The 108996-nt window shown below is 48.0% G+C and overlaps 4 protein-coding genes and 1 pseudogene across 14 annotated transcripts; 4 read left to right on the plus strand and 1 right to left on the minus strand.

Moving 5' to 3' along the window:
• The first annotated feature begins 486 nt into the window (after positions 1–486).
• LOC147238136 (putative N-acetyltransferase camello) lies at positions 487–5492 on the plus strand. The gene is made up of 2 exons (XM_086159680.1): positions 487–868; positions 3429–5492. Exon 2 carries the CDS (start codon positions 3495–3497, stop codon positions 4167–4169), a length of 675 nt encoding a protein of 224 aa, XP_086015806.1. The 5' UTR covers positions 487–868; positions 3429–3494; the 3' UTR covers positions 4170–5492.
• Positions 5493–5678: 186 nt separating this feature from the next.
• On the plus strand, positions 5679–45466 carry dctn1b (dynactin 1b). 9 transcript variants are annotated; one of them, XM_086159657.1, is made up of 30 exons: positions 5679–5833; positions 14511–14762; positions 16512–16590; positions 18756–18787; positions 20665–20685; positions 25285–25302; positions 27759–27779; positions 28770–28946; positions 30195–30392; positions 31206–31410; positions 31904–31982; positions 32199–32358; positions 32673–32777; positions 35254–35445; positions 35522–35638; positions 35793–35945; positions 36989–37149; positions 37694–37862; positions 37966–38034; positions 38138–38350; positions 38480–38641; positions 39310–39441; positions 39524–39652; positions 39887–40029; positions 40811–40977; positions 42518–42645; positions 42723–42894; positions 43388–43461; positions 43673–43762; positions 44055–45466. In XM_086159657.1, the coding sequence occupies exons 2-30, from the start codon at positions 14535–14537 to the stop codon at positions 44190–44192; spliced, it is 3732 nt and encodes a 1243-aa protein (XP_086015783.1). In that variant the 5' UTR covers positions 5679–5833; positions 14511–14534; the 3' UTR covers positions 44193–45466. The 9 variants fall into 9 exon arrangements, 8 of the variants coding, with proteins under 8 accessions (XP_086015783.1, XP_086015730.1, XP_086015740.1 ...); XM_086159604.1 differs by lacking the exon at positions 5679–5833 and adding an exon at positions 10403–10459; XM_086159614.1 differs by lacking the exon at positions 5679–5833 and adding an exon at positions 10403–10459 and having other exon boundaries at positions 28773–28946.
• A 1163-nt stretch (positions 45467–46629) lies between these two features.
• On the minus strand, positions 46630–65192 carry alms1 (ALMS1 centrosome and basal body associated protein). Of its 2 annotated transcripts, none has more exons than XM_086159591.1 (18): positions 65098–65192; positions 63871–64062; positions 63518–63638; positions 61726–63394; positions 60300–60459; positions 58496–59635; positions 57559–57674; positions 55704–56691; positions 55003–55122; positions 54522–54671; positions 51433–52208; positions 50905–51010; positions 50588–50815; positions 50019–50305; positions 49563–49722; positions 47567–47615; positions 46840–46939; positions 46630–46744 (listed from the first exon to the last, which is right to left on the minus strand). In XM_086159591.1, exons 2-18 carry the CDS (start codon positions 64019–64021, stop codon positions 46700–46702), a joined length of 6366 nt encoding a protein of 2121 aa, XP_086015717.1. In that variant the 5' UTR covers positions 64022–64062; positions 65098–65192; the 3' UTR covers positions 46630–46699. The 2 variants fall into 2 exon arrangements, with proteins under 2 accessions (XP_086015717.1, XP_086015707.1); XM_086159581.1 differs by having other exon boundaries at positions 50019–50308.
• A 33479-nt stretch (positions 65193–98671) lies between these two features.
• Positions 98672–100956, plus strand: LOC147238139 (nanos homolog 1 pseudogene; annotated as a pseudogene). The gene has a single exon (XR_015107362.1). The product of XR_015107362.1 is annotated as a nanos homolog 1 pseudogene (transcript).
• A 2696-nt stretch (positions 100957–103652) lies between these two features.
• Positions 103653–107016, plus strand: neff2 (neuronal intermediate filament family member 2). Its single transcript, XM_086159691.1, has 3 exons — positions 103653–104809; positions 105599–105723; positions 106023–107016. Exons 1-3 carry the CDS (start codon positions 103790–103792, stop codon positions 106081–106083), a joined length of 1206 nt encoding a protein of 401 aa, XP_086015817.1. The 5' UTR covers positions 103653–103789; the 3' UTR covers positions 106084–107016.
• The last annotated feature ends 1980 nt before the right edge of the window (positions 107017–108996 follow it).

The raw sequence follows: 108996 nt of genomic DNA on the forward strand, positions 1-108996 counted from the left end.
TGAGTGAAATGCATTTAGCATTAACATGTGTGTGGGAGATGAGTGAGTGAAATGCGTGCAACATTAACATGTGTGTGGAAGGTGAAGTTAGAGGCCCATTAAAGATCCTCCTCCAACTCTAAACCGCCCTGCAAAGAAACGCAGTCGCAGGACTTTGCGTGCTAAATTATAGTTTCTCATTTGTTTCTTCCATGTGTGTGATTATCAAAAAAGAAATAAATACACATGTCTTCCCAGTCCTTTTTGATCTTACAACCAAAGTGCATTCAATGACAAAGAACCACAACAACAGCAATAATCATCAGGGGGTCATTTGGCTCTGCAGGCACGCCAGCAGCCTGACGCGACGAGCTGAGCGTGGAGCGCCCGTGGATCGGGCGTGGATCAGGTGGAGGATCGGGGCGTGGATCAGGTGAGGATCGGGGCGTGGATGAGGATCGGAGCGTGGATGTGTCGCGGCTCAAAGACCGCGCAGGTCTGGACTCTCAGCACGGGGGTTCAAGATGCGTTCAGGTTCATCCCAGAAGGTCGAATTTAACCCCATCAATTATCAAGATCTACAATTCCGAGGGCAAAAACGCATCTTCGAATCGACCTTAGGAGTGTCATCTTGATTGGTGTGTGCAGCATCCTGTCGCAGTTAATAAATATCATTTTTTTCTGGTATTAAAGGTGTTTGAATGTCAAGGCGGGACAGTTTTTGTTTAGTATTCGCATTGTATCCGCGGTACTTGAACGCACCGCAGTCGAGGTCAGGAAAGTAATATTGGCGGACGAACCAAACAAGAAGATTTACACCGCGCAGCTTTGCTCCTCGAACAGAAGGTTAAACTACATTAAAAATACTCAACACCACCTACACTAACAGGTAATCTATCCTTTTTATATTTCTTTTTAACCCGGCGGTCTCTTTTCAGAACACACTTAGCGCCTTGTAAGCTAGCGGCTAGCACCCGTGCTAGTTAGCCGTGGCCACGAACACGCGTGTCCGCGGGTCCAGCTCTTCTTCCGGCTCGTCTCTTTCCACGGTACCGCTCACACGCTGGGTCGGACGTCCCTTGTCGCAGTTGGTAGGTGTGGATGTCGGTGTCGGTGCCGGTGCCGGTGCCGGTGCCGGTTCTCCTCATGACGAGGCTCAATAGCGGTCTGGATGCTGCCGGAGGCTGGAGGCTGCGGGGCGGAGGGAGAGCAGGTGTGGAAGAGGCAGCGAGTGGAGACCATGGAGACCATGGAGGAGAAGGAGGAGACCATGGAGACCAAGGAGACCAAGCAGACCAAGGAGGAGAAGGAGGCTAAGGAGGAGAAGGAGACCATGGAGGAGAAGGAGGAGACCAAGGAGAAGAAGAACCTGGACGCTGTGGAGAAGAGGTGGAGAGACAGACTCAAGTATGTTGGAATGGGTGGAGAAAAGTGTCAGGAGTACTACGAGATAGAAGAACATCAGCCAGAAGGAAAGGAAAGGTGGAGGAGACACTGGTCAGATGATCTACAAACACTGACTGTGACCAGAAGACAGGAGGCAGAGCTAGAGGTTGCAGAGATGAAGATGTTGAGGTTCTCTTTGGGAGTGACCAGGATGGAGAGGATCAGGAAGGAGTCCATCAGAGGGACGGCACATGTTAGATGTTTTGGAGAGAAGGTCAGAGAAGCCAGACGGAGATGGTTGGGTCATGGACAGAGGAGGGATAGAGAATATATTGGTAGACGGATGCTGGAACAGGAAGCCCAGAGGAAGAACAGAGAGAAGATGGATGGACGTTGTGAGAGAGGAGGATCCAGAGAATAGGGTGAGATGGAGAAGGTGGACTCGCTGTGGAGACCCTGGAGAGAAGAAGAAGAAGTCAGGTTGCTTTGCACGATTAAAGGGGGCAAAACACAGCAAATGAACGTCTTTGACTTTGTGTCTGCAGAGTTTTTATTTTCTTAATACATATATATTTGTGACTTAATTCTTATTATTTCCCCACGTTAGGAAGCGTATGTTACTGCCTTTCCTAATTATTTGAATGATTCCGTAAAAGATTTAGATGCAAAGTGAATTCTCTTTTCTCCACCCGTGCCCTTGTGTCGTCCTTCTGAGATTGACGTGTCACCGACTCAACATCAACTGTTGTTCAATATGATTCTCAGAACAAGACAAAATTGAATGATGATTCAAAACAATTCGTTATTCCATCAGTCTCAGAGCCGTCTCCTATGGATTTGTTTTTATTAATTTGTCGTTTGTCTATTTTTTTCCTCTGTTTTTGTCTTTGAAAATCCACTTGCTCACTTTTTGTCATGGAGAAAGACATATTAAAACAACTTTTTTGTGTTGGAGATGCCTACAAAATATCTAATGATCAACAATTAAAACAAGGAACTTAAAAACAGTACAAGAAATGTCCTGAAGCCATGAATTCTTTTTATATTCACTTGGTTTACTTGTTTTAAGACATTTCTTAATTTTGTCTATGTAATTTCGTGAATGTTTTCCCATAATCTCTTCCTGATTTCCAGGTTTGTTCTTGACATTTTTTAGCAAATGACTTGTTAATTGTCCACAATACGACTTCATTTTTAATGCATTTCAGTGAAAATTGCATAAGGATATAATTTAGCAAGTCATTTCTTGATTATTTTTTTAACTTTTTCCTTTTTATCATACTAATTTGTCTGCGATATTCAGACACATTTTTTGTTGTGAAGGTGTCCAGATGGAAATTTATTAAAGTGACACAGTAATAAAAGTCGCTGTTGAAGATGAACCCCAGGCTTTTCACCCAAACAGAGAGAAAGCCAGCAGTTATCTGCTGAAATAGAAAAACTGTCAAGTTTTGCCAATAAGGATAAATTCTGATTTACCACTGTGGTTTTTTTTCTTCTGGAAATTAGCAGAGAATCAGGGCTCAAAGCCCTTAGAACAGTTTCAGAACAGTTATTTACTGTGTGTGTGTGTGTGTGTGTGTGTGTGTGTGTGTGTGTGTGTGTGTGTGTGTGTGTGTGTGTGTGTGTGTGTGTGTGTGTGTGTGTGTGTGTGTGTGTGTGTGTGTGTGCGCGCGCGTGCATGCATACACACATACACTGATGTGTATTTTGTAACTTGTATTTGTGTGACGGGTCCTCTTGCATTGACGTATGTTGCTTTCTCTATTGTCAGAAGAAAGTACAGTAGAAAGTAGAAAAGACATCTGATGTCATGACATCATGAGCTAAAGCTGGAGTTGAATGCGTGAAACGATCGTAAAGTATCAAGTCTTCATCAGTCAGAACGTAAATCTATAATCCCATGGATTGACGTTGCCTCCTTTGAAAGAGAGCCTTTGTCATCTGTTGTACGTTCACCTCATTCAAGCTAAATTCAATCCAGATATCAGATCTATGTGTGAGATGTGTTTGGACGTTCTGTGTCGCTCACTTGACCTCCATGCGACCTTCCCACCGTGCAGGAAGTGAAGAAGCCGATCGCGGGCCGAGTCGTTTCCTGCGGTACCGTGGAAGAAGGGGGCCAGGCTATGGCCGGCGTCCAGATCCGGAAGTACCGAGAAGATGACGAAGAGGCGGTGAAGGAGATCTTCCTGTTGGGCATGAGCGAGCACGTGCCCGCGTCCTTCATGCATCTCCTGAAACAGCCCGTCTGCCAGATGGCGCTCATGTGCACGTTCTGCGCTCTGATGGCCAGCTCCAAGTCCTTCCTGCTGCCCGTCCTGGCCGTCACCCTCCTCCTGGCCGGGGCCCGCCAGCTGGTCGTCTACATGTTCGGCCGCTACATCGAGACCTGCCTCCGGGGCGACCTGGACAATATCGTCGAGACGTACCTGCGGCGGAAGGACTCGTGTTTCTGGGTGGCGGAGAGCGAAGGCCAGGTTGTCGGGACGGTGGCGTGCCTCCCTAACGCCAACGCTCCCGAGTGCTTGGAGCTGAAACGCTTGTCCGTGCGCCGCAGTCATCGCGGGATGGGCATCGGGCAGGTTCTGTGTCGGACGGTGGCGGAATTCACCCGCGACAGGGGTTTCGCGGCGGTGGTCCTGTTCACGTCTGTGGTGCAGACGGACGCCCGCAAGCTGTACGAGTACGTCGGCTACCAGAGGATCAGAGAGTTTGTCGTCCCAGAGCTCATCGCCAAAATCATGAACTTCACTCTGATCGAATACAGACTTTATTTCCATGGCGACGCTAAAAGAGACTGAGTGGCGACTGAGTCGCGACTGTCCAGACTTTATCGCATTCTCAGCGCGCGTCCAGTCGAAAGGAACGCGCTGCACGCCTCTCGCGGAAAGTCTGACTTATTTTTCTGGTGACTGGAAGATAGAAGCACTTCTCTCCCACCGACATGCACGGCTGCATGAGCGCTGCGGAGGAAAGGCCTCAAGGTGTGTCGGCTGTTGGCCGTGATCCTCAAAGCTCAAAATAAAAGCCACTAATTCCGACGCTTTCTTTACAAGAATGAATCTGAAAACAGCTTTTTGATTTCATCATTTTATTTTGTCAGGCGGTGAACATGGGAGGCATGACACCAGCTTTGACAGAGTTCTGATGCTAAGTTAGATAGCACATGATAGCATAAACAGAGGCGCATAAATCTTCGAGCTACTCAACTCTGCATCTTTATTTACGGCATCTAATGTCTCAGGACCGATTCATGCCCAAACACAACACAGCAGCTCGATGATTTATAGTTTTCAGATTGGTCGTTAATAACATGTAGAAAATGTCTATTGTTGTACTGATTCTGTGGTTATATTGAACTGCATTTATTTCGGTTTTGTAAACAACATCCACGTCTCCCGGATACTTAGAATAAAAGGACCGATCTGCACTCTTCCCTGTTTTTTTATGCAATGTAGTTTTCGGTCTTTTGGTTGGATGTCGTCGGACAAAAACAAATGAAGAAATGTCACCGTATTGGCAAGGCACTTCAGTCCGGATATGATGGTTGTGTCCTTTAAAAAAAAAGAAATGTATTCTTACTCAAGAACACCAAGCAAACATGGTGAGTGTGTCGCCCACACAGCCAGGCGGCTGGTAGTTTCACCTTATTTTGATGAAACAAAGCCTTCAAAACCTTTAAGTGATGGAAAAGGCATCCGGAACCTTCACCTCATGTATTTCATGAGAGCACGTGTATTTCAAAATATGCACTCATGATACTGAAAAGAAAATCAAGAGACTTTGTCACAGGAAAAGAGATTTGTCCAAACCCGTTAAGGGATCATTTATTTGAAGCTTGAAAGTGAAAGCAGTTGAGTGTCCCTGTTTTCTCTTGTCTTTGGGTTTAAACCTGGCCAGCATTCTGGTGTCCACAGCTGATCTGCACTTTGCTCTTCATCTAAAAAATACATCTTCAGCTTCCTCATTTCTATTTCGTTTTGCTTTTCTTTTATTCAACGTATCAGTTTTTATATTTCTGTTTTTTTTTTTGCTTCTGCATTGCTTCTTTAAATTTGTATTCTCTGCAGAAATGTGTAAAAAAAATACTTAAATAAAAGAGAAACAGCTCTTCAATTATCAAAGACACGGGATGATTTAATTCCTGGATCCAGGCTTTCTCGATCTGGATCTGGATCTGGATCTGGATCTGGATCTGGAGCTGCCGGTTCCCTTCCAGCCGCAGCACGCAGGCAGCAGCCCGGACAGGCGGGACAGGACAACCCGGAGAGGACAACCGGGGCAGGACAGCCCGGAGAACCAGGACAACCGGGACAACCGGGACATCCCGGGTAGGACAGCCGGGGTTGGGCGGCCGGACAGGCGGGACAGGCGCGACAGGCCGGCCGGAAAGTGTCCGCCGCTCCGCGGATGGACGCAGCTCAACCGTTAGCTGGATATTATTTATTATTAGGATTAAAAAAAGGTAAGAATTAGACAACTGTCGCCGCCTCTTCTGCGAACTTGATTTAACTCTGCACACACACACACACAAATATATTTATATATAAATATGTATTTTTCTGATGTTTTTGTTGACATAAAGTGTGTATTGGAGGCTTTCTCAGAGGGATGCATGCTAACCGCTACCGTTGCTAGCAGTTGGTCAGGGAGTGTCCCGTGACACCGTGATATAGCCGACAACAAAAATGGATTAATATCATATTGAAATATTAAATAAAACCATTTTAGCGTCCAAACGATCCCGTATTAAGAGTTATGGGTGTTACTGCCATGAAAGAGGCTTTGTCCAGCTGTAATAGATGTTAAAGTGGATCCCGGAGGGCTAATCCCGAAGCGACCATTAGCAAGGGTTAATTCCCCGTGAACGACAATCTTAATTCCACAGTTTTTCACGATTTTATCGATCCAAATCGTCCAGTCTGCTTCATGAAATATATGCGTGGATATTGCCACACCCACGACCCCCTTTGTATTTCTAGCTGCACCTGCCGAACATTAGCCCGTTCCCTTTTCAAGCGAAATAACCTTCTCTATTTGTCGCTACGATGCTTTACATTGGATTGTTTAACACACTAGATGGCACCAAATATCTCGATCCAACTCAAACACACGGATTTTGGGCGAGCAGTGTGAACGGTGAAATGTACTCTGGAGTATTGGATGCAAAATTACACATGATACACGCTTGCTGTCATATGAAGAATGGTTTTAATGTCCCTGGAAGGAGGCCGCAGAGCTGCAACTCATGGACACTCACTGCAGGGAAGCGCTGAGTCCAAGTGAGCCTTTTCCACGCTCACAGATGACCTGTTTCATGTGGATTGTCCGTGACATGTTCGAATATCATGAGGATGCACGTGATGATCGAGAATCTCCTGATCGAGTGGATTATTTCAAACTCCACAATGACAAATACAGCTGCGTGTCAAAGCTAATGAGAATTCATGTGGAGTCGCTTGAATGTGGAAAAAAGCCTCTGTCTGTTTGCCAGTTAGATCTAAACTATAGATCAATTTGAAAACGTCAGCCGTGTCGCTTCCCTTCAGTTTGCTCCCATTAACCTACTGTGTGTGTTTGGTCTGCGAGAGGAAAGCGGAGGCGACTCGTGCAGAAAGACTCCCGTTGGAATCCAACCGGGGACCTCCTTCTTATTCGGAATAAGAAGGTGCCGACCGCCTTTTTAACAATATGGAGAAAATCCGTGGTTCAGCTGCACCAAAAAGTCAATATATGGTCATATCACAACAATCATTCAGCCTAATCTAACCTAAAAATCAGCAAGAAATGTTCACAAGGTCAGCAGGAGATAGCTCGAAAAAAGGCCCGAAAATCTGAAAATGATTTTGTTATAACATTCTATATGAGTCTGATATAACCTGGAAAACAGCAAGAAGGGATCAAAGAATGCAGCAGGCGATTGTTTTTTTTTTTTTCTATTTCATTTTAGGCTAAATGGGTAACCTTGGTATCCTTGAGCATGGGCTGTTTGTCTCTTTGGCGATCTTTAATAAATTGAACACTTTATACTGAGTACAGAGATCTCGAGGAGAAGAAGAGACTGAAGAGATAAATTGATGATTCACTTGTTTGTAAGGCTGAAATGAGGCCCTGAGCTAATGGTGCCGCAAACTCCCCGAGCGCGTGAAAAGGATGATTTTACCTTGACGGGTCCCGGCCACGGTTGTGTCATCCAGATTCCCAGACGGCGTCCTGGAATCTGGATGGGGTGTCGGTCAGATGAATCAGATGAATCAGATGAATGAGATGTGGGTCCACGGCTCCGGTCCCGGCGCCCGGCCGGTCCGCCCTGTGTTACATCAGTATCCCGCTGATCCGGTGACCGTCTGTCTCTTCGGTTCGTCCTTGTCCTGCGCTCGCTGGCAGAGTCTGTGAATAGCGGTGGAGTGCCCCCTCCCCAACCCTCTACAATTTGTTCTTTTTCTCCTCGTTCTTCCTTTTTGGGCCGTGGAAGGTCCCGTCTCCTCCCCTCCCTCCTGTTGGTTCGGTCCTCCTCATTTGCATAAATGGGTGCAAAGAGACTGCAGAGGTATATATTGTAACTCTAGTTTTACACGTCAAATGATTTAGCTTTTCCAGGATTCTTTTTTTTTTTGATATTATCGAACAATAGTAGATTTTTATGGACATTTTACTGTACATGCATGTTTTTCCCCCAGATATTAGGGTGAATCAGTGATTATCAATTATCGTTATTATTAGACTGAGAAGTCAACTGAAAAGGTCAAACTGTACATGAACAGAAACGAAGCAACAACTTTGAAAATGAGCAACAAATCACCAAAACCCAACTAATGAAAATAGCAAAATAGACTTTTCTTGAAAAGTAATCGATCGTTTTCATGAAATGACTTGTCGTTTTTTAGGAAGTCCCATCAAATGTCTACTTTCATGTGAAAGATGTTGAAAATCAACAAGCCACGGACAAAACAAGTTGTCTCAAAGCAGCTTCATGAAAGACTTTGCCTGAAGCCTTTATCATATTTATCCTTTCCTAAGAACATCTGTAATCTCAGCAAATTATGACCTAAAAAGAATTCAAGTAATTAATTACTAGAAATATCCTCCAGGAAATGTACTATAGAGAAATTGCAGCAAAACTTTTAAAAAGAAAATCACTCAAAAATAATCAACAAATGATCAAAATATACAAGAAACAACTGAAAAGTGTCCATAAATACCTAGAGGTTTCCAGAATGTTTTCCCCAGACATCCCACTGAAGGCCCAGCCGTCCACGACTCCCGCCATAACAACACCCTTTGACACACTTTGAATGGAGCCCCATTCAAAGTCTGAAAACTCGGAAACTTTCAAAGTCAGAAACTCCGCAGCTTTTGCTTCGGCTGCAGAAAGATGACCAAACGTTTCAGTTGGTTGATAAAAGGCCGTTAATCCCGGCTCTGCCGCGCGCTCAGCCCGCTCGCCGCTCGTCACCTGGCTCTTTGTGCTCCGAGGCGAATAGTGAAGCATCATCAAACTGGAGTTGAACCGGTTCACCCCTGGGTTTGCAGTGAACCCGCTCGGCACTTCTCATTCTGAGGCAGGACGTGTCCCGGCCTCCGGCTGCCGGCGGCGGAAGCCAAGCCAAGTCCTTTCGGAGGAAAGTGTGACGGACTTCCAATTCAAGCCTTTGAATGTTAATGTCGGCGTTAAAGCCGGCCTCTTTTACCCGTTGCTCTGCCCATCTGTGCTTCTGAAACCCCATGGCTCATTTAAGAGTAGAGAGGAGTTTATATTTTCAACTAGATAATGGTATAAGGTACTCAGTATTGCTTTCCATGCCACGGCTACGGGGAAAAAGGTTGTGGTCTCAAGAAACTGCCTGGTGATCACGTAGAAGTTCTGCAAACAGACTCATTCCAAATCAAATGGTAAAGAATATGAAAATGGTAATGAGATAAAAACAACGAAGCAGCTCTGAATTGTCGCCCGTGTCCACCAGCGTGGAGGCTGCGTCTGATCGCTCATCTGATTTTAGGATCATTTTGATTTTGTGTTCACTGATTTCAAACCCGGAGGTGACGAAGCTTTTCCCGGTATAAACCGATGCGGTTCACAAGATATTTTTCTGGCATGTTGTCGCTTCACCTATCGCTCACTCAAGATTTCTTAGTTTCACCTTTGCCTTTTCCGTCTGTGCGTTGAAAATCCGTCGCGTCGCCGTGTTACTTTGGATGGGCCTCGTCACTCTTTTGAAGGCCGACCGTTTTATAAACTCCCTCTGATCCGTCCAAGTCAGTCTGTGCGCTCCGGACAGCAGCCGTGCAGAGGAAAAATGAACCGGACGTTTTTACGACAGCGACAAAGAATTCATTTTCAGGTTTTAATTATGTAAATGATTTAAACGAGGTCATGTAAGTGAAGCCTCGTCAGGTCCCCTGTATTTTAAAGACGCCACTTGCTTCGGAATAGAAGTAGAATCAGTCGGTAGTTATTCGCGGTTCGATTTCCGGATGGCGTCCAACTAGTCTCTCGATATATATCGTGTTATTTATTGTCTTGGCTTTGCCTCGCTCTGTTCTACAGCTGTCAAATCAGGGGAATGTTGGAATAATGACTAACTGTGAGTATTTTAGCGTGGGAGCGCGCAGGCTTTAGGACCCAGCGGTGTGTCGGTGTGGTCCTGCCTTCCTCCTGCACAAACCATCGCAGACACTAGCGCAGCGCCTTGCTGCCACTCAGCTGATGCGTCCACTTTTACCCCCTTCTCTTCGTCGTGCCGTTTTTCCCCCGCGCTCCATTCATCCCCAGGGGTGGATCGGCATCGTCTACCCCCTCGGAAACTTCCCGACGGAGCCGGCGCCCCCACCCCTCACGCCCGTCACAGGCCAAAGAGGAGGAGGGAAGGGGGGAGTTTCGCAAGGAATCAGAGGGGATGGTGTGATTCTGTGAGGAGACTCTACGGCGGCATCACCGCGCATCCGTCTCCTCCACCCCCTTCCCGGCCGTCCCGATAACACGCTCCTCGAGTCGCTCGGATCTGGGTCTGGGTGGGAGCGGGGGGGCGGGGGGGGGTTGTCTCGACAGCCAAAAAACATGTCCCAGACTAGGAGGAGCACGTATACCCGGGTGAGTGTGCGCGTGGGCGTGTGCGTTTGCGAGCGTGCTGGTGCGTAAGGTGTTTACCCACGTACGTGAATGAGTGAGCCGGATTGCCTGCGTTTCACTTGTACGCCGTCGGGTCCGATTCATCCCGGTCGCGGTCGGGTCCCCGTCGATCCCCCGCTCCATGCGTAACGCCGGGGTTACTAATCCATCGCACCGCCGCACCAACCCTGTCTGAACCGTCGCGTCTTTGTTCGCCACGGACGCCCCTCTGGGCTTGACGTGGCCGCGGCCGTGTCGGGGTTCAGACCCGACGGACCCTTCATGGGGTGCACGACGATGCATGTCAGGCAGGTAATTGGGTCACGGGGCATTTGTGCGAGCGGCAGACGCCGGACTGGCTGTAGACTTCCTGTTTGTCAGGCTGCTTCCCTGTCAGCAGGAGCCATGACATCAGCACCACTGTTTCTGGATTTCTCAGCTGCAAGTCTTTCTCGTCAGAAGAGAAATGTCGCGTTCCTTCTAAAACACAGGTTTTTAGCCCATCCCTGCTGTTTTTAAGGCCATTTCTTTATTGATCAATACTTACTGACTTTTCTTTTGTACAGATTGTGACTATGTGGTGTGTTTTTTGTTTAATCCTCTGATTTTTGAGGTCATCTTTGTCCCCTTTATTTGTCATTTCTCAGTGATGTTTAGTTCAAACCCCACTTATTTTTAGTCAGTGTGTTGCAGATTTTTGTAATGTCATTGATTGTTGACATTTGTATTTTTCTTCCTGATCTTCCAGGAAAATGCACATTGATTGGTGGTGATTTAGCATTTTTCAGTATTATTTTACAGCCAATCAGACGGCAGCTGTGGATGATTTACAACCGATTTGAAAGTAAAGGGAGCCGTAACAGCTTTGGTTAAACACATGCCGTATTACAGTTTTACCCCGTTAGCTGTCAGTCGGAGCGCACGTGTTGTAAGACTAGAGAGATACTAAATAATTCAGCGCGGCCTCAAGCGCATGGCAAACAAGTCGCAGCAATCACCCAAACAATAATTAAAGCTGTACTGCAAGGCGGAGGCAGACCCATTAAAACACACGTTTGGTTCGATTATTTCGTGATTTACGAAAGAGCCTTTTGAACACAGCGGATGTCCGATCGCAGGTCGTTGCGTCGGCCTCGAAGCGGAAAACGCGCAACGCAACTGTTGTTGCACGGACTAAAGTATGGCTTAGAGGATCGTGGCCAGACTTTGAAATGCCGGACAAAGACAGAGTGAAAATGTGTAAGTGAGGTTGGAGCTCAGCTCGCTAGACTTGCAGCCATCACATGCAGCCAGGCTTTACATAACTGCTGCTACAAAGCTCTGAATAATGAAGGGGTGAGAAGAAATCATCTGCAATGGTTTCCACGGGAGGTGGACACACAAGTGGAGAGCACTGCTACCAAGAGACACACACTTCTATCTCACCAAGATTATTTCCTTTGTACAAGAGGTAAACAGCAGAAGGTCCCTGCTCTTGTCTTAGCACACAGTCTGTGGTTTAACTGCTGGAGCCAGTGATGAAAGTCCCTGTTGAGAAATATGAATGTAAATCAGGCAAAACACAGCTAAGAACTAGCACCGTCTTGAGGCTTATGTGTAAACATTTTTGGGGAGCGTCGGGTTTGTGATCATTAAAATTCTCCAAGAGATTGTAAGAGGGCCACAACACCACGCACATATTCAGAAACAAAGCTCTCCTTATGCGTCGACATTCCAATGTATAGTTTTCTTGGAGTTAACCCGAGTCCGACTGCGGATCTCTGGAGCTCGAAATTCAGGCCCACGTTACTTGAGAAGTCCTATATTTCATTTAAATGTTTGGGCTGTGTGCTAGAGTGACAGATCCATCTCCAGAGATTGCCCTCTGTCATTTTTAGCTTGATTGCCACAATGAAAGCTGTGGAATTGCAGTGTTGACGGGCTTTAACAGTTCAATAACAAACCCACGTGACGCATCTAGACAAAGCCGTTGGATTTTTGTGTCTCGGTCCCGGTTTTGACTTGAGCCGGATGACTTTGGATGAATACCAGAGTTAAGTCAAACTCTCAACTCAATGGAGGGCAAGGCTTGAATGAGCGAGTGGCACGATACTCTACATTGGGCTTGTTTTTGTCACCGGTCGTGTTTGGTGAAGCTAAATTATCTGCATTGACGTGTTCGTAGGCAGACGCTTCTCCGGGTCGAGGCCGTCTCAGAGAACGTCGGATCGGGAAACGCGGTCGGTACCGGCAGTCCAGTTCCCCAGTCCTACGTCAGTGCGACCTCTGAACAGCCATTCACGTGAGCTTTGTGCGCTGATGAGATTATAATGCCAGTGGAGCAAAATGAAATCATCCGTCTAAGAGCCGCAGATTCATACAAGAGAAGCCGGTCAGGTGACGGAGGCTCAGTGAGGATCTAACGGACATCATCTCTTACTCACCTTTGGATCAGCCGGCCTGAGTGTCTTCCAAGTTTTCTGGTGAGATGAGTTATGTATGATGCCATCATGATGGTTGGCCCGGCACTCTGGGATAAATCCTGGATGGTCTCTTACGATATCAATATTGTTTCTGTTTCTGTAACCTGATTTTGCCCGGATGGAGGCGCTTGTGCCGACGTTTTGCTCGATCCAGTCTCGCGCCTGCTCACATTTTACCAATGTCGGAATCATCGTGATGTCGAGGAAAGGTCTGAAAAGTCAAAGCCAGTGAGATATTTCACTGTCCTCGAAGGGGCCGGTGAATGTTTGAATCCAAAAGTCAAAAAGTATTTGGACTGTCAGAACAACGGCATCATTGATTGCTGCCAGTACACTGGGTTTGACCTCTCCAGAAACCAGTGTAGCGCAAGACAAATAGACCCATGATTACCGATGTTGTTATTGTTGTTGTTGTTTTTCTGTTTTTAAATCCATGTTTCATAGCAAAAGAAATGGCAAAACTAAGGTTTAGAGAAAATTCCTTGTAAGAAGGGTTTTATTAGAGGGTGACCTGAATGCAGCACATTTTCTGATCCATTATCTAAATCTGTGAGATGTTTATTTGGAGTCAAACAACAGCACATAGGCGGTGTGTGTTGAGAGTGAGCCCAAGGAGAGTCTGAGTAATAATATCTGTTCGTCTCTGAGCGGCTCTGCTGAGTCACCATCACTTCTAGGACGCCGTAAATTGGGTTACGAAGGATTATTGCAGTCGAAAAGATGTCAGTTTTGTGTAAATTTACTTTATTCTTGATGCAAAACTAAAAGGTTAGGATTTCCGGGTTCTGCCGGACAATGGATTACTGTAGGAATTTGTCTCATCAGCTGAGAAAACAGGCAGGCAGGACATTTAAAGTGAGGGATAAAGATGGGACCTCCAGTTCTAACTCTGCTACTGGACGCAGCTTATCGGTCTGAAGGCTGCTTTCAGTCGGACCGTGTCAACAAGCCCTTTTACTGCAGGACACCTTTGTGAAGCTGCCGTACGTCCTGCACTCTTTATCCTGACCGTTTACAAATCCACGGGTTAAATGTGAATCGAGAAGATATCAACTGCTACTTTCTGCTGCCGAAACACCACCCAATGAAAAGATGTTGTCAATGATCACAATAAACATGGTAAAAAAATGATAGCGATGACACTCGATGTGTAAAAGATGTGTGTGCTCACCTGCACTGTTTAGATGTTGACATTGGGTTGGATGGAGGTCATAGTGGCCGTGCCAGGATGTCGCACGGTGCTGTGAACTAATCTAATGTCAATCAAACAGACCTAAGGGGAACTCTTGAGGTCCGATGATGACGTTTGGACGGTCTGACATTTTTAACTACAACATAAGACTCCTGTCGTGGCAAGCGGACTCGAATTTCTTCACGTTTCCCCCTCGTCCGAGAGGCTCCTTCAGATCCGGTTGAGAGTGCTGCGCGGAGGTTCTCGCCGACTCAACGCTCGCGTTCAAATTCAGTCGAACGTCGGAGTCGGACGTTACCATGGCAACAGCCGATGTCACGTTTCTCCCGCCCGTCGTCGTTTTGAAACGCTCCCTTGTGTTATTTCCCGTCCCGCACAGACCACCAGCAGCGGCAGCAGCAGGATGAGCTCGGACGGGGGCGGCCGGCCCGTCAAGGTGGGCTCCCTGGTGGAGGTGATCGGGAAGGGGCAGCGCGGCACGGTGGCCTACATCGGAAACACCCTCTTCGCCTCCGGGAAGTGGGTGGGTGTCATTCTGGACGAAGCCAAGGGCAAGAACGACGGCACCGTCCAGGGGAAGCGCTACTTCACCTGTGAGGAGAACCACGGGATATTTGTGAGACAGTCGCAGGTAACCTCAGATCTTCTCACACTTAATCAATACGTTTGACGCTCGAGATCTTCTATTTTTACTACCTGATAATGGGTGCAAAATATCTATATTTGTCAAATTTCAAAAAAGCAGACATGACTTAAAAAGCTACAAAACATCGTCCTCAACGTCAGCCTTAAATGATCAAAAGGATGCGAAAAAGGAACCCAGAAATAATGACAAAGATTTTACTGAAATGGCTTTTAAGGTCTTTAGTAATGCTTTTGCATATTTCTTTATCTGAATGGTTATGGATCACTTCTCACTGCAGCTGCAAAACATCTGTAAATCAGGAAGTAGTTTCGTTATAATTGCAGAAGATTTCACCCGGGGGAAAGACAAACAATAAAATCACATCCAATGTTCTTTTTGAAGTCAATATCAGTATGAGAAGTGTAGTAATCAGTGTGACTTTGGTTGCTCTTCTTCGGTACCTAGATGTCATTTCTCAGCCTTTTCTTTTTCTGTCCCTTGTAGTTCCTGCTGCTCCTCCAGCCTCACTTTAAAGTGGGTTTCCCACTTTGAGAGACGCTGGAGTCTCAGTTTTCCTTTCTTTCCACGCAGTGTTTTTGTGTGGGTGCTGATCATTCCCCCGCAGCCTCAGGCTGCCGCCTGCCGCTCTTCTGCTGCCATCAAAAACAGCTCAAAATGTCCAAAGAACATTGTTTCCCCATTTCCCAGTGACACGCGCTCCATTTACCGTGGCCTGGAGCGCAAAGGCACCGCCGCAGTGTCAAGGTGTTGTGTTGGCGATTTATATTCATGGGCAAACTTTAAAAAGTCTTGTTGGTCCTGGTGCTTCATGACGTGCTCATGGCTCGAGGGCTTCATTCTTTTTTCACACATTCTCTTTGATGAAATGATAATACAAAACAGAATCAAGAAAGCACACTGCAAAAGGATCTCTTTCAGATAGAATAAAAAAACTGTTGTCATCCTCCCATTTTTCTTGTTATTGTAGAGCCTGAAATATAAGGGAATAAAAAAAGGTGGCCTTAAAAACAAGTGATGAACAACCAAAGAGGTTCTCCTGCCACGTGATGTTTGGGAGATTTATTTTGGTCAACGTAGCTGTTGGTACGAGTGGCCCTGACGTGGACGCCACAACTTTCATCCCACCAAATATTGATGTGTAACAGCTATAATGTCAAAAAAAGGAAATAAATATGAATATAAATATGAGTATAAATAGAAAGGCAGAAGACAGGATATAGCAAGACAAAAAAAAATCACTAATACATGGACAGCAGATGAATAGACAACAGACAATGATAACAACAACAAACAAATCAGGGACGGCACTGGGAGACATTAAGGAACTCCTTTATCGATACCTGTTATTACTGGTTGCTATCAGATCCAGTCATGAGTTTGTTAATCTGGTAAAATTGGTTGTAATTACACACACACACACACACACACACACACACACACACACATGTCTTGATCAGTGGCTGTCTAAGTGTAGTATTACTCATCATTTTCCTCATGTCTGGGCTTGAAAGCCTATCTGACCCTGAGCGTCCCTGCAGTGCAGTTGTAAATGTTGCCATGGTGATGAGAAGAAATGACGATGCACTGAGCTAGTGCTGTGAGAGCGATCCTCAATTAACCAGATGTTTCCTTTTTTCTCTTCTTTGGCACGGCTTCATCAGCTCTGCCACCTCTGTGAGAGAAATAATCTGCCGTGAACATGATTTCCGTGACCTGACGGTCTGTCTGTGTCAGATCCAGCTGGTGGACGAAGCTGCAGACACCACGTCCCCCGAGACGCCCGAGCCCAGCGCCGCCAAGGTGCCCAAGAGAGGTGAGGCGTACCGACGCCGAGGGCTGATGGCTTTGTCCTTGGTCTCTCCTGGCCGTGGGGAATTTGGATTTGCCCGAACCTGTCCTCGCTCCAAAACATTCAGTGGTTTATGAAAGACAAGAAACAAAGTATTGGAGAAAGAAAAAAGAAGAAAAGCGTATTGCGAGAGACAAACGCAAACCTTTTCACGAGAAGTTACTCTCATCTAAATTGTGTCAGTTTTTGTCATTATTTTCATCAGTCAAAGCCGGGCAGATAATATCTGGATGTCCAAGCACCACAGTCCCATCACACACAGCGTCTGCTCAGATGCAACCGAGCCCCTTCATGGGACGGGAATGATATCCTGTAGGAAACCAGTAGGAGAACATTTGGATTTTAACGGAGCATCACCATCTTTCCCCACAAAGCCGACCGACCTCGGCTCGTCCCACCTGGGCTTCAATGCTGCCGGTGACGGACAGCAAACTTAGGACAGCCTTTCACAACCTTTTTTGTCTCTCCATGAATTTGTACGTGTGGTACAACCAAATAAATTACAATATAGTAAGTAAATAGCAGTAAAACAAAATAGCCTCAGTGAGCTCAATATCAATGTAAAGTATTCAGATCTCATCACTGAGCATTATATAATAAGCTGCGGTTCCCTTGAACGTTTGACCACCAACATGTCCACTGATGTGGTAATGGACGGTGGAGCACCTTAATATTGAAATGATGCCCACGTTTTGATCCACTTCCATGAAGTGTGTCGCTCTTGCAAAAATAGTCTTTGGATAAAAAGATGATGCTTGGAATCACAGCTGCTGAAACGGACTGATGTTTACACCTGACAGCTTCATTTCAACAAGGTCATGGACCAGGTCGTCCTCAGTAAGAGGGAGGATTTTGAAACCGCGGAGATCATTAGGATGCATGCCTGAGGTTTCACTTTTTAAATGCAATCTCAATGACTTGATCAGTCAGAGAATAACGTTTATAATAGCCGATAACTGCAGAACAGCCGAGTTGAGACGGTTTGCTGATCAAGTTGTGGTTAATACAACTATATCATCAGATGATTATTACTGGAACAAACATCTAGTCTCCATATAATTCCTGTGCTCTGCATCTGTCTCATGTAGCTCAGTGGTAGAGTGCATGCTTCCCATGTTCGAGGTCCTGGGTTCAGTTCTTGGCATCTCCACTTTAAATCACTTTGGATAAAAGCGTCCACCAAATGACTGTAAGGCCATGTCGTGCACGTGGTTGTTCCCATGCTTCTGCTCCGTTGCTGGTGGGAAAAGTATGGGTTGATCGGTCATTCACCATGTTTGGTGAATACTTCTCCTTTTCCTTATTCACTTGAAACATCATTTAAATTATCAGGTCGTTTTTTTGGGAAAATATGGGCAACAACTTCATTGCTATTTTTTGGAAGTAGAATCCAAGAATAGAATACAGTCATTTGGCAGATGTTTTATCCAAAGCGACTTACAATGGAGATGTTGGGGAAGCATGCGCTCTACCACGGAGCTACATGTTCACGTACCTGCCGACACACCTCATTTTAAAACAATGACATGCAATATAACATCCATCCATCCATCCATCCATCCATCCATCCATCCATCCATCTGGGGATGCTGGAACCTTTCCCATCTGTCTTCAGGCTGAGTCATTCTACAGACGAACAATCATTCACTCCCTCGTTCTCCATTCACTCATTCTTTCCAAAGAACCTGCTGATGTTTTTGGACAAACACGGGGAGAACGTGCAAAGTCCACGGGGAAAGCTCCCCTTGTTGGAATGGGACCGGAGTCCTCGGTGCTGTGAGGCTGAAGCACTAACCACTGTGCCGCTGCAGTGCCAACCTTTGCTTCCTTCGACATGCAAAGTGAACCGTCGGCACTCGTCACCCTCTGCAGAAGTTGAAGGAGATCCTTGTGTTGGTGGACAGTTTAATATGCCTTCTGTCTCACAACGCTCACAGTGGAGTTCCTCTCGATCGGTATGGGATTAAGGTTCACAAAGTACAGCCTTAGTAGGCGGAGGACTCAAAATACGTGCTGTGGTGTTATCTTGTGTTTGTCCACCATCAGTTGGGTTGAATGTTCTGTTCAAATTGTTTGCGTCTCAGCATCTTTTTAAAGAAGCCTTTCTGTTTCCCTTTTTCTCTGTTTAGAAATCTTGGAATCGGCCAAGTCTTCCAAACTGGTGAGTCTGAAATCCTTCAGTAGATTCCCCTGCAGGTGGAGGCGGTATGGAGTTACACTCCTGCACACACTCACATTAACACACACACCTTCATACACTTCATACACTGACACATCGACCCCATTACAATAAACCCAGAGTTCCCGTCGACTGTCAGAGGACAAGATGTTTATCGGCATCTCATCGGTCATTCGTTGGTTTCTAATTGCTGTGGTTTCGTTCGTAGAAAACACATCGACAAAATTGCCTAATGTTTTGTAATTTTCGGGACGGTTTGTTGAAATATTTAATTTAATGCACCCAAACTTCTTTTTACAATATTTTCATTTCTCACTATAAGAGGAAGGAGTGATGCTGATGAAGACACAAATGCTGAGCTGAAACAATTTATTGTAAGAATAGGAATATTCACTTCTTATAACAAAAAACCTGGGTATGGAATTTGCTGACCGGGTCGTCTTTTAATGAAAATAAAGCTTGTCTTCTGGCTGGAGTTTAGTGCTGTACCATAATGTGACCAGCAGAGAGCGATCTTTACCTACCGGGTCAGAAAACAGCCACACATATTGAGTCTCAAAGCATCCAAGAGAATTCTCTGGAGTTTAATTTCACCATAAAAGGGTGTTGAAATAAGAGCTGATATTTGCACTGCAGTTGTAATAATCAGTGTTAGACTTTGTACTCACCCTCTGGAAACGCACAATTACAGATGTGTTATGTGAACTGAAATCCAAAATTGGACGGTGTGTGTTCATTTTGTATTTGAAATTTTTGAAAGGAATTGTTGCCAAAAGAGCTGCTGTTGTGGAACATTAATATCACAAATAAATCTTTAAAGAATTAGAAAGGCATTTTTGTCACATCTTTTTCTGAAAAGATATGCTTTTGTATATATTTCTGTCCCACGATAACTAAGGTTAATGATGTGACTCTTCCTCTGTGAAGAAATACAGCAACAATGCCGACAATTATTTTCCCCAGAAGAGAAGAAATCGTTCCGTTTTGTTGTGACGTTTATTGACAAAAGATGCACATTTCAGCCAATTTTATGTCAATAATGACACTGTTAGCAGATAAGGAAGGTTGATATTGTGCTGATTTTTTTTCAGTTGATTAATGTAATAATTGAATTGTGATTTATTGACCAAAAAATACTGAGCAAAATGGAACATTAACTTTGCAGCAGTGTCTAATGTACATGCCTGCAGCAATATAGCTAACTTACCGTTATAGGTAATCTAACATTGACAATATTTGATCTATATATGTAAGAGACATATATATATACATATATATAGATATACTCATATTTGCTTTATGTAAGAATAAGAAATTACAATATAAAGGTGCTAACTGGGTTTTGTCCACAGTAGTAACAGAAAAAGCAAAATATCCTGATTTTATGACCCCACTGAGTAAAAAAAGCATGTGATTTTTACTGACAGATGAAGATGTTATGATTAAAAAGCTTCAGCTGAGGTTCTTTTTGAAAAACAAATGTGTTGATTCACCCTTTTTTATTTACACTTTTTTTTTTGTCCAGGAAGGTATAGAAACGGACTTGGAGAATGACTCAGTATAATAATAATAATAATAATGATAATAATAATACATATGATTTGTATAGCGCTTTTCAAGGTACACAAAGACGCTTTACAAGTTGACGACAGAAAAAGTATGTGTGTGTGTGTGTGTGTGTGTGTGTGTGTGTGTGTGTGTGTGTGTGTGTGACAATGTGATGCACTCCCTGTATGTTTGATGGAGTTTGACTGGCTTGCTACAGACTAGCGTAGCCTTTCTGCAGGTCCCATAACTACCAGCCTGACCCTTAACCTCCCCCCGTTCCTCCCTCTCCTTCTGTCCCTGGACCAACGCAGCGAGGAGTGAAGCCCAAAAAGGTGCTGCATGTTTCTCTAACCTCGGTACTGTGCTGATGTTCTAATGAGCGTGGTAACCGTGGCAACTATGGCTTTGACTGGCCCGGCCGCTGCATGGCAACAAGGCCCCGTGGGTCCCGGCGCCGCTCCACGCTCTCATGCTTTGTCTCGTCCTCGAACCGCGACCGAGTGCGTTTGAATCAAAGGAGAAATCCCGTCTGTGTCCTCCATGCCTCCGCGCCTCACCTACTTCCTGTCATCTGACCATCTGACCATCTGACCATCTGACCATCTGACCATCTGCCCATCCGGTCTCTGCATCGGTTCAGCTCAGTGCCGTGTTGTTCTTTTGTTCGCCGCCTATGTGTTTGTGTGCTTCCTGTGCAGTTCAAGCATGTCGAAATGAACGCAAATGACTCCTGTTTTGTTGTTTTTTTTGCTACGGCGGCTTATTTGTCACTGTTCGAAAGAAAATAATCCCATAGAATGTTTTCAGATCGTATATGTGTTTAAACGTAGACACCAGGACAGCTTCTCACAGTGTCAGAGGGGTGTTGAAAAAGCCGGGTCACAGGCCTTACCTGGACAAAGCTTGTGTTTCTAAGGCTCTGCGGAGTTTTACGGCAACAGACTTGAGGTTTGGCAGAGTTTGCCTTTGAATAGGAGCTGCCGGTGACTGGCGGTAGTTGTTTTGGCCGCAGGAATAGGGGCTTTGTCTGCAGGGCAACATTAGAATTGAAATTGAAGCGCTGCATATCGAAGTGCTGGTACTTGGTTCTGAGGTGTTGCTCAAACAGCAACGTGAAATACACATGTTTTGGTTTTAACACGAGGTGCGTTACGTTTACCTTTTAAACGTGTTTGTATCAGTGGTCATCGGAAATGACAAACATGGTTGTCCCGTTCTTGGAAAAAGCTTTTGAGGAGTGTTCACATGGTGCCCACATGCAGTCCTAACAGTCCCCAAAAAACTAGGACTCAGGTGAAAACTTTCAAGCGTGAATTATAATCGTTGTATGTCACATCCACGTCTTTGCGTGGATTCTTCTGCTGTCTCTGTCGTTTCCTTTTCTAGTCCGTGCATCTGCTCGTCAAAGTTACTTGAGAGCAGGATGAACTAGTGCTCAATAAAACAGTCATGTGTTACAGACACTCTGTGCATGACAACATCAAATAGTGACTCGGGTCACGGACGAGCCAAAGAGTGGCTTCTCCTTCACCTCAGGAATTGTTTACATTTATGTAACATCAGCTCGTAAGACGAGCGAGGGCCCTTCCACGTCGTATATTGAGCTTTAGGCCGAGAAACGTCGGTTTAAATGAATCATGAGGGATTGCAAATGAAAGGCGGCAGCGGCACGGACGCTCACACTGTCATACGTGCTCCCTCAAATCACATCACGCAGGCAAATGGTCCCGGTCTCCATCGGGCGAGGTCAGGTTCCTAGCAGATCTAAATGGCATGTCCAGCAGCCCGACCACGACATCTATCAGCCGCTGCGATCTCAGTTTCCTCTCAGCAAAAGATTTAAACGGATTTTTGATTATCTCTTGAAAGAAATAAGCCCTTGGGTTCCTGCGCTCCACCGGGAGCGAGCAGCCTTCATGAAGTTCTACAGAAACGTTTCAGGAAAAACCCTCTCGGCGGCCGATGGTCGGTCCTTGTGTTAAACCGGCCCCACTCAGAATAACTGTTTATCTTTCTGATTGAAAAGCACGGAGCCACTACTTGAAACTCATTTGAAACTCACTTCAGACGCTCGCCTGTAAAAGTTGTATTTGTTGAAACTCGAATACATCTGAAGTCTGAGCGCCAGAGCAGCAGCGACTCCCGTCCTTCACGCCTCCACAGTCACGATCCTCGACCACCTTCCTTGTGATGCGGCGCTCAGATCTGGTGAATGTTCACGTCGCCGGCTCATGATGTGGAAGACCTTCTGTCTGAGCAGCTTCAAAAAATCAATGTGGCGATGGCGCGGCGCATGATAACTCTGACATTTTTTCAAAGATTTCCTTTTTCAATTTTTTTTTGTCCATGTGTTTTGAAAAACCCAGGTCAGTCATCACGATAGGGAAGATATCAATACATAGATAGTTAAAATGTGTCGCATAAATTCAGATATTAAAATTCCAAGACACTACATACCTGGGAAACAATCCGTATATTAACAGTATAGAGAAAATATCTGTTTACAGTATTTTTATCATCTCATGATAAAACGTGGAAGAACGGATCACGGACATTGTTTGATCTTCCAAGTTGTTATCAGCATCTGGATGACGGCCGAAGCCAAAGACTCCTCTTCAATGTCTCGCTTGTATTCAGCGTCCTTTCGACCGACCGCCACTGCAACAGGATTCCTCTGCGACTCTTACCTTTTGGTCTTGTGCCACGAGGGGATTCATCCTGAGGCTGCTCTTCAACACGCCGCTGAGTCATACGTGCAGGCGCTGCTCCGCCGTGCCGTCTTGAAAATGTCAGGCGGTAACCGAGGTGAACTCAACCTGCGGAGGCCGAGCCTGCGGAGAATAGATTTCCTGTCGGCCCGCCGGGTTTTATCGTCTCTCGTACGTTGTCCCCCCCCCGAGCCTCGGCGGCGGATGCTTGGCTGGTGTTGCTCAGTTTGGGAGGCTTAGATGGTCAGTCGTGGAGGTGGAGAGCGGATCTGCAGGTGCAGGCGGAGCTGAGCGGATCTGCACACTTTCTGCTCGGGATATTGTAGGACGGTTTAAAAATAGCTGGCGTTTCACCATTGATCTCGGTCAGAAGTCTACCTGTGGAAAATGTGATTGCGGCTGAGAGTAAAAACACTGCCTTTGAAAGGAACTTGATGTAGTTTAAAATCATTTGCCGCCCTTTGTGATCCCTATGCATATCAACTTTAAACCTATTATAATGCCGCTGCTTCTTCCTAATCCCGCCATTAAACCGTCGATGCAATCGAAATCACCATCTGCAGTCGGTGGTTGTGACGTATTCGAAGTCCGTTTGATAAAAACGCACTCATTCGTGATTCCAAGCGTCTCCTCGGGTCGCGCTGCTTGTGGCCGCCCACTTCCCAAACATGTTGTCGGACTCATCGCGGTCTGGGCCCAGAGTCGTGCTCACACTCCTTGGGCTGCAACACTATCCTCCGTTGTGTGTTTGGAGGCTGCCGTGCTCGCTGTCGGTACAAGGAACAAGCAGGAACCGGATCCATCTGCAGCCTCCGGCCGCTCTGACCGTCCCCTCCGTCGGCAGCGAGCGTCCGCTCTCAGCGGCTCGGAGTGTCTCTGCTAGAAACATGCTTAATATTTCATCAGAACAGATTCCTCGGAGCCGAGCCGCCCTGCCATGGATACACATCAACAGATTTTCCACCTGGCGCTGCAGCTTCTGTCTCTCCCCTCAATGCTTCCTTAAGCATTCACGAAGTGCGATGCCTACTCGACTTTCCCCGTTACGACCCGTTGCCGCTGTCTTTCACAATGTCTGTCCATTTTTATGCCCAAAAAGAGAAGGAATTTGAAGGCTGAAAGCTAATCAGAGTATCCCTATTGTATTAATCCTCTTACCTCCCTCCCACTGAGCTGTTGGTGCAGAGAGACAGAGAGAGATTAGCTTTAGCTGAGAAAGATACTACTATTATTATCATAGCAACTGGAAGGACTCGCGGTCGTTCAGGAATACAGTAAACAAATCACCTTTAGAATGAGAACTTGCCTCAGTATATCTGGGATTTCTGCCTCAATTCTTGCCCAGGGAGAGGATTTCATGCTCTTGTGTTTGAGCATGTTAATCAAACGGTATCTCGTTCAATACCTTATAATATAGATCACTTGTGGCTTTCTCTCGTAGTTTTTGCCAGCCAAATTTGAATGAGCTCCCAGGAGGGACCATTGAGGCGTTGCCAGGCGACAGGGGAGGCTTGCATCAGCGCGGCGACTCAACCTCCCCCCCTTTCCTCCATTTCCAGCCCGCCCTATTGTGTCTCCGCTCCTCTGTTTTCTTGGGTTCCTTTCTATCCCCAACCACCGTGACGGTCCAGACGCCGCCCCTCCTCCCCCCGTCCAGAGCCGGCGCTCCAGCGAAGGGAGAGGCCACGGTGATGTAATGCACGAGCAGAGCATTGGCTGGTCTGACCGGATCACAATTAGCGGAGGGGAGGGCGGCGGTGCGGGCGAGGGGAGGAAGGGCTCGGCGGAGGCGAGGCGTCTCCCGTCAGCGGTCGCGGGTCGGGGGTTCGCGTCGGCAAGATGTCAGAGCCCTAATCGGAGCCCGAAGGGAGGTGGCCGGCAGAAGCGCTCGGATTATGAGAGAGGCGGGGGAAAGAGGACATAAAGGAGGACGACGACGGGCGGAAGGACGGACGGCGCGGGGAGGGGGATCCTGAGAGGGGAAGAAACCTGGCCGCGGCCATTTGCATCGCCGCAGATACCCGGCTTACGCAAACCTGAGCTCGGACCGCTCGGACCGCTCGGACCGTTCGTTCGTCGTGAACGTCTCGACTTTGTGGATCGAGCATCTGCACCTGTTTCATCACTCTACTGTGTGTGTGTGTGTGTGTGTGTGTGTGTGTGTGTATCTGTGTGTTTCTCTGCGACTGTGCGTCTTCTTCTCTTGCAAATATGATGAGACAGACTCCTGCACCTCGAAAGGTAGAGAACTCCATATCTGTGGGATGTTGTTGGCTTTATCATCCATTTGTTCTGTGGGGAAAATCTGCTGCAAAAGTCATGGTTTGAAGTGACATGAATTCCTTTTTATTTTTATACATCACCCTTCTTTCCAATGTTATGTTTTTGCCTTCATTATGAATAATTGCTCATTTAAAGCGCTTAAGTCATTTGCTGCTTATGATGCCATGAACACAGAGCTTTATCCCTGCACAACCGCTCCACCACGTTTTTATGAGATCGGTGATTTTGTCCACGAGCGACGGTCAGATGATTAGACTGCCGGTTGCAGACGCGGACCAAACACCAGCCAGGTCTCCGTGTCTCCTGTGTACAGAACTACCGCTTAAGCCGCTCTGGTTTGGCGCAGCTGTTAGCTCCGGCTCATTTCTGCCCAACGCTCCTTCTCTAATCCAATAAAGATGGAAACATATCCAGCCCGACGGCTGTGACCAGGTGACGAAAAGGAGACAGGAGGGGAAAGTGACACGTCCGGTCGTATTGTTGACGACCCGGAAGCACCTGCAGGATAAGACATGCCTTCCGCTCGATCTCTTCTGTCCTGGCTTGATTGTACTCTTAAAAGGAAGCGCTGCTTGTTATCCAACAAACTTATCGCCACAAGTCAAAATTCTCCAACTCAAGCCTTCTCTCTCTTTGAGTTGCGTTTGGGTTGACGGGATCCAAGTAGTTCGTCTTGAGTTTCGGGAAACACCAGTCGGCAATTTTCTCCTTTTTTTCGTTTGATTTTCTTCGATGGTTGTCCGCTGTCAGCTGTGCAGAAGCTCTGGAAACAAGCAGACAAAACCCACAACAGGAGGAGCAAATTGTCTTCAAAAAGACTCAGTAAATGATGCATAAAGTGTGTGAAACAAAACCACACAAAATATGAAATAAAGACAATTAGAAGTGGCTTTAGTACAGTATAAGAATCAATGTTTAATAATATGTAACGTCAATAAATGCCCACAATATTTACTTTCTAATGACAAAACAGACATTTCCCTATACTTTACTTGAAGCCAGATTTCAGCGGGACTCGTCCAGTCAGTGTGTTTGACGTCTCATTTTAAATTGTAATGTCCCAAAGTGAGGCGGACAAGCGTTCGTAGTTACAAAGACCCTCAAGCACAAGTATGGAATCACACTCGTTCACGGATGGTATCGTTCGGAAGTGTGCCTTTCCCTGGGTGAAATGTTCACTTTGAAAAGGCCTATAATGTGTTCCATTATTAGACGTCAGTCATGTCACGGGATCTTTATCGAGCCGTGGATTTCCCTGAATAAATCAGGTGAAATTAGCCGTGCGCCGATCCAAGCAGTGGAGATTCACTCTGAGGCTTTACGGTCTTAGATGTGAAATGAGGAAACCCGCTGTGAGTTGGTCAGAATAATGTCTGGCGGTGCCGCTGAGAAAGCCTTGTCACGCTGCCGGCTCTGAACACACACCCGTGCGTTTGCTCGTGAAACACGCTTGTATAACCGGCAGAGACGCCCGTCAGAAACAAACTGCACAGAATAATGAGCCCTTGTCCCGGCGCCGGGATGAACCGGACTCACCTCGTCCTCTCCGCTCTCCGTGCACTCATTCTGACGTGCGCGGCAGTGCCTGTCGCCGTGTCTGACGGCAGTCGTGTGACAGAAGAGGCCGCGGCAGGGGGTGTGCGTGGAAGGAACGCCGACCGCCATCAATTTTCTTATATTTATCTGCAACGGCGCTTTTCATGCCACAATTTTACAAGAAAGCAAATCTCGCAATAACCTTTTCTTTAGTCCTTCATGAGGAGGCTGAAAACAGTCTCAACCGATGAATTTGAACGTGAATTCTTAAAATAAATGCTGTCGGACCAGTATTAGATGTCCTGACACCAAGGTTACGATCGGTATCTCTGCTGGGTTTGTCAGACACCTCAGTCGCATCCAGTGTGTGGAAGTCGTGCCAGAACCAAAACGGGAGAGGTTTTACTTCTAGAAAACAATACACGGTAAAACATGACCGCAGAGAAGTTTAACACCGCTTCATTTCACATCCGCAGCCTTTTTGCTGTTCCATTTGCACATTTGTCACCGCAGGACGCGTTGGGGATCATTTGTTTTATCCTTCCTCATTCATTGCTTCGATCTATATGTTTTCATTGAAAATCTATAGTTTTATGTCAAATGCATTTATTAGTTGATGCTTTTTTTTTTTGTCAATCAGTGGAATTGAGATGGTGACGCACTAATCCTCTTAAACATCGGCAGATGACACACGACGATCGGCTTTCCTAATAAAAGTCTATAGATTCTAGCGCCTCATTTTCATCAAGCCCATTTTTTGTCCTTTTGTCTGCCATTTCCTGTTGACGGTGAACTTCTCCTTGAATCACTAACCCTGGCTGTTTGTCTCCTACCCTGCCCTTGTCTCCCGCTGCCTCTCTCTTTCCTCTCGTCCTCAGACCACGGCCAGGAGGCCCAAGGTGAGCCGGTCTTCGGCCTTCAGGGCTTCTCATTTCCATCAGTATGTGATTGTGTGCCGTCGGGATTTGCGTCGGGAGCGAGTGTGATGCCAAAATAAGAAACAGACAAATTTTATGAAATGTGAGTTTTGTCGCAGTCTTTTTCCAAGGCGTGCAACAACAGTTCATCTTGTTCCGATTCATATTTGCTGCCGAAATACTTTATGCCGGCATTCCAGGCATACGTCAACATTTTGTCCCTAAATAGATTCACCGCAGCGCACGTGCAGGCGGATAACATAGTTATCGCTGTCTTTAAGTTCACACCGAGCAGCACCCGTTACAGCCGATGCATTTCTTTGTGGCCGCGCTGGAGGTCCGTCAAATACGGAGCCGATCAAGCCGGTAACAGTAAGAAGGGTTTTTTACTGTTGCATTTGGTGTTTGTACCCGTGAGAGGCCGTAGCCTGAAATGATCAAATCCTTCAAAGATCGTAAAGATCTTTGACAGTTTGAAGTTAGCGGCTTAGCATCGTGGGGTTGCATTTTTCAGCAAAGAAATGTCCTATTAGATAAATGTTGGTTAAAAGGCTCAGCACACCGGAACAACTTGTGATTTGGAAATAAGGGATTTAGATTTACACCAGTACATATTTTTAATTTATATTTGTAATGTTGGAGGTGTGATTAAAGTGTTGATCACTTTGCTCTCAAATCAATTTACAATTTGTGACTTCCTTAATTAAGGGCCAGGGAGAAAATGATTGCGCGCCGACGTACACCCACTTGCGTCTAACACGATTGATTTATCGAAGAAAAACTAGAGATGGCTCATAAAAAGGAAGGGAAGTTGAAAGCGACAATTCTTTTTGGTTTCATTTACACGTAAGAGATGGGTTCTAACTTCTAATAGCGGCTCTTAATGAAGCGTGGACGACCTCGGCCGCGGTCGCCGTCGGTGACCTCTCTCGCTTCTTGTCGTTAACTGGCATGCTTTTGAAATCCTCACAGCAGCCCGGCCGCGCCGCCGGCACCGCCGGGAAGGCGGCCGCTTCGGGCTCGGCCTCGGCCTCCGCCGGCGAGATGAGCAGCAGCGAGCCCAGTACGCCGGCCCAGACGCCGCTCGCCGCTCCCGTCATCCCCACCCTCCACAGCCTGGGAAGCCCTGCGCCGCCGGCCCCCAGCAAGGTCAGTGTGACAACACACTCCGGCAGCAAAGACGCCGACTCCAAACCAGCAGCGTTCGAGACGGAAATAAACCAACCGCACAATATTATTAGCTTAGCATCGATGAAAAAGGCAGCCTCTCGTTTCTTTGCGTGTGTCGTTGCCTTCTTTCAACGCCGCAAGAATGTGATGTCCGTCGAGAGATAAATGAATTCCTGGAATGTATCTATTTAAGAATGTAGGTAGTCGAGGGAAGGAGCGCGGTGTCATCTGCGTATCCGCGCACAACGTGGTTTTCGTAAACCCGAGACTCAATCCAAAGTAGCACCGAGTCAGGGAATGAGCTCCAGATTATTCCTGCATGTCGACTGTTTTTCTGTCGCCAGACAAAAATTGTGCTGCGGACGGCAGATGAAGTTAGTTTGCTCCGTAGAAGATGGACATTTGATAGGCTAGTGTCTCTCTAAATGAAGGTAAAACCTTGGCAGGTCATGTGATGGTGGCACATCTGATTACGTTTCATGTACCAGCATTTACCTGAAAGTCCCCGATCATCTCGCCGCTCGGATCGCAAATGTTCCTTTCATCAAATGCAATTTTCACAAGCGAATGCTGATTGTGGCCTGTTCTTCAACGTGACCAGCCATTCATCGGGGTGACAGTGGGGAAGAGATAACGGCTGTACGTTCCCCTCAGGACCATGTCACCGTGGAAACACAGGCGCAGCTGTTTGGCGTGACGTGGAACTGCCTGAGACTGAAGTGTTTTCACTCTCGCTGACATTTTGACACTGACAAGTGTGTGACCGCCTGTCTTTAATTAGCACTGCAGCGGCTCCAGCTTTTCTCCGAATTTCTGTTAAAGCGATCAAAAAATCTTTTTGGGAGGATTTGTGTGGAATCTCTGGCTGAACTAATGATGAGACGCATGGCAGGTACAGAGAAATTGTCACCTGTGTATTTTTCTGAGCAAAGGTGTAGATATATAAACATATATGTGTGTGTGTGTGTGTGTGTGTGTGTGTGCATGTTTCTATTTTCCCTCCACATTGAATTGAAGACTCTCAAAGGTTTGTACGTAAGCCATTCTCTATGCGATAAGAAAACACCTCAAGAGTCTCGAACCAGTTATTGTGAAAAAATAAGCCCGAAACGCTGAAGTCATGGAGATTGTGTGACGGAGTGTTTTCGTTTTTTCTGGAAAATGTGGAATAGTGGAATTTCCAAAGAAATCTCTTCCCCGCTGTCACTCCACATGTCCTCTGCCCAGGAAGAAGAAGCGCTCCGAGGTCAGGTGAAGGACCTGGAGGAGAAGCTGGAGACGCTGAAGATGAAGCGAACGGAGGACAAGGCTAAGCTGAAGGAGCTGGAGAAGCACAAGATCCAGCTGGAGCAGCTGCAGGAGTGGAAGACCAAGATGCAGGAGCAACAAGCTGAGCTACAGAAGCAGCTCAAGGAGGCCAAAAGGGTACGGAAGGATTTTTTCACGGAGTGTCAAGGTTTTCATGTTAAGGGTAAAACCACATTTGTAGTAACGGGACGTGTTTAGAGCTTGTGACGATTCTGGTCTTCAAACAGTAAAACGCTTTGCCTCGGAAGCCTCAGATGCATGCGGGGTACAGCTTCATCTGAAGATCATCTCTGTGATGGAACTGGATTATATTTTCTGATCGATGAACTCAGTACTAAGATGCTGAAATCAAGCGGCAACAAAAAGGTCATACAATTAATCCCTGAAATTTAAACAAGGATGTCTACTTCACATCCTGAGAGTCTGGGACAGGAGATGATGGCTAGGAGATGATGGCTAGGAGGTGATGGCTAGGAGGTGATGGCTAGGAGATGATGGCTAGGAGGTGATGGCTAGGAGGTGATGGCTAGGAGGTGATGGCTAGGAGATGATGGCTAGGAGATGATGGCTAGCAGATGATGGCTAGGAGGTGATGGCTAGGAGGTGATGGCTAGGAGATGATGGCTAGGAGGTGATGGCTAGGAGATGATGGCTAGGAGATAATGGCTAGGAGATAATGGCTAGGAGATAATGGCTAGGAGATGATGGCTAGGAGATAATGGCTACAATATTGACTGCAGCCTCTGCATGTAGAAGGAGACAAGAAGGCTTTCTTACATGTACTTTTCTTGTATGGTTTCCGTTGTGTGGAGCGCCGTCTTTCTCTGCTGCTCTGCTGTTTGTCAGCATTGACTCAGAAACACAAGAATCCAGTTCTTTGACACGGGTCGGGGTCAGGACTAACCTGCCGCAGCTCTCCTTCACACCCAGGAGGCCAAAGAAGCACTGGAGGCCAAGGAGCGCTACATGGAGGAGATGTCGGACACGGCCGACGCCATCGAGATGGCGACGCTGGATAAGGAGATGGCCGAGGAGCGGGCGGAGTCTCTGCAGCTGGAGGTGGACTCCATGAAGGAGAAAGTGGACGAGCTCACTATGGACCTGGAGATTCTCAAGCACGAGATTGAGGAGAAAGGTCAGAGACTCGTCCCCCGACGGCGGGATGTCGCGGTCGGTTCTCCGACGTTCGCTTCTGGAAACCAAATGGCAGCACTTGTTTGACTTGTCGGGTGTGTTTTTAGCCGGCACGCGAAGGTGTGAACGGGTTAATGAACTCTTGGTTGACTTTTGATCCAATGTGTGAACTTCCAAAGGATGAAGCGTGTGAAAGAGCCGGCCCACAATCATGAAAGTGACTTTCTTTTCTCAAAGGTCTCACCGCTGAGACGGCTCCGTAGAGTCGCAAGCTTTGGACGACGGTGACCGTTTTGTTCTTTTCAAAGGCTTGATATGAAGATTGTGTCCATCCAAAGCCTTTCCAAGGAGGATTCCATGATTCTTTTCCCTTTGCTTCCTGGTAGCAGCCGGCGCTGATCGGCCCGGCTGCACTCACACTTCTGATCAGACGCTTAGATGGTTCTTCGCTGTAGGTTTAATGTGTACATCTCACTTTCTCCTCCATGTCTCAGGCTCGGACGGAGCGGCATCCAGTTACCACGTCAAGCAGCTGGAGGAGCAGAACGGCAGGCTGAAGGAAGCTCTGGTCAGGTAGGTCTGGTCGACCTTCTGAAGCCGCTGGAACTTTGACTCGTGTAGAAGGTTAAAGGACAAAGAGAGGAAAGGTTAAGAGAAACGTGACGGACTTTCTACAGTGGCCTTCTTCTGAGGATGAAACAGCCGGCCAACTGAGCGGCTCATCTACCAGGTCACCTGTCATGACTTCATGTCCCAGATGGACAAACTGTTTCCTTTCCCTCGGTTCAGGATGCGCGATCTGTCTGCCTCGGAGAAACAGGAGCACGTGAAGTTGCAGAAGCAGATGGAGAAGAAGAACGTGGAGTTGGATACCTGGAGGAGCCAGAAAGAAAAACTGCAGGAAGAAATGAAGGTGGCAGAAAAGACCATCGACGAGCTGAAAGAGCAGGTCAGACTTCGCACCCGTGTGGACTCAGATGGAAGATTGGCCTTTATTTTAAAGATCTAAAATGATGACAAAATGAGGGCGTGAATATACTGGGAACAGGAAGACGATGACGGGTCTGCTAGCTCAATCTACTTTCATCAGTTGATTTATTGTTTAGAGATTTCCAGTCTGTTGAACAGAAAACATCCCGTGTCTTTTAGGCCTCGACTCAAGGAAGGAAAAACAACATGAAAAAGAACATTTTCCTGCATTCGAACCAGTTCTAGAACTGCCATCGATGTCGGACAATCCCGTGGGTGTCCTGCTTGTTTCAGGTGGATGCAGCTTTAGGGGCGGAGGAGATGGTGGAGACTCTGACCGAGAGAAACCTGGACCTGGAGGAGAAAGTCCGGGAGCTCAGAGAGACGGTCACTGACCTGGTGGGTGAGATGATCCGTCTCTTCCACGACAACGGATCGTTTTCAGTCCGTTTTTAAAAGAAATGTAATCTTTGTGGACGCGGACCAATCCGTCCCTGCTGATTGTTGTACTTTAAGGCCGAGGTCAGAGAAATTCAAGTCTCTGCTGACTCATTCCTGAACACGTTATGGCCTCTGCTGGCTGTCGGTCACACCTTCAGGCCCTGTTCATTTCCCCGTCGCGGCCCGTTATTGACTGATGGGTCGCTGCCAGAATCAAGATCGGTGGCTGAGAAGAACTGAAGGCCACAGATTCTGGAGCGATCTTTGAAGGACAGATCACATCTCAAAGCAGTGTGGAGTAGAATGACTGTCTGACCTCTGCTAACAAGATTTTTTCTTTGTATTTCACATCAAAACTTGTATTATATCCTGCTGAAACGTACTTTTCAAAAAAGCCGTCACAATCTTTGGAGTTCTCCAAAACCAATCTTCAGAATTTACATTTACATTACAGTCATTTGGCAGACGTTATTAGTCCAAGAGAATTAGAGTGCAGATGCCGGGGGTTGAAGCCAGAACCTCGTGCATGAGAAGCATCTGCTCCACCGCTGAGATACAGAAGAAGGAGAAGAAGAAACAGCAATTTAAATAAGAGAAAATAGATGTTACGGCATAAGGATTGTATGTTTCAAACCAGTGGAAAAATCTAGATTTACAAGTGTCACTGTGAGAGTTGTGTCACTCGGGAGCACTGGGAGGCAGTGGGAGGCAGTGGGAGGCAGTGGGAGCAGTGGGAGCAGTGGGAGCAGTGGGAGGCAGTGGGAGCAGTGGGAGCAGTGGGAGCAGTGGGAGCACTGGGAGCACTGGGAGGCAGTGGGAGTCAGTGTGAATGTCGGTCCTTGATGATGAGGCCAGTTGAAAGGGCAAGAGTCTCACAGAGTTCGTATCCGGGCAGCAGCTGATGGCTACAATCTTGAATGCACATCTCAGCGTCCTGCGGGTCCACAGGATGGGCTGCAGTTCTGCCCTTGTCCTTGGCACTGGCTTGGAGGAGATCGGGACTGACTGGACGAGGGCTGCGTGGAAGAGCACCGTCATCATCTTGGGCAGGTTGAATTTCACGGGCTGCTGTAAGAAGTGCATCCTCTGACTGAGCATTTTGATCAAGGAGCTGATGTTCACTTTACATTTCAAGTTATGATGTTACGGGATGACTTGACGCAGAGTCACACCGAATGATGGGGTTGGGCGGGACCGGACTGGACCGGATCGGGCTGGATCAGACTGGATAGGACCGGATAGGACCGGATAGGACCGGATAGGGCTGGAGAAAAGCCCTTTATCGAGTCACCTTCACTCACACATAGAGAGCAACGTCTGTAGAACCGGACCCCTGGGTCTAACCGGTCCCTTAGGCGTCCCCAAGCGTCCCCTGGAAAGCAGCGATGGACTCGGTGTCTGGCTTGACAGCACCTGCACGGCCAGGAGGAGCTCGGTAATCCAAGCGGAGGGTTGGTCTCCAAGGAGATGGCTCTTAGCGCCATGATCATCTCCGCTATCTTTAGAGCATTGAGCTCCAATGTTGTTCTTGTGGCCAGATGGTCAAGATAGCATGGTGGACCTCAGGTGCAGTGAGACTCCTCTCACATGACACTTCACCACCAACGGGTCTGTAGTTATTCAATGCAAGCATCCATCAGGTAGTTATTCAATGCAAGCATCCATCAGAGTGACCAGACGTGGGCGAGTCCAGTATCGACACACTGCAATTTCTCTGTCAAACACAAAGTGGAGGAGGAAGAAGTCTTTTTCTACCACCAGCAGCTTAAGGTTGCTCAGTTTGCATGTTTGAAGAAATATTCTCGTTAGTGAAGGACAGTATCTGACACAGTTCCTCAGATGTTCATGAGCTCTTCTCTGGCAAAGGAGCTCCGAGTATAACTGGATAAAACTGAGTTCACGAACCGAACGAGACAAACAGTGCGGACCGACGGGAGATACACTTTGAACCGAAGAAGCCTCTGGGACGACGGCTGAATTGTCTTCGAAACACCAAGTCCAGTGGCCATAGCGAGATCTGAAAAGGATTCAGCATGACCTGGATGACGAAGAACCTTCACAGAAGCTTCCTATCGCATGGAGAAAAGATTCGAGCGTACAGGGTGACCAACGTCACCTTGCGTAGTGGTTACTGGGCTCCAGTTCAGATGTCAGAGGTTCTGGGACACTTGGGGTTTTTGTCAGAATCAGCAAATGATTCTGACAGATTTTGGATGATCCCATACGTGTCGTGTGGTATCTCAGAAGCTCAGCGATAGAGTGCCTGCTTTGCATGTGTGAGGTCCCGGTTGGAATCCCTGGCAGCTCCACTTTGGTTGAAAGCACCTGCCACATGACCGTATTGTTGCATGCGAGTGTAGCAGGAACGCATCTGCTCAAGGTTTCCATGGATTCAGGAGAATGTTTGACCCCGGCCGTTCTTTTCTCCCCGCAGGAAGCCATCAATGAAATGAACGATGAGCTGCAGGAGAACGCCAGAGAGACGGAGCTGGAGCTGAGAGAGATGCTGGATCTGGGCGCCGCCAGAATCCGAGAGGCCGACAAGCGAGTGGAAGCGGCGCAGGAGACGGTGGCCGATTACCAGCAGACCATCAAGAAGTACCGCGAGCTGACGGCTCACCTGCAGGTCCCGACCGATCCTTTTACGCCGGCCGTCGGACCTTCGGTCCCGGACTCACTGGTCTCGGGTTGTTCTGTCACAGGAAGTGAACAGAGACCTGACCAGCCAGCAGGAAGCTTCGGCCGAACAGCAGCAGCAGCCGCCGGCCGAGATGTTTGATTTCAAGATTAAGTTTGCAGAGACGAAAGCCTACGCCAAGGTCGGGAACAAGAAAAGCTTTAGCGGTCTGAAAAGATGACGAGGTCGGAGGAAGCGTGACGATCGGACGCGTTTCCCCGACGGTGTCTTTTTTCACCGCAAACCTTTTCTCTCGCCGGATGGAGAGCAGAACCCTGATGGCTGTGTGTCCGCAGGCCATCGAGATGGAGCTGAGGAAGATGGAGGTGGGTCAGGCCAACCGACATGTTTCCCTCCTCACCTCTTTCATGCCCGAGTCCTTCCTGCGTCACGGCGGCGACCACGACTGCATCCTGGTGCTGCTGCTCATCCCCAGACTGATCTGCAAGGTGAGGCCACTCACAAACACCTCGGATACGACACACAGAGGAACACGTCAGACGGACTTCTCCAGACAGACGCTGACTGACTCCATGCAGAAGGAAACGGTGGTTTGCGGCAGCAGAAAACTAGCAGGGATACTGTATCACCCAAGAGATTAAGCTCAAAATAAGGAGATTAAGCACAAAAAAAGATGGATATAGAAGATGTATATGATAGTAATGATAATGTAATGATGGTATGAATGTTTTATACACATGTTCAAACAGTGCACTGATTCTGTAACGTAAGAACATGAATATGGAATCTGGTGAAAGTCATGAATTGTCCCAAATGTTGAATAATGCTCAGCTTTAGTCTCAGTCATTTGTTCAAGATCCAACGAGCCCTTTTTACGGTGGTTGTAGTTTTACGCTGCCAACAAAGGGAACCAGAAGGAGCCGCCGTCAGGCCACCCTGGCGTGTGATTGTTGAAGGCACCTCGGTGTCCTGGAGTCGCAGGCGCCAAGAGACTGCGTTTCCTCAGTCCTCACTTTTGCTCAGCGACAACTCTGGAAGTTCGTCTGCCGTACGAGGCCGTGAGGCATCATCATGCAAAACCATCACGGTGATGCCCCGAAGACATAATGATGTGACCATAAACCAAAGGAACCACACAACTCCTGCTTTGTCTCTTTTCCTGCCCGTGGAATTTAATATCCCAAGAATAAGTTACAGAATAAACAAACTTCACCGCACATTTGTCAAACCGCTCTAATCTGTTGAAAACCAAATCAATGTTTTGTCATAGAGCTTTTTGAGAGACTTTAAAATGAGGAAATTCACTTTCTTCATCCAAATAATAGTGAGTTTTATTTTACTGATGACTTTTTTGGCATTTTTCAGCAATGTTTTTTCTATTTGACACAGTCTGGAAACTGGACAGTCGACAGACCGAGGCGGCAGAAAAATGTCTCCCTCTCAGTCGAGAGGAAAATCACCTCACGGGATTTAGTGTGAGAGAGCGGATCGGTTTTGATGCGCGCTGAGCTTCGGACGTGTTTCCCCACAGGCCGAGCTGATCGGTAAACAGGCCCAGGAGAAGTTTGACCTGAACGAGAGCTGCTCGGGCCGGGCCGGGCTGAGGGGCGCCGTCGGGGAGCGGCTGAGTTTCGCCGGCGGTCTGGTCTACTCTCTGTGCCTGCTGCAGGCCACGCTGCACAAATACGAACAGTACGTTACATTACGTTACGTTACATTTGGCAGACGCTTTTATCCAAAGCGACTTACAATAGAGGACATAGGGACTGCAAATACACTTGCAAATACACGATGCACAGGAAATATACAGAACAGTACGCTTGGGTACGGTTTCTATTGGCTTCTTCTTACATGAATGACATGAAACATGCAGTGTTGTTTTGTGGCACAAAAACAGCAGAGATACAATAGATGATCTACAAGGACAGGAGGAGCCGCTTGTGTGGATGTTACTTAAAGCTCATGGACGTTTATAAAAACGCTCCTACCTTCGTACGTTGGATGCCGCCGTTACGTCGGCGACGGCCGGCTTCATCTTCATGCCGTCCGCCAGGTCGGGCTGTCACATGACCTGATGGATGACAGAAACCCGTCTGCGGTCGATGACGAAGGCATTAAAATTTGCTTAAGACTCCTAGAAGCAAGTAGAAAATATAATTGTGCAAATGCAGTTTTATTTTGAAGATGTTAGAAGTATGTGTGCGTGTGTGTGTGTGTGTGTGTGTGTGTGTGTCAGGGCTCTGGCTCAGTGCAGTGCAGAGGTCTACAAGAAGATTGGCTCTCTGTACCCGGAGATGAGCGTCCACGAGCGCTCGCTGGATTTCCTGATCGACCTGCTGCACAAAGACCAGCTGGATGAGACGGTCCATGTGGAGCCGCTCACCAAGGCCATCAAGTACTATCAGGTGAGGACAAGAACAGATACCGACTGGTGTCGCAGTGAGAATGACGGTGAGAATGGAAGCCGTGCACGGCGTGACCTCTTCACCCGGACCCCTGTGGTTTCAGCACCTGTACAGCATCCACCTGGTGGATCAGAGCGAGGACTGCACCGTGCAGCTCGCCGACCACATCAGGGTGAGCGGCGCCGGTAAAACGGCATCTTTCCTTCACTGTCCAGAACCACTTGTTTTCCTTTGAGACGGAATATGTTGAGAAGCGCGTCGTGTGTCACGTTCAGTTCACTCAGAGCGCGTTGGACTGCATGGCGGTGGAAGTGGGTCGCCTGAGGGCGTTCCTGCACGCCGGGCAGGAGAAGGCCGGCCTGGCCGTCCTGCTCAAGGACCTGGAGACGTCCTGCAGCGACATCCGGCAGTTCTGCAAGAAGATCCGACGTAGAATGCCGGGCACCGACGCGCCGGGCATTCCCGCCGCTCTCAGCTTCGGACAACAGGTAACCGTGGCGACGTCATCGGTTTGGTCCGGGTCCCGGACGCGGCTCCAGATGTTCGAGTAGACGCCCGTTCCGATGGACGTCCCGCCGAAGAACGACCCGTCTTAGAGTCGGCCTTGTCATCCGCAGGTGTCGGACACTCTGTCGGACTGCAGGAAGCACCTGACCTGGGTGGTGGCCGTGCTGCAGGAAGTGGCGGCGGCCGGAGCTCAGATGATGTCTCCTCTGGGCGAGCAGGAGGGGCTGTCGGCCGTCAAACTGGAGGACGTGGCGTTCAAGGCCGGAGAGCAGGTACCTCAGAACTGCTGTCGCAACCTAGAATGAGCGGCAACGGATCTCAAGACTGTTTTCAACCGTGCTCGTGTCCTCTGGCGCTCAGCGTGCACGTCACTGCCGTTCATTGTTACGACCACAAGGGCTATTGTTTGTCCCGGTCCAACTGTTCCCCGTGTTGTCAACAACTGAAGTCGCCATGCACGTTCATACAAAACACACGCAACTCCCCGACCAAAGGATGAAACACATCAAACAAAGTGAAATATTGCCGAACCCACTGGTCCAAAAGTCCCTGTAGATCAGTGGCAGGTTGATTCAGTCACACTAATAAGGCTTAGCTGTGGGCGGCAAAGTAAGACTTTCACTGTCCAGGGAAACACGTTTCCAGACCCTGAACTGAATTTTTGATGAGATACATTGAATAACTTTAGGAAAATCAAATAGAATTACGAGTGCAACTGATTTTATATCACTGCCGGGAATGACATACAATGTACTCTGCTTGATAGTGACACCGCTAATTAGAAAAGCTTAACAGAAGTAAATTGCAAGCCTTGTAAGAAGACTTGAGTTTGAGGACTCGAGTCTGAAAATTGCAAAGTCGCAAAAAGAATGTTTGACTTATTCTGACTGACGGCTGCATTAATGCCTCGACATCCTGACGGTCTGATTGGTTTTTCCAGATCTACGGGTGCCAAGGCACCAACCCCTACGAGCGTCTGCGACAGTCCTGTGGCATCGTCATAGCAACCATGAACAAGATGGCCACTGCCATGCAGGAGGGGGAGTATGACTCAGAGAGACCTCAGAACAAGGTGAGCCTCGGAGCCGGTTTCTCCGCTGATTCTCAGCCCGCGCAGGTTTGATCCACATGGTTTGTTTCCTCCGTCCCGTCAGGTCCCTCCGCCTGTGGAACTCCGAGCTGCAGCTCTTCGTGCAGAGATCACCGATGCTGAAGGCCTGGGCTTGAAACTGGAAGACAGAGAAACCGTCATCAAGGAGCTGAAGAAGTCGCTGAAGATCAAGGTTTGAAAAACGAAGCAACGGAGAGAAACTCGCGTCCGATACACTCGGTCCTCTGGGTTCTTCGGTACCACCTGGGAAAACCGGTATTTTTTGTCACTGCCGGTCTAATGCCTTTATTTATTGATTTATTTATCACAAAGAACGCCCAGTTCAGTACAGAGAAGTATTTGAAAAAGCTGAAGTGATTAACCTTCAGTTGTCAGTGACATAAAACAAATGACTTTGTATTTCCAGGGAGAAGAGCTGAGCGAAGCCAACGTGCGCCTCAGTCTGCTGGAGAAGAAGCTGGACAGTTCGTCCAAAGACGCCGATGAACGCGTTGAGAAGATTCAGACTCGGCTGGATGAGGCTCAGACGCTGCTGAAGAAGAAGGAGAAGTAAGAAGTGTCAGGGAACCCCACCCTGGTCGTGTTTGAGTGTTATATGATAAGATCTCACCACTAAATGGGAATTGATGATGATGGAGAAAAGAGATATCTTTGGAAATACCAGACCCAAGTCAGCTGGCATGGAGTCCACATGGTGGTGGTGGGGCTCGCATGGGAGCCATGTTTTGCCCCTGGTAAGGTCATCCAGGGCGAGCAGATCTCAGGCGAGGGACCAGACAAAGCACGGCTCCAGATCCGAGACCGCGGCGCTCAACCGGATAGAGTCGAGCACAGTTGGAGCCCGGTCCGGGTCCGGGAAGAGGTCCTGCCCCAGGCGGAGGAGTCCGAGTATCTCAGGTTCTGAATCAGAAGGCAAACTCTCAATGGGATCTTCTTTCCCACCCTCACCTCTGGTCACCAGCTTTGGGTGGCGACCGAAAGAACCAGATCGTGGACACAATCAGGTGAAATGAGTTTCCTCCGCCGGGTGGCTGAACCTCCCTCAGACGGGGTGAGGAGTTGGTTTGTCCAGGAGCAGCTCTAGAGTCGAGTCTAGAGAAGAGTCAGACCAGGCGGCTCGCCATCCTGCGGCTCGGCAGGACGCCTCCCGGGTCCTCCATCAACTATCCTCCGTCAACATGGATGGAGGATAATATTAGGATCCTCCATTTCAGTGCTAAAGAGAAGGACTTTGAAAGCTCACCGCAAAATAGGCTCCCACTTGCCTCCCAGAGCTTCTGTAGCGGCAGATTGAAAAGAACCCGGTCTCTGATGTGGTCTCCAATCACAGGGAGTTCGAGGAGACCATGGATGCTCTGCAGGCCGACATCGATCAGCTGGAGTCCGAGAAAGCGGAGCTGAAACAGCGAATCAACAGCCAGTCGAAGATGACGATGGACGGGCTGAGGGGAGCCGCTCAGTCGGGGATCGCATCCATCGTTTCAGGCGTCGCAGGAGGTGAGTGACTGAGAACCGGGAGCTGAACATCTGAGTCCGTGACTCCAGATGGCCTCGTTAGCTCGGAGCTAAAGGAGCTTTTGAACTCTTTATACTGGATGGGATTGTTGTTGAGCTGCTGCTTCTCTCCTTTTCTGAGCCTGAAAACATCTTCATTCTGTCTTTCCCTTCACCTGCAGAAGAACAAAAAGGTACTGAACTTCCTGTCGCCGCTCAGGCATGATAGAACTAAAAAAAAACATTTTGTCAAGTTTTTTTATTTTGCATGGCTTATGTTTTATCTTTTTTTTCCAATTGAGTGATTTTTATCTTCATTGCAAGGCTTGATTTGTTTTGTTGTTTTATTTAATGAATTTGCATCACTGATGGTGTCGTTGTCCTGCAGGGAACGGCTGCGGTTTTTAAAAAACTAATTTTATACTGTCACTAACATTGTTGTTCGGTCAATCGATATTTTGTGCGGCTTCTTCTTTTTGACGTAGCATTGCAGACCGACGGCGTGCATAACAGGAACGGAACGGTATCATTACATTTCAGAGCGGAACGTGGCGGCTTGAAACGGCGTTCAGTTGCAGCTTGACATCATCTACTGTATGTACGATCTCTCTAAAATGGACGAGACTGCTTTCCCTTCACGTTGGTGCCGAGGGATCTGCTCGGGGTGCAGAGGAGCGGCTAGCGGAGGAGCTTTCCATGTAAAAAGCTTCTGACCTTGAGGCATATTTTAAGCCAAGGCCGCCGCCGGTGAACTGTCCTCCCGCCAAAGCACACAAACGACCGCCTCCGGGGAAACGGTAGCCAAGACGCTAATATTAGAGAAGAGGCCCAGCCTACCGTCCATGCCGGTGTTAGCAAGGACGCTAATGTTAGCACTGATGCTAACACAGCTCGAACAGTAGTCATGTTTCTTTACTGTCAGAGTGCCACGATCCACCGCTAAATATAGACAACAGCATCACCGGGAAAAGCAAACGTTAAATCACTTAACTTTAACTAACTTCATGTTAACAAGGCTGGAAAAAATAAGCTTCGGTCAAAAATACCATCACGGGGAAACTGGCAGGAGCACATCTAAGCACAATAACAGCACAATATTATTGTGATTGATCCAAATACTTTGTGATTTATTTTTGTAAGCTTTCCCTAATGTTCATAATATTAGGTCATAGTGGCAGTTTGATATTTTCACAGACTTTTTAAATGTTTACTGTGTATCAAAGTTCTTTAGCCACATCATAATGATATATTATTGTCAGGTGACAAATGACCCGAGCTGAGACGCACTACGGCTCCAAAGTGGGGTTAAGAAGGACATTATATTTATTGAATTTTGGGTGGTACCCTGAATATAAAATGAAAACTCAAAATTTGAGTCTTTGACAAATGAGATTGAAGGAAGGATCCCTCCCTCTAATGAACACCCGCCGCTGGGCTTGCATGTCAAGGACGTGCCCTCGGGGTGTTTTTCTTTTTTCGTTTGAACTCTTTAGCGATTTCCTGAACACAAACCGGTGTGACTCCCGCGTCCTCTCGTCCTCAGCGAACATGATGACCAACGTGGGTCCCGGTTCTGGCGTCCAGGTGATGGACTCGCCGCTGCTGACTCAGCAGATCCAGGCCCAGAGGCTCTGCATCAAACACCTGAAGAACGAGAACAACCGGCTGAAGGTGCCGCCGGACGCCGCGTCTCCCCGTCGTGGCTGCAGTTTGTTTCTGAAAAGGCTCATCCGTGTGTCGTGCTTCAGGCAGAGAAGGTGCGCGTCCAGCTGGCGTCGCTGCCGCCCCTGCACGTCCCCAAGCTGCCCTGCAAGGACCTGCTCTCCGGCGCCCTCTACAGGAAGCTGGACCAGCTGCTGGAGACGCTGCTGCAGATGAGCGCCAGTATCAAGGTGGTGGACATCACCGGGAAGTCTCCAGGTGTGTGTGCGTGTGTGTGTGTGTGTGTGTGTGTGTGTGCGGAGTTGGTATGTTAATTGAGGCTGTAATAAAGCCAGTTAGGTGAAAAATAGGCCCTTGTTTTTGTCAAATGGTCCTTTTAGATGAAGAGCCTTCATTGCCACCTTCAGTTCTACAGAGAACACGTCTTCTTCTTCTTCTTCTTCTTCTTCTTCTTCTTCTTCTTATTATTATTATTATTATTGTTATTATTATTATTATTGTCCCTTCAGGGTCTCCACAGTGAATCCACCTTCTCCATCTAACCCTATTCTCTGGATTCTCCTCTCTAATACCAGCTACCTTCATATCTTCTCACACTAGGTCCAGTTCAGTATTAAAAATGTACTGGACCCTTATTAGAAAATATTTTAAAAATGGTTATATTTCAAAAAAATATGTTGCTCATGGAAAAAAGAAGCAACTTTTATTCGTAGTTTATGGAAACACAAAAGATTTGTGCTTTTTATTGCAGTGACACCTCGTGCTCAACTGCTGGAGCAGACGGCCAGGTTACAGTCTCTGCAGGATACCTTAGACAGACTCAAGGTACACACACACACACACACACACACACACGCACACACACACACACACACACATACACACACACACACACACACACAGACGGAAACCATATGATTTCAGGCTGCTTTTACTTTAACTCCTGGGTTTTGTTGAAGTGAAATCCCTCTGACTGTGTTTCCGGCGAGTCCAGACGCCCGTGAGTTTTCTGCTGGTCTGTTTGCTTGCGTTTCAGGGCGCCGTCGCCGAGCGCGTCGTCATCCAGCAGCCCGGAGCTCGAGTCTCTTCTGACTTTGCCACATTTCCCTCGACGACCTTCGTCAAGGTGCGCCGTCTTTAAAACCTGTTTGTCACCCGTTTCTCGGCACAGACCGAGAAATACTTTGATGATGATGAGCTCGCGCTCGGAGATAATTAGATGAGCAAAGGAAATGTAGAGACATGATTTTAATGAGTATGAAACGCTTTTATGAAAGGAAGTCAGAGAACTTCAAAACAATAAGAAAACCCGGGACATCTGTGATTTTTTTTTTCTTCCTTCCGAGAAACAGCGTGTTTACCGACCGATGAGAAATATAGATTTCTTTTTTTCCTCTGCCAATGTGTTTGTGTTTCAGGCGAAGGAGGAGAAGCAGGGCGACACGGTGCTGGTGGGTCGAGTGATGGTTCCGTGTCCCCGGGGTCAGGAGCAGGTCCACCGCCTGGTCCTGGCCCAGCACCAGCTGCACCGGGTCCACAGCCTGCTGAGGACCTGAAGCCACGCCGCCTTTCACCGTCGCAGCCACAGTCCTTTGGGTCTTCGATTGACGGGACCTGTTCATTTCCCGCACATTTTTAGAGCAGATCTGCCTTAAATTCCCCAAAAGACACAGCGTCTTTCAAACCACTGTGGAAGCTTTATGGTGATTTTATTTATTTTTGGCGCCCGGCATGTTTCTCACCTCACCGGTCTCGGTTCTGATCCTGACTGAAGCTGCATGCGGACTGTATTGGTTTGTTTTCGTTTTATTTATTTCTCTGCTTGGTGTGAAGCGGAACCAGAACAAGCTGTCCGTCAGTCCGTCTGCCCGCGAGCTTCGTCACACTGAAGAACGCTCCAGTTCTTCAGTGTGACGAGCGCCGCCGTTTAGGGCTTTTATAACATAGATGTTCACGAGGAGAATATAAGGATTCGCTTTTTCATGGTTTCAATTGTTGGATCTATTTTACAGGGATTCAATGAGTCATTCAAGGCGTCTCGATGACGGAAACCCCGGAGGCCAGTCTGCGCCTGACCGGCTTTGGTTTTACGCTTCGATGACGGTCGCTGCCTTTTTCAGCCCGTCGTGATTTGTGCATCACGTCAGGGAACCCGCTTGTCCGACACACAGATCCATTTCTGTCGAGGAGGTGGATCCATGTCTGGGACCCGCAGGAGTCTGACGTGGACGCCGAGGTTCACGCTCTTTGCTTCCTTCTCCAGGGACGATTGTCCGTGACGATTGGCTGGAATTTAAAAGTTCTTTACTTCGGACGCAGAGACGGATTGGTTTCTCCCGGTATTGTGTCAGACCAAATTTCCAGTAGAATTAAAACCATTGAGAGAAATAATCAGCTAGAGGTTATGAGAAAAACATCTGAATCACTGGTTTGAATGTGGGAGTAACATCACGATACCAGTCGCGTGTCTGCAGACAAGGAGCTCCGAGAACATGTTAGTATCTGCTTCGTCTCATCGTTGAAACAACAATTCTCTAATAACAGCCGACTGTACTTCTTGTCTGAGCCTTAATCCTGCAGAAAAGATCGAATGCACCCGAACTTCATTTCAAGCTGAGCCACATCTTTGCCAAAGATTTCTGTTTTCCTGCTCCTGCCGTGTCTTTTTCACAGCTGTTCTTTAAACTTCATCAGCACTGATAGTTTTTGTCTCATTCTGCTTCATGTCGACAAGGTGTTTTCCTTCATAAGGCACAGAATGAAGGGGCTGTTTGTCACTTGTTCTTTCTGCTACTGCTCATCAATAAAGACCTGGAAGACAGAATCTCCAATTGTTTTTTCTCACTTCTTTTTAGGTTATCACTTATTTTAGGGTTACTGTCACACAACTTTTTTTTGATTCTTGAATCGTTATATGAATTGTTTTTTTTTTCGGTTGCCTTAACTGGTTAAAAAACAACACATTTTAAAAACAAATAAACAACACTAATAAAACATGCAGAATCCTTTTATTTCTGGAAATACTGTTGTCTAATCAGATACAGTAATAGGCTGTTTGGAAAGAATTCTGTTTTTTAAAGATCAATTTCTGATGGCCTTCCTATCATGACTCCTCAGGAATTCTTGGGTTTGGTTTTTTTTTTTCTTTTCTCAAAAGACATTGATAAAGCCTTTTTAAACAGATTTTTTTTTTCAACATAGTTTCTTAAGATATAGACATTTCACTTGTGCGGTCCAATATTTTTGATCATTTTTTTTTTTTTTTTTTCAAAATAAGTCCAATTTCTTTTGGTCATTTTCAATTTGGTGTGCTATGGTTGTAATTTTGTAAATTCCAAAAATATATTTTTTTTGCATCATGACAATTTGTCATTAGTATTTTGTCTTTATTTTTGTTATTTTGACAAATTTCCAATTTCTGGTAATTCATTTTGTTTGGTATTTTGTTTTAAATACTTTTATCAAATATGAGTTTTTCACATTTTGTTGGTGATCATTCAGGTTTGCTTTTATTTACCAATTCTTTATTTACAAACATTCTTCTTCTCCTTTTCCTCCCCACAGCCAATCAACCTCCATCTAACTCTATTCTCTCATTAGACGCTTCCTCAATTCTAGCGGGTTGCTTTGGGTCATTTCTAGATTCTTGATTGTTATGGGCCATTTTTATCCTGATTTTAGGTCATTTTTTAACATTTCTCAAAGACTTTTAGCCTAACTATTAATCATTTAATTACAATTTCCTTTTTTTTTTTTTTTTTTTAATAAGGAGCTGGTGCTGATTTTCAACGTTTCAGATCGTGGAAAGATGGCTTTTTCACCAACTTCTTTCCATCAGCTGGTATTATTTTGTATTGGGGCAAATGTAGGGTGAGTTCGCTTCTTGTTTACGACTGATTGTTGTTCTCACGCGGCATAAATAACGACCTGGAATCCAGTAGATCTGTTCGCCTTCGTCCTCGACTGGTATAAAAACCTTCACATTTACTAAATACCTTCTGGTAAAAAGTTTAATCGATGAAAGCACGTGATGGCAGAGTAAAAACAAGGTCAGTGCAGCAGCTCAGTCCCAGGCCAGCCTCCTCCCCAGGACGTGGCTGGTGATCCTCTGAAAGACAGCAAGCACAGACACAAGTGAGTACTTTCAGCCGCTTCCAGGTGAGCGAGCGCCTCCCGAGCGCCTCGCGAGTCAATCCGGAGCACCTTGTTGTAGAGCTGAGCCCTCAGCCGGTAGGACTGATACTCGGCCTTCCTGCGCTCCTCCTCCCTCCTCCTCTGGACCTCTGGGAGCATCTGGTAGATCCTGCGGTGGGTGGCATTAAAAAAACAAAGTGAAAAAATTTATTTTTTCCTCATCCTTTGAAAAGCTGATTTTTGAGTTTTGGTGGCAAATTTATGATGAAGTTTTTTTGGCAAAAATGAGCTGATTTATTCCCTGATGAGTCCTTTTAGTTTTGTTCCGTATTTACAGACTTTTTAGGTGATTGTAGGTCATTGCTTGTTTCTAAAGGTTTCTTGATTACTCTCTTCTTAAATCATCAAACTTTGATCATTGGTAAATCATAATTTTGTATCATTACAATATCATATCCTTCACTCGTTAACTACTGATTTTTTGGAGATAAAAACAGCTGAAAGTACCAGCAAATGTGCCCGTGCAAGTTCTCATAACTTTTAATGTGACGAAAAAGAAAGATGAATGTACATTCCCATCGTGAAAACAATTGATTACTTTGTAAAGAAAACACTAAAGCTTTTCAAACACAATTTTGGGAAACTGTGAATTCAGTTGAGAAACACCTTCCTGTTAGTGAGGGATTATTCAAAGATCTCATTTTGACACAAAGATATCCATCGTCTTACGAGCAAAATCCTTCTCATCCGCTGAAATCTAAAAGCACTTGATTGTGAAGAGAAAGGCCAGACTCACTGTTTGGACCTCTGGATCATCTCCTTCCTGGGAACGGCCCTCCTCAAAGCTGCAGAGACAGAGACAAACACAGACTCCCTCAGAAAACTTCCCACTTCAGTGACATTTAAAACACGAACTGGACAAATCCAAGATTTAATTGCCAAGGCCAGTATAATGCAAGCGTGTGCAGACCCTGTGAGAGTCTGACATGAAGCCTAATGGCTATTCTAAGAAAAATAAGCAGAAAAAAAACCCCTCTTTGATAGATCAACGAAAACAGATTTTTTACAAAAATAATGACAATTCCTGGAAATGATATCAGGATGGAATAAAAGTTTGGCCAAGTATTCACCTCCTTCAGGTGAATAATTAGTAGATTCATGTTTGTACACAGATGTTCAGCACTCCTGCCTCCCCCCGGCAGAACGGCTCACGCATCTTCACGCGGGTCTCTGGAGGATCACGCGTGAACAGGAGGATCACGCGTGAACAGCTGCTGGTCCGGCGGCTCCGGATCGGGCCTTCGACTCGGCCGCTCGAGCGTCGGCCTCGTTTTATTCGGACCATTTGAGTGTATCTTTGTCTGTGTTCGGTCGCTGCAGCAACAGGAATCCTCTCCCAAGTCATCGTTCTCTCTGCGTTCTTTATGGCCTCCATCTTGAAGCGCTCTGCCGCTGAGGAGACGCCCCCGAGGCCTCCACATTTAGGACTCCCGACAAGAAGACACGCGGGGCTACAGCTTCCTATCAAAGAAAGTACCTAAAGTCTATTAAAATCCCCTCCTATTTAAGACATAAAAAGCCGAACCCACGTCAAAGCAGAAGCGCTGCTTCTGCGTGCTCTGGGTTCCTGGCGTGTGCGGGAGCTGCAGTCAGCCTTAAACCTCAACTAAAAACCATGAGATCAGCCAACAACAAAAAGGTCTATTTGCAAAATATGAACCGATTCCAATCTTCAGTTTCCCTTTAAGCCTGGAACCTCGGCGCACTGCTTCTGCACATCGGGGCCGATGGAAGCCCTCTCATGCACAGAAATGACACCTTTATGTTAAAACTAATGTTCAAATTTACAATTAAATTCATAAAAAAAACAGCCGTTTACCTAAACTGAGACTAAACACTCCTTATTCCCAAAGTCAGGGCGGCCGCAGGTTGCCGACCTCTGGTGGAGCCCGACAGCAAAGAAGCTCAATCCGTGTCCGGTTGGACCCGAGAAGCTTCTCCGCCTCCACCTTCGATTCTCCCACAGCTCGGACAGAACCTGGCGGAGCGTCTTTCTCTTGGTCCTTCTTCCGTACGGCCTCCGCTGTTCAAGAACCCGGGCCACAGTTTCTGCACGTGGATCCGGGTCACAGAAGCTCTCGCTGCCTCGGAGGTCGGAGGCGTCTTCTTGTCTTCTTCTGGTGCGGCGGCTCAGCAGCACATCTCCTGCCTTCCACTCATCCGTGTTGCAGATGCAGAGCCACCGATGGACCGTCGCCCGGCACGCCGACTCCAGCCAGGAGACGCGTGGCTCCGCCGGCATCGAGGGCCGGACCTCAGAAGACTCGGGTCGCTCGCTTATTTCAAATATTTTGAATCCATTGACAGCGGCTCGTCCTCGGCGTAACCGTATTAATCGAAGCCATGGCGGAGCAACACGAGCAGCAGGCCGCCGTCTCTCGGCGCCAGGGGAGCAGTTAGTGGGTCAGCATGTGGCTGGACGTGCCGGGAACAGAACCGGGAACAGAACCGGGAACAGAACCCAAAGCATCCGGTGCCAAGGCCGATGGCGCCCTGCACCACGCCGCACCTTTCTGCCAAATCTATTTTCAATTTGACACGGCAGAAGCTTTATTTTTCTGCACATTCTTGTCAAGAGAGACATGATATTGCGTGAGCAACACATCAATAAATGAGATCATTGATCATATAATCAATGTTTCATACAGATCTATGTGCATCCCTGGTTTGAATCTCTCACTTGCAGTGGAAACATTTGGTGTGTGTGTGTGTGTGTGTGTGTGTGTGTGTACCTGGCGGCCTGCAGAGCCTCCTGAGAGCTCCAGACCAGGCCAGCATCTGCTCCCTGCTGTAGGAGGCCTGCAGCTTCCTGTCCTGCACCTGCAGGTTGAGGCGCTTCACCCTCTGCCTGGAGCGGGAGATGAAGTCGGGCCGTCGGATCAGCAGCGCCTCCTGCGACAAACCCACCGGACGGTTGGAGAAAAACCCAAATACAGACTCGCGTTTTGGGGATTTTGAGGCGAAACTAAAATGTGAAGCTATTTTGTTGAATTCTTCTTTCCGTCAAGGTCACTAAGGAACCCCCGTATCTTGTTGAAAGTGATAAGAGAACACAAATGGTAAGAAACTATTTCTCACATCATTTATATTACAAACACTTTAATGTGGAGATCTGGACTACTGGATAAATTTCTATTGAACAAATAAGCACACTTTTCTTTGGTTCCTGTCAGGAAGGAGTACTGCACCTGCAGAGAGATGGGCGTCAGGCCCGAATCTTTGGAAGCTCCATCCGGTTCTGGAGATTCTGCGGGCGGCGTGAAGCCGCGCCGGTTCTGGGATTCATGAACTTGTCTGAGTCGCAGCGGCTCCCTCCAGGGATAGATCCTCCTGTACGGATCCACCCAGGCGGCGCTGGACCTCCAGGGCTCCTCCTCCTGGTCCTCGTCCTCCTGGTCCCGGTCCTCCTCGGGCCGGTTCTCCTTCCTGGCCTCGGCCCTCAGGTCCTCGGCAGAGATGAACCAGGAAACCGGAGCTGCTGGTTTGAGATGAAAACAGATCTTAGAACAAACGCCTCCTCGCACTTCGCTGCCACCTGGACTGGAGCTGGACGCTGACGGCGGCGGCGTCCGACACCTGAACGCTTCAAATATTGGATTTGTTTTTTTCTCTCTTTTGGAGAAAAAGTGGGAGTGTGAGATCTGTGTGTGTGTGTGTTCAAAGTAAAAACAATATCAATCTGTCAGGTTTTAAATATCAACTCGAGCGGCGGCCGGATGTCACGTGAGCTCCAGGCCGGACACGGAGACGCAGTCACCTGGAGGTTTCAGGGTATTCCTCTTGCTCCTCCTTGCCTTCTGGAGACTCTGAGACTTGGACGGGCTCCTCGTTCCTCTCCTCTCTCTGTCTGACGAAGACGACATCGTCCCGGAGGCCCTGGAGGGCCCGGAGGCCCTGGAGGGCCCGGAGTCTCCCGGCGAGGGGAACATGGTTCCCACGTCCCTGGTGTGACGGCGCGTGGCGTTACTGACGATCTCCAGGTCGCCTGAGGAACAACGAGAATCGAGGATTCGCTTTATTTCCACGTTCCTGAAACCAAACAGAAGGCTTGTGTTGGCGGCGACCTCTCCTGACCTGCCTGGATTCCCCGGCTGACCAGTTTGACCGCCCTCTTGGCCGAGGGCCTCGGGTGAGACGGGGCGGTGTAATTGCTGATGGACGAAGACGAGTCAAGCTCCTCCTGCAGCCGGAGGGACGAGGCGACATGGAGAGTTAGGACCTTTCAAAGAAGACGCTTCGTGACAGAGTCCACGCGGTCCTATCGCAGGGCTTCTGCTCCGACGTCCTACTGTTTCCCGCTAATTGGAGATCAACTCCTCCTTCTCTTCCCTAAAAACCCCTCCTGGCTCAGATCCGTCTCATTCACCGGCTCGGGGTCAGAAGGAAACCAAACCCGAATGTACACAAACTGTCATCATGGTCCGACGCTGCAGAATATTTAAACTCTACGCGCCGGTGCTCATTTTACGCTTCGACGGTAAAGGAATGAGGTTTGTCTCCCGGATGGTTCTGATCGTCAGCTCTATTTATTCACTATTTTGGTCAAATCCGGCGAGAACCCTCTGGGAGCGATGAGGACGCCATGGCGTGCGAGAGCCTCACCTCTCTGTCCTCCCTCTGCTTGCTGATGGTGGAGTAGAGTTTACTCAGGCTGGAGCCGGGCTTCACGCACTGGACCCTGTCGGGGCCGAACGCCCGGACCAGCCTCTCCGTGTCCACCGTGGACACGGACACGGCGTCGGAGCCGTCTCTGTCGGCGGGCCGCAGGCGGGGGCTCTGGGAGGAGTCCTGGGAGAAGCTGGAGGTGAGGGACGCCCGGCGCCGGTGGTCCGGTTCTGGTCTGGCCGTCTGAGTCCAGGCCTGCCGGGGGGCCGGGCGGTTCCCCTCCGCCCTCCAGATGACTCTCCCCTCCTTCTCTCTGGCGGAAACACCGTCGCTCCGCTTGGCGTCTCCCATGTCTCGCCACTTTTCACTCCTCGCCGACGGAAGGTGGTCGGCTCTGGTGCGCTCCGGCAGAGGATAGGTCTGCTGGCCCGGCCCGGCGCCGCTTCTCCTGCCGTGGATCACGTGGGCCAGACGCTCCAGCAGGGACGGAGCCCCGTCATCCGAGGGACAGGGATCTTCTTTGGACCGGACCCGCGGCCGCTCCCTCCTGCCCTGGACTATTTCGGGGTGACGACTCGGCACCTGAACCGATCGACGCGATTCACAACGCGGCTCCGGAAGGTGTCGGGCCGGGCCGGGCTCCGGTTCTTTCACGGGACCGGATGTGTCCTGGCTCTTCCAGGAAGGCGCAGCGGTGACGGATCCCTGGGAGGACGGCTTTGCGGGGTGAGAGAGGCCGGGCTGCGAGGTTCTGTCCGCTGCCATGGAGACGCCTGGGGAGGGAACAACATCGCAGAAAAGATACCTATTGATTTCTTCTGATTGGTAAATCACAACGGTTTAGTTCTCCAGGACAGGAACGGTCTGGCCGACAACCCGGGACTGAAACCACCTGGGCACACTGAACCCACCGCTCCCTGGAAGCCGACTGCTCACCGTTCATCCAGGAGGGGATCCTTGCAGAGAAACACTTTCCCCACGGGGATCAATAAAGGACACATTTTTATTTCTATCATTATTATTTACATGCTGCTCAAAGACTTCTTTACTCATAAATGTATCTGAAAGAAACATGAGAAGATGTGGGAAGATTCGATACCAATTCAGAAGAGGAGGCTCTCAGTCGTCCAGGTCAGTTCTTGTCAAAATCCTCTTTCTGTAGCAACCGGACCTGATTTTCTTCTGTGGTCTTTCGTCCGGTCATTTCAGATTCGGCAAAGGCCCGATCAGGACGGCCGCAGGATTCAAAGACTTTCCTCATCTGTTAGACCTCTGTTTTTCAGCCCGCGCCGGCCCATGGGATATTCTTGAGCTCTGGTAAGTTTGTGCGACACAAACTAGGGGGTTTTGGGCCAAGAACATCCCAGCAAGCCGTGGAAAGCCCTTGAGCCCTGTGGCTGTCCGAATCTGAAACCACCAGATGCAAGAGCAAAGAACAGGAGGCGCTAACAACCATAAAGATATCGTCGTACCGTATGTCGCTGACATTTCAGAAGAGCTCAGAAGGATTTTCAATGACCGCCAAATACCAGTAGACTCCGAACCCTGCAACACCCTGAGGCCAGGACCGGTGCAGCCCAAGGACAACACACCACAGGCCAGGCGAAGACTGAACATTCTGCACTGAGCACAAGACGACGACCGCATCGGATACCAAACAACCTTCCAACAAACGGACGGCCCGATACTTCGGGACGGGACTCCGCCAGGGTCCGCTCGGGTCCACCTAGACCGAAAGGACAAGGGACACTCCTTTCGAGACAGCAATGTCCACAAATATGGCCAGAGAAGAATGATCGTTTGAGCGAGGAAGCCAAAGAGGCCATCTTTGTATAAAAGAGAAAAACCGTCAGAACAGATGAGGGAGCCTTAGGCACCACCTTTGGCCAACAACCAATGCCGTATCGGGATCCATCCAAAGACACATTAGCCCAACTGTGCCCTTCAAACCCGCCGGGAATCCAACACCGGAACCAGACCCTGGTAACCACCACCTGAACCTCATCCATGTGATCAAACAGGTTTCCCTCCGCTGAATATTGGCGAGACCGTTTCAACTAGTACCCAACTAATGCCACCCCCATTAGCTCAACCTCCCCTGTGACCAAGTTTACACACAACTCATACTTTTGCATAACAAGCCCTCATAACTTAGACCGGCCCACAACCTGACGCTTATATTCAGAAACTCCTCACAGTCCATTCCAACTGAAGAAGCCTCTGGAACCACAGGTGAAATATCAACAAGGGAAGAAGATCAAGTCCGCTTACTACAAGACAATTCTGACAAGAACACATTTTTAAAAGAGACAATGAAAAGATAACAAAAGACTTCCACAAATAAATAGACAGCAGAGTGAACAACAAGAATAAGAATAAAAAAAAAGACAACCAAAATGACGACAACAAGGATAAGAGCAGAAACACTGACAATAACAATGACAAAATAAACATGAGGTGCGAGCAGAGTGACCAGTATCTGCACCAGTTCACCACCACACCTCGCTGGAGTTCATGTCAGGCAAGTTTGGCCAAAGTCAAAGAGGTGATAAGAGCAGAATGTGAGGCGGGACAGGATATTATCTGTTTGTTTGACCCTCCATGAAGGACATCGGAAGAGGTTAGAGATGCCTTGATGTCCCGAGGCATCTTATCTTATTTCATCTTATCTTATCAAGAAACAAACAAACAATCTTAGAGAAGCTCAGAGGTATTTTGTTAAGAAACCCTCCGAGCAATATAACCTGATGGGATACACAGATCAAGAGAGAAATTTACTGGCTGAGTAAATCATGATATAATCTCCAGGCAGATCACGGGGACTGGTTGATGCTGTGCCTTTTTTTTTTTAAATAAATCTTTTAATATAATCCAGATGGTCTCAACAGAATCTTCATCATCTCCAACATCATCACTTTTTGTTAAACTACACCATGACTTGTGGTATTCTTTCACAAAACATCATTGTACACACACCAGGCCCCCGTTTGTATGCACGTCTGTGTGTGTGTGTGTGTGTGTGTGTGTGTGTGTGTGTGTGTGTGTGTGTGTGTGTGTGTGCGTGTGTGTGTGTGTGTCCATCCCACCTTTGAGTCCAGCTTCCTGTATCCTGGACGTGTTCAGCCTCTTGCTGTAGATGCCCTCAGAGTGTTTGATGGTGACGCCGCGGTCCAGGCCGGGGTCTTTGTGTCCGAGGACCTCACTGCTGAAACGCGGCGGTACGGCGTCATCCGAACCTGGAGACGATACAGAGAGTTTAGCTCACAGCTCGGCGACTGAAATCCTGAGGAAACCCTGAGATGCTGTGCGTTGTACAGTGTGTGGTGTCCCCTCTGGGGGCTCTTTGTCTCTCCTCCACTGACGCCATGAATAATACATCTGCGTTACAACAGAGCAGCTGCTGCTGCAGAAACATGAGCCGCACCTCCTCCTTCTTTAAAAGAGTTAAATTACCCTCCTCCTCCTCCACCGGCTTTCGCTCGAGATGAATTCCAAGCTACCGTATGTTCACTTTCTGTCTTTGGAATGATTGGGTTCAGCGGGAGGAGCTGCTGGTTGGAGATGTACCTGGATGGGAGCTCTCCATGGTGGTGTCTGACTGGCTGGTGAAGGAGACGTCGGCTTCTCTCTGAGGGACGTAGAAGACCTCCTTAGTGCCGCGGGGTTTGTAGGGCAGAAGGGTGGGAACTGTGGCACGAGGAGACATCAGGAGGCACAAGGTCATCTCAATGTGACACATTGCATTATGGAGAAAAATCGATAACAATAATACAATGCTTTTTTTAAATGATATAATAACAACACTAACAAGTGAATGATTAAATAGTGATAATAAACACAAAAGCACTGGAGTTCACTGCATGAGGGTTTCCGGCTGAGGCCTCTCTGCGTGAAGTTTGCATGTTCTCCCTGTGTCTGAGTGGGTTTCCTCCCACGGTCCAAAAAATAGCAGTCTAGACCCAGACGTGTTCATGAGAGTGAACGGTTTTACGTCTCTATTCCTGGTGAACCCTGATGGGGTGCAGCATAAGCATGATAGATAACCAAAAAATAAAATGATGTTTCCCCTACATGGAGGAAGGGGGAAAGAAGAAAGCTTCACCACCTCATGAAGTGAAGCCCTCTCGTGTGCAGATGAAATGTAAAGACATGGCCAGTGTAGCCACGTGCACTTTCCTCCTCCCTGTTTCTACATTGTATGTTCTTTGAGCTGAAGTTGAATCCGTACTCCAGGGCCGATAAGCCGCTAAGTACCGCCTCAGTCCTACCTGGTGTGTCCGAGGTGACGGGTCTGGGCGACACGACGGTGACGTGGCGAGGCACTGGGGGTTGCGTGGACGCAGATGCCGCTCTTCCCTGAGGCACGACGGTCTTGAACAGGGAGGCGCCGCGGCCTCGTTCGGGCCGCAGCCCGGTCCAATCTTTGGCGTGGTTCCACTCGGGCGAGCTCGACGGCCCGACCCCTTCGTCTGGGCTGCTGTCGGCGAGAGGCGAGGGCCTGATGGGGGCGAACTCTTTGGATTCGTCCGGCTGGACCGGCGAGGCAAAAGTGTGATTGCTAGCTTTGGGGGACAGTTTGAGATGGGCGTGAGAGATGTGGGTGGCGGGTCGGACCAGAGTCTGTTCCGGTGCAGAAACAGGACCGTCCTGGACCGGCAGCTGTCGGCTGTCGTCCTTCTGGACGTTCACGTCCTGTCTTTCGGGTCCCGCCGGTCGCTCGCTCTGTCCTCCCACCGCATCTTGTCTCCTCTGACGGTCCACGCCGGGGGCAGCAGTCGGGTGTGTGTGTCTGAGATGACTAACTGGTCCAAACTCTGCAACTTTCTCCATTCCGGTCTTAAAATCTTCACCCGGAGGCGGAAGAAGCTCCCTGTTGCAGTTGTGATGCTCTACCGGTCCGTTAGATGGATCGGTCGACAGTATGAGGGGCGTCAAGGCCGGACTGAAAGAGGGCGCCGGTGACATGGAGGGGGAGGAGGAGGGGGAGGAGCGTCTGTGACTGGCGATGGTGATGGATGTGAGGGCCTGAGGAGCTCTCATGGAGAGAGTCACCCCTTCTCTGGCCGCAATCTCACAGACCTGCGTCTCCAGATCCCCGGGAGGAGGGGCTTCAAGCCGCATGTCAGGCGGGTGTCGCTCGGGTGGATGCTTGATGGCGCCGCTGAAGACGGCGGCTGTTTTAGCAGGATGATGCAGCTTCTCCCTCCTGGGGCCTCCGACGCTGGATCCTGCGCTGCTCTCCGTGTCCGTGCTCGCCTGAGGTCAAAACATCCCGTCAGAAGACCATATCGTTTACCTTTTGAACAAATTCATCCACCGCAAAACACAAAAGAGAGCAATAGTTTCACTGCAAAATCTGTTGGACACAACAAACAGGAAGGCGGACGAACAATTTATTGTTTACACGTATTGACACTTTATATTTTATTTGTATTTCTTATTCTCCCTCCTTCCTACTATCATCATTACTATTATTGTTATGTTTTACTTGAAACTCTGGCACAACAATTTCCTTCGGGATAAATAAAGTTGTTCTTATTCTTATTCATATGTATATTAATGTTGGGTTTAAATTGGGAGAAAAAAAACATCAAATAAAGCTGACTAAGGAAGAGCACTTTTATTGCTACTTTTCTCTTTCTTTCCAGCTCTTGCTGCACTATTTTGGGGTAAATTGTTGCTCATATTCTGGAAATGTGTCACTGATAGTTAGATAATTCCTGGTGACTGGATAGGAGTCCTGACTGGAATAATGACATTAGACCACAACTTTGGAGGGAAAAAATGGGTATATTCACTGACCAAACAATAAAGAAGCCAGGACTCGTGTAACATGCCCATATACTGCGTCAAAGTGACTTGAAGCAGTAAACAAAGAAACACGTCAGTAAACACAGCATGCCGGAAACACACCCGTTACCTTGGGGATGGGACCTACACCGGCCCGGGATGGGATCAGACAGGAGATGACGGGACGTCAACAGTTTAGACAGGAAACAATATCTGTTAGTGTTGTTGTTGTCTGAGTGAGCTGCTGCTGCGCTGCTGCTGCTGCTGTGTATCGATGTCTGCCGTATGAATCGGCACAGCGAATGTTCTGCGTGCACGTGTTCAAGCTCTCACCAGCATGGGCATCTTCAGCAGCAACTCCCTCTTGTGCTCTTCGATACGCCTCCGATCTTCCGGGTCCAACTGCAGCGGCTCATACTGCTTCACCGACATCTTCGGTTTGCTCCACCCTGCAAGGTTTGCAGAAGACGGTTCATCCAAGTTCCAAACTACACTGATACCACGAGGTTAGGACTGTGGCGTGATTAGGTCGTGCTTCAATGATGGCTTGATATCTCAGCACACATATGGCCTTAGGCAGGAGGGCCATGTTTCAGAATCACCTGACTGCCGTTAACCTGTCGTCAAATAAAATAACACTTGTGGAGTCTGGACGAGATGCTCTGACAGGCGAACCACAGAAACCTCATCTAATACTTATACTAAAGAACTGTTACACTAAACATGTGTTGGAACGCCGCGATGGCTTGGCTTGCTGAAGAATACACATTCCAATAAATAAGCAACGGGCAAATTAAGAAAGCATTTAACATCACCCTGACAGGATCTGTAACACTTTTAAGACGATAGAAATCAAATACCACATCCCCGGCCGACCAGAAAACATCCTCCGCCCACCATCCACGCACGGGGATACACCGTACTCTCATTCATGGTTGCAAACAGCAGCGACACAGGCGTTTCTAACATGTGCATCAGTTTGTTTGGTAAAGTGAACTAGCACTCCGGGCTAACGGTTCAACATGATGACATCTCAGTCTATCCACCGCATTCCAATATGGATTTCTCAATAATGCGTAGTGCTGTGCAATAAGAGCAAGACTTGGAGGAGGTGTGTTGATTTTTGCCACACACTCTAAATACTGCACATGTTGCTCTCTAGATGTTTCTGTTTGAGATGTATCCGAGGAACTTTGGTAGAAAACTGAGATTACAAGGAAGAAGTATTTGCTTGAAAGTTAACTGACATTCTGTTGATCTCAGCTCTTACCTCTGGCTCCGGTGTCCTCTGGATCTGTGTTGCTGAAGGTGGTGGACAGCATGGTAGGAGATTCCCTCTGCAGTAACCTGCTCACTCTGTCAGTCAGGGAGCTCTCGCTACTCCGGCCACTCGTCCCTCCTGGATCGGTGTCCGGGGTCGGGGCGGAGGAGGAGCGGCTCTCCACCGAACCTCCGGGTAAAGTCTGGATCTCCTCCTCCAGCGCAGACGCCGGACGGGGCCGAGCGGCGGCGGGCGGTTCTGTGTCCACGGCTGCTAGGGGGTAGTTGGCCAGGGTCTGCGGGGGGAGAGCGCCGTCCTGGGGAGCGGCGCTGCAGCCCTCGGGCTCGGCCCGGCGGGCCGCTTTGGAGGGGACGGGGGCAACTTGGGAAACAGCGGCGCTCGCCGGAATATACGTTTCCGTCGCGGCTGCACCGAGAGCTGTGGGGAACGAGGAACCGGCTTGTACCGATGACGTTATCCTCTCCTGGCCCGACGAAATCTCCCTGGGCTTTCCCGAGGTCAACATAGAGTCCGAAGAGGACCTGGCAGAGAGCAGAGAGGCTCGAGCTCCTGGCGCTCCAGCGGTGGAAAGGGAGTCCAACAAAGGGATCTGAAGTCCGCCGTTCTTCCTGAGTGAAACTAACAGGTCGTCAGCGGAGAGCAGGCGAGGGGCCACAGCGGAGGACGAGGAGCCGCCAGAAGACCTGGGTGACCTGACACTCTCCACCTGAGTGAGAAGTTTGCGAATCTCCCGCAAAGCTTTCGAGTTGAAAATAGATTCTTCTGAGCTCTGCCCCGGTCCGCGACCCGTTTGCAAGGATGAATCGGAGTCCTTTTTAGAGGAGGAGATGTCGGAGTCGAGCTCGTCGCCCAGGTGGATGGTGGTCTGGCTGCTGGACAAACTGCTGACCCTCTGCAGTTGACGGCTGATGCGCGGCGTGGAATCATGATGAGAGTCTTCATCAGACTGAACAAGAGCCTTGGTGCAGATTATCTGCCTCGCCTCTCCATCCAAACCAGACGGCACGCTGGTTTTCTCGGGGACCAACGGAACCAGACCCAGACTGTCCTGGCTGAAGGGGATGGAGACGCACGAGTCCACTGACAGAACGCTGCACCTGGAAAACTCTGCTTTAGCGGGACTCCCGCCTGAAAAGACAGGAGATACGACTGTCATTGCAAGTAAAGGTCAAAGTATTAATCATGTGAGAAACCAGAGGGAAAAAAAAAACAAACCAATATAGAAGCAAGAGTCTTTGTGCGAGGTCAGTAAACTTTCCATTTTTAAAAGCAGTGACATTTAGGGAGCCGTAACACACAAAAGGGGCCAGACTGACCTTTCTGTCTATGAACTATCTGAGGACCTTGGCTGAACGTGCCAGGCCTTCGCTGGTTACATTTACAAGAATGGCAAAACTCAACCACAACATTTTAAGGCCAGTGAACACCCCCCCCCCCGCAAAGTGACCATTTTTACATTCCAGGCTTCTATACGAGCTACAGCGATAGGATTTTCATGTCTTACATAAAAAGCAACAACAGCGACATGAACAGCAAAGTCACAATGTCATTGTACGGGAAACACCTTTCCACACCGCACACGACAATCCATGCTTCGAATCTTTGAATCTTGAATCTCTCCAATAAACCCGCTGGCTTGTTAGGCTAGCAGAGATCTGATCATAATATTTCTTTGCCTGCCTCTTTCCCTCATCATTATGTAACGTTAACATCACTGATTGATAGTTCAATTTATATATAACAAATAATACATTCAAAGAGTAAGAACACTCAAATGAATTGACTTCCATACCCTCAGAAGGCTGCGGGCTCTTGGTCGGGGTTCCGACGGATCCTTTAATTGTGCACAGATCTGTGGGAGAGAATTCGGGCTCCCTGATCGGCCCTCTGGGGACAAACGGAGTCAAGATGGTTGAAGGGGATTGACTGATTCCGATGTTGTGGAGATATAACTGCAAGTAAAAACAAATGTAAAGCTTACATCAAAATTCCGTACACATGTTTCTAAGGGAACGGATCCCCGTGGGCGTTTTCTGCTGTTAAACTTTTCAATACTCCTCCTTCCTGAAGCCCCAAAGGCAATATATATTGTAAATGATTAACACTGCTGAACACTCAACACCCTACATCATTTTTTAAACACATTTTAAACAGATCAAGTAAATCCAGCTTTTTTCTCTTTGCAGAAAGTCAGATCTCACACGGTGGAATTCAGACTGTTGTCCACGGACAAACAACTGCAGCCGTCACAGCAAGGGAGCGACCGATGCTGCAGCCGACGGCCGAGCAGACTAACCGAAGGCCTGCCGGTGGACTGCCACTCGGGAGAAACAGACTGTAACAAGACTGGATAGGGGAGCATCCTACCAGGCAACCTGAGGCGTCCGCCAAACACCTTTACAACAGCAAAAATCTGCTCTTGTCTATCTTGCAATTACAAAAATGTAATTAGTCAGCGGGGTCATTGTCCGCCAGCGGCAGGAGGCCGGTCCTCGTAGCCGGCAAGGCCCTCGTCACGGGAGGGCCAAACAAAGACCGTCAAATTTGTTTGGCTTCCGGTTTCCGGGACGACCGAGCTCATCATTGAGATAAACAAAAACTTGCGCTGACTGCCCTGCACTGGAAGCAGGCGACTGCGTTCAAGTCCAGCTGGCCTTTGTGTGTCTGCCACCTTGTGTGACATCACGGGCTTGAGAAACATCCAAGCAGGACTTCCCGCAGGGTGACCTCACAGCTTCTGCAAACCCAGATTTCTGGATCCATAGCGAGATGATCTCGCTGCCCGTTCACGATGACATCGTCGCTCTTCCTCCGTGACATCACATTCCCCTTTCACTTGGAAGGCAAAGACCCTCTGACCAAAGCCCTCCCCTCTGTGACCTCATTCAATAAGACTAGGGATATTAGGTTTAATGTTGTATTGAAACGTTGCGTGTTTGTTCATGATTTCAAAGATTCTCACACTTGACTCTTCCTGATCCCATCAACTGACCCTCAGAAATAGAAAATAAGGACCCTTATCCTTTCAGCGCAGGCCAGCAAACACATCAAATTGGCAATTTTGGTGCAACAAAGCCAAGCGTCATTTATTTCAATCGGCACATTCTTGCACCCGAACTAGAACCATTTTAAACTTGACAAAATACCATTCAGATGATGAGTGCATTCTTCACAGCAACAAATAATCACACGGTTATTAAATATGGTTACTCTCTTACTGGAATTCGCTCTTCAATGTCCACTTCTCTGGGTTTGGACTGCGGAGGAGTTGTGGGTAGTCTGGAGGTCCAGTAGGGGGCGTATTGATCCAGGTCCAGGCTGACCGCTGAAGATGCTCTGACAGACGCTCCCGGCTTCGCCCCGCTGGCACAGCTCTCTATGGAACTTGAATTTAAGTCTACATCCAGTGGGAGATCAGGCCTTTGGTCCGCAAGAGGCAGAGGTACCGAGGCACTCTGCTGCTGCTCCCGGACATCCATCTGATTCTGTGTTTCTGTTCTCTCCGGCTGCCCGTCCTTCTGATCCGTGCAGACAGAAGGCTGGGATTGTGATGTGGGACGGGTCTGCACCGCCGACCCCGTGTTGTCCCCGACACGGAGAACGCCGCCCACCGCTTCCCCTCTTCCAGGAGAGGAGGAGCCGGACATTCCCGCGGAGGAGCTCAGAGTCACATTTTGACTAGCGGCGCCTGAAACCGGGATCTGAGCCGGTAAAACCCTCACCTGTTGACTCAGGATGTGGCTCAGGGAGTCGGATAATGTGACGTGAGCTTTCTTTTTAGGAGACATGCCGGAAAGTCCTTGCAGAACCAAGCTGTCGAACAAAGACATCTTGCCCGATGTCTGATTTTCCCTCCAAGCGTCGACCTTCTGCATATAGTTGAGACTCGGGAGGGACTGGACTTTGGCGGAGCTGCTGCTCGGCGGGTTCTCGGACGGCTGCGGAGGAACCTCCGCGCTTTGACACTTTGAGCCGTCTGTTTTTGAATCCCGTTCAGAAAGTTGCCCCAGCGCAGGCTTGACACTGGACTTGGACGGCACCTTAAAGAGCCCTGGAGTGGACTGGAACTTTGGGAGGAAACCCCTGTAGGACCCATCAATCCCTATTTGGTTTCCTGCGGACCACAAATCTTGCCGTCTTTGACCTCCGTCCATGCCTGCTGACGATGGTCCTGGACAGGGCAGGAGGAGGGCTCCGTGGCCGCTTCCCCTCTCGCTCTCAAACAGCAACTCTCGATGCAAAGCCTCGCTGCTGTCGTCGGGTCGGGTGGCGCGGGAGCCCGTGGAGATGTTTAACACCTCGGATGAGAACGATCGGTCAGATTTTTGCGTCCGCAGATGAAGGAGCGACGCTTCGCCCGGAGGGCCTTCTCTTCTTCCTTTGGCGTGGTCGAGGGCCGACTGGCCGTCCTTGGCGCTTGTGGAGTCGCCACCGACCGAACGGGAGCTCTTTTCGGGGGCTCCCAGGGAGGAGGACACGGCACTGTTGCTACTGCTGGTCGGGATGCCAACATCCCTCTGAAGAAGTTCCAGGAGTTGCCGGGCCGGGATCTCCCGGCTCAGAAAGGACGTGTCCTCTCTGTCCGAAGGGACAGCCGGTGGCCGTTTTTCCTCCTCTAACCTGCGGGACGTGTCCGTGGACGCCGTCCTCCTCCCGTCGTCGGCGTTCATCAGAGGGGGACAAACCTTCTCTTCGCCCTCGCTCCCCAACTGCATGGACAAACTGAGACGGGAGAGGGAGCAGAAACTCCCGGCTCTTTCTTCAAACACGGTGGTTGTTTGGCCCAAAGGATGCTGGGACAGCGAGGTGCATTCAGAAGCTTGAGCGGTGAGATCCTGCGGCAGAGAGTGAAGCCTTGCTGATGTCGCAGAATTGTCAGGGCATCCCCTTGTAAAAAAGAAAAAAAACAATCCATTAAAATACCGATCATAATATACCAATCACTAAATAAATATCGGGATATTTTAGGCAAGTAAAATAATGATTGGCTTTCGCTTAAATTATATTTACCTTAAAGGCAAGAACTCTGTTTCACTCTTTTGGAATAAAGAGTAATCTGTGAAATTGTCTTCGGTTTCAGGGTTCGCCGGCAGCAGGAGGAGGGCCGGAGACAGGTGGCTGTCCTGGAGTTCTGCTCATGCAGAAGGACTGAATGTTACATGCAGGCCAGGAACCAGGGCTGACAGTGTCAATAGGACTGGAGAACGATTCAAACTCTACTACATTCTAAGAAAAGATCTCTCACTGCCTTCTACTTTCAAACATCGAGCCGGATTGTCAGCGCGGAGGATTTCAGAGACGATAGACGTTTCGAAAGCAACCGAAAACAGAGAAAATCAGACGTAGCTCATGGCAGTACATACCGAGCTGCACGCCCTTTGCGACCTCTGCCGGCCCGGGAGGCCTCCGGTCCCGACCATCGCTCTGGAGACCTTCGGCTTCCGGTTGCTTCGTCCTTTGTCCAAAACCACGACCTGTCTCTTGAACTGCGGCCAACTGAAGACTCGCCGCCATCCCCTGCGACCCGCCGCATCCACGCTCCACGCTTTTGTTCTCTGGTGAAATTTAAAAACTGTAAAGCCAGGAGGACAGAAAACAGTGCGGTACTGCCGCCTAATGCGAGCATTATTTCTCCGCTTACACTGCATTTGCTGGTCGACACCCAGACAACGTTTACTCGAGTTTCATCCCAGAATGACATTTTACAAGCAACACAAATATATGTCGAATTTGGAGCACGGTGCATTCACACACACTCTGCCATAACCACGGGCATCCAGTACTTGACGCATCTCTGCAGTACGCTCATAATTCAGACTCTGTTCTGGGCAGTTCACCCGTACTTTTGCCATGTTCATCTGGTTGGAAAACTCCGAGGAAACACACCGAGAACGTGTTGACTTTACCCTTCGACACAGTCGGTGACTGAAGGGAGACGCGTTTCCACCGGGGCCGAGATCAGGGGCGCCCGACGCGGAGCCCGGCCTTTCCCGAACACACCCCCGGAGTGGGCTGATTCCCCCGGAGGGAAGAGCCGGGTCACAGTCGTGGAGGCTGCGGAGCCACCGCTGGGTGCACACCGAGAGGCCTGTCGCCTCTCCCGCAGGACACGCAAGCCTGCGTGTCTTGCGGAAAACTTCTTCTCAAACACGTTTGGTTCTTTAGCCGCAGGTGCTAACAAGTTGTATCCACGCCGGCGCCGTTGCTACGTAGTTCCACTGACAAGCATCCGTTATCGGACGTGTCAGGCGAAGCCGCAAAGTTAGCATCAGCAACAGGTCGACGCACTCCTAAAGTTACACCCATGGGCGCCCTTTAAGATCGGATTCTGGTCAACATAATAGCTCTCCGAGTGAAACTCGACATGTTATATTGTCACTAATTATGTTTAAGAGGCAATTTTAGCCCTATGTTCTGCGCCGCTAAGCTAGGCTAAAAACAAGGCAAAGCTAGCTTTATTGTTAGCCGTTAGCCCGCGGCTCTTTCTGCTGCGGTCAGCCGGAGTCAGACTGAAAGTATAAGTCGATACAAACATGCCGTGAGCCGCAGTTTTCACAGCAAGAAAAATAACAACGTTTCGTACAAATTACCTCCAGTTCAGCAACGGAATGCGAGGGTTGTTGTTTGGTCGCCACGGGAAGCGCGCTTCCCCTGATCGTATCCTCGCAGTCACAGCCGTTGCTAGGAAATGTGCGCCAACCAAACCAAGCGGTGGAAACATAAAACGTCCATGTCGAGTTCAGAACATCATTTTAACGTTAAAGTTGAATTCCTTCTTTTGACTGAGCTATCTTTTCTGCAAGAAAAACCTTCAAATCCACATCATAGTAAATATTAGACTGTTTTGTAAAGAGGCTTAGTTTGCAGTTTGCACAGTTTCAAACGATCGCAGCTGGAAATGTTTGCAAGTTTGTCCGTCTTATCGCAGTTAATTTCAACCTATAAAAAATAACCCATGTCACTATTATATTATTCATCCATCCATCCAAACATCCATCCATCCATCCATCCATCCATCTATGACCAGGTATTTTGACAGGCAGCCTTGAGACCTCGAGAATGTCACCAGACGAAAAAACAAACTGGAAAAATAAGCAAAAAAATACATCAAATTTAAAAAGAGAATACAGGCCAAACCTTTGCATCTGAAATATGTTTTTAGAGCTAGAAATAAGCAAACGAGCCTGTAACAAAGGAAATTCCTTTACTTTTCCTGGCAAAACAACTCGTAATTTATTAAGAGGAGTCAAGAAAATACTTCAACAAACATGACTAGAAGCCTTGTTTTTCTCCAAATTTGAAGGTGCTTTTAAATGAAAAAGTGTGTGCCAATCTTGTAAATATTTACACAAGTCTTCCAACATCGTTTAATGGAAGCGGTTCTTCTTTGAAGCAGTTGCAGTTTATTTATGCAAAGTCCAGCCTTGAAGATTGAAGCGCACCAGTTTTTCTTTGGCAAGTGTTGTGGAGGCTCTTGGACGTGGTGGACATCTAAGAGACGGCGGTAGAGGCGCTCCGAGACGCTTAAAAACCCGAAGAAGAAAGCAGTCAGCTGCACTTCAACAGAGTTGGTGTTGACCTGTGGACGGACACGGCCTGCTGTTTGGACGGCACCGCATTCATTACCATCCTTACGCTGGACGCTTGGATATTACATCCTGTGACACCTCGTGAAGAGACTGACTTGTCGTAGAACTTTGACACCGATAGTTTTGAATGTATGGACCTGTACCTGTAGCTGACGTGCACCAACATGAATAACTACAAAGCACACTGGATTCCTGGATTCCTGGATTCCTGCGTATCTGCATTTACACGACTTGCTAGAACCCAGTCTTGGAGAAAGAGTCATTTTAAGTTTCACCTCATTACATGACGAGAAGGTCAGAGAAGTCAGACTGAGATGGTTGGGTCATGGACAGAGGAGGGATGGTGAATATATTGGTAGACGGATGCTGGAATCGGAGGTCTAGAGGAAGAACAGAGAGAAGATGGATGGACGTAGTGACAGAGGATATGAAGGTAGTTGGTGTGAGAGAGGAGGATCCAGAGAACAGGGTGAGAAGGAGAAGGTGGATTCGCTGTGGAGACCCTGAAGGGAAAAGCCCAAAGAAGAGGAAGAAGAAGACATGACAAGCACAAACATGTGAAAACATAATTTTATCTGAGAAATATATATATCACCGATAGCCGGTCTTTTCTTAAGGCCCATTAATGGGATCCGATTTTGCAACGTGTGTCTCCCCGTTTTTAGACGATTCAACATTTGGCGTATGGGTTAGTGTGCGTTGGTGCTTTGACTTATTCCTCATCTCCACCATGAATAAAAACAATGAATTGCGGAGCAAAATACAAAATAATTTATCATTTACTTATTTTGTTTTTTTATATCAGCAAAGACTTGTCAAAAACAAATCCCCAAAAAAGTCACTCAAGGATTCACGTTTGTGCGTATTGAGAGTGTATCCAGGGATTCACGTGTTTCATAGTTTGGATTTTATATCACAAAGTGAAATTCTACCCCCAAAAATCAACGTGGGATGTAAATCCCTCCGAGTAGCAGAGGAGGGTTTCAGAAGAGACAGAGTGAGATGAATAAACGGCAGGTTCATCACCCTTGAAAGGCGGAAGCGATTGTTGAACGATAATCAATAACGGGAATGCGTGGGAAAGAGGTGAAGAAACGGATTCAAGCAGGTTTGAACGGGTGGAGAGGAGAGTCGGATCGTCCAGAAGGACAGGAGAGGTGAGATGATCTCCAAGCACCGACAGCAGGTGCAGCTGCAGGTCGAACAGACGGAGATGTTGAGCTTCTCTTTGGGAGCGAGAGGGACGGAGAAGATGTGGGGACGAGTCCTTCAGAGGGACGACACGTGGTAGATGTTTTGGACAGAAGGTCAGAGTAGCCAGACTGAGACGCTTGGGTCAACGTTTAGTTTTTTGTTGATTTTCTGGTCAAATTATTTGAATGTTTTGCACTTTATTTTTGGTTAATAGCTTGAAAATGTGTCAAATTTGACATTTTTTGTCAGGTTTGAAGCACTGAAACTTATGGTACGTTGTCATATATCATACAAAATTGTAAAATAAATATGACTGTCAAGTTTAGCTTGGACGTTAAATGTCAAAAGACGCCTTCTTCGTCGGTTTAGTTTGTGCAATGCAAATGTCTGCCACTGGGCGACAGCATCGTCACGCCTCGCCCTTTCCTGCAGGGCCTCCATCACGCCTCCGGGCCGGAGCTGCGGCCGGACGCTCCATGGCGTCCGCTCGAAGGATTTCTCGGGTGCCGATGTTGCTACGGACGAGCGTCAGTTCAAAGTAAATGTTCCATTGGCGTCCTGCGAGAAGGGCCTTTTGTTCGGCTGTGTCTCGCGGTGAAGACGTGTTAATATCTCACCGCAGACATTAATGTGTAAAGAAGGAGACCAAAGAGAGAATGCGGGTGGGAAATTATTGATGGGCTCCGGTCCGTCCTGACAAAGACAAATAAAGTCCCGATGAGCAGCGCGGAGCCGAACCCCCGCCAAGACCCCGCCGATGCCGGGCTGTTCCGTCGGGGTCAGAGGAAGCCACGACTTGAAGACGCCTCTGGTTTTGTCCCGCCACCGAACCCCGGCTCCAGCTGTGACGCTCGCAAAACAATGAAAATGAAAACGCTTTCTCAACGTCTGATTTCGTTCGCCGGAACAATTATATTTGTTCAATTAGGATCGTCTGAGAACTTCGTACGATTCACAAGTAACTCATACTTAACTTTCAGAAGACCTTTTGCCAAATGTGAAGTGATTTTCAAGCAAATGTCTGGTGACTTTCGATTCCTTCGTTGTTCGAAACAACGGTGCGCACGTTGCACAGCTTGCAGGTCCTGCTAGTTCTATTTAAACCCTTGAGTTAAACATCATTGGAAGCTCTTGGTCGATCTTTGGAGACGATGGCTTGACCCCCGGCCGACCCGCTTCTATCTGTGTCACGTGACCTTCACTCGGGGAACTTCTGATACGGAGTCCTGCTCAACGGAGTGAAAAAACTGATCATTTATCTAAAGGAAACCTCCGTTTAGATTCTAAACGGAGGTTTCCTTCAAGCCTGACGCGCCCCTTCAGCTGCATCTCCTCACCATTTACGCAATGGGATTTCTGGAGAAACTCCTCATGAAAGGTCAGAGGGTCTGGCGAGCGCGGGCCGGGCGGCCGGGCGGCCGGGCGTCCCCAGGTCGCCGCCGTGACTCCTTTAATGGCCTGTGTGTGGATGTGAATTACAAAATCTTGCCAAATGTCTAAATAATGACCTAAAAATGAGTTTTGTGCAGCGAAACTAATGAAGAAGCGTTTGGCTGTGGAAAGCGCTTAGCGCTGACCTCCCTGGCAGGGCCGCTGCACTCCTGGGCATTGATTGGCCGGCGGTGGCGAACACCTCACAAAGCCCTTCTGATCTGCATGAGATTGGAGAGCATGAAAGGCCTGTAATACTAATAACATGAACTCCACTTGAACCCATAGGCGTCGCTTCCACACGCAGTCGATGCATTACCAACTTACCAAGACGGGTCCATATTAAATCTTATTGGTCCGCTCGGCTTTGGCTTCACGAGGATCTTGCACAAACGCAGATAAAGAGTGATAAGAGGTTAGAGGTTTTGCAAAAAAAAAAAAAAAAAGCCGGAATCGACGTCCTGCCCGGACAAAGCCAATCCTTTACTTAACTAAAGCAAACAGCGGGAAGATTAAGTGCATCTTGTTAAAAGGCTGTGTGGCTTGTAGAGCTTTTAGCAGATTTTTCTCTTTTTTTCTCTCCCAGCAAGAAAAAAAAAAAAGGGGGAACAAGGAAACAGAAATTAACCGGCAGAAGTGACTCGTTGCTCTTCCACGCTTCGCTTTTTGATGTATGGCTGTGCAGCAAAGTCCTCCTCACGGGTGCTGAAGAGAATATTGAGATGAAGTCATTTAACGCAGTGCTTTTAGCACAGGGACACGTAACGTCCTTTTATTCGACTTCTGTGGGCTTCTCTCCACGCCAGGGAATAATCCACTGATGTGACATGAGGGAGAAGCCGACTCGCGCCGTGTATCAACAGGCCGATGAAACGCTCAGGAAGCCAAAAGAAACGCTTGGCCGCAGGTCTTTTGCGTCAGCTTGCAGGATCCAGTCAGAGTCGGCGTTCTCCCCGCCAGGGCCGCAGCTGTTTGCGTGTCCTTTTTTTAAATAAACATGGCGGTATGTTTGGCCCAGCGTGCATTCATGGCTCTTTCAAAGTCCACCTCCAGAAAGAGGACGCCCGTTTTCTCCCGCCGAATGTTTGAGTTTCACGCCCGAAGGATCCGTTTGGAGAATTCTGCCGCGGAAACCTTTGGTTCCACAATAAATCACGGGAGTAAAAACCATCTGACTTTACGAGATGGGCCGATGAGACGACCGCGATCTCAAGAGCGACGGCCCTCTTTTCTTGGGTGGATTTTTTTTCTAGCTATGACAGATAGCGCTCACTCGTTGGGCGCGTAGCATTTATGGCAAAGGTTTACGGCTGCGTGCCTAATTATTCTAAGAGCGAAAGAACCGCCTGAACCGCTGCGAGCCACAGCATCGATCCCACAATCCACCAGGAACTCCGGTTCCCGTGTCTGAAACAATGTCAGTGCGTCGGAGGAACATCTTGGTCGCGCGCTGCCAGTGAGCTGACAAACAACCATCACACAGTGGTTTTCTGTTTGTTGTTTTTAACGATACCGCCGTCGGGTGACGACGAGCCGCACTAATGAGAGCCATCGCCGCTTCTCTTCAAGGCCGCGGGCAACACGTTACTTCTCTGCGCCGCCTGAAATAAAAAGAAGCCGCCATCGTCCGGCCTCTCGGCTTCTACGGCCACGGAAACCTTCGCTTTCTGATCGGATACCTTGTAAAAGCCCGCCTCGGATAGTTACGTACTCACGGAACATCATGAAATCCCAAAGCAAGACATTCCAGCGGCACAGTGGGCGTCGAAGACGGAGCTCCATAGAGACACACTGTGTTCCCTCCTTTGACTTTGTGCTGTGTGAAGGTCTCATTGTCAATTCAGTCCAATGGCAAACATTTGAAAAATGACTAAACGCTGCTGTGAGACGGGATCGAGCACAAACAGGATCAAGAAACCAGACATTGGCTGCCAAAAACAGAAGGGTAGCTTCTGAGGAGAGACAAGTTTCAGAGGAAGGAAAACACCAAAAGTCACAGTTTTTGGTTTTGAACTGAAGGTCCCTCATGCATTACCAGACTTTATCTGGGTATTTTGCTTAAAAAGACAAAAATTGAACCAGACTTTTCTCTGAACAATATGAACTTCAGGGACAGTTTGTGAAGCTGCGCTGACGTAGCGGGAGTCTTCTCTGGGATCAGGACCAAGGAAACCAAGAGGAAAAATAGCAGCCGACTTGCAGAAGCTGAGAAGAAGCAACCCTTTCCTGATGATTGACCGTGGCTGCGTGAGCAGCGCACGAGTCCATTTGTCGACACTGATCCTGGTCAGCTGAGTCATAGTGACAGAAAGGGATCAGCGTTTTACAGAATACAGATACTTTTTTATTAGCTCTCACCGTCCACCTTGACAAACAGCGAGCGCCGACAGAATCTGCGTCTTTTGACCGACAACAAGCGCACGCTGAAGCCGACGGAAGAGCGGCGTCTTTTCGACCGAAGGCGTCCCTCGCTGTTTTTGCCGTTTACTGAAGAAGTGTATCGTCCAATGTCCCAACATCCTCTGCCGTCTGTCTCGGTCCTGATGATGTCCAGGGAGGTTCTCGGTCATCCAGGTCAAGGTTAATCCTTGTCAAATCTTATGCGGCAGCTGGAATTGACTTCTTCCCTTGAAGATGCTTCAACCCTCACTGGAGAGTCCTCCTCCGGTCCGGTGGGACGTTTTGCTGTGTTTTCGTTTACAAATGGGGAAAGAAAACAAGTCCTGCCGCCACAATAAGACTTGAGGATTTGACAACGGCACTAAAGATGAATTATTTTTACACGATTTCACTGGATATGTTGACATGTGCGTAAACTGCTTTCATCTGTAAAGTGTAACGATTGGATAAAGATTTTCCATTTTGTATCTCGCCTGTGTTTGCGCCGCTGAAAACTGTCGCTCGCTTCATCTCGGTCCCCGTGACCGTTGCATGTATAAACACCAAATCCTTTCCATCGTGGCTCCCGACCCCGGTCGTTCGGTACCGGGACGCAGAGAAAATCTCTCGGGACAAATGATAGTTTTTTTCATTCGACCTTCCGGAAGGACTTTCCGCCTTCGCCTCCCTGCTGCATCTAATACAGTAATTGCCTGATACCAAGTGTAACGTCTGTACCCACATTAAACACCGTGAACTGACAAACCTCTTTATCATTTGAACCCTCTAAGCGCTCCGTGAAACATTTTCATGCATAAAACCGGTCCCTGGTACAAAAAAGGTCGGGAATCGCTGCTTTATATTATAATAACAATAGTAAGTACATAAATAAATGGATAGATAAGTAAATAGATAATGAGTGACCCTTAGCATCCTTTTTTCAGAAACATGGCGGACCCCGGAGCGGCTCAGACTGTTGTGCTCACACAGTTGGGGAAGCATCTGCTTAACGGCATGCCTTTCCTCACCCTCGCAGGTGTCCTTTGTTACACTGTGAAATGAATACAGTAATTGTCACGATGAGAAATCGACCTTGGCTCTCGTCGAGACGGAGGCCCCTCACAAGTTAAAATAGCACAAACCCAATTAAGGCATTGATTGCTTGCTTTCATTTCCCTCATTAGCATCAGGGTCATATAGAGAAGATAAATGAATGTCTCATCTTTTGTTCAGAATGTCATTCCTGCTCCCGGAGTATTTATGGCTCAGAAACGGACAAGAGATGCTTTGCTGTCTGTCCTCGCCGGACGCGTCTCTTACGATCCACGGCGAGCCTTTAACCGACACCGGCACGGGATCACAGAGTCCCTGTTTTCATGCCGCCGAGGTCGGATCACACGTCCGGGCGCATCTACGTGCACGTGGGAATCCTAGAGGCGAGGAATGATTTCAGATTTCAAGTAAATTCAAGTGGAAGGGATGGGGGGTTCCGCTTGACTCGGGCGACCCGAGGTTCACTGACTCGCTTCGAAACGGAATCACAAAGTCATTTTCAATGTACCGTGGAAGCGCTTTACAAATCGAGGAGGGAGGAGCGAGAAACGCTTCTTAAAAACACAGTCATGCATCCGCACAGCATCTACTGCTCACCCTGCACTTGGGTCAGCTGCCGCTGGTTGACCCGGAGCGCTCGCCGGTCCATCGCAGCGTCAGAAGAAGCGCCACATCAATAAAGGATTTCAAATCTTAGACTATTCTTAACTTGCAAGACGGCAAACTGAGTTCATCAAAGCGACTCATGAGTGGAGTCTCCTCATGGTGCTGTACACTTGTGAGATAAGATAAGATAAGATAAGATAAGATAAGATAAGATAAGATAAGATAAGATAAGATAAGATAAGATAAGATAAGATAAGATAAGATAAGATAAGATAAGATAAGATAAGATAAACTATTGATCCGCATGGGGGAAATTCCGTTGTCACAGCAGCGTCAGTTATAATGTCTGACTATAAATATAAATAGAAAGACAGGAGACAGAAGATAGCAAGACATCCACAAATAAATAGACAGCAGATAAATATCTATTTACATATAAGAGGCTCTTCACAAAACAAAAAACAGCCACATATATTTGGACACGCTTCATGCACAAAGGTCTCAGGATTACAAGTACGTGAGTCCGAGCGCCGAAACAACACCGAGACGACGCAACCCGGTCGCCTGAAACCGTCTTGAATATGTCGCTATCAAATCCGAGGCAAAGCAAAAGCGTTCATCTGAGGTGGAAAGTGTCTGAAATGAGGAGTGTGATATTGGTGAGGAGGAATAAGAGCGCTCAGCCGTTTCTGTCTGCGTCATCTGTAGGGAATGGAAAACGACAACAACGACAAAGAATGTCCTTTTCCTTTTAGCCGTTTGTTTTACAGATGACAAGAACAAAACGCGAGCCTGAAAAATAGACCTGGCTTGCTCCTTGGGCCTTTGGCGACGACAAAAACTACTTCAGTTGCTCTGAAACACCAGGCAAACCTCGCCGCTGGAAGCTGCGCCTTCTGAAGCTGGTTGCCTCGGCGGTGACGCTCCCGCGGCGGTCGCTGCGCTCACATCGGGGGAAAATGCCTGCGAGAGCGGCGCGTCTCACAGCCTTGTTTTTCTCAGCTTCTCTAAATAGAGTTCTCTCAGACGTCCAGCAGGTAAACTCTTTCAATTTGAAAAACGATCCCTGCGTTCATATTTCTCGGTGCATTTTTGCATGTCGGCGGCGGCGCTGCGGCGGCGCTGAGCCCGACAGCCAGGATAATGGGATCGACTCCCTTTGTTGTCTTCCCTTATAAATGGCAGTTTAAAGGTTGAGCATCACATCTCTTTCATCTCCCTCTGACGTGCACGGGCACAAGCGCCGAGCGCGGTCGCTTCATTTCGGCCTTTGTCATTGTGATCGATTGAGAAATAGGCAGTACGGGAGCAAAGTGTCATTAACGTGATTAGAGGCTTGTAAACAAAGCGGAAAAGAAAAGGCCTTTGGGGTTTCCAGGCGCGGCTGCACACGCAGATGTAAAGCCGGGCGAGCCCCGACTTGTTTTCCCCTCTCGTATTTACGTGACCTAATAGGGGGAAAATATGTGCCGCGTGCGGAGCGATCATTAAATCCTCCTTTCTGGTTGTATTTCATCTGGCTATCGACGAATAACTGTACGTTCCAGGACGTGGAAAATGTCACGGCTTGTAAATCCTCTCATTGTCGCCTCGAGGAGTTTGACTTCCGATAATTAATGCCGGTTTCCGCACGTCGCCAGTCGTCATTTAAGCGGCATGCTAAATCTTACCTTCTTCACCCTCCTGACCGCTGGCTGTCTTCCGTTTTGTGTCATTCATTCTCTGAAAAACAGGGGTTAACCTCCACAACACCGACCTGAATAATGTTGCCATCAATCTCGGGGTTTTTCTGCAGACGCTGATTTATAACAGGAGACACTTGTAATAAAATGTAGCCCTGCAGGCTTCAGCAAACGGCGAGCTTCCTACACAAATGTAACCTGCTTCCTTTGATACAGAGGCTGCGGAGCGGCCGATCAGCCCACACGTGTTGAAGCGTCGAAAAGGATAACGCATCCGGTGGAATCACAAAATGAAATGCGCTCCTGATTTCCCTCACTTTTTCCTTTGAGGGCCCAAATCCAGTCAAATGCATCTGCAACGCTTAACTTTCTTGGCTTAACGGGCCGCGGCTTATTGTTTAAACGCGGCGCACGAGGGTGGCGTCGCAAACAATGAGGTAAGCCGGCTAATATTTACTAGCGCTGGAAGAAGCACTGAAGAGGCGGCGTAGCGAGCGGGTGTCAGGGAGGATTTAAGACTACCTCGCGCTCCCCAGCTCGCTCTCCGGGCTCAAAGATCCATCTACTCCTCCCGCTGTAATGAAGCTCCCCGAGGGCCCGGGCGCCGCGCGAAGACGCCTCGGTACCGCGGCGATTCATTACCTCCAAAATGTAAGCTTTTGTTCTGTTTTCAGCAGAGCGCCATTAATCTTGGCCAGCCCGCTGGCATGCAGGCCGGCCGCTGCATCGGTAATTACAGTTAATCATCATTCAGACCCGGGCTCCTCGGCGGCGAGGCTTGAGGATTCACCGCTGCCGCCGAACGCCGCCGTTTATCCTGTTCCTTCTTGTCTTTTTTTTCCGGAAACAGATCGGCGAGAGTCTTTGGTCGTCGCGTCAAGAGCCAGACGGATAAATCACTTCTATCGGACGACATCGGCCCCGCGCGGGTGGATCGGTTTGGGCGTATCAGAAAACGCTCTCGGCACGTGAAGTTTTCCATACAAGATTTGAAACGTCCCATCAGCGATTTATTGCGGAATTGAGAAATTGAGAAAACCGGTAGTTTTTTACGCCGTGTTATTAGCGAAGCGAAATCCGACATCTGTCAGAGGTTCAAATAGCGACGCGAGGTAGGATCCGTCACCTCTTGATTTGACGTCATGCCCTTTTTAAGTCAAACATCAGAATTTCCCCCCCGACTAATATGTGACACGGATCCAAGATATTTTTGATCTCCAAGCTAGCTTAATGTCGTGTTCATTTGACATCCGGCGCAAAGTAAAGCGTTGCGAGTCCGTGTGTTCATTAGACGCGCCAGAACCTTCCTCAGCTCCCGTTCAGCATCGGCCTCCCCGACGAACGCTAACGTTTCTGTTCCACTTTCCTCCCTCTGAACCTCTGCGCTCTCCAGCTGTCACCGTCACGCTCTTTCCAGAGCTTCTGTTCACCTGCCCTTCGGAGTCCGGATTAAGCGACGGTTTCTGAGAAGGATGGGAAGGAGGGATAACGCCATTGTGCGGACGTCACAGTAAAGGATCCAACGGTGGTTGAACGGTTCATGTTTAGACCTGAGAAAGTAGGACTAATATTTCAGTCGTACAGTCGTGTTAACCGCTGACGCCTGAACGCCGTGAATTTCACTCCTGGCTGAGTGGAAATGAAGCGCGTTTGATTTCATGTGAAACAGGTAACTTTGCCAAACGCTGCTTCCGTGCCCGACCCAGAGGCCACCGAGGGTCACCGAACGCTTTAAGAATCTTATCTTATGGCCTCGAGGTTTAGGTCTGTGATTTACCTGCTCCGACAAGTGAAAAGATGCAGTGAGAAGCACCGATAAGGGTCTCTGCGCTGATTTGCTATCATCATTTGACAGAGACAAGAATGTTTTTCTGTGATCTTCTCTCAGCAGGTAACAATAAAAAATACAGAATTCCATCCCATTGTGTTCAGAGGCAAGACGATTATAATATAATCCTCATTAAGTGGAGTACCGTCAACAAAAGTCCAGAGCGAAACAAAGGAAAAGAAGAACCAGTGCGAGATCTTCCATCATTTCTGTCAGTTCTCCCTCTTGAAGAAGCACCGACAGCGTTTCCTTGCTTGGTGTTGTGTCACAGAGTCAGAAGACAGAAGCTCATCACTTGGCTTCTTGCTGCAAAGTCCTCCGTGGAGTCGCCACGAGCTGCCCCAGCACCCATTCACATTATCGGCGAGAAACAAGGCGTGCCGCTCCATCGGCGAAACGTTTATAATTTGAATTACTGTCAACTGGAGTCGAAAGGCGGCGGCGGCAAACAAGATACTGTGGGGCTGACCTTCGCTTAGAACAACAGAAATGACTGAATCAAACACGGCGGCGCTTTCCGCTTTCACAGGTAAAGAGCAGGAGTCGGCATGAAGGCTGTGGGAACCTTGAAGACAAATGATAAATATTTGATGCTGATTTAGAATTAAGAAAGACAATTCATCCTCCGAACATTCTGCCAGTTGCCCCCGAGGGTCGGAACCTTTCAGGAGACACCGTTCGGCAGCGATGTTACACCGCTTGTTGAAAAACAAGACCAGCGCGAAAAGATTAAGCTGCATTCACATATAAACGTTTCACACAATTGAACGGAAAGATTATAAAACCAAAAAAGAGCTTAAAAAATTGCAGAAAAAAAAAGAGGCATGAGGCATTTAGGAACTTTACAATAATCAGAAACGCTCTTGTGAATCAAATGAAAGTTACGAGCGACAACAGAAAAAAAATCACTTGCCTTTCAGGACTTCCACAGAGCATTTGAGGGTTCTTTTTGTCGGCACGTGTGAAGACAGTCATTTCAAGTCCGCTTCAATCTCGTAGGATTTCCAAAGGTTTCGAAAGGAAGAAGGAGCGGCGAGCGAACACGGGTACGCCAGCTGAGACAAGGACGGCCAAACGGTCGAGCAACAATTGAAACCCGATGATCCAAAACCAAGAAAATTTGGAAACAATACAGACAACATTCTTCATCAGGAAATGTCTGAGTCAAATATTCTGGTCGAAATCTGGAACAAGTTCCCAGAAAATTTTGATGTGGGCTTTCCCACTGGTAACTAGTGAAGGATGACCAAAACTGGTGTTTAGGGGGAAAATACTTTTAGTTGGAAGTTAAATGTATCGGTATCAAGAAATCTACCGGTATTTCAAGCTGAGTTTGAGTGTTTTTGTCCCTCAGATCATTTCAACATGTGGTTTCAAACAATCTGCTGAGGTCAGTCCACGTCATTATGACACCGCATGTTATTTTTAAACAGGAAAGGAACGACAAAAAGGTTAACCTCAGCGGGCGGCCAGGCGGCGTTCACGTGGACAGTGACATTAGAATCCGGAGCTGCGCTTCAAATGAACCGATGATTCATGTGGAACACGTCTGGGAGGTTTGGTTGAGGTGATCTAAACAACCTCCCGGAGCCTCTCCAGTCAGGGTTGAAAGTAGCTCGACAGAGATGGCCCTCCTTGCGGCGTCACAATCATCGCAGGAAGCCAGAAGGAAGGAAGCCTCTGTCTCGGCCGCACTCGTACTTCTTGACCCGCCGGCCCGTTCGACAAGGTCAACCACCGGATCCTTGCCTCCACCCTCAAGGGTCTGGGCGTCACAGGACCTGCTCTCTCCATGTTGGCCTCCTACCTGACGGGTCGCTTCTGCCGGGTGACTTAGCGGTGATCTGTGTCTGAACCATGCGGACCGTCTACCGGTGCTCCACAAGGTTCGGTTCTAGGTCCTCTCCTCTCCTCCCTGAACACGACATGGCTCGGTTCTGTCATTGGCTCACGTGGCTTCTCTTACCAGCGCTATGCCGACGACACACAGCAGATCCCGTCCTGCCCTCCGTCAGACACACAGGTGGAAACCAGAATCACAGCTCGTCTGTCCCACATCTCAGATTGGATGGCGACTAAACACCTGAAGCTCAACCTAGACAAGACCGAGCTGCTCTTTCTCCCGGGGAAAGGTTGTCCACACGGAGACCTGGCCAACAACACTGTGGTCAGGCCGACCACAGCGGTGAGAAACCTGGGTGTGGTTCTAGACAACCAACTGTAATTCTCAGGGAAGGTCGCAGGTTCCTGCAGATTCCTCCTTCACAACATCAGGAAGACTCACAGATTCCTCACAGAGGACACGGTGCAGATACTCATCCAGGCTCTAGTCGTCTCAGGTCCGGACGACTGCAACTCCCTCCTTCCGGTGCCCCAGCGGTGACCATCAGGCCTCTGAAGCTTCTTCAGAAAGCGTCAGCCCTCCTGGTGTTCCACCGTCCCAGATTCTCCCACACACTCCCCTTCTTCTGTCCCTTCACCGGCTCCTGGTAGCCGCCACATCAAGTCCAAGACCCTGGTGCTCGTCTACTGCCCGGTGAATGGGACGGCCCCGTCTTATCTCCAGGATATGGTCCGGCCACTCGTCCCTACCCGTCCCCTCCGATCCGCCGCCTCTGGGCGACCGTCCACCCCGTCACTCAGAGCCTCCAGCTGCTGATCCAACCGGTCTCGGCTCTTCTCGGTCTCGGCTCCTCGCTGGTGGAACGAACTCCCGGAAAAGGTCAGAACAGCAGGGTCGATACCCATATTTTTCCGTGAGCTGAAAACATACCTCTTCACCAAGCACTACCAAACTCATAGCACTTATTCCCCCCCCCCAAAAAATGAAGGATGAAATGAATGTATGCATGTATGTGGTTCTGAGGTGGCTACTTGGTTGAGTGGTCACTTCTGACTTCCAACTACCGGTACTTTGGATCTTCAGTGACTGAATTGCACTTCTTGTAAGTCGCTTTCAATAAGAGCGTCTGCAAATGACTGACATGTAATGTGATGTGATGCAATGTGATGTGATGCAATCGCTTCAGTGTTTTGGAAGATGTATTTCAGTAGGATAGCAAGGACAGGGAAGATGTGCAGAATTAAGGAGGAATTAAGTTGATGAGCCATACAGTTAAATGGAAAGAGAAGTGGAAACCACACAGAGCAGAAGTCAGCATTTGTGAGCAGCGGTCTGGGAAAGAGCACTACATGTGCACTATTTGTTTTGAGAGTGTTGACAGAGAAGTAGGAAGAAGGTCAGAGGGAGCTGCTCCGTGCCTTGTAGACCAAGAATAAGTGTACGAGAAGGTGCGGCAGGACCTGAAAGGGGAGGAACGAAGGTCGGCTGCGGCAGGAAGGCGCACTCTTGTGAACACGAGGGACCAAAGCGGAAGCGCTCGGCCCGCGAGGGGTGGATTCACGGTCCGGAGCCGTGGAGAGCAAGTGAAAGAGCTGAGGGAAGGCGTGCAAACAGGTTGAAGCTTCAGGGCTCACGTGTGGTCAAAGAGCATCAGCTACGGCGAGAGGGAAGGCGGACAAGATGGCGGGTAGACCGGCGATGGCGAAGGCTTTCCAGGCAGGACGCGGTGAAGACGGAGACGGTGAGATTCTTCTAAAGTGACGAGGACGGGAAGACGCGGCGGATGTTTCGGGGACAAAGTCAGAGAGGCCGGACCGAGAGGGTTCGGACGTGGGTTCGGGTTGGGACGTGGGTTCGGATTCGGACGTGGGTTCGGGTTCGGACGTGTGCCCAGGAGGGACGGCGAGCCGAGGACGCTCGGCGTGGAGCTGCCAGGCAGGAGGCCTGGAAGACGACGGAAGAGGACGAACACGGATGCAGCGAAAGAACACATGAAGCAACACGTGAGCGCAGAGAGAACGGGTGGCTGACGATCCCGACGCCGCAGAGAAGCCTGGAGGGAGCGGCCGAAGGGACAAGAAGAAGATTAGAGCGGCAAAAACTAAGAACGAAACTATGAAACCTCAGCTGTCCTTGAATGGTTCGTGGAACGCAGGATTAATCCAAGGGCTCGTAAAGGGCACCGCATCCGGGGACCGCTTGCGTAAAAATAGCCGACTCCAACAAGCTACACGGTAAATGAAAACCTCCTCGTGGAAGAAAGAAACCCACGGCGTCGGACTCTCCGACGCCGATCGCACGGCAAAGCCTCGGCTGACCAGCAGCAAGACCTTCTTCAGCCGGGCCTTTCTACCTCCTTGTCCTCATGGCTTCCACCACCTTAAACCACAAGACACCTGTCCCTTTGTCAGGCATTTTTCACTCACACACACACACACACACACACACACACACACACACACTGAGAACCTCTGGGGGTTTCTGCCCAGTCATTTGGCACATTTTTGATGTTGAATCAAAAAAAGGGTAAATGAGGGAGCGAGGAGGGAGCGAGGAGGGAGGATTCTAGGCTTTCCACTTCAGTGAAAGGCAGTCTTTGTTGAGCTCTCCTGTGCAACCTCCCCCCTCAGCTCCCCTCCAGCCCTTCCTCCATATCCACCCTTCATCCCCCTTCGCTCTCAAGCGCGGGCGGATTTTTCATTAAACGCTATCAGAATTGTGACTGGTCCTATTCATGCCGGTGCGGCTCCAGAGCGATACCTTCACTGGAGAATGACAGGAATCCGGGCCGTAGGTGCATCACTTATTGGTTTTTTTTATTTCCTCCTCACATTCCTCTTCCCGAGGATCTCTTTGTGAGATCTGTGCGTCCCGGCCCGGATGATACGGCTCCTCCAGACCGGGCTCTTTGTTTACACTGAAAAAATGAAGGGGGCGGGGGGGAGGAGGAGGAAACGGCCTTACATTTGTTCCTCTCAATGGCAGCTCTGTGTTTTCTCTCCCAGATCTGAGGCTCCTCCAAGTAAGACCTCCTAGTCCTCATTTCTTAAAAAAAAAAAAAGCTACTTAAGGAGTTAAGAGCTCTTTGCCTAAACAAAACAACATATTGTGCCGTTGTTTTGACAGACAAACAAGGCGAGCAGAGCCGTCCGGCGTTCACGCCGCCGCACAAGGGACAGAACGAACCTCTCGCACCGAGAGAGCCGTCGCTTACGAGGCGAGACAACGGGGGTCAGTGGGTTGGAGGAAAACACAAACAATGATTTCCGCAACAGCAATTTAATCCTCTGGCGTTAAAACCTGACACAAAGTGGACAAAGGCATGAATAAACCCCTGAATCTGAAGATTAAGCAAGAAGAAAAAGAGAGCGAGAGCGAGAGAGAGAGAATCCTTTGTGTAAAAAGATCCTTTATCTACTTTTGAAGTGGGTGAGACCCGCCAGCCGTGCTCTTTGTAGCCGGGACCCTGCGTCCCACAGCGTCCCGCAGCGTCCCGCAGCAAACCGCCGCCTCGCTTTCATCTGCCCGTCATCTCGGGGGGCAATTAATGCCATTCAGGTCTGCCCTCTGCAGAGGGAGAGACGCCTCATCTACTTGTTGAAGCACGGACCCGACCGCAGTTTAGCCCGGCCTAATTTGCCGCCGAGTGACGTTTCTTCACCCGGTAAAAATGGCCGGCTCCTCCTCCGGCCTCCCTGTTATTATTTGTTTTCGACGGGGCTCCCGCTCCTTCGCCGGCGCTCCATGAATATTTCACTCGGCGGCGCACGCGATCAGCCTCCCACCGTAGCGCCGTGAATAACGTCCCGCTCGGCTTCGCGGCCCCGCCGTCCGGCTGCGCGATAACCTCGGCTCGTTCTTGATAAAGCGGCATGTGAAAAGAGAGCCCGGGGTTTCGTGGTTGACCTTTCCGGCTCTCCGCCGTAGTTCCTTCACTCTGGGGACTCCCGCTGTTTCTCCTCCGCTCGGCTCGTACGCCGGCGTCTGCCAGAGGCAGGGGAAATAAAGCCTCCATTTGCATTACGTAATTTCATGCATTATTCAGAGCTTGGGAGAATCATTTCACCTAGACAACTCCTGGGAGGGCAGTGAGGAGATAACTGTTAGTGACAGGACCGGCTCATGAAATGCAGAGTGACTTAACCACCCAATCTGCAGATATTATCCCAGACTGAATTGGAAATAGACACGGGCACGCTCACGCAGATGCGCTCGCACGCAGCACACACTCGCTGATATTTTCACTTTTTCCTTTTTATTACTGAGACAAACAAGCCGTATCAGATGCACATTTTTATGCCGTATCTGTTCCGTGGCGCCGCTCGCATTTCAAAGCGTCTGGAAAATGTGGCAAAATACAGCTGAGGTGAAGAGCACGTTTTTTCATACTCTTCCTTTCTTTCTTTCTTTCTTTCTTCCAACACACACACACACACACATGCGCACGCACAGACACAGACACAAAACAACACACATACACACACACACACACACACACACACACACCCAGGATAATGATGTCTGAATGTGTGTGTATTCTTCAACGCGGCCAGGTTTTGGTGTGGCCTTGTCATTTTGTCATTTTATCGTCATAATGTGTCTTTTTTAATAAGCTCCATTAGCTGTGAGTCTGGAACTCGCGGCGGCGGCGAGCCCATGACGAGTCGCAGGCAGGCCAATTAGCCCAATCAAAAAGCCACCGTAGGACGTAAGCCGCATAGCAGAGCTGCTGGCGGCGAGCGGACGGTGTTTCTTTATTGTCCGAGGCTCAGGACGGAGCGCCGCCTGGAAGAGCTCGGCGCTCCAATGGCGGCGCAGTTGTTATCGCCGCCACCGCGACGCGGGGCCGCTGAGAAATAAAGCTCCCGCCGTCCAATCATAGACAAGTGAGTGTATTTCATTAAGCCAGATAATGGTGTGTGCATTTCATTACCATAGATAACTAGGAAAATTTAGATGAGGGATGAGGTGCTCATAAGGCAGCGGTTGGTCGCTATGGTAACACGGATCAAGGCAAACAAAAGAATCGGGGAGAAATGTTTGCCGGGGGAATGAAAGAAACGGGGGAAAGGAAAGAAGGAGGAACCGAGGCGCTAAACGGTCGCAGGCCGAGAGCTGGCGCGTTGTTTGTCCTCTTCTAAGAGACGCCGGGCGACGCCGTGACCCCCCCGCCTTTGTCCTCAAAAGTCCACTCGCCTCCCCCCGCCGGCGGATCCCCGGATAATCACGCCTCGGCGTAGCCATAGGCAAAATAATAACGTTAATCAACCAAATGCGGTAATCAACGTGAGGTAAGTAAACCTAGCCACGCGTCTCGCACGGCTCTGGTGAAAGTGGCGACCCCCACGGCGCCGCGCCTGTCAAAGCCGCTCCGCCACGCGTGTGAATTTCAAATGAAGACGCCTCCGACAATAACCCGAATCAACCCCAAACCGTGACCTTGACCTTGGGAGGCGGCTCTCATTCATCCTATTTCAGCTGCCAGAGAAGCCGGATGGGTCGTATTCCCGAGGATGACGGCGAGGAGACGGGAAGCCAGATCTTCTCTGTCAGCGTCGACAGGAAGCCTCGCTGCACAGATAGCGGCCCGTCATTGTTTTTACGCCGTAAACTGGGCCTGGAAAAGTCAGCTTCGCAGTGAGCGACCGCTCCATGGAGCACGCTTTCCGTTTCAAAGTCAAATACGCCCGCTTGTTTTCCGCCTCAGACAAATTTTTCACCACAAAATTTTGAAAGATCCGACAACATTCTTCTGCGTACGACGCCAGCCGGCGCCCGTTGATATTCGGTCGAATGTAGGTTTGGACGTGGAGTTCAGGGCATCTGACGCCGATCGTTGTTGATTCTTGCGATCTATCAAATGTCTCTCAAACGTCCGCTCAGTATTACATTTCACACTTCTTGCTATTTGTTTTGTTTAAATCCCAATATTGGATTGTGAGTTCCATCTACTTTGTGTTTGTCTGAAATCCATGCTGCCGCAGAGGCTCTGCTGTTAAATGCAGTTCTACAATAAAAACGTCAACACGCCTCCCGAGAGTCATTAAAAATGAGTCATATCATTACTTTAGACAGTTTGTGTGAACAACAGTTATAAACTCAATAAAGAAGACGAGTTGATGTATCGCTACCTTAAATACATAACGTAAGATGCTCCTCTATTTGATTCAACCGTAGCGTTTTAGTCGGAGTCGCGCCGGGGTGACGATACAATGCCTGTTTCATGAGCAATAGCTGTTGTTGTTGTTCGCTGCCGCTGCCGCTGCCGCTGCCACGCGAGCCTGCAGTACGACTCACTGCTCCTGCTCCGTGGAAGGTAAGAAATACAACTGAATTTATTGCACCCCAAACCACACCCACAAAATTCCCGGCAACCCCAAAATCACACAGAGAACAAGCGTTGACATAAAGCCTGACATCAGCGACTCGCTACAACGTTGTTGTATTTTCATCAATAGCGGATCCGTTTGTTTTCCACAGACTCGCTATGGACTCCGAAGCCAGTTTGCTTCACCCTTGTATCTCCATGTGTGCAACTGCTAACGTGAAAAATGCCTTCTATATTTGGACAGAGTAAAACACATGAAGCAGCAAATGATCACAGCATCCCGTGATGGCAGCTGAAAGGATGAAGAAGAAATATATCCTGTTTTTTACTTCACTCCTTCTTTGATACGTTAACATATGCATTGTTATTTGTTTTTCATTTTCTCCTTTCCTGGCGTTGGTGAAAAGGTTGTGCCAGATGACACTGAAAGCATGAAATAATTCCACATTATGTGAAAGCAGATAGGAGGGCATATGGAGCGCCGCGTTTAAGTGTAACCGGCACTTCAACAGGAATGTAGCGCTGCTGTCACATCTTTCATCTCCATGAGAGTCGGCTTTTAGAACATGCGTGTGTTCTGGGAACGGCTTTACCGCACACGCGTGGTGTGCTCCCGGACTGCAAGTCCCGGCATCGTCGAGTAAGAGCTTTGTTCATTAACATTTTATTCTTCCTTTAAAAATGGATGCATTTCCTATTATTTCATGTTTTCCCCGTGAATGGAAGACCGGGAACATTGAATGAGACCGAATGAACAAGAAATAGATTTCTGGGGAGGCGGAGAACACAACAAAAACCATAAAGCGTGGGCTGTTGTGAGTCTCGGTTCGGGAAAAAGAGAAAAAAACATCACGTCAGAGCATTTTGAATAAATGAGCTACGCTATAAATGTATCCGGCTGACCGTTGAACATTCGAAGACACGTGGGAGAGCACCGGTCACCGGAGTATGAAGTGTCGTCTAAACACCGGAAAACTCTGGTTTGTAGTTTGCATTACGAACAAAACATCAGGCAAACCGTTCCTCTCGGAGACTATTTACTTCATCCCGACCTTCATCCTTATCTCTGCCAGGATTCCAAGACGCTCACCATTTGTGTTTAGGGAACTTGCTTTTTGTTCCCACGACGTAAAGGGTTTGCTCAGTCATTAGTCATTAGTCCCATCCAGATCCCCGACCTTAACCAAGTCATGCTGGACCGTTCGACCTCGAGACCAGTTCAACCAGGTTTTAAAAAGAAAAACATTTTATTACAAGCAAAATAATTGCAAGAACTTCAGGTCATTTCATACAAACAAGGTCATTTCTACCTGTAATTTTTCATTTTTCCTCTATTGTTTTGATCATTCTTTGCTGGTCGTCCCGTCCCCCACTAGCACCACACAAACACACACACACACACACACACACACACACACACGCACACACACACACACACACACACACAAACACACACACACACACACACACACAGAGCAGGTTGAGTCCAGCCTGTGACAGTCAGGCATGATAATGATGTGGATTCCCCTGGTGATGTGTGTGTGTGTGTGTGTGTGTGTGTGTGTGTGTGTGTGTGGAACCAGACCCCGGTCTTGGCCCACAGTAACAAGATCATCCTGTTTGGGCTTCTCGCAGGGTGGCCCATCTGGCCGGCACCCAAGCGTCAGCGCCGCCACCAGCTCCTTGCAGGGACCCATCTGTGCTCCTGCGAGGTATCGACCGATCCGCCGCTCGGCCGTGTGGACACGTGGGTCCGCCGCTCTGTGTGTGTCCCGCTAACGGGGTAGCGCCGCGGCTAATAGCGCCAAGTGAGCGAGGGATTATTCTAACCTGCCTGCGGTCGGCGGACGACGGTCTGTAGTCACCAAAGACTTTGTGTCCCTTTCTTATTTCTTCGATGTATTTTTGTCAACGGCGCAAAAAGTCCCCGAGATGTTCGACCCTGAAAGTTGTATCGTTTCTTTCTCTTTTTACCTTTCATACTTTTTGATCGGGTTTGTTTATGTTTCAGGCGACGACTTATCCGAGGCGTAAGCGAAAACACCGCGTGGCATTCCAGAGCCATGCCGTCATAACCTCGATAAAAAGCTTCTCGATCGTAGGACGAGCAGATGTAGAAGAAACGGAATGCACGTGTGCATGTGTGTATGTTCAGAATATCACGGCCAGCTTTGTTTTCAACAAACAGGTACGTACATAGAGATCAGACACAGGTCAAGAAACCATCACTTGCTATTATACTGTGATCACTCCCACAGGGAATTATTCTATTGACTATTGAATTTATTTGACAAATATGTGTGGACTGTATTTTTTTCAGCCACGTGACATATTTTTACTTGAAAGTTCCGTCTGCATTATGAAATATTTGCATTGCAAGTCAAGAGGATTCGATCCAAAGTCAGGTTGTGACAGAGGGATGCTTCCTGTGAGGCTCTTCATGGAGGCCCTTTGTTTCATATTTTTTCATATCTATTCAAGATTACACCTTTGGGTTTGCTTGTGTGTGATTTTAAGTCCTGAACCAGTGGGTTACAACGTGAGCCGGTCCACAACATTGGACTCTGGGAGACTCTCAGGGCCGAGACGTCGCACAGCTTCAGCCGGCGAGACCTTTGTGTCCATCTGTGCGTCGTCCCTTTCAACTAAAGTCAACGAAGCCAAAAAGAGCGAGCGAGGCTTCAGCAAGTTCACCCTGAAGCCATGGGTCTCACGTCCGAACGACTTTTTTACTTAAAGCGAAGCCGGTGCTAAAAAGTGAATGCTTTCTATGGTTTGAATTGACGTTATTGTCTGCGTAGACATTTTCGTGGCTTTCGTAACTTCGTTTTCTGTCTTTTCTTTTCAGCCGCAAGCCTTGTGTCGAGTGTCACATTTGAACTTGTTTTCAAAAACTCTTTTCAAACCGAGAATGTAATAAAGAGTTACGACTACGATTGTACGGTTGTATTTTCCACTAAAACAGCTTGACCAAGCTGCGAGGCGTCACCAAAACTACTCGCCAATGTTTTTTGTAAGGAAATCAGTAATCCACCTGCCAGTTCTGTTCCGCTGAATCCATCACAGCAATAATTACATTTTTATAAATGAACTTTACGAAATAGAAATTGAAATGAAAGAAATAATATCTAAAGTATTTGGCCGGGGTTTTAAAAGGTGTTTAACGAGAAGTGGCTTCTAATAAAATGGTAAAAAAAGGAATATGATCAAACATGATCTTAAAACACATCTTGATTGCATTGACCGCATATAAATGTTCATAGTTTTCACGGTTTCCTTTCCTTCCTTTCCTCCTCGGCCGTAAACCTGGCGTCCAGTCACAGTCACATCTGAGCAGCAGTTTGTTTCTGGCGAGCGAGGCGACGTCTCAAAGCCTCTGGAGTTCCGGGACATTCTCGACACGTACAGTGCATTTGCAACATTTTAAGCCTCTAAAGGAACGACTTGAAAATACTCAGGATTCCTTCAGCGGACGTGGATGGAATAAGCATTTTTCACACGACCAACTTTGGGAGAAAATCAAGTCGCTCGATTGACATATCGGATTTTTGATTTGCCAATCAAGACCGAAGTCATCAATTGCGCCTCGGGTCCGAGTCCCGTGACCCGAGTCCCGAGTCCGGCTGGTCGGGGGTCCCCTCGAGACCGGATCCGGGGCTCCGTGGATAAAGTCTCACCGCGCTTTCTTTTTACGAGTCGCGATGCTTTGACTTCAAACGATGAAGTTCAGTCCGAGTTGAAGAGTGTTTACTAAACATTGGTTCTGAAGCCGACCGGAGCGCACGTCTGTGAGAGCGCAGGAAGATATAGAGGGCTCTTACCTCGCACGCACACATCCAGCCCTCGACGGTACAAAGCCACCAGCCATTAACTCAATCCCGTGCTTATACGGGAGGCTTGGGTGGCCTCGGCGACGGCTAAATCCCTGGCGCGCTAGTGTTAGCATTATGTTACGACCATAAAGTTGATGCGCATATCGGCGGTGTTGTCGGGCCAGGTTTAAAAACTCCGAGTTGACTTCAAACGCCGGCGGCGGGCTCGCCTGGCTGCACACTTTAAAAGCTCCACATGGCGTGCGGGACAATGGTGGCTCTTGAAAGCGTCGTGGTAATCAGGGCCAACGGAATTTTCCCTGCATCATTAAAAAGGGATTGGTCTGCTCGCCGCGTTCATGGGAAGTGTCGTTAGTTAACCCAACAAAGGTGCTGGAGGCCGCGGACCCCCGGAGATGAAGGGCATCGCGGGAGCTCCACCAATTCACCTCTAATCCTCCGGGGCCCTTTGTGCCCGTGGACGCTAAAACCCCACCACTTCCACTCTAATCTCCGCGGATTTGGCCGAGCTGAGCGAGCGTCTGATCCACGGGCCCACAAGGTCCCGGATCCTTCTCGCCCGTTCTGGACCAGGAGATTTCAGTTTCGGCCACCGTCTGTCCGAGAAACGTATCGCGAAAAAATAACTTTGAGGCTTTTAATAAAAAGTAACGGCTACTGTTGTACCGTTGTCTTTTCCCGCTGAAATAGCTTGACCGAGCTGCAAGGCATTACATGAGAGATGAGAACAACTTTATTTATCCCGAAGGAAATTGTTGTGCCAGAGTTTCAACCAAAAACATAACAATAATAGATAATAGTAGGAAGGAGGGAGAATAAGAAATACAATGAAATATAAATTGTCAAGGTTAAGGCTATCAAGTGTTTTAAGGTCTTAAGTGCAAAGATTTGAAGATTCCCTGCGGCTGAAGGAAGAGGAATTACATGATACATGGCATGACATACGTGACAATTACTCCGAAGTACCCCGATGTTTAGCAACTAAATCAGTAATCTGTGTGCCGGTTCTTTTCTCACCGAATCCATCGCAGCAATAATTACGTTTTTAAATAGCAACTTGAAGAAATTGAAATAAAAGAAATAATATCGACACTATTTGGCAGGGATTCTAAAAGGTTTTTAACGAGAAGCAGATCTTAATAAAATGGTAACAAATGGACACAAAACAGATCTTAAACTATATGGATAGTTTTTCTGCAGGCTCCCTTCCTCTGCAGACATCCATCCACATTCTTTCCAGCCGCGCCGCTTCCACACGTCAGGAGAATATTGTTCTCATGTGCATGAATAGATTAATAGCGGGTTGGCGAGCAGCGGGGGTGGAGCCGTGGGGTCGGTAATGGCGCCCCGCATTCAGGAGAGCTCACGGACGTGACAAAGCACTTGACAGGCCGAAAGACGGCCCCTAATTTGGAGTTGACCTCGGCTTGTTCGGCGCCGCCCGTTTCGGACGATCGCGGCGACACGTGTCTGTAGGAGTTGTCGTGGGGGGGGCAGAGCGCGCACGGCTATACGTGCGTTTCTGTTTGCGTGTGCAGATGGACCGACCGTTACAGACGTACTTCAGTATTCCCGGGAGAGAGGGCAGAGGTCAGAGGTCAAAGTCCCAGCTGACACCCCACCCTGCTCCGTGTCTGGGGACGCTGCTCTGCGCCAACACATTATGCACTTTATGCAATTAATGCTGCGTGTCTGTGTGTGTGTGTGTGTGTGTCTGTGTGTGTGTGTGTGCATGGCAGGGGGTGTGGTGTGTGCCAGGCCGTTGTGACTTGAGCAGTGTATTGGTACAGCTGCCACGTGCCACACACACACACACACATAATCCACAGAGGCCTTTTAATTAAGGATTTTGTTAATTTTCCATTCAAAGTGACAGTGATGAATGGGGGAGTCGAGGCAACCCGTGGCACTATTGGAGGTTTGGCAGCCAGAGCTGCCTCGGGGTGTGATCATGGCGCTCTCAAACGGTATTTACGCATGAAGGTTTTTTTTTAACCCCCTTTCCTCCAACTGGATGTCGCGCTCGCTCGGCAGCGGCTTGTGCGAAGCCAAGATAGGCTGAGGAAGTAAACAGGGCAGGACAAAGACCTCACAGTCAGAACAATGCCAGATCTGTTACTTGTGCTCGGCTGTGGCCGAAGGAAGGTTTTCTTGTTATCTTGGTCGGTTCCAGGTGCGAGCTTATCATGCGTCCCTTCTAAGAGGAAACAATCTTTCTCGCTAAAGCGCCCCGTTGGAATCGCCGCACTAAGGAAACCTAGTTAATCAGCGTCGGTCAGCGGAAATTTCCAACCGCGTGGTTCCCGCAACCCATCACCTACCGCAACCTAGAAAACCACAATTTCAGAACTTAATTTTTCCTGTGATTATTAAAAATCATGTTGTTGCTAAACGACCGAGATGGATTTACCCTTAATTCTTTTTTCTTTTTTTCCAACATGTATCAGCGATGGACATAAATAGAGAAAGGTTATTTATGTCTAAAGGTTATATAGAAAATGATATATTTCCGAAATCCTTCTTGAGCTTTTTTTCAAATGCCGGCCCTCGTGTGCGTCAAAATCAGCCGTCTAGCTTACTCGGTACATGAATAATTTATTCGTCCGAGTAAAATTAACACATTGGCACGAGACAAACTAGACAAAGTATTGTTGGTGGTAGATGTGTGAATCCCTCCCAGAGGCTGCAGGCGAGTCACTCCTGACTGTGAAACAAAAAGGTCAAGGCTTATTGCCACATGGCTTGTTGCCACCTAATTGGCATTTAATCTCAATTTTAACACATAATTAAATCATTCATTATCTGTTCATAACTTCTGTTAACCAGTTATTCATAGTTCTTTGCAAACTACGTATTAGCCCGGGGAAATCGTACACACGCTTCTGTCAGCACGTTAGCGCCTCTTCGACTTTGACCACCGATACCCATCATTTTTGCCTTGACAAGTAAGCAAGAGTGAGTGAGATGTGTCTTGTTTTTACCACATGAATCTGAGTGGCGGCAATTAAAAACACACTTCATAGATGAATACAATTCAATTCAATTGTATTCTATTAACAAAAAAAACAAACAAACAAAACAAAACAGTTAGCCATGGAAAATAAAATAATAGTGGTCATTATGTTTCTGTTTGTTATCTGAAGAAGTTTTACAAATGATTTTTACAGCCGAATATAAAAAATGAAATCAAAAGTTGCCCAAAGCACAAGACGAGATGATTTGATTCCACTGAAAGAATCAGCGAACGCTCTTCTGTTTGTCACCCCTTGTTTTCAAAGAAAACCAGTTTGTGACAAATGACTTGATACGGTTGGCTTTGTGCTGCGGGACTATCTTAAGCACAAGATTATCCAAAAAGCGAAGCAATCAACAGAAGGACGGTCATTGTAGTTTTAAAAAGGAGGTGACCGAGTGCTTGATTTTAAAAAAACACTCGAAGTGCCTGAAGAATATCAGGCCAGGGTCATTTTACTCTCATGCATCCTTTTTCTGTGTTTCTTCTCTTGACTGACACTCACATTGTTTTGCTGAAGCCGTCGACGCCCCGCGCTCTTCTTTTTGTTAATCAGCGGCACGAAATACACTTTCAATGACCTTCTTTGGAGTTTCTAAAAAATTGAATAAATGTAAATTGTTATGTGACCAGTTGAATTACTGAAACGCTTTTAAGTGGAATAAAGACGAATGATGAAAAACTAAAAGTCAAATTAAAGCCATGCTGATAGAATTCGATTTTTGAAGTTAATTTAAAACCCAGTTGCACAAGCAGCCGGATTACATGTATGAATATATAAGGAATAGTTCTTTGGTTTTTTTTTGCTAATCAGATCAGCTTACTTGCCACAGTATGTATATTTATTGTGTTCTACTCATGAGAATAAAGTAATGCAATAATTCCAACAAAAAAAAAAAAAACTTCACATTCAGCAACAAATTAATACAAGAAAAAAAAGGAAGCAAAAATCTCCATAAACTAGTTCACAGTTACACTGCTAAATTAGAGTTGGATAAGAAAATGATCGAGAATGAACTCATTTATATCTATAATGTCAGAAGAGAAATACTCAGATGAAGGGAGTTTAGGGAAGTTTAAGGAAGTAAAACGTCTGTCCGTTAATATTACCCGGTGATTTTCTTCTGCAGGACTCTGGCTCACCTCACGCCGCAGGTTTATGATTTGTGTTATGCACTTTATGGGAGCGTCGGCCAACGGCAAAGCCAAATATAGGCTGGCGCGCTTCGGTGCGATCTTAAATATTTCCCAACTTAATGACGACGGTCTTTTTCTCCCGCTTTCCTCCCTTTGATCTATTTATTTCTCTTCTCCTCTGAAGTTTTCTTTTATTAAATTTGCGATGATTCATTGCAGCTCTGCAACAGCAACAGTGCTGTGCTTTATTCCCTTTATTGACTCTTTGTATTCCCTCATACTTGGTCAAAACACGTTATTTTATTGTCCTTAAAATGTTCGCTACCTTGCGCGCGGCACATTTTCTCTTTTGAATTGCCCCGGCTCCCCGTTTATTGCCAATAAATCATTCGGTAAGATCGGTGGCCGCCCGTTCTCAATGATGGGACTCTGAATTGAAGCCCCTGAAATGTGAAAAAAAGAGTGTATATTTGTATTCGCTATGAATAAGCTCTTTGTTGCTGCCAAACATGTTTTGCATTAAGAGCTCCGCAGCCCCCCCCCCCCCGAAGGAGCGCCGCCACATGTCATATTGGCCCCCCTTGCACTTTATCTATTGTGATATGGCAGCCATTCATCTTTTAAATGCTCTCTCATGATTCTCTTTGTGCACACAGAGCCGGAGGTGACCTTGAAAATGGACCATGTGGTGTATATTCTGATGATAATTTATTCCCACGTACAAGAAACTGTATCACCAGCGTGACTTTCTTGGCGCTTCGTTGCTGCCGATGCTCACTGGAAAACTTTTTTATTGCCACGAGTGGATTCTGCTTTCAAAAGAAACCATTTCAGGAGCCACACATGCAAATTTTCTTTGACCTTTTTTTTTCGGTTTACAAGATGTCAGCTTGATTTACAGAAAGCCCTTCTCCCATTTTAATCCTTTTATGACAGCAAATGAATCGGCGTCAATGAACACAAACCTAAAATATGTGCATCATGAAAAAAAAGAGACCTGGAACATAAAGATTACAGATTTCCTCGACGGTGCGTTCGGCAGATTTTCCAGCGACTGGCGGTAACGGCTTTGTGAACCTCCGAGTCCCGAGCTGCAACATCCTTCCTGGATTGTGTTGAAATGGACAGAGATCGAGCTCTGCCACTGAGACGAATACCTTCGATTCAAGAAATTCCCTGAAAATGATAAAACATGAGCCGTACTTTTCCCCCAAACTGTGCAAGTCATAATTTAAATCTGCTGAGTTTTCTCAACCATATTTATACCCTAATAAAAGGGTAAGGTCTTAACATGGAACGGACGGGGACGCCATATTTGCACCGTCGATAGACGACCGGGTGCTTTCTTTCAAACTTCCATGTTCTTATAGGCAAAAACATGTGTCGCTCTGAGCTTCCGATCAGCAAATGAAACAACAAATAACCCAGACTGGTTCTTCTTCTGGTTGGTCAAATGGGTTCGGCGCGCCCATTTTGAATTGTGAAAATGACTTTTGCCCTTCATTTCTCTGGAGTGTGTGACAGAAATAGTAAGATGGTCATTGTCCCAGCAGGTCCGTTGTCAAGCTCTTTTCTTATGACATCTTTACCGAGTGTCACACACACACACACACACACACAGACACACACACACACACATCCAAAGACAGTGCATCCTCTGTTTTAATGCATATTAATGAAGCTAAAGGGCCTGCTGTAGAGGGGAGACAATGGGGAGCACAAAGCTCTGGACTCCAGGGGGAAGACCATCAGGTGCGGGGGGGCTTCGCTCCCCATGTGGATCTGCTCACCACAGATCCATCAGCTCAGGAGTCGACCTGTTCCAGTGCTCGTAATGACAACGTCTCCGCCCGTGCCTGTCAAAAGGTCATTTCTGCCGTACTCTTTCTGCGTCTGAGGGATCCGTCAGTCAGACAACATAAATACTGATACCTTCCGGCTGAAATGTCTGTCATTCCGTTTCAGTACAAATCCTAAAAATCACGGGAGTGGTTTTATTTGACATTTATCTTAAACGTTTTGCTAAAAGACGAGTCCGATAGAATCATTTGAGCTGTTTTTCATAAACATTTGGTTCTTCAGAGTTTAATCACTCGATTTGTTTAACTTATTAGATCTTTTCTTAAAGACTTAAAGGTATTTTTGTAATTTCGAGATATTCTTTCAGGCAATGCCTCGATGATATTCTGGTGGTCCTTTAAAAGAAAATGGTCACAATTGTGGGGCATTTCTTGATTCTTTTTGGATTTGGATTGTTTTTGGCTGAATTTTAAAGCGGCCAGGTTCTGCGTGACATTCTACCACATGGGTGCTGGTTCTCAAACTATTTGTGGTCATCACTCCTGGTAACCCGCTTCAATCGACCAAACCCGTCATTTGTCATTGACACTTATGATTTAAGAAGGCTGGAGACGACAGGAGACGCGACCTGTTAAAGCAGTCACACCGGACAACTGCAACTGCAAGCACAAGTAGAAATACAGGTGCGAGTAGAAGTACAAGTATAGATACAAGTACAGGTGCAAGTCTGTCATTAGTGCGGGACAAAGATTTGATGAGGAATCGTCTGTAAAACCTGCCACTTTTTTAATTTCAATCATTTCGTGTCAACTCAAGCGCCAAAAGCGGCAGGCGTTTCTGATGTTCCATCCCGCTGTCTAGCATCCCAAAGAAAGAGCCCACAGAGGGCCTTCCCTACAAATGAAGAGTGCCTCCACCTGGTCCACTACGCATGCATGTATGATCAGCATCTCAGTATGAAGAGCCACCCTGTCAAATATGGATCTTTGAGAACCGGTGGATTGACATCCATACTTTTAGTCCCAAAGTCAGAGGAGGCGTCTTCAGCCTCTCAGTGAAGCGCCAATCTTAAAGCCCCTGAAGAAAAGGTCCATTTCTAGATCAGATCATTCTGTCCCCTCCAACAGTTCCACAGTCTCACCGTTCCAACTGGGGAGTAAAGCAGCATTAAAACAATATTGTATCCAGTAAAATAAAAAGAAGTGTTTTATTTTGCCCCGACCGGATGCAGCTCTTCTGTTTTCTGCTGAGATGTTCCTGCTCACACAAACCCGCCGAGGCCGATTAACTCTTTCCCTGGCTTGGCAATCTTGGTTTTCCTCCGGCTGCCGCCATCCTAAGAAGAAACGGCCACGATCGGAGAGCGCTGCTACACGTGTTATGGCCTCTTGTTGTATAAATGAATTCAAATACATACATATGTACACATTTTAGGACTAAAGATAGTGTTTCTTTTGACTGAACAGCAAAAGAAACCCACTTTAATTGTAAACCGTCCCTCGCACGGTATCTGTCAATGAATAACATCGGTTCTAATCAACTTAACATTCTAACCAGGTTTAACTCAACCAGCGCACTAGATTCAAAGTAATCGAACCCTGATTACGCTACAACCTTTTTGCTTTTGAACAGCCTTTTACAGTATTTTTCTCCAAAAGAAAGCAACGATATGTGTTGAATGCGATCTGTGATAATATTTGGTCAAAGAGGACAAAAAGAGCTTTCATTCAGAGCAGAGCAGAAAAAGTGCTGCTCGGACAGAGAGGCGTCCGTCCGGTCTGTCTAGGAAAGGCTAACGCTCTGCCGCCGCCGCCGGCCATGTCGGCCATGTTGGCGACACCAAAGTGTCTCCCTCCAACGTGAGCAGGTGGCTGCAAGCTGCAGGAAAACAAATGAACATCACACAGCTGAGCAGCGAACGGCCCGGTAACCGCTGAAGTCCACAGGATCGCTTTCGCTCCGCAGAGCTCTCCGACTCCCCTTCTTGTTTCCTCCATCCGTGCTTTTGATAGAATTTGATGAGTGGCATTACTTTGACTTGTCATTCTTTTTCAGGGAAAGTAACGTGAATTCTTGACCACAACAATTCTTTTTTGTGATTAAATCTAATGAAACAAGAGCTGAACAGAAGAAACACGAAAGAAATCTCAGATGTTCAGAAATCATGTCTCTTTGACTTGGCTACCTCGATCACACTGTCCACAGATGAAATGTCTCCGCCGTGGGAAGAAAAAAAGCAAACCCTATTCTATTCTTCTTCTTCTCCTCTGGTCTTTTCCCTTCAGGGGTCTCCACAGCGAACCCACCTTCTCCATCTAACCGACCCCGATCTCTGGATCCTCCTCTCTCACACCAACCACCTTCATATCCTCTCTCTCGACATCCATAAAATTCCACTTTTGACATCCTAAATAAAAGCCTGATCCAAAATGTTGACTCCTACTCTCCGGTAGCGACCATTCGTGATCAGATGAGGAAGAGTTAGTCCACCGTCTCCTCTGGGACGATGCCATAGTGTTCCTGTAGTTCCTGTAGTTCCTGTGGTTCTGGTGGTTCCAGTGACTGGAGTGAGGTTCTGCTGGGTCTCAACACTTGGTGTCCATCCAGGACCAGGATCATTTCCATGTTGTTGTCACCACCACTGAGGAAGCTGGTGAGATGAATCCTTAATTGTCTTCCTGGTGTGTTCCTTGTTGTGTCCAGACAGCTTGGGTTGTGTTGAGTTTCAGGTTCACCCGGCTCGGTCGGCCAGACACTGACCGGCCCCACCGAGCAGCAGAGAGCCTGCAAATTGCATCAAATGTTTTGGTTGTGGCGCAACCTCAAGACTTCTACTTGTGTAAACTGTCACTGCCCCTTCGGGCGTCTGTTTGGCTGGAAGAGGGTGGAATTGTCATGGCAAAGCGCAAATCCAAAGGACTTTCTTGAAGATCTCAGTGGCGAACACGCAGGAATTACCCGAGTGGGAAATGGATGCAGTTATTATCATAATAAACAATTGCTCCCATTCTTTGTGTTTTCTGATTTACTGGCATTGCAGGAAGAATGTCCATTGTCTACACGAACAGAAAAAAGAACTTCGGTGGCCTTTGTGTCCACAGATCTTCAACTCTTATTCTTTGCAACATGATCGGTTTATGATCGGTCCGGCTTCTGAAAGCAGATTTAAGGTGTCCTCTGGGAGTGGAGGAGCTTCACCAAATGAGAGAACCACCGAAAAGTAATCACACTTATATTACAAGAGAAAGCAATCATGCGACCTTAATCCACAGGGGCGGATGGGACTGAGCATCTTTTCCAAAACCGCGATCCAAGAAGAACAGTCTTGGATTTGGAGAAAACAATCATCGCTGCCAAACGTTAAAAGCATCCCGATCTTTAAAAGGAGAACTGAACAGCTGATGATACCGCTTAAGATGTTTTCAATGACATGAGGTAACATTTGAGTTTTAGATTGAACTATTGTGATGAATCAACAACAAACATCATGAAGAAATATGCTATCAATCTCTCCACTTCCTTCTGAAATGACCAAACTAAAAACTTATTTCCAGCCAGTCATTCTGCCGCAGTTTTGCTCCCAAATACTGCAGTTTTTTCTTCAGTGAACTCATTTGGAAGAACAACATTGGTATTGCGAGTTTGAAGGACTACACTTGACAAAACAGGGCTTTATTCTTCCTTTTCTTTTTTTAATGACAAAAAGCTGATCTGTCGTTCATCACATATCTGGCTTGTTCATAAAAATGGGGACAGCAATGTTTCAATTTCATTTTCTCCAATATATTTGTCTAAAATATGTTTCATTGGGTTCCTGTGGATGAATGATGTCAACACATTCAGCTGTTATTTTGTGTCATTTCACAAAATATTTTCAGTGGGTAAAACTTTCCCTGAGGCTGAGCAGGTTGTCCAATAGAAGCAGTGTCTGTGGGTTGATTATTTAAAAATAAAATGTATTCCAGCAAATTCTTCAGGCAATTCAATTTGAGACAAACTGTGCAAAACAAAAATGTGTGAATGATGAGGGCAAATCCAGACGCCCCCCTCAACAAGCACGACAGATATTCCTTCCTACGGACTGCGACGCTCGGACTCAGCAGTAAATACTGACGCGTCCAAGGAGAAACCGGCGTTCCCAGCTCAGGCCTCCGAGGGACCTCCTCTGAGGGACCTCCTCTGAGGCTGGTCCTCCTCTGAGGCTGGTCCTCCTCTGAGGCTGGTCCTCCTCTGAGGATGGTCCTCCTCTGAGGGACATCCTCTGAGGCTGGTCCTCCTCTGAGGGACATCCTCTGAGGCTGGTCCTCCTCTGAGGCTGGTCCTCCTCTGAGGATGGTCCTCCTCTGAGGATGGTCCTCCACAGAGGGTCCTCCTCCTTGGGCCCTCCTCAGAGGGACCCGCTCAGAGGGTCCTCCTCAGACAGAGCTCCTCCTCGGGTCCTGCTCAGAAGGTCCTCCTGCTCAGAGGGTCCTCCTCCTCGGGTCCTCCTCCGGGAGCCAAACCCCGCCCATGTGTTCTTCGGTGGGATTGAGCCGCGCCTACATGTTGAGCGCTCCGCATCCCTCCGCAGGCAGCGAGGCGGAGAGCAGCAGCTCCGAGGGCTCCCCGGTGCCGGCAGACCCCGCGCCGCAGGCACCCCGTCGTTACCGCGGACGCGAAGGACAGGATGGATGTTCTGGAGCGGGGCTACCTGGACGCGCGCTCTCCGTACGACTACACGTTTAATTTCTGGAACGACTACCTGGGCCTGTCCACTCTGGTGGCGAAGACTAAAACCAGCCCGTCCCGCAGCGCCAACTCCATCACCGAGTCCCTGAAAGCGACCCTGGGCTTGGACGACTCCCCCGTGTGCTCTTGCGTAACGGGGCCGGTCCGGGACGGCGACGGGCCCCCGGAGTGCTGCTGCGCCGCCCCGGGATCCCCGGGCTCCCCGCCGATCTCCATCTACGACCTGAAGGAGCGCATCTCGCTGCTCCGGCCTTACGAGCGCCTTTCCGTGGAGTCGCCGCTGGCGGACAGAGACTCGTCCGCGTACCGGGGCAGCTTCGCCGGCCTGGAGCTGCTCTCCGTGGACCGGAGGCGGAAACAGAGTCCGCGGGGGAAGCCGGAGCCCAAAGTGTGCGTCTTCTGCCGGAATAACGGCGCGCCGGAGGAGGTGTATGGCACGCACATCTTGAAGACGGCGGACGGGCGGGTGCTGTGCCCCATCCTGCGGGCGTACACCTGCCCGCTGTGCAGCGCCAACGGCGACAACGCGCACACCATCAAATACTGCCCGCTGTCGTCCAGGGAGCATCCCGGCCAGAGGGCGGCCAAGGGAGGCCGCGCCGTCGGCAAGAGGCTGAAAATCTTCTGAGCGCCGTCGGGAGGGAACTTTGACTTGCACTGTGTGAATTTACGAGCCGATGTGGCGGTCATTGAACGCCCCGTGCCGTGCACACGGACGGGCCCCGGGGCCGGGCTGCGGCTTCGGCTCGCCGGTGGCTTTCTCATAGAGAACCACATGTTTATGTTCCTTGTACGTGTCATTTTTTGGTCTCGTCGCTCACACACCTGGCCCCGGCCTCGCAGCTTAGAAGAAAAAGTCATGAATAAACCAAAGTGAAGAGCCGTGAACGGCCTGATGTGCATGTGCAGCGCTCCTGACACCGAGGGCCGCTTGGGATGGCGGTTTGGGGCTTCGTCAAAATAGTTTAAAACAGTTCCACCCATTCCGCCAAGTTCCTCGGAAGAACGGGCAAACGTCTAGTCGCCGAACGTCGGTTTGAATTTTTAGATTTAAAAAGTGGATCTCATCCTTTCCTTTCCACGTTTTTCCCCCCATCGGCCTCCGTCTAACCCTGACCTCGCCATCCTCTCCTCTCACACCGACTAACTTCGCGTCTTCTTCCGCCACGTCCCTAAATCATTTAAAAAGCGGGCGTTTACGTAAATAACTTTAGAAATCATTAAAAAAACATGGCTTTCTTCTCCTTCCGTTTCAAGGGGACCGTTGGTAAACACCCCACCCTCTCCTGCAAACTCCGAGGTACAACTCCCGTCATCCGAGGAGCGATCGAAGATGTCTTGAAAAAGGTTTCAAAAGAATGTGGGTTGGGCGTCAGTTTAACGCTGCGGCCACATATGTACTTCCAGCCGCAGCCACCAGAGGCTCCACCGAGCCCCCTGAACCCGTGCAAACTGAGCCCGAGTCTGGACGCCAGACCGACGCCGTGCCGTCCCTCGTTCTGGAGATCCCGGGATTTTAGAAATCTCGACTGGCCTCGCAAATCTATTTCTTTCTATTGAGCACATTTTTTCCCGAGACTTTTCTACCAAAGGAACACACCTTTTGTATCTCGTCGAAAAGGCAATTTCCGTATTGTTCATACGTTGGATGTGTTCTGTTCTTCATGTGAAGTTATGTGGATAGTATTTTGCATATTTTGGCTGAATGTAAAAACAGTGGAATGTAGATAGGACGCGCCGTTCACTTACGTAAACAGCTACAATTATCGTTTACTATCAGTGACTTTGAAATTATACACGCCGAGTCGGTTTCCTTCTCGTGTTCCTGCAATTCTTGTAAATGTTTTAAAGGTTGTACAAATTTAGCGATGAAAAGCCTGACATTCCAAAGTCTTTATCTGTCAATAGAAATGTTTTATGTACTTATTTTTACTTGTATCATTTGGAAATATATTCAATGGAAATGAATAAACAACTAATTTGCACTTGTTTTTGACTAAATGAATCTGGAAGTGCTTTTTGAATGTCCCGTCACATGTGAACGAACCCATGTTTTGCACTGAGATGATCTTGGCACACATTCACAAAGTCTTTTCAGTGAACACAGAACGTGAGCAGAACCCTCCATCTAGTGGTCACTTTCTCAACGCCACCGTCCAACTATGAGAGATGAGTTAAAAGCCCATCGCGCACCTGACGGTTTTAAGGTTATAATTTGATCCGGTCTCATAAAGGCTTTAAAAGTGAACAAAGGCCCGGCCTTTCGGCAGCAACGGTTGCGTCAGTCATGAGTCACATCTGAACCGAGTTCTACGTGCTGAGCTTCGGCACGGCCAGGAATGAAACATGTCACATTGGATTTTGAAACTTTAAAGCTCTCTCAAGTTTTCTCAAAATTGTGCATCTAGATTTTTCTTTTGTTTTGTCTCCTTGTCAAATAAACACTTTCTGTGGTTTGAGAACAGTCAGCGTTCAGACTAATAACTGAAACTGCAACATCACGTCTCTTAATTTGAAATGACCCCATTCCCATTCAAGAGTGCCTGAACATTTGGAGATTTTGGTTTCTGTTTGAAAAAATGAACATAAAATATACACATGATATGACCTTAATGAGCTGTGGAAGTGGAGCGACATGGAGATTGTGAATTGTGTTTTGGGGGGAAAATGTCAGTTTTTTTTCTTCCAAATGAAAATGCAGTCATTAAAAAATTGAAAAGGTAAAAAGTTCTGACAGATATATAAACTCAATAAAAACAAGTGCTCATAATTGAAATTAAATCTTCGCACCCGTGTGACCGACCTGGAGTACAATGTGATATTTGTCTTTTAGTTAAAGCAAAAGACGTTAAAACAGGCGGTGAGGTTCTGGCCTTGGCTGTGTTTGGGTAGCATCTCCACGGAAACATAACTGGAAGGGTCGTCCAGTAATCTTCTGTGTTTGGGAGCTTAATGACTGACTGAGCACAAGAGGGCAGATGCAGTGTCAGCGAAAGCTTAAGAGCCTTAAAGCTGAGTTTAACCCTACTAAAGCCAAAGTGGTGAGAAGTGGATCACCGATCATTGTTGTTTTGAGCAGGAGGGTCAGTTCAGGACCAGCTCACACTGGTATTTGACGAAAAAAAAAAAATCTTAATCTTCTCCGAGTTCCAAGACTCCCGGGGTGAAAAAAAGTGTGTTAGTAAAACCAGTCGGTGGATTGGACTTGTCAAACTACCAATAATCTTACAGTCAGAATCCTACTTAAACCTACAAGACCAATTCTGATGAAACTGGGCTGAATATCACTATTTGTTGAATATTGTCTTCCTATTACATCATATGATAGAGGTTATACTTCTCCATCTGGAAGAAAATTCCAGCGGCGGCGTGGCAGTCACCTTAAAAAAGAAAAAAGAAAAAATCGTGGAAAAAGAAAATAAACTGCTCAAAATAAAATAGCTTATTCTAATCTGCAGACAAACGCTGCCATTGATCATCATTTGGCAGAAAACATTTCCAAGTGCTGCAAAATGAAGGGTGATGGTGTTTTTCATGTCCATCAACTGCACAGAAAGTTATTATACTTTATTTGGATGTTCATTAATTCTCACTGCAACCCTGCATGCCCACCAATTGTCCCTCTGGGATAAATAAAGTTTACTCTGATTCTGACTAAGCTTTACTGACCCCCTCTGGCAGCTGCTATTAACTGCAGGAAAATAAAAAAAGAAGAGACTCTTCCTCTGCAGAAAAAGGGGTGACATAATCCCACATATCGGTCCTGTGACCCAGCAGCTCGGCTCAGCAGAGGCTCAGCTGAACCCAATGGTTGCTTGGAGGAATCTTCTCCAAAGGTCAACTGTCTGCACAGAAGACGCCACCGAAAGATGCCGACGTTGAAGAGATTCCTCATCAACCTACCAGATCCTCCTGATATATTCTCGTTACAAACCTACTTCCCGATGATGAAGTGATGAATCGGCAGAGTCTAGGATGGTTTCGTCTCCTTTTTCTTTTTTTTACAGAAACGTCCACAGATTTTCATTCATGGACCACATTTGCATAGTTTTAATTCATTTTTAGATCATATTGTGAAACGTTTTAATTGTTTTAAAGTTCGGGTTTATAGAATTTGAATTTGTCTCCCTGCCAGGGTTTTATCAAATGTCTGACAACATTTAAAATGATTAAGAACAATTTAAAAAGGGTTATGTAAGCAATATTTTGCTCCGAATCTAGTATCAGTATCATACAGGTCTCAGTCCAATGATTTCTACAGCTTTAAAAGCTTTAAGTGATTGCGAGTCGAGGTACGTGTCTCCCCACTCTGGCCTCACACCACATCTATTGATTTCTCTTACAGGCTTGTGGAAAAGACGGTTCCCATCAATATCTCTCGAGCGCCGGCCCTACTTTCACTCATCTTACTGATGCTGATGTGTCGATCGCCTGAAAGAATGGATCCAGTCGTGCGGATATGACATTTAGCGGAGCAATATATGTGTTTGGTTTCACGAGAGCGAGTCGTCCTTCCGAGGCGGGCTGAGTAAATCTGCTCTGCTGCATCTGCTGTGCCTCGGCCGGGAGTCGGTCTGAAACCAACCTGGCTTCTCCTCACTGCAGCAGTCTGCTATTGGCCCAGCGAATGCTGACAGTGGAGGTTTGTCAGTGGAGGAGGGGGCTGCCTCGCTCTATAAAAGGCAGGGATCTGCAGCATCATTGAGCTGGTGCAGTGCAAAAACACTCGCTCATCCTCACCGATGGTGTGCAGAACAAGGGGGACTTAAAAAAGAAAACTTCAAGAACTACAACCTTTTCATACAGCAAACCCGACGATCCGCGACAAAAATTTCATCATGAACTACGATTCCTACTCCTCTTCCCGTCGCCCTTGGGACAACTACAGAGGCTCCCGTCCCTCTTCCAAAACATCCTTCTCCTCCTCCTCCTCCTCGTCCCTCTACGCCTCCGCTCGAGTTCCTCAGTCCGCCAAGCGGATTCCGAGGCTGGCCTCCTCGTCCCTGCCGGACGCCTCCGAGAGGATGGACCTGGCGCAGGCCAGCTCCCTCAACACCGAGTTGCTGGGCCTGCGCTCTCAGGAGAGAGAGCAGCTCGTGGGGCTGAACGACCGCTTCGCCACCTACATCGAGAAGGTCAGGCACCTGGAGCTGCAGAACCGAGCCTTACTGGCGGAGCTGGCGGCGTTCAGGAGGCGGCAGAACGAGCCCTCCCGTCTGCGGTCGCTCTACGAGGGGGAGGCACGAAGTTTGAGGGCTATGATCGATTCCGAGAACGGGGAAAAGATGCGGCTGGAGGAAGAACGGGACAACCTGCATAACGTCTACGAGCAAATGAAGGAGCGCTACGAGGAGGAGTCCAGGCGGCGCGCGGATGCCGAGGAAGCCCTGCAGAGGGCCAAGGAGGAGGCGAACAGGGCCGTGCTCTCCAACTGCGATGCCGAGGCCACGGTGGTCTCCCTGTGTGACGAGATAGTGTTCCTGAAGAAGGTCTTTGCGGAGGAGCAGGCAGAGCTGCAGGCCCAGCTACAGATGGCCAACATCAGCGTGGACGTGGAGGTGACCCGGCCCGACCTCTCCATCGCCCTGCGGGACATCCGGGTGCAGTACGAGCGTCTGGCGAGCAAGAACATGCAGGCTGCCGAAGACTGGTACAAGAGCAAGTTCGCCAGTGTGACGGAGATAGCCAACAAAGACAACGAGGCCGCGCACGCCATTCGGGAGGAGACCATGGAGTATCGGCGACTGCTTCAGTCACGCTCCTCTGAGATCGAGGCTCTCCGCAACATCATCGAATCCCTTAGCAAGCAGATGGAAGAGCAGGAGGAGACACAGGTGAAAGAGGTGGAAAAGTACCAGGTGAGTCACATCCATACAGTGTGTGGCTTTCACGAGCCCACCGCTGCTGCAATATTCTCCATCTCGAGCTGATATCGATACCAATCTGTGGGAGTAAAATCTTACAATATCCATGTCTGGGCTGATACTTGAGCAACATTAAACCTGGTTGGCGTAAAAATCCAGTGTTGGAGTTAAAACCAATGAGATATTAAAAACGCAAAAAAAAGGGACGCGTCCCAGGCATTGATGTTTAGATGTCTGAAAGACGCTGGATTTTCTCAACATAACTTAAAGCTGTCACCAGGGTCTGAATCGCAGAAAGGCGGCTATCGGCCTTTACAATCCTCTGATATATGTATGCGGTCAGAGCTCTAGAACATTCTGCTCTGACACGGGCAAGTGTGCTTATTTCAGGAGGTTCGCCAAAGTCGGCCAAGCGAAACGACTGCTGCGACGTGTAAAGGTTGTACGCAGTCAGCTGAGGTGGAAGAGTTAGGATGTACCACCACGACATCTGGGAACAGAAATATCAAGGAACAAATACATTTATTTACATTTCCTTCGGGGGATCTCTCCCACGTCCTGTAACCATCAGCTGACAGTAGAGGTGAAACAGCAAGGTTGCGGTCTGACTGGACACTCATCGATTCACAACGCACTGTCACAGTGCGACCCGTGAACGTTGGAAAGCCTCTTCTAGTAAAAACTCTAGTAAAAGCCTCGTTTGTAATTAAAGTTGTGTCTTGCAACATTCATACGGTAATTGAGCTGATGAAAATGTATTGACTCCGCCGGTTATTGTTGTAGGACCGGATAAGTGACCTGGAACAGGACATCGGTGAAGCCAAGCAGGAGATGGCGCGTTACCTGAGGGAGTACCAGGACCTCCTCAATGTGAAGATGGCCCTGGACATAGAAATAGCTGCGTACAGGTGAGACCTAGTTCTCTTCATAGCTGATTAAATGTTAGAGTGGTGCAACTGGAAAATACTTAGTTACATGTGCAGGTCCAGAACTGGAAATGCCTTGACACAAAGTGAAGCGTAGAAGTACCGTATTAGAGAGGGCAACTGATGCCTCCTCTTTGCCGCCATAATAAAGTTCAGCATTTCTATCGTTGACCTTCGGCGACAAATTGCATTTTGGAATGCTTTCCTTTACACTGTATTTGTACTGATGGAAAAAAACATCTGTTTTTCTTTATTTTCTCCTTTCCTTCCATTTTCTCCAGGAAACTCCTGGAGGGGGAGGAGCTCCGCCTGTCTCATCCATCTCTTCCCGCGATACATTAAACATCCGAATGCCACAAGCTTGGCATCGAGCTAAGATATCAATAGCTTGTACCCCCTCCTCATAAACCCTGTTCTTCACATCCCTCCCCAACGATGCTCCCCGTGCCCTCTAATCCTCTCCAGATCAACCTGTGCACTCAAGCTTATCAATTTCAAGACAGATGCGCCCTTGTGCCCAACAAGAGGTCCACCAGAAGTCCCCCTTCTTCTACACACAGCCAGTCGTGGCCGCACTGCATTAGTTTCACAGTTATGTTGGACAGCAATATCGCCTCGGTCAAGTTCCTCTCGGTTCCAAACACCTTTAAGTCCAAGCGGGTGAGACTCCCTCTGCTGGGCCCTCTTTGTGCAAACATTTGACCAATTGTTTGTGAAAGAAGAATGCAGTTTGGTCTCTCCATGCTGGGGCATTATCTGTGTTTGAAGCGACGATACGTTGAGCGGAACTCCACCGGCCGATTATGCCGCGTCCCGTGGTTCTGTTGAAGTGATCTGTGAACCAGTAACCTTAAAAAGTTTGTTTTCATTATATTAGGAGCCCATATTTGTCTGTTTTAGATCGTCTCCCATTGCACTTACATTGACACGAAGACCAAAAGATCAAGCGAATCTACTTTTCCAATTTGGCAGATCATGAAAACAAGTCATTTCTTTGTGGATGTAAATGCAATGGAAGACAAGCCGTTACTGGTTTGTCCTTCTAATCACGTAGAGTGTCTCCGAGCTAATTTGCATTAGTTTTCTGTTGGGTGAGTCCATTTAAGTCAAAGCACTAAAACTGAATACAACTGCAGGAGCTCCTTGTTGTTTGCTGTTCTTAGGTCTAAAATGGTGCTTCATATCTGTGAGGCTCATGCAACATCTGCACCATGATGTTCGACGTTCCTGTCGCAGCTAGGAACGAGCTCAATAAAAATAGAACTGACCTGCAAAGCATTGTCTCCAGTTTTCATTTGACATGTTTCACGGTATTTATACACCTCAGAAAGGCCAAATACAGTCTGATTCTTTTGTCTGTCACTGGATTTTGTTTTACACTAAACGGGAAGTGAATCATTTGCATTTCAAAGCCATGAAAGATCTAGTGACACTCGGGCATTTGGCCGGTGCATAACCCTGTTTTAATGTTCAAAATACTACTTTGCAGTCTGGAACGAGATGTAAATCACGTTCAGTTTGACAATTATTTGCCTATTGAGTTACTGTCTATTTGAGATGAAATATACTTTACTGATCCCAGAACTGAGAAATTAGATAACATTTAATTTCATATATGGTATATTAACATCACATAAAATGCTATACATATCCATGTCCACATATATATGCAATTTAAATTAAAGTAAAGAAAGAAGAACTTTCCCAAAAGCAAGAGTAAGAAATCACTGAGAAAGAAAAGAATGCATGAGAAAGACAATTTGTCTGCAGGAAATTATCTTTTCATATGTAAGTAATCAATTTTTTCTTTAACATAAGGGTTTACTATCTTCTTCTTCTTCTTCTTCTTTCGGCTTTTCCCGTTAGGTGTCGCCACAGCGAGTCAACTTTCTCCATCTAACCCTATTCTCTGTATCCTCCTCTCTCACACCAGCTACCTTCATATCCTCTCTCACTACGTCCATAAAGCTTCTCTTTGGTCTTCCTCGAGACCTCTTGCCTGGCAGCTCCAATTCCAGCATCCGTCTACCAATATATTCACTATCTCTTCTCTGTACATGACCGAACCATCTCAGTCTGGCTTCTCTGACCTTCTCTCCAAAACATTAACCCGGTCCGCGACCGATCCGGTATGGTATAGTTTTGGTTGTCTCGCATATTTGGTTTTGGCAAAAGTTTTACGCCGGATGCCCTTCCTGACGCAACCCTCTGCATTTATCCGGGCTTGGGACCGGCACAGGGAGACACTGCTCCGTGCCCTCCCAAGGCAGGCTTGGAGAGGCACGGGCCAGTGCCGCCCTGAGGCTGCATTTATAAGGGTTTACTATCTGAACCCAGCTTATACTGCACCTTTAGTCTGTTGCCTCAGCAGGATCTGAGCATCATCAGTCAGCGGAGCAATGGCGAAATCTCATGAAGAAATAGGCAATACATGCAGGCTAGTTGCTCGGTCAAATGACGCTAACATCTGCAGTTTGTTATTTCTCTGGAATTTATCGACCCACCGCAGCTCAGAAACACTGATCCATACCCCCACTTCAAATCACAACGCAGACACATCGGTTTAAACTGCCAGCTGCTCTGTCACTTTTATTTATTCATATTTATTTGTGTATGAGGATCTATCAGTCTATCTATCTATCTATCTATCTATCTATGTATACATACACTTTGTTCATTGCATTATTCTTATTTTCATAATTTCTTTTAATCTGTATTTCATGCAAATCTAAATTACATATGTATGTGTCCTTGAGTAAGGCACCTTAAATAAAATGTAACATTATTACGATAATTAGTATAAAGTATGTACCTCCACAACACTATTGTGTGGCTTAAAAATACCAAAACATGTGTCTCACTGCTGATGTATTTACTAAATAGTAGGCAAGAAGGAAAATTGAAAAAGACATGACATGGAGGCCATAAATGTGGTTGTCCCACTAATATCTTTTGCTTTGTTTCCCTCCTGTGACGCTGGTGTCTTTAAAAGCCACTGTTTGCATGCTGAATATCACAAAGAATTGGCAGATTCAGGTCCACGGCGCCTGGACCGTCAACCCAACCGATGACCCGATGATACATCCATCCTGCAGTCAGGATGGCGGGGCCATGCTGAAGCCTATCCCAGCAATCATCAGGCGAAAGTCAATCTACGGACAAACAATCAGTCACTCACTCATTCTTTCTCCATTCACTCTATTTTTCTTCTTTTTTTTCCCAATTCACCTGCTGCATGTATTTGGACTGCGGGAG

This window comes from Fistularia commersonii, chromosome 1 (assembly GCF_037954325.1).
Source record: "Fistularia commersonii isolate RoL2024-O1a breed Wild chromosome 1, RoL_Fcom_v1.0, whole genome shotgun sequence".
Taxonomy (NCBI): Eukaryota; Metazoa; Chordata; class Actinopteri; order Syngnathiformes; family Fistulariidae; genus Fistularia; species Fistularia commersonii.

Excerpts from the sequence above, each read along its gene's own strand:
- LOC147238136 (XM_086159680.1), top strand. The coding sequence starts at position 3,495 with ATGGCCGGCGTCCAGATCCGGAAGTACCGAGAAGATGACGAAGAGGCG.
- dctn1b (XM_086159604.1), top strand. The coding sequence starts at position 10,427 with ATGTCCCAGACTAGGAGGAGCACGTATACCCGG. Across the intron at positions 30,393-31,205 it reads AGCTCAAGGAGGCCAAAAGG|GAGGCCAAAGAAGCACTGGA; the intron begins GTACGGAAGGAT and ends CTTCACACCCAG. Across the intron at positions 38,642-39,309 it reads CGTTCAAGGCCGGAGAGCAG|ATCTACGGGTGCCAAGGCAC; the intron begins GTACCTCAGAAC and ends TGGTTTTTCCAG.
- alms1 (XM_086159581.1), bottom strand. The coding sequence starts at position 64,021 with ATGGCGGCGAGTCTTCAGTTGGCCGCAGTTCAAGAGACAGGTCGTGGT. Across the intron at positions 50,309-50,587 it reads GAATACCCTGAAACCTCCAG|CAGCTCCGGTTTCCTGGTTC; the intron begins GTGACTGCGTCT and ends ATCTCAAACCAG. Across the intron at positions 46,940-47,566 it reads ATGATCCAGAGGTCCAAACA|GATCTACCAGATGCTCCCAG; the intron begins GTGAGTCTGGCC and ends CACCCACCGCAG.
- neff2 (XM_086159691.1), top strand. The coding sequence starts at position 103,790 with ATGAACTACGATTCCTACTCCTCTTCCCGTCGCCCTTGGGACAACTAC. Across the intron at positions 104,810-105,598 it reads AAGAGGTGGAAAAGTACCAG|GACCGGATAAGTGACCTGGA; the intron begins GTGAGTCACATC and ends TTATTGTTGTAG. Across the intron at positions 105,724-106,022 it reads ATAGAAATAGCTGCGTACAG|GAAACTCCTGGAGGGGGAGG; the intron begins GTGAGACCTAGT and ends CATTTTCTCCAG.